The sequence below is a fragment of the Serinus canaria genome, chromosome 3 (assembly GCF_022539315.1).
Source record: "Serinus canaria isolate serCan28SL12 chromosome 3, serCan2020, whole genome shotgun sequence".
NCBI classification, from domain to species: Eukaryota; Metazoa; Chordata; class Aves; order Passeriformes; family Fringillidae; genus Serinus; species Serinus canaria.
The window spans coordinates 23,159,965-23,280,257 of record NC_066316.1 but is presented as its reverse complement, the minus strand read 5'-3'; the positions used below and the strand labels follow the sequence as shown (position 1 = coordinate 23,280,257).

General features: G+C 37.5%; 1 protein-coding gene across 5 annotated transcripts; it reads left to right on the top strand.

The window, feature by feature from the left end:
• The first annotated feature begins 32,608 nt into the window (after positions 1-32,608).
• SYT14 (synaptotagmin 14) lies at positions 32,609-119,730 on the top strand. 5 transcript variants are annotated; one of them, XM_050972543.1, is made up of 8 exons: positions 32,609-32,700; positions 44,606-44,653; positions 58,636-58,800; positions 65,223-65,441; positions 90,649-90,917; positions 92,770-93,219; positions 106,857-107,046; positions 111,321-119,730. In XM_050972543.1, exons 1-8 carry the CDS (start codon positions 32,688-32,690, stop codon positions 111,632-111,634), a joined length of 1,668 nt encoding a protein of 555 aa, XP_050828500.1. In that variant the 5' UTR covers positions 32,609-32,687; the 3' UTR covers positions 111,635-119,730. The 5 variants fall into 5 exon arrangements, with proteins under 5 accessions (XP_050828500.1, XP_050828501.1, XP_018776850.3 ...); XM_050972544.1 differs by lacking the exon at positions 65,223-65,441; XM_018921305.3 differs by lacking the exons at positions 32,609-32,700; positions 44,606-44,653 and adding an exon at positions 59,685-60,959 and having other exon boundaries at positions 58,653-58,800.
• Positions 119,731-120,293: the final 563 nt, after the last annotated feature.

Genomic DNA, 120,293 nt, shown 5'->3' with positions numbered 1-120,293 from the left:
TGCAGGAAGATTGTTCTCCAGAGGGGCAGGTGAGCCCTGCATCAGCCCCAATGCAAGAAGGAAACATCCTGTAATAAGCTTTGTGGGAGTTCTTGCCTAGGAGGCTTAAGTAAATACACCAAAGTGAAATATACTCCCTGAGTAAACGAGGCACATGCTTTCTGCCAATTTTTGTCATATTCCTGATTCCTGTATTCCTGAAAAGCTGAGCTCCAGTAGTTATCATTCAGTAGACATAAAAATCCATGCAGTTTCTTGCTTTTAAGTAATGTCTGTTAATTTTACATACCCTTGCTGTAGCACACAAGAATTAAGAGCCAGCTCCAGCAAACTTCTCCTGGTGGACATCCACAGCACTGAGCAGTAGTGGCAGTCAAGGATTTTTATTTTATGGCCCAGGCTGGATGTGGGAGAATTATGGCTGTGCATATGAAAACAAGCACGCAAAATACGATTAAGGAATTTCCTTTCTACACTGGATGTACTTAGCAGAGATAATAGCTGACCTCTGAGGAAGCTAAAGTGGGATAGCTGCTTAGGGAGATAACATGATGCAGTGCAGCTCCTGTTTAAAGAAGCAGCCAAGAGTTTTGTGCCAGAGCCTTAACTCTGCAAGTATTTTTCTTCCTACACTGAAATTGAAAGCGAAGTGCCTTGAAGGGAGTAAAGCCAGACTGTAGACTGAGGCCCTCATGATTTTTTTATCAGCTACCTGGGTTTGTTCCTAAGACAAGCATACTTGGAAATTTGAAATGTATATACCAGTGTCACATTTCTGATGTTGATTACTAATTATAACTCACTGATTGCCAAAGCAGTGTGTAAATGCCTCTTCACTGCCTTCAATAGGTGCTTGGAGCTGCCAGCACAGAGCCTTGGAGAGCTCATGCACGAGGGTTTTGTGCCCTGACAAATTCTTACTTACCTTCGTAGGGAGCCTCATCAGCCAGCACTGATCCTAGGCTGGAATTCTCCAGAGCAGCCTGTGGTAGTGGGCAAACAGGTTTGCTGATATGGGGAGCTCTTCTCTGTGCTGGTGTGAAGGTCCCTTTTTATCATCTTAAATAATTCTCTGGGGGCAGGGGTTTGTCCAAGACTGGTTCCAGAGATAGTTACTGGGAGATGATGAGCACCAAGGTCAGAGTTGGGCCCATCCTGGATGTGTGTTCGTGGATACAAGTGCTTTGCTTGCTGGGACAGCTGCTGGCTCCAAATGAGTTTAGAGCCCATCCTCCTGGTGGTAATGTGGCTTTCGGAAGGGTGGCTGAACCTAATGCATTTGTGTGGGGACAATAAGTTTTAGAAATGGAATTTAAAAGGTTGGGTTTTTTAAACTGTTCAACCCTTGTTCAAATTCTGACACAAATGGAATAAGAAAGATGTTAGTAAGTATTGTATTTTACCTGTTTTTACTTGATAGCATGCAGTCTGCAGCATGAGTATTTTGCCATTTTTTCACAAGAATGCACCAAGGATGAGTAATTACTCATCTTGACTAAACAAATGTAAAACAATTTCCTCTTCATTTTGACCTCAGTACCATACCTTTGTGAGGGTGATGGTATTCTTAAGAACCCATCTTTTGGTCCTTGTTTTAGGAGGATCTCAGGGTACTGACAACTAAGCCTGTATTCTTTGGGAAGTGTGCTGTACCATAGTGTGAGAGTCGACTCCCTGTTCCAGGCCCTGGCTGCTATCACAGTTGTGCCAAAGCATTAGCACCTAGCTTTGGGAAGTTCAAACCCAAGGGTAAAAATAACTGGTGTTAAGATGTTAGACAAGAATTTCTCCTTAGTATCTCCTGCCTCAGGAAATTTCTAAGGAAATCCTCCTAATGGATGACCAAGAGAAAGATACACCTGTCTCTGTAGGAAAATTATTCTTGCAGCTAAAGAGTTCCTGTTCTAATGGATCATTTTTTCACTAACAAAACAATCAGGATAAGAGGTCTATTACATTTTGTTGCTCCTTTCAAAGATTAAAAAAAGGCTTTTTTTTCCCTCTGAAAATGTGTTTGCAGGATAGGAGCCAGCCTTCTGCTGCTGCCTGTATTAATGTGGAGGAGGGAGGGAAAGGTGACTTCAGGACAGTCTGTTTCCACGCTGGAGAGCTGCCTCCTGTGAAGAGGCAGGTTGTTGGTTTTGCAGCAGTTATTGGGAAACATGGGACGAATCACATGAGAGAGAAATTGGAGCATTCCTGTTAACAACAGCAGAATTAACAATTACTTTACAGCTGTGCTGTCACAGGCTGCCAGGGTTTCTCAGCTCTGCATTAGTCATGCTCCATGGCCTCAGCCCCAGGAGTTCCTCTCCAGGGTTTGGGGATTTTTTGGGCTTGGTAACCAAGCGTGTCTGATGAAGCAGTTTGTGGAGGGGACAGTTGAGAAACCATCGTGGGGGGATGTGGCAGCAGCCTGTGCAGAGGGAGAGGGGTGTGAGCAAGGACAGGATGCAGTCAGCCCCTGCTCTCCCCCAGCTGCCTGGGCTGGAGACAGCAGAGAGGGCTCCTTCCTTCCCCACAGGGGCTTGGCCAGAGAGCTCCCAAAGCTCTGCCCTGGGAAAAGAGCAGTGCCCTGGGGGAGGTTACTGGGCTGAGCCTTCTTCTTCCCCTCTGCAGATGCTGAATGAGCCTTAATCCTGCAGGGAATGTGGAGGTGCTGCTGGCTGAGCTGGGCCAGGCTGCAGCCCAGGAGAGAGCCACAAAGCCAGAAACCTGACTGGAAAACACCACACAGGATTTAAAATACACGTGTATTGCTGGAGCCAGAGCTCCTCCTGGCCAGCAGGGTGCTTTTGCCCACACTAAATCCAAGACATAGTTTCAGTCCCTGTGGTTTAAAATCTCATCTGTGCTGAGCTTGACAGTAAAGGGTAATTAAATAGCCCAGGGCTGGTTGTATTTTAATTAGCCATTAGCTTCAGTGGTGCTTGAGGGTTGCTTGCTTTATCAGGTGGACTGGGAGGTGGGCTGAGGCCACCAGCTCTGGGATGGATAAACAGCTCACAGGTGAGAGCTGGTAATGGGAATTGGTTACCTGAATGGAGGTGAGGGAGTGGCCATAACATTGAGTGGTACTTAAGGAATAAATATTTGATTATGTGAGAGAGGAGCAGGAATTTCAGTAAAAGACATGAGAGAGATGAAGGTGAGGTACAGAAAAACAACACACAGGACAAAACCAGGATTGTAAATATGGAGCAGTTGACAAAATAATTATGTGGTCACAACTAAAACCAGGAGTTTGGCCTTGTTCTTTCAGACAAAACAGGAAAATCACACAGAAGTCCTACATGCTCTACATGACGTGACATTTCCAGGGTCAAACCCTTACCACTGACAGTGGCATAAATCTAAAGAGATGTTGCCAGAATTGCTAAAACAGAGGTTTATCAGCATGCTGTAAGGTCAATTATTGTCCCCTCCTTTATGCTCTTACAAAAGGGGCACTTGGTAGCTGGGACCTTAACTAAAAACTCATTACTAGCACCTTGTTATTACTCATAAAGAAGCAGAAATTTCCATTTTATTTACTTGCCCTGGGTGCCATGTGTCAAAAGCCCTCACTGACATTTAATTAATATGTTAGTAAACAATATTTAGTTTTAAAAATGTATATATTTAAAATAAAATTAAGAAAAGCAGAATAAGTTATGTATGAAGTCATGAGCCTAGATATGACATGGATAAATGGGAACCAGTTAATATAATTTATTTGTACTTTTACAAGGTTTTTGAGAAGTTCCTTGGTAAGGGGGCTTCTAAATTATTTGGCGAGGCTGAGGAAGGATTGCAGCAGCTCATTGCAACAAAATATCTCAAAGTTACTCCGTGCCATGTTCTCTGTTGACTATCTCTGTGGCATGAATGGTCACATTTCCCTCTCTAACATTATTCTGTGAGTTGGACTGGCCCCACTCATTAGTTAATCAGTATTAATGCTCCTTTAGCCTGGGGAAGAATTTGAAAGGAGAGGAGCATATCTGGCCTTGCAGCTGTTTGGAGCTGGGCTCAGCAGGGAAGATCTGTCCAGAAAAGCCCATTGGAGCATCGAGAAATGGATGATCAGTCAGGAGGTGTCTTTGTGAAAAGAAGCCTTGTGGGTTCCTCTGGTGCAGCCAGGGCTGAGTAACTGGAGAATAAGCCAGGTTTTCTGACAGCTCATGTTTCTTAGACATCACTGAACACAGCTCTGTGACAAATATTGAAATTTACTGCCCCTAAGCATGGTCTCACCCTTTCCCTGTTAAATTAAAGGACATGTTTAAATTAACAAATGAAATTACATCTGAGCTTCCAGGTGTGAAACCTGGCTTGCTTCTGCTCTGCTGCCCTCTCCCAGAGCAGGGGAAGAGCCAGTGGTAATTTGGATCACCTCTTCTGCCATTCCAGATCCTTCAGGCTGCTTTGTGCTTCATTTCTCCCTGCCATTCTCCCACATGGGTATTGTCAGTGGAGTTGGGTGGAATGCAGATAAATGCTGGTAAAATGCAGCTAACCCAGGAAAAGAGCCCCTAAGGAATAAATTAGTGTCTGAATTAATTCCTGCTACAAGCTGGAAGTTCTCCAGTAACTTCAGAAGCTGCTTGCTCGAGTCCAAAGGAAGGAGAGATCATTCAGAGACAGAGGTGCAGAAGCTCTTGAAGTGCTTACAAGCTTTGTGAAACCACTCACCTGAACTGGAGGTATGGGAATGTTTGGTGGAATTAGAAAGAATTGTCTCCACCACCTTCACCTTGTCAGGGATGAGGAGAACTGAAGCAGAAATCAGAATCTCACTAAGGTCCTGTTTCCAAAGAAGGAAGACCAAATGCTAGTGCTCCAAACATGAGCACCTAAATGTGCCACATGAAGTGCTTCTGGCAGGGAAAAGAGCAGGGCAAGTCTCTGTTCCTGGGAGGAGTCACAGCGTGGGGAGGCCCCAGGGCAAGCACAAGGGTCAGGATGTTGCTGGCAGTGCACAAGGAGCTGTCAGCACCACCAAGACAGCGTGACTGAAGCAGCCAGGTACAGAGCATCAACTGCAAAGCTTCCTCCTGGGAGAGGACTGGGCTCCAGGAATTCTGCTGCACTTCTTTTAGAGGTACAGAACAGAGTGTGAAAGAAACTCAGATCCAGGGGCTTTTCCCCCCCAAAGCTTTCCAAGAGGGAAGGAAATGGTACAAAGTGCATCAGTTTTTTTTCCATCAGTCACATGTAATTAGGTATCCTTTTCCTTCTAATTAAGGGAGGAAAAACAGTGAAGAGTCTCTCTCCTGTAGAAACCTGTGAGGTCTGAGGCCAGCACAGGAGGAGCAGTGAAGGAAGATGCAGAGTCTCCACTAAGCAGGAGAGGTAGAGCAGGAGTCGCCCTTCAGGTGTCACCCATTTACAATGAACAGATCTGCTGCCAATTTAGGGAGGGTTACACCACAACAGGTCACTGTAGGTCTGGGTTTGCACATGTGTTGCTTTTTATTTTTAATTTCCCCCCCTCTTTTCATGGTTTTCTTTCCTTGGAGGAGGGGCTCAAGCAGAATTTAGCAATGCACATAGATGCACAGATGTTTTGCCTGTGGTGGTGAAATGGCAGTTTTGCCCTTCTAAAGCAAAGAAAAGGAAAGAGCAGCAGGATTTTTTGTATGGGTGTTTTGTAGCAGGAACCTCAATGGCCTCTTGGAGAGTAAGGTTAGTCTTTTCCTTGTATTGTATTTTACTGAAGTTGTGGAAATAAAGAAAATATATTCAGTGGGCAACTGAGAAGCATCAGTGATCATTTTCTGGGAGCCTGTATCCTTAAACTTCTGGTCTCATGTAGCAATTTTTCAATGTTTTTCCCTTGGTCAACAAAAAAGTGCCTTCAGCAGCTAAAATGCTAACACACTTCACTTGCAAGTGGTGAGCAAGGGGCCAGGGCTTTTCAGCAGGTTATAGAGCATCTAATAAATCATTTATTGGCAAGGTTAAGAGCAATCAAACTAAAGGAGAGCTTTTTAGTTTGACTCACCTTCAATATGAACTTTTCAGGTGCTTGTGCACATGTGTAGTAGTAAAATAAACAGATACAAGGCTCCCAGCTTATAGAAACAAGCAAATATCTATTTCTTGGATGCAGGAGCCCTTCTCGTATTTAGAAATGACACTTCAGCAAGTGGCACTGTGCTGAGGAACTCATTCCAAAGCCACATCAAAGGCTTTGTCAGCCTTTGGGCATCTTCTGTTACCTGCAGAGTAACTCAGGCATTTTCTTGTGCTGTGCTCCCTCTATTCCCACCTTTCCCAGTGTGCAGATAAGTTCCTGGCTGACCTGTCCAGTGGGAATGGTGCTGAGCAGTTCCAGTCATTCACAGCGAGGAGATGGGAGCACTTCCATTCCCTGCTCGTACTGTGAGGCAATTAATGCAATTTGTGCAGTTTGGCTGAATGAACAGTTTGAAATGAACCATTGAGCCATCTGTTCCTGCAGCTGACATCAGGCGTGGCAGGAGTAGCAGTCAGCTTTTGCTGGGAGAGAAACATCTCACTGTCATTAAGGAAAGTTCAAGAAAGGGGGGGTGTGGGTTTGCTTTTTTCTTCTCTTTGTACTATCTTTAAAATACTTTCTTTCACATTTTCTTGCAGCTGAGACTACGTACCTCAGAGAATTTTCTGATCTCTGGTCTTTGTCTTGGCAGCAGGGGAATGGCTACACTGAGCACCTTCTTTTCTGGCTTCTGGCATGCATTTGATGAGAGGGAGGTGCTCAGCAGCATCTGAGTTTTGCAGGTTTATTTTGCTCTTCCCTTGTTCTGCCCATCTCCATTTGCTGCTTTCGTGAGCTGAGGTGTTCTAGAAAGAGCATCCCTTGAAACCAGAGCTCATGAAGGTTTTCAAAAGGTCTTCTGGAGGTCCTATTTCATCCCCTGAAATTATTAAAGGCTACCTGATACAAGAAAAAATCATTATGCCATTAGTTGTAGGAAGCCCAGGAAAAATTGGACCTGTTCCTCATGGAAAAGAAGTGCTATGTACAGATGACCCTCAGGAATTGGGTGTTTGATGCTTGTTCTGTGCCCATGCTCACTGAAAGAGAGCCACAGGGAACAGATGCTTATGGAGTTAATGCTGGTGGCAAAGGGATAAGATGAGCTTAGGGCAGGAAAATTGTGAGCAGAGACTTAAACAGAATATTTTAAGATTAAGTAGGCCTGGTGGACTGCATGTCTGCATAATACACAGAGAAGTGATGCAGGATTTCTTTTAACAGTTGTGGACAGGCAAGATGCCAGCAGACTGAGAAAAGGCCAGGACAGTGCCTGTTTTTAAGTAGAGCATCTGTGGGGAGTAGAGCAAAGTTAGGGAATTTTAAAGCCTTTGCACCAGCTCAAAACTTTTAGGATGAATTCCCAAAACAGCCTGGAAGCACTTACCAGAGAACTCACTGATCTAAAAATAACAACAAAGAAAAAAAAGAAAGAAAGAAAGAAAGAAATGACATCACACCAAGCTCGTTTTGTTCTAGAAAAGAGTGGACAGAGAAGAAATCATAGGTGTGCTTTATCTTGATTTTCAAGGCTCTGGCAGTGTGGTACAACATTCTGGTTGAGAAAGTTAGGAAAACACTGAAAAGCTTGAGCTGATGCCCAGCTGAGTGAGAAGCATCTCTGGAAGGCAGCAGTGGCAGCAGACATTACATCACAAGCTTTCCATCATTGTCTGCTCTGGAGCAGGTTTTTTAATGGGTTTGTTAATAGCCACTGCTGGGCAAAGGCCTGTGCTTATTACATCTGCAAATGATAAGAAGATTCAGGACCTGTAAAGTGGCAGGTTTGAATGCCAGATGTTATCAACAAATAGGAAAAAATGGTCTGGGAAAGAAAAGAAAAAAAAAAGAAATTCAACGAGGACAAGATCAAGATCATGGTCTTGGGCTGAAATAAACAAACGCACAACACAGGGTAATAAAATATAGTGCTTAACAAAAAAATCTGCAAAAGCACAAGGTGGTATTGTCAGGTGCTAAACAGGAATCTGCACTATAAGGATACTGATAAAAAAATATTTTTAAGTCCTTTAACTTTATAGGAGTATATTCAAAACCATTTATTCACAAACACCTGCTATTGGAGTATCCATCAAATCTGGGACACTGCGCTCAGAGCAGGTATGGGCCAATTAGTCCAGGGAAGACTGAAAAACAAAAGAAGAGACTGAGAGGTGAAACACTTTGGTCCTCAAATGCACAAAAGCTTGCCACAAAAGCTTGTTATGAGAGCAGGAACATCTGCTCTTTGTGGTGAATAGGGCAAAACCCAGGGAAATTAAGGTTCAAAATTAGGAGAAACATTTTAATGGAGGTGGTACAAAGGCACAGGAACTCATTGCTCAAGAATGGTGTGACCTTTGCTGCCTTCTTGGCATAAATAGAAGCAAAAGTGCTGCTGCCATTGCTGCAGGAAGAAAAACTGCACATCAGTGCCAGGGAGTGGGACAGATAGCACGGGGGGGTGGTGGGCAGGGAGGGGTTGTGTCTTGAAAGGGGAGTGTGGTCAGGGCCCTGGGGGCCCAGCAGCCTCTGCCTCCTTGCCCCAGCCCAGCTCCCCATCCTGCTGCTTTCCCCCACGGCGAGGGAGGGACCCTGCTGCAGCAGAGCCTGGCAGAGCTGGGTGTGCTCTGGTTAGGGGGCACCTGCAAGGCTTGGGCTCTGGATTCAGGCAGGCACGGGAAGTCCCAGGGAAGGCTGTGCTTTAAGGTAACCCTGCCACAATTCCCTCAGCTCTGCTTTCCCACCGGATGCCATCTCATGTTGCTGGACTTCTCTGTGTCTAGGAAAGGAAAGACATTTTTAGCACAACAGTGTTTTCTTGGGAAAATGAAGCAGGATTCTTCCTTTACTGCAGAAACTGTTTGTGCTAAATGGACAATAGTTTTGCCAATTTTATGGTCCATTATCCCTTATAGCAGAAGACAGCAAAGAACTATCTTAAGCAAATAGATAACAAAATAATTTATTTTTTAATGCAGACTGAATGTTTACCAAGCCCTGTGCAGTCATTTTTTTTTCATAGAGCAGGAATTGCAGCCAAACCAAGTTATGTGGCTCATCTCTGTTTTGTGATCATTTCATTTGTACATAATTAATGTCCTACATCCTGCAAAGCCAAGCAATAGCATCTGAGAGCTTCTTTTCTCTCTCAGTAGTCAGTAAACAGGCATCTGGCTGAGACATGCTTGGCATTGTTTAACCAATAGACAGTTGTGTTTTATGGGAGTGTGGCACACTGGGCCAAATTCCAGTCCCACTGGAAATCCTTGGGCCTGCTCCAAGGAATTCAGAGTAAGGACAACAGAGATGTCGGGGCCCTTTTTTTTTTTTATCCTGTTGCCCATTTTTTTGTATTTTGGTAGGTGGATCCATCCATGCTTTATCAGTAGCTCTTCACTGGTGTAGGGAACATTGCTCTAAAGCTGTCAGCTGCCCTGGCAGGTGGGGTGTGGACTTAGGTGCTCCATGCCAGACTGTGAGACAGAAGGGTGTGAGGGGGTGACTCAACATCAGCTTGCTAAGTCATCTATTACCTAAAGATGGTGGGACTGTTTCCAAAAACTGCATCTAAACAGCACCCAAAGACATTTTGGCTGCCTGTGTGCTTGGTATTTGTCATAGCACATGAAATCCTTGTACCTATTTGGGATTCCTTAATAGGCAGCACTTGATTAGAAAAGAATGAAGAGTCCAACTGTGCTGCACTTCCAACTGGAACAATTTAGGATAAAATGTCACAATTGTATATCTATTTTTAGTGGTTAAAAATTAAAATGTAAGTGATACTATCCTCCTTTGGCATAGATTTTGTGTTATTCAATGCTCTTTGCAATGTTTCATGCTTAATTTTATCTGTTCAAGGTAAACATCCTCTTAGAATCCACACTTACTAAACAACCTTTCCAAAGTCCTTTCCCTGTAGTACTTTACCTGGCTGTCATGGACAAAGTCCATTGTCTCCCTGTTTGAGACAGAAATTATCTCTTTACCTTATAAAATGCCTGATAGGATTTGCTGTCCAGTAAAGGGTGAGAACTAATAAAGTGAGAAAGTCCTTTTCCCAGAGTTAAGAAGCCGGTCCCCAAAGGGTTCCTGACAGGGTTTGGAGAGGAGAGCACTGGGTTCCAGCCTGAGTCCATCCAGGGCCAGCCTGGTGACCAGGCAGGAGACCCCAGAGGGAAACACTGCTGGAGCAGAGAGGATGAGAGGAGCCAGAGCTGCCTCCCCTCCTCCTCTTTCCCTCTCCTTTCTGTTGCTTCCCACGCTTCTCCAAGTGAAAGAAATTTTTCATTAAAAGGAATGCTGGATTCCAACGTTTGGCTTCCTATCCCTTAATGAATCTGTTTTATTATTTGAAATTCAAATGGAAATCATACATTTCTCCAGAAGAAGGCTAAGAGAGAGCAGGAGATTTTTTGAATACCCGAGGTTCCTCAAGCTTTCTCAGGTTCAAGACTTTCTAGTGTGAACATGGTGATAGTTTCTTGCCAGCTAAATATTCTTTATGTTGCAGGAACATTTTTTCTGTGAGGGCAGATGGTGTTCGATTGGTAGTCAGAATAATACATGAACAGCAGAGAAGATGTGGGTTGATTAAATAATTAGCATACTGTGACATTCTATTGCTTCACTGTAACTTAAAGCTAGGTCAAAATGTTGGTCTATATTGCACCTCCCTCCCTCCTTTCTTTCTTCTGGTTGTTTTTATTCTTACTCCACGGCAAATTTTAACAGGAATCAAATCGTTTCCTGGTAGCAGAGTGTTTGAATTTGTTACTCAGCCCTGTATGTTACAAAGTAATATAAAGGAAATTAAATTTTGCTAAATGAATTCCAGTTGCCCAGCAACGTATCATACTCAGTGTGGGATCCAGTCAGGCATCATTGTGGCTCAATAGGAAGCACAGATCAGTGTCCAGGCCAACACGTGAGGTCTTGGAAGCCAGGACTAGTGGAAGGGCTGAAGCCTGATTTTCAGCCACCATGTCTGCCTGAACAGCTCTTTGCCTTCAGAGTTTGTTTGCATGTCCACTAGAAGTCTAATTAGTTAATCTTATCAACTCTGCTGCTTCCTGTCCCCCTGCTCTCCAATGGCACAACAACAATAATTGCAGGCAGTTTGCCATCAGATGAGGAACAAACATAGGAAACATGCTTCTCTAAGCAAGGATATTATTATTCACTTACTAAACACAACCCACTGAATTACTCATCCTCCTCTCTAAGTCCTGCTATCTATTCTGGGGTTTGGAGACTTTCTGTGAATAAAATGCTAGAAGTTGTCGCGCTAAGAAATCACTGTTCTCTGAAATGTTAGTGCTGACTAAAAAGAGCTTTGGCCCTCTTTGTATATCTTTGGCTGCTGTGTAACCACTAGCCAGGGTGTAGGGGAGAAGTTGCTGTAGTACTTCAGAGGTTTGGGGGTCTGAGGCTTTGGATGGTGGGGTACCTTCACTAGGAATAACAAGACAAGAAGTGAAAGAAGTTATCTGCTACCTTCTAGGTGTTCTTGCTGTCCCTAGAGTAGTCTTCTGGGTGTCCCTAGTGCTGCAGGCTCTAGTGTCTTAAAATATCCAGGAAGAATCCCACAAAATGGGTACAACTCCTTTTCTTGTTTAGCCATGAAATCAATTAGGTAAGGATTCAAATTTCATGTTTGAGAACCATCATGGTAAAACTGACCAGTTCATAACTTCTGCTTGGGTGGGCTGAGACAGAAAGAAGAAAGAACAGTAGTGCTTCTGGAAAGAGGGTGCTCCAGCTGGAGCATCCAGCTGGAGAGGATGTACAATCTCACTCCATCTGAAGAAAAGAGTTTAATATTCTGTGTCAAAGTGCTGCAAACCCAAACTATAAAAGAATTGCTAATGTCAATAGGTCCCCTCAGAGATTACACTTGGAAATCAAATTTCTTGATGTTCTTTTGCTTCTTTAGAGAACAAATGTTCAAAAGTGATAGTAAAACTATCCAGTCTATTTATACTAAGTTCTCTGGAAGGCATTTTAATACAAATGCTACAGTTACCTGCTGTTATTTCAAAACACAAAATATTTATATTGTGAGGAAGTAGAATGTCAACCAAAATTTAAAAAAAAGAGAATTCATGTGCTTACAAATATGCACTGGGAAGGAGGAAACCTCTGCCCTTATTGCAGAGGGATTGATGGCACCTTCTACTCTGCAACTCTTGAGCTTGATGCTCATTTGCCTCCTCCTAAAATCTGTAGAACCATTTGTTGCTCAGGACCATGGTGTAAAGACTGGATGTTTTTCCTGAAGACACCTTCTGCCTCCCAGATTTCTGGCTGAACATTTATTTGAAAATTGTATTCTATGATTCCCGTCCTAAGTGACCAAATTCCACTGCTGCAAGAAATTAATCCAGTACACTTCTGTTTATCTTTTAAAATACTACATAGCTTAATAAATGTATGATTTTAGGGTTTTTTAATAATTAATGCTATTATTATTTTTAAAGTAGCTTTTTAATACAACCAGGCCAGGAGGTTGGAATCACTGATAATTTATGCCCTCCTTGTGCTTGAACTTGAAGGAATGATATGATGAAGACATTGCCTTACTCAAATATTGAGTAAGAGACCCACAGCTACATTTCAAGATGCAAGATAAATTGATTTTAATCACATACCTCACATTCATTTACTTTTTTAATTTATAAAATGCACCTTGAAAAACATATTTGCATTATGTAGAAGCTCGAAGTCAAATAAAGAAGTCAGGACTGGACAAGAACAAACATTTCAAAGCTGGCATCCCTTTAGCTCAGTCACAAGCAGCAAACTCACAGTGTTCCTAAGTTCTTATTCCCCAGATGAATTATGGGGTTAATTTTCTCCCTAGCCTAATGGAAGGGAGAAATCCAATTACATTCTGAACCCTCAACAAGAACAGGTATAACTCTTCACCTAGTTATTAATATTTACAGCCATCATCAGAGGGGTTGTTTAGAAACACAGCAAATTCTCTTTCCTTCTTGACCTCTAGAAGGTTTGAAACTTTGCTGTCCATAAAATATGAAAATAAATGGTTAGGTTTAGACCAGGGTGCTTAGATGCAGACAATGAAAAGGAGAGGCTGTGAGTATGAAGCAGATGATTTTTGAGTAAGAATACTTTTAGAAAAATATGTTTATGGTGTCAAAGCTGCGATTCTGAAGGTCTGGGAGGGCAGTGGATATGCAAATCTAGTTGAAAGTCAGAGGGAGTGGTGGCAGGATTAACACACAAAGTTGGCTGGTGATGCTCACCTCAATTTTGTAACAAAACCCCAATCAAACAGAATTACACAGCAAAACATTCTTATCAAGCTCTAGGTGTAAATATCTCTGTGCTCTCTTAATTTTGCTCTGTCTATTAACCATGCTGTTATAATAAGAGAAAGGGATCATCAAACTAGTGGGATGTGAGGGTGCTTTAGGACTGAATGCCATCACTTGCTTTGGAGGGTCCCAAAGACAAGGAACAACTGTCATTAAACATTATTGGGATGTGTGGATCATAGTCCAAACAGGTAAAATGGCATCAGCAGGCCTAAAACCCATAAAAATTTGCTATTTGAGTGTACAGAAGTAAAGAAGCATGATAATGCACCATATGACATTTAGCAAGCTGTGTCAGTTATGCTCCCTTAATCTGAAGAATTTATCTAAAGAAAAGTTCAAAGGATGAGGTCGATAAAAAAAGCTCACAAAGACACCAGCTACTGTGTACACTCATAATGATCCCTGGCTGTTTTCCTTTAGCTAAGTAAATCTGTTTTATTGGAAGCTTGATGCTGAGATTATTTCTCAGTGGCAAAAATCCCCAACCAAACAAAAAAATCTACCCAACCCCACCCATTTTCCTTAAAACAAGGACATAATTTTGAGGTTCTTGTGAGATTGGGACCCATGTGATGCTTTTATATCTCTCCCATACTTCTTCAAATTATATTGAAAAGGAGTCTTTCTTATTTCCAGTTGCTTGTTTGTCTGAATTATAAGGGAGAAGTTGCCATCTGCCATTACAAAATATGCTCAGCCATCAATATCGATAAAACCTGCTAAAAAAACAGGGGAATTTTTAAGGCTGCTTTGTGGATTTTAGCATCCATCTTCTGATTTACTGAGAAGGTAAATGATGTGCATGAAGCATATGGATGATGTACTGTTCTGAAAGATGCTGTGACTAGAAGTGCTGAAACACGAGATGCTGACTCAAAGGTGAATTTATATATACCATTATATTTCTTTGGGTTTGTTCCAAATAACATTGGAATGGATTTTAAAAGCTGCTCTTCCTATCTGGAGGAAAAGAACAAAAACATTCAAAACCATCTTCAACTTGTTGCCTTTCTTTGGCATTGGCAAGTACTACTTTTTTTAACACTTAGAAATATAAATCTTCATTGTAGTTTAGTTTCTGCTATACACAACTAGTTTTGAAACTATCTCTGGGCAGGAAAGAAGCATCCAGCTTCCTCTCTGAATTTGTCCAGGAATTGTGCAAGAAGAGAAGCAGGTCCTGGTGATCCAGACAACCCACTGGAGAGCTATGGAAACCCTCCAAAGGAAAACTTAATGCTCCCTAGTTGTTTGTCAGCAGCATGAAGGCCTAGTCTCCCTGAATAATTTAGAGATGTTTTAAGTTACTCTCATTACAAATGGCCTTGAAAAGGAAAACAAGTAGTGATCTGGTGGAGCCCAAAAATATCCTGCCCTTGTCCTTTACAGGTGTCCATTCATTCCCTCTCTACTAGCAGGGTAACAGAAGGCTCCCTTTGCATATTCATGCTCAACTTGTGTTCAGTAGCAAGCAGAGGTCTATTTTAGGACATCAGAGTGGACACAGTGCTGTCCAGACCCTTTTGAGGCCATGCTACATTCATTGCATGAGCCCTGTTTCCTTCTGGAAAACTTGTTTGACGAAAGGTGGTAGGTCAGGTCCCATATCATAGTTGTGCTTTGTGTTTGTTTTGCTCAGTACTGCCTTTAGACTCCCCATTTTCTGTTGTTTTAATTATTCTTGTGGTCCTCATCCTTTTTTGGAAATTATTTGTTGAATCAAAATAAATAAAGATTAGATGTTAAGGTTTTTTGTGGCTGTGGGAAATGAAGTGAGGAGTGTTTCATAATGATAAATAATACCAAAGTTGATAATATATAGTTACTTTTCCAAGATGTAATCATGAGTTTATTGTGAATATCTTCAGTGCAGCCTCAATCAATTGTATAAGTTGTACCACAAACATAAAACCATTTTCTTATGTGAATTCAGAGGATTTTTTTAGATCTGTGTATGAGACCTGATAAAAATGCTGTGCCAGTGCCAAATGGATGGTTGAATGTGTAGAGTGTGATTGAAGGAGACAGGCTGAGGTTTTGGGGATTGGCACTATCTAAAATGAAATTTTAATTCAGTCATACATAGTACTTATAACATTTCATGTCAGTAGCTTCAAAATTAAACATATAACAATAAAAGCTTTCCATTAATAAAACTCCATCAATCAAAAAAGGTGGTTTTGCTGTATTTCTCATCACCATAATCAGTTTTAAAAATTATTAAAGATGTAACCTGCTGATTCTTAAAAAGCCACCAGGATAGCAAATGTAATTATTGTGTGAGGGAATTGCCTGCAGCTTTTTGTGTTCTGCATGTTTGAAACAAATCAAGGCAGACTTTCTGTGTCAGGGTAAATTGATTTCCAGAGCATGTATTTCAGCCATTAGTACCTAAAGATGACTGAAACATACTCCATGTATGTAGTGATTAATGCAATACAAGTCTTCAGAAAATGGTATCTTTTGCAGGGCAAATTGGGATATTAAAAGCTAATACAGATTTTTAAGGCATCCTCCAAAATCCATACTAGAATATTATTTTATAACTTGTTTATTTCCTTCTCTCTGTAAAGCATTTACTATAGATCTGATAAGCCTGGGACAGTTCTATCATTAATATTACCATCCATGACATGCTGTCACAATGTACTGATGGCAGCAGAGCAAAAGACAAAACAGCAAAGAGCCCATGGCCTATGCTGGAAAGCAGCCATCCATTAATGAATACACACACAATTGTACATTTACATGTGTGTGCATATATTCAATAACACTGGGAGAAGCAGCTGTGATGGGAGCTCAGGCACAAATGCACATGTAAAGAAATAGGAAGCTAAAAATCTCCCACAGAAATTCTTTCATTGGGTAATCCATCAGTTTTCTGGAGCCAGCATCTTTGTAGGATCTCACCTCCTGATTCTTTAGTAGATTCATTGTTCCTGTGGTTTTAGCACACTATTTGGATTAGAAAATATAGGATAATATCAAAAGGGAAAAAGTTGCAAGGAAAGAGAGTAACTCACCTGAAAATCTTTTCTCTTGTGCATAAATTGTATGATGCAGCTCTGGAAGAACACATTCTCAATTTTTCTGGTTTGTGTTTTAGACTTCATGAACTGTATTATGCTTGTAAGCAATGCATAATGGATAGGGTATAATACTGACCTGATAAATTCCTGGCACTGTTTGTATACAGTTGGTGAGATAAATTGTTTAACCAAGAGCTGGGAGGTGACAAAAGAATTGGTGCCTGTCCCAGTCACCCTGAGTCCCACAAATGCAAGGAATTATATTTCCAAGTATTATTTCTGCATGTATAGAAATGATTCAATGGCTCACTCTGGCCAGCACTCTAATGTAAGAGGTTTCTAAGAGACCTGTACATGAATACATAAAACAATACTATCAGGTCAAGTGGAAGATCGATTTCTAATTCAATACAAAGCTTTTATCTTAAATAAATACTTTAATTGTAACTGTTAGGTGGCCTGTGGGGATCACATTGACAAATATGTTCCCTGTGTTACAAAGTGGCTTAAATCTGGGACAGTGCTTGCAACAAGTTATGTATGTACAAGAAAGCTTTTTGCAATAAAGGAAATAAAAGGAGGGTCAGATTGAGTTATGAATTATTATTAAGTTATGAATTACATGATACCAGGGGAACTGAAATGATTCTTTTTGGTTACTTGTTGTCCCTTATCTACAAGAAAGACTATGGACACTGTAATTGTAATGCAAATCCTTTACAAGAGATTTCAGCTTAAGTTAGGAGGGCTATATGTCTCCTGGGGGACAGAAGATAATACTGTTTCCCCAGATATTGCAAGAACAGTTGCCTTGTAATTTGGTGGTGGCATTCTTTCCCACCCAAGCTGCATCTCTTGCCTGTGTTTTCCAGGGTTCAGGAACTCCTTTCTGAGTTATGAAAATGCTATGCATAAAAATGTTACAGAAAATGTGAAGAGTGGAAAACAGAGAAATTAGCAGGAGCAGGGCTGGAAGTGGATACCCAGGGGTTATAAGCAGAAAAAAGATTGCACATGAAGGACAAGAAGTTAAAGAAAGTATTTTTCTCCTGTGCCCAAAACAGTTTTCTGTGGCCATAGGGATAAGGATGGCACCATTCTGTCTGGGAGCTAGAGAAAGAGATTATTGAAAATTATTTCTGCTTTATCTGGTGAACTGAATCTTAAAAGCATCAATTTAAGTGTTGCATAGCTTACTCATGATGTATGGGTATGTTTCTAACATCATATTACAAACACTATTACCTTGTGCAGCAGAGTTAGCAATCAGAATCTCATTATGGATGGCATTTTACAAATGCTTCATGTTTCTTGGGCTTGTAGTCTTTGAGCACATTAGTGTTTTACTGGAAGTTTTCCATTAGGAAAATATTTACCCTCCTAATTCTAATATAATTAAGTGTTTTGCTTGGGAATTTTCATGGTCACTAATTAGGTTAATACTGATCATTATAACAAAAACATAATTCATTTCCCATAGTAGTAAAATTAATTACACATTTAAAGCTAAATTCAATCAGTCAACAGTGAGAATGAACAATGGCTTTGCTTCTGATTTCAGTGTCTCGAGGTTCCTGAAATAAAACCTTTGCTCAAGTAATAGAGATAGGCCATGTGTGTGCTTCCATAGCCATCCAATGGCAATAAACTAATTAGAGGGTAAAGAAGAACAAGGGCTGACATTCCACAAAAAGGTGAGGGAATCAATCTTTTGGGGGGATGAAAGGAGAATTTGGGGTTACTCATATGCTTTTTTGTTTCTTCTCTGCTGAACAAAAATAATCAAGGGAGTCTGAAGAGAAAATTTCCCTGACCTACACTGGGTTTGTTGGTTTCCTCATGCCAATTAGGAGATAATGTTCCTTCAGGTGTCTTCTGCACATGTGGATGTGGTGTTGCCCTCCACTTTTTTCTAGAAAAAAGAGATAGTGGTGTATGACCTCTCCTGCAGCCTTGCTAATTGCCTGCATCCAGTTTCTATGGCAGAGTTTGGCCCATGGGTTGTTTTTATCAGATGTGTCAGGTGGATACATCCAGTGCTTCAGGACAGCTCCTATCCTGATGCTTTCTGATTCTTCAGCTTTCTTTCTTTCAAGGGAAATAGGCAAGAACTGAAGAGCCAGAGCTTCCTCCCCCAGGTCCTCCCCATCAGGAACTGGTGTGAGAAAACTTGAGAGATCCTTCTTTGCATGTAAGCCTCACCATGTAGTTCTTTCCACTGGAGGTGGGGAAATCACTGCCTGGATTTAATAGGAAATGTAATTAGGGTTAACCTTAATTTAAATAATTGTTAAGCTATTAAAATAGCTATTAGCATGCCCTATTATTTGCTATCAGAGAAATGCAAATATGTGTCACCACATCAATTCACGAGAACGCAGATTGGAAGCTGATAATTGTTATTGTAGTTCCCATCCCAGAGATCCAGGAGGTTTTTGTTATTACATGACAAACCTTAGCATTTGCAATAGCCTCTCTATCAGCAGCAGTAAGCTGAGGTGGGTGTAGGCAGAAATATAAAGGCATTTTCATCCTCCTGCATTTGCAAAACAGATTTACCTTCAGTGATGCAAAATGGAATAGGTCCAGAATCAAACCTCTGTACATTTTGACATTGTTTTATAGCGATGATCCCATCCTGTTTCTATTAGAGATTCAACATTTTAATGAGCAATGGATGAACAAGATCTTTTGGCCTGGGCCCTAGAAGTGCACTACAGTCTATAAAATATGTGTTGTTAAGAGCCACTGCAGTCAAACGAAGCATTACGTAATTCTTTGGCAAATGGGCTCTCTGTGAAAGGACTTGGAAGTTATAACTTTGTTAACTTTGTCTTCCCAAGCTGCAAAAGGGTCCCATAATAGCAATTTCTCTTGGCTTGCCAGGCACAGAAATTAACTCTAGAAAACTATGTAACAGAAGATTAAAAAGAAAGCAGTATCTAAAGATGCGTTGTCCTGTTCTGTGCATTATTTACCTCCAAAAGAACTGAGTATCAGGTAAATAAAAACCAGATTTTTTTTCCCTTTTTACATGAAAATAATGTAAGTTGTTGTAGTAGTTCTAAAGAATATTGATCTTAAGATAAAATTCAGGAGGTAGGTAGGTCTAGTCTATTACTATTTCTATATGAAGCAATCCTTGGTTTTGAGAACACTGTCACCATGTATTGAGAACATGGTTTGATCTGTCTTTTTAAAAATCATTTCTTTGAATGCAGATTAAATTTCTTTTCCTGGCATTTATTCTTGTGCTACCAGTGAGAAAATAGAAATGGCAAGCATTGTGATAAAAGAAAAATTATTTCATTTCCCTGCAGCTTCTGTAATTGCCTTTGTGTCCTTTTTTGAACTGCTGTTCTGCAACTCCTCAGTCCCTTCCTTGAGCAGCAGCTCATTGTTCAGAACTTCTGTGCCTACTATGGCAACAGGACCTTAAAACACAGTGGAAAAACTCAGATATCTCCAAATCATGTGGTAGAAAAGAAACTGATTATTTCCCCACTCATATTAATAGATTCAGTTCTCAGAGCTTAATTCTGATCACTGCCCTGAGCACAAATGAGAGTGTTCAGCAGAGTTCTTCTGTGCCAATGATGAAGCCACCCCCGATCTTTTCCCAGGTTGGGCCAAATTAGCATAAGTACTCCATGCACACAGCTGCAGCCTCCAGCATGCAGGAGCTTCTGCAACAGCTTCCCTTCCCCAGGAGGGGATTTTGCCAATGGAATGGCACTGGCATGGATTCACAAACCATACGCCTCCTCTTGCTTCCCACGCACTCTTTTGTACTGTCACCATGGATCAGTGTAGAAGCACAGCTTCACAGGTCACAGCCTGGTTAGACTCTGCTGAACATGCTTCCTGAGTGCTGCTCTCTCCCTGTCCCCAGAGAGCAGAATCTCTTTCTCTGGGCAAAATGTGAGCCAGATGGGATAATGCATCTGAAAGCCTGAAAGTCAGATCCTTTGAATTATTTTGCTTTATGATCTTAATTTATGCACATATGAAAGTGAAGTGTGGCTTTTTCTCTATCTCTCCTTGTCTCTTTAGTACCCAAAACATTAAAAAAAAATCTTTTCCAATAACATTTAAAAAATTGGTTTTAGAATCGAGAAAATTTGGAAAGATAACTCATGAAAAACTCTTCCAGCCAACAACTGTAAAATGAACCATGATCTTTGTTTTTAATTTTCCCTTATCAGCTGCATAAGGAGCACCTAAAAAAAAGTGTTTTGCTGTGACTTCCAGGGGACCACAAAAGTGGGTTGAATTTAGACTTTGACTTGTTACAAATCCCAGTACCGACTCAAGGAAGTAATACAGCAAATAAACATCAGAAATGTCAGCATTAATAAATAAACTTAATTGAAATTATCTTTTACCCTAAGCACGCTCTCACAAACAACAAAAGTTTTGTCTAAACTGTTCAAGCTAAGGCTAAAACCAGAAAATGTTGGGCAAATGTTTTAAATTTGACAACTGTATAGTCAATTGAAAACTAGATGATAAAATGTAGCAACTGAAATAATGCCATGCTGAAAGGCTTACCCTGTTAGGGTTGTTAGTAAAATGGCTGCACAGTCATACACAGGCAGCAATGGCAAATGTTTATTTCCTTTCCAGAAGCACAGCGTTTTAGAGGGTTAGCAGTTAGCTTTGATGTTGCAGCTCAGTGTATTTTTTAAAACAAAGAGGCATTTATCACTGGAGTCACTCAGGACTATTCTCTGCCTCCTGAACATCAGCCCATAATTGCATACTCTCTGTTCAGCAATCACATATTGCTGCTCATTTGGGACACAGAGCAGTATATTATCTTTAAATATAAATGTCTAATCATTAACTTGGAAGATAAATTATATCCATTTTTCTGATCTGGCTCGTCTGATACGAGCTTTAATATGCTGGCTTGGAACAAATGCAGAATTTTAGAAGACCAGTATTGTTTGCAGGAAAGACTGTGAGTGGGACATGTACATCATGGATCTTATTCTGAATAAAGCTGTTTTATCTCTACTCCTGTCACCTCAATCATATCATGTGGGCATATATAATTCTGCTGAAATTCCCCAGTATAAATACCTGCAGACAGGGTATAATGCAGTAAAAGACTTTAAGCTGTTGAATGTGGAAACCTATCCTCAAAGTTCTGGACCTTTTTTCTTTCTAAACATGATGTTTTATTTTTGATCATTATTGAATTCTTGATCTCTAAGGTGTGCCCGTAAATAGCTAATTACCAGCTCAAAGAAACTGAGATGGAGACATCCAATATCTTGCTCATGGTCAGACAGCAGATTAGTGGCAGCAGTGGGAACACCAAGTCTTATGACTCCAGCCTTGTGCTCAGTGCACTAGATCACAGCTGTCTTGTTTTTATCACCATATTTTCTGAAAGGTTGTTTTTTAGCGGTTTGTTTTTCTTTTTCTTCTAATCAGATGCTTGTAAATTAAGTTGCTGACTGTAATCAGAAATGTATTTATCACTGACACTGGCTCACAACCAAGTACACTGTTATTTTTGAAACAGGACAGCATGTGCCTCTCATTTCCAAGGAAAAGTTAATTATGAGTTGCAGGAGGCTATGTCGTGATTTTGTTGTGGCCGTTTGTCCTCTGTTGTGTCACTATTGCAGAAGACAATTAGTTTCTTAATTGTCATTTGGTGCAACAGCATTGCCTCCAGTGAGCTGAAGTTTTAGTATGCTGACAAAATGAAGCAGGGTAAGTTTATAAAGCTGGTGACAATGGGAGGAAATAATCCTAAAGGGCATGTTTTATAAGTGAGGGAGGATGAGAAGACAAAAATCTCTCACTGCTTTTATAGTTCAATAATCATCAGAGACCCTAGCTATTATCCTCTACTATTCTTTTCATCAATCAAGACTATTTTGTATTTTGTAGCTAACCATGTTGTCAGAATGTAAACTCCAAACTCTGTTGGCTGTGCTGTCATGGCAGCAAAAATATTCCACATGAATGCTGGCTGTCTAGCCATGAGCATGTTTGCCTCACCTGAGAGAACCGTGCTCTGTGCCAAGGAAAAGGTCCAGTAGGAGCAGCCATTTGGATGGATTAAATGATGGCACTGATCTGCTAGATGAAATATGCTGGATTTCTGTTTGTCAGTGCCTGATAGCAGTGTTAAGTTAGAGTTTAGTAGCACAGTGTTTCCAGACAGCGTCATGCCCCATATGCCATCACCTCTTACAGTCTGCACAGTACTTCATTGAATGTAAGACTATGAATTTGTGTAAGTTCATTAATTCAGTTTGTTTATTAATTCTCAGTTCATGAATTGGGAATCTTATCAACTTTTACAGCTAAATGAGTAAGTACTTGCTTCAAACCATACTTTAGGCTAGAGACATGTAACAGAAATACCAGTGCACTTTTTGAAAAAGAAAAAAACTAACCCTAGGGAACTCAGCCACCAGAAAAAACATTGCTGAATGTGACGTCTTTGAAAATAAATTCCCTAATGGCTTATGGAAGCAACTTTTCCACAAAGAGAATGAACAAAGGCAAATTGTTTCACAATGGTGCCATCTTCCACATTCTGAACTGCCTGATATCAGTATCACTGTGTTAGCTATACCCTGAAATACAGCTTCTAATGTGTAACTTTACATCATTTAGTTAGTAAAAGAAAAATCTACTCCATTGGATATTCATGTCTGGGCAAATTGACCATAGTACACCTAGCCCACCCAACAAGCACAGGGCCCTGCTTGAGGGAATACTCATCCTTAGTCTCATAAAATGCCTGTAAGACATTCGTTACACCAAAATTGCCACCAGGTGGTACAGAAAAACCTGTATCATATCTCTGTAACCTGCAGAGTTCTTCAAGGCATTCCCAGCAGACTTGTCACCCTTAACTACCTCTTGTACCATCATAACCTGCCCAACAGCATGCAACATCTACCCATACATCAAGAAATTCCATGAATACACACTCTGGTGGACTGCATGTAGCTCTTACATTATTTGAGATCTGAGTAGGAAAAAAAAATCATGGATACGGGGATGATGTCATAGGACCACAGAAGCAGTTCATGAGACAATAAAAAGAACCCAGGACCATGCACAGTGTGGAGATATCCAGGCTGTGTCAGCTGACCCCAGAGGCATGGGATGGTCTCTGGTCCTGTTTAATTGAGCAATGTGGTTACAGCTTCTGTACCATTGTTATTTATCTTTAAAATATGGGAAACTTTGTTTCCTTACCTTGCAATAGTATTGTGTAGATTGATACAATGAAGATGTAACCAAAGGAAATTGTCTTCTCTTTGACTAAATTGTTCTATTATGCAATGAGTGACTAGTCTCATTAAATAACTACAAGGAGGGCCACATCCTGTCCTAAGGTATAGTGATATAATTCCAGTGGAGTACTTTTCTCTTTTGGAGAGTCACATAGTCTGCAGTTGAAAGAATATTGGGAGCAGGTTCAAATAAACACAGAGCCAAGGAATGACCTACAAAGGGTAAAAATGCAAGCAGAGGAGAGGGAAAGGAGCACACAGACGATAGCCAGCAACAAGGACCAATGACTTTGGGAGAACTGGCAAAGAAAATGGTGGTAGAGAATACAGCTTTCACTTGGACTGAAAACATTTTTGGGAGCCAACAAGAACTGCCAAGGCAAAGTAATTGTGTAGATTGGGATCAGCACGGGAGGGGTTCCAGACACGGGTAACATGTAGCTGGAAATAATGAAAAATAAGTTTAATATTGGAAAGGGATGAAGAAGGCAGAAAGTTAGAAAGCACCATTCTGGACAGCTGTTGCCTCACAGTTTTAAAAATATTATAATGATAAATCCAGCTCAGTAACTTGGGATTTAGGCTAAATATCTTTGAAGTTTCATGGTGGGTTTGTGAATATTTTTCACATATCCTTTGAATTTTCCATTACATTTTTTTCTCAAAGGTACTAGCGTATCTATGTCTCTTAGAAAAGACGTGAATGTTAGATGGTCATTTAACACATCTGAAATGAAACACTTTTATTTTAATAGATCTGTTTTTTGAAAAGCAGAAAAATTAAGATACATCTTTTTGGGAAAAACATTTAGGTAGCTGAATTAAGTTTATGACTAATTCAACCTCACACCAAACAGAAATAGAGGTTTTAAAGCCATATGACTAATACCTTACTGCCCCTTCATACAGTTCCCTACTCTACAAACACAACTCATCCTTCCTCTACCAAACCAATACTGCTCTAGTGCCTTCATGCTCTGGAGGAATCATGTTTACTTATCTACTCTTCTAGGATAGAAGATATTTCTCCATGGACATCTCCTCATTTAAATGTAAGTTTTCAGTTTTCAAATCCTGTATTACCATGGGGTATCAGTAAGATAATTAAGAGAATTAAGGAGGTCAGACTGGAATATGTATCACTTTATTTCTTCTAATGGAATAAGCTGGGTCTTAGAGAAGGAGAAAGCAGGTTGATCACCTTTAAAACAGTTTGTTTTACATATTTGAGTGCCAAACTAACTTCAGTTTAGTTTGTTACCAAGTTCTCTTCTTTTCTCTTAAATAATTTCTGCCTCTGTGAAGTTCCCCATTTGTAAGTATTTCTATTTCAGAAATCTTTGTGAAAGTTTCTGCTAAATTACAGCTAAATTCCAGACTGGAAGTTGGGCAATTTTTGAAAGCACATGCCTAAACTAGCAAATATAAAATAGTTTTAATGAACTAATTCAGTAGCTTTTTATTAATTACCTTAAAAATGTAGATTAAGCCTGAGTACTTCATATACATAATACTTTATGATTCTACAGTTCTTCTGCAGAATTCTTAATCTTGATGTAGTTGTATAAAAGAGCAACCTTTAAAAGAACCAGCATTATACTTACAGTTTACATATAATTTGATTTTTTCATAGAAGGAAGCCTTTTAATAGGGCAATAGAAATGTAAATTAAAAATGCATAAAAATAGATTCCTGCATTTAACAGTGACTTTAACAATTCTGCTGGTCTCATGCACTTCAAATAAAAATTTTTCTTTTGATTCAAAAATGTCATTAATGCATCAATAGAATATTTGTGGTGCCATCAGAATGAATGACATATTCTGGTAGTTATTTTAAATGTAAGAACAGAATGTATGTTCAGAAACAGCATTAAGAACAGCTCTGCTAAGTCCAAAAATCAGAGTAGATCATATGTTGCTGTATGACTTGGAAATATTTTAAATAATAAAAAGGCAGACTAAAGCTTTTATCAGTAAAAAGAAACATGAAATGAGATGGATGCAGCCTCTTGAACCCTTATTTCTTTTAAAAATATTTTTGCAATACTGCTCCTGGGGACTAAGTTCAGTGGGAAAGGATGTGACGAGTACTCCACAGGGTTGAGCTCTCAGCTGTGAGGGAACATGTACAAAACAAGTTGCTGCAGTTAGAGGGAAATGAAATGCAGATTATATACTTAGCACAAGCCTCCCAGCAGGAATGGTTAAGGGTACCATTTGTTCCAGAGAGACCCTGAGAGGTCTGGCTGCAGCTACAGCCTTAACGTTGCTAAGGGGACAGTGTTTGTCAAGCACTTTCTTTTGTTGCTAGACATTGTCTCCCTCCTCTACAGAGATCAGTTTCGCCTCCTTTACATGCAGAGCAGCTACACAAAAGTACTCAGTGCAATCCAGGGGTGGTGGCTTGAGCGAACCAGGTTACAGGTGGGAGGGCAGAGAAGCACTAAAAGCACTCTTTAGAGGGAGATGAAGAATGAGAGCGAAGGAAGCTGTCTCATGGCAACAGGAGTGACTTTGTCAAGGTTAGCCAAGAACAGCAACTGTGGGTAGGTTTGGCCAGGGCTAGTCAATAAACCAGGACTGGCATACATGCTGTGGGTAACTAATGCTGTAAACTACCTTGTGAATCTCTTATCACTCCCCCTGCCTTGGGAGCATGATTAACTCCCTGTGCTGACACCACCACCTATGCATGCACCACTTTTGCAAGCTGCCTGGGCCACAGGGAAGAGAATCTCTCCCACTCTTGGATTCACAGTGCCAGTTGGTGAGCAACCAGCTTTAAGAACACTCTGACAGGAAAACTCCCGTACCGTTCAAGCAATCTGAGATTTAAATGTTTTAATAACCAACACTGTGACAGCTTTAACTCTGCCTCTATGTATGCTGTGGTTTTACAGCTTGTGGCAGCTCAGTCTCTGTTCACACCATTTGCAGTCTCTCCTCTCTATCAGATGAGGTTGTGACAGCAAGGTCATTTATTTTATGCTGGCATGAACCAGGCCAATAGGCTGTTAGCATCCAGGACCTTGTTCTTTCTAAAAATAGCCCTTCAGGAGAACTGGATCATATCTTTCAATTCCCTTTTAATATTTTAAGTATGAATAACGGAGATTGAATTTGATTGTGTTCCACAGTATTACCTTTGATGGCTTTTTGATGAAGATGATTTTTTCCATCAAAAAATTAGGCATGGCTTTCAGAATGGCCGGCTGTTCATACTGTGTATGTGCCTGTTTTCGTATCACTATGTTAGACTACGGCTTGTCTAATTAGGTGTTCACATAGCTCTTCTGTAAGAAAGCACAGTAATCCCCATCCACTTGTGTGTTGGGATATTCGTATGCTATTCCTGTCATTGCAGGAACACAGGGGGTTTTTGTTAGGAATTTGCATTAAAATGTATGCTTTATTTTTTAAGTGTAGCTGAATGGTTCATTTTTAATATTTTGCTGGAGTTGTGAAGGCTATTTGCTGGGCTTTGAGATTCCTAATATTATTTCCCAAGAAGATTAGGTTTATGATGTGAACATGTTCTCTTTCTCAAATGCTTTTACCTAGGAAAGCTGAGGGAAGCCTCAGCTTAGGAACAGTTGGTCAAGTTTATCAAGATCCCAGAAATATTTCTGTTCCTTCCAGTTTCAGGGAAACTAACTTCTGTGTAGAGGAAAGAGAATGAAACTAGTACCCTCATTGAAGAAAAGGTGAGGAGAATTGAGCAATTATGACAATTCATCATTTGTACCTTTCATTTGACAGCTCCTCAACCTTTCAAACAGCTTGTGCAAAGCTCTGGAATAATTGCAACATATCCTGTTAAAACTGGGAATGTAGCAGAGGATAATATGGGGATAACCTGGAGATTTCCCACTGGGGAGGGTTGGAGATAAGTGGTAGAGAGCTACATCTGCAGGACACCCGCTTCATTAGTTCAGCTTCTCATGGAAAACCTGGCATGTCTGAATGGATTGTGCATGAATTTGGCATATGAAATTTTTTTGCACACTTTTGGTTTACCATTACTGTAGTTTGTATGAGCACATGTGCTCAATGATTGGCACATTTCTTTGGAATTGCATTTAATTGTCCTAGCTGTATCTTCAGAAGGTTTTTGTTTTGGGGCAGTGCAAGGTGACACAGTGGAATAATATTAACTTTGGTTGCTTGAGCCAGTTAAGATTTTTACGAGTGCACCAGTAAGAGTCATAATTTTATTCATCCAGCTCTAAAATTTACATGTGACTTATGGCTAACTGAACATCCACTAGAATGAGCAGGCACCAAAAGTCACATTTTTGTTTATGCTTTCAATTTTTATTTCTGTAGCAGATTCATTACCCATGGATTAAGAATGTGAATCTGAACAAAAATCTTTCCATTTTGGTTTAACTCATAGGACCTTTTCCAGCTGTACCCCAGATGGAAATCCTACCTTGTGGAGTCCCAAATTTGGCAGAATGAAGGTGCTGCTGGAAACACTGTTTTCCAGTTTCTCAGTCACTTATTCTTGGATATGAAGTTACACATTGAGTATCATTTGGCCAAATCATTTGCTTCAAGAGTCACGTTTGTGTTTCTTTTCCAAGGAGTGGAGACTTGACTGTATCTGGTCTATCATTCTTACCACATGTAGGTCTGCAATTCCAGAGGGCAGAGGGCTCAGGTTGTCTTTCATAGCTTTCAAAAATTATGAGAAGCTAAATAAGAGTCACAGGTTATTTACTTAGTGCCAAAAAACTTGATAATGCCAACCGTAATATTGAAAGGTCAGGTATTTAATATCCTAATAAAGAACACTGTGCATGCAAAACTAATCTGATTGCAAATCTGATTGGCAGTGCTCACAAAATTGCTGCCAAAAATCCTTACGAGAAGTTGTAAACTGATATTCCAAATCAATTAGGACACAGCACTGTATTATAATTCTTAGCCATCTTTTCATCTGCTGGAGTAATAATATCTTTGGAGACCTTTCTTGAAGATGTTTCAGAGGTTGTGTTTTCATTTCAACATTATAGATTAGAGATTTTGTCTATTTGTCTCTTCACTTCAACATTGCTGCACCAGGTTTTTTGCATTCCTATAAATAATCTGCAAGGAGAGAACACCCTGGAGCTGCATATCGTTGTGCTTCTTGCTGGGACTTTTTTAAGGCTCCTGGTCAAAAAAACAGAATTTCAGTTTTGTGGGAGTTTTGATCCCTTCTTTAAAAATCTGTTTTCTTTTCAGATTGAAATACAACCAGAGAGAAATACACAGGGAGGTGTAGTAGTATGCACACAGTTTTGGAAAGCCCCATTAAGTTTAATTTCAACAACAGACTGAGTTTTCTAATGGAAAGATTTTATATAGATAAGATCAAGATGCTTCATTTTAATGTCATTATTATGTTAAAATATAATATGAAGGAAAAAGCCTTGAGATTAAAAGTTTTTGTCTGAAAAGCAAGACCTCGGATATTTTACCCCCTTCCCCAATGGCATTTCAGTGAAATCACTGTGTTACTGCAGAGTACCTACAGCTGAATGATATGGCAACATTCCACTGAAAAATTTACATGGAAATTTTCTTCCACTGTTTGTTCAATTGTGAGCTCACTTTGTTCATATGACAATTATAGATACTTTATCTGTCTGGCATCTTAATAAGCAGATTACTAATATAGGGCTTTGGCCTTTCTGGTTACTGATAGCCTGTGTTTTCTAACACTTCAGTTAGTATTTTCATTCACACATGCCATGGTTGACATTGTAAGTTTTCATGAAGCACAGACTCTTAAATTATATCTCATTTAATACTAAGATTATTAAGGCTAAGATAGAAGAGAAAATCCAAAAGGTCTGGCAAGGATCAGGCCTTAAATGGTTCTTTAATGTATTTCTCCTCCTAGGGCACTCATGCCAAATTTTCCAGCAGCTTTGGTTTTAATTGCCAAAGTGGCTTCACATCAGCGCAGTGGGAGAAGTTTCTCCTGTGTAGATAGTTTGTTAAAAAATTTAGGGCTTATGGGATTAAAGTTATCCTGTATCTGCCAGATAGCTGCATTGCATTGTTGTCAGCAAAATTTCTTGTCACAATAGGTTCTTCCATTTGATAGGGATCTTTTGATAACCTGTAAATTGTTTGTACAGTAAAGATTTATCAACTTGAGGTCTGGAGTTGAGCTGTAGTCATGTTTGTGTGCAGCTGTGCTATTTGTGCAAAGGGCATACTTGTGGGATCACATGTAAATGCTTCTAGCAGAATGAATTGCCACTGGATTCAGCAGACAATTTCTGACATGTCCAGATTGACCAGCTGTGCTCCTTTTATGCAGGGAATGGATGAAGCTACAGCTTACACAGTCTCAATTACACCATAGGAACAAAACTAAAATAGTTGAATTTTGGAAGTTTGTTCAAGATTTATCCCTCCTGGTAACGTTAAAAAAAATGAGACTGCTATGGTGGTGGGCAGGAGTATCTGCTGTTTCAATAAAGCAAGAAATTTTAAACATGTACTTGTGAAACTTAAGCACAAATAGAACAGATTTGATTCAGCATAGCTCTGAAAAGTCGTGTTTTGGTTCCTTACACATACATTTCCCACCAGCTCTTTGTTGATGTGGAATCATGTTTATCCTGAAACTTTTTTTTCCAAAATGAGCTTTCATTACTTTGGGGAATGTGTTTCTTTTATGTTTGGAAAACCAAACCCCTGGACCAAGAGTTACAATCATAGAGTCCCTAATTCACAAGCATAGGTTCATATCTTGCCCCCCAAAAGAGTCTATCCAATGACATGAACTTCTGCATCCCATTATGATAATTGCATTCATGAATCATGGAATCGTCATGACATGTGGGGCTCTCCAAAAATTTTGGATGACTTTTTAAACATCTCAAAAATTCTATGCTGGATTCGGTATGAGTGGATGTCTGTGCCCTGGAAAGATTTGATGATATCTGACTGGTAGTTCCTTCATACTGGGGATGCTGCCAAAAGCAGGGGGAGAAGTAAAAAACAGAGCAGAAAAGAATAACAACTCTATGTACTTGATCCCACAGGAATCTTCATCCCTGTTCTCAATATAGTAATATGATCAGAAAGATGGCCATCTACACAAACTGTAAGGAAAGCTTTGGGGCTGGAACACTTTCTAGGAGCAGGAGAGCTGAGTAAAAGGCATGGAATGAAGAGGAAGAACAGCAAATCATTAGGGTTTTGAAGTAAATGTCAGTGCTGGTACAGAAAAATATATTTGCCATTAAGCTCTGCTGACATTTTCTCTTTGAAGATCTTTTTTACAGTTGGCTCTGGTCTGGACATATGTCTGTCATTTGGGACTTGTGTTTTTTTCAAGACAGCCATTTTGCTCAGGGTGACTGTGCTTTTAAATGCCTCACTTTAAAGTTTGGGTTTTTTCTCCTGAGGTGAAGAACAAATTTGAGAAAACACATTGATTTTTCTATTTGACAAAAGATTTCTGAAGGCTGTGAGTCTGAAGGGGATTAATGCTTCCAGCATTTGAACGGTGACTAACCATTCGGCAGAAAGATGATAGTGGTACAAAAGGCATTCCTTCTTTCCATCTTGTGAAAATTTTCCTGTTTGGCCAGTCTACCTATGTATGAAAAACCTGTTTGCATGTAGCAATGTGTTTCTTTATAGCTCCAAATGCTACCAGGACTTTCTGTCACAATAACAGAATTTTACGTACATCCTACATCCTGTACAAGATTACAATATAAAATCCATAATACAAGCTATCTGCTTGGCTGTTTTCTCTCTTAGTTGCAGGAGCCATGCATGGTTTGCCCCAGATGTCCTTCTGGATCCTTGTGGTAAACTCTGCAGGGCCTTGCAAAACCCTGTCCCTTTGCTCACTGTGATGATCCTTTTGCCACTTCTGGGAGGTAAGGAAGGGAGTGTAGAAGAATTCCCTGGCTGGGACAACAACTACAGAACTCCAGGGAAAGAGGAAGAACCTGTGGCGGGTGGGACAGGAAGGAGTAGCAACAGAGGCTCGAACATCTCTTGACCTGCTCCAGCAGATCCACAGCCTTATACTGGTAGCCCCAGAGCTGGGTATGGTATTCTAGGTGTGTTCTCATGAGAGTGGAATAGAGGGGGAGAATCCACTCCCTTTAAACTTACCTCCAAAAGACAGTTTCAGCACAGTATTTTAAAAGAAAGGGGAAAGAATCCTGGAAAAGACAATCTGTAGAGGCAGTACTAGAGCTGCCTCAAGCAGTTTTGTGCACTTATGGATGTGATTAGTTAATGTAATGAAGCAAGCTGGTTTTATCATAAAATGTGAGTTAGAAATGGCTGAGGTGCCTTGATCTGTTCAGCCTGGAGGAGACTGAGGGGAGATCTCACTGCAGTTACAACTTCTTGTGAGGGGAAGAGGAGGGGCAGGCACTGGTCTGTGCTCAGTGGTGCCCAGTGACAGGACGTGAGGGAATGACCTGAAGCTGTGTCAGGGGAGGTTTAGGTGGGATATCAGGACAAGGATGGTTGGACACTGGCTCAGGTTCCCCAGGTCAGCGATCACAGCACCAAGCCTGGCAGAGCTCAGAAAGCTTTTGGACAATGCTCTCAGCACTCTTGGTGTGTCTTGTGCAGGCCCACGACTTGGACTCGATGACCCTTTTGGGTCGCTTTCAGCTCAGGGTATCCCGTGATTCTGTGAAGCAGAAGCGTGAAGCACGGCTTTGCTGACACTCAGTGCCCTCAGAGCTTTGGGTTTTATTTCAGCCACTCGCTTTGAGAAGGAGACCCAGGGAACGGCACCATGGAAAGCGGCGGAGCTCCCCTTGGCGGGCCGTCCTTGCCCCGGGGCCCGTGAGGGGCTGAGGGCTGAGGGTTGAGGGCTGGCGGCGGCGGGCGGGGCCGGGCGGGGCCGGGCGGCGGCGGGCGGAGTGACGCGCCCCGGCCCCGCCCCGCTCACCTCCGCCCCGCCCCTCCCGCCGCTCCCGCCTGGCAGCCGCGGCGCCCGGCAGCGCCTCTCCTGCGTGCGCTCCCTCCGCTTGGTACGGCCCACCCCGCCGGGGATCATGGCGATTGATGGTAAGTAGGCCAATAACGGGCTCCTCTCTCTCGCCCCGAACCGCTCCCCTCCCCCAGCCCCCTCCTCTCCCTCTCCTCCCCCGGGCACGGGGAGAGGGGCGGCTCCGGGGGGGAGGAAGGGCTCCCACCGCGGCGGGAGGTGGGGGCGCACCGAAGCCGAGCGGGACCCCAGCCGAGGAGGGCGGTGGGGGGGCGCCTCCTCTGCTCCCCGTCCCCCTCGGCCCGGCTGCGGGGGCTACGGGTCAAGGGCTCTTTGATGATGGGGGAGAGGTGAGTGTGGTGCTCCCTCCTCCCGTCTCCGTGCCCGGGAGCCGGGCGGGGTAAATAAATCCCTGGCACGGTGGCCGGCATCCTCCTTTCTCCTTCTCCTCCTTCTCCGCCGCCGCCTGCTCTGGGGATGCCGGGCGTGCGCCCGTGGGCGTCGCGGAGGGGACCCGAGGAGGACGGAGCCGTCCACCCCCCGTGCCGTGAGCCGCCCTTGCTCCGGCGGGGAGGCGGGGGCGGGCGGCGCAGCCCCCGGGCCAGGCTCTGCCGTCCCTGCCCGCCGCCGGGTCCCGGACTGCCCGGGCCCCCGCACCCCAGCCGGGAAGGTCGGCGCCGGAGGTGCGCAGCCCCGTCCGCCCTCCCCGCAGGGACTTTGCCAACTGCTCTAAAACTCGTTGTCACTCTCCGGGCCCCGGAGTCTCGGAAAACTGAGTCCCCAGGCGAGGGATGCTCCTTGCTCTCCGCCGGTTGCTGGGCGCTAACAGGCTGCACAGGAGCTGCTGTCCGCAGATCTTTCTAGTCATCACTTAGAAACAACAACAAAGCGGCGAAATGTACTAGACACTTGTTGGGTTTGTTTGGAGATGCTCATCTTCAAAGGCAGGGCTTCTGAGCTTTGCTTTGAAACCTCTCAACTCTGAGAGTAATTTTACACATCGTTAAAAATCCTTAAAAAAACCCCAAAAAACAAGCAGAACTTTATTTCTAGCCAGACAAGGACCTAAAGTATACAGCTTCCTCGGCCGAGGTGTTTCTTTCTGAAAGCATCTGTTGTTATAGCTTAAAGGATTTAGGAAAACAGTGGGTATGTGGGGGAAACAAACTGTTCTGGTTTGTTTCGCATGTGGGATGCTTCTCTGCTGTCAGTTTCCCTGGATTCAGGCCTCTGTAAGGAGAAGTTGCACTGATCAAGCAAAGCTGCGTGTTCACCCTGTCTTGGAAGCTGTGCACACCAGGAGTCTGAGCTGGCCAGCTTTGTGTTGGCTGGGTTCTTTTCTGCTGAAAAGTCCTCTTAATATTATCAAGAAGATAGCAAAAAAATTCTGCTGGGTCTGGACGTTTTACATAACTTGAGCTCAAAAAAAAAAAAAATTATCCTTCAAAATCTGTCTCTCTTTTCATTTTAGGCAGCATTATCCCAGAAATCTGTGAGGATCTGTTAGATCTGAAAATATTCACAATATGTGAAATTCATGTGTAATATCTTCAGAGGATTTAGGGTATTATTTCTTTAAAGTTAATGCAAATAGCCATGGATGAATGAAGCAATCTAGCCTTTGAAAAAAATGCAACACTTCTTATTATGGCCAGACTTCAGAAATAGCTCAACTGTCCTGTAGATGCTTATTTGAAATATCCAAAATGGGACTTAAGCTCTTGAGAAAATTGGGTGCATAGTTTACATTTAAATGTGAGGTGGGATTAAAAACCATCCCAGTCATGAAAGTGGTCTGCAAGGTTTTGATTTAGGACTCCAGTTCCCGAAGACAGAAAATACAATGTATTTTTCTGTTGTAGCCTGTAGCAGGCATGCCTCCTCTTTGTTTTCAGCTGACTAGCTGATTGCTGTAGGGCTGTTGGTAGGTGTTACAATTTTTATTCCTTACCTTGATGATCTCTCCCTCCTGTAGTGCAACTGTACCTTGCCTTGACTGTAATTTTTAGCAGTACTGTGTTCTGGCCAGCAGTTAAAAAATATGAGTTTGGGTTGAATATTAGCTCTTGAAGGCAGAATCAAACCATGGGATTTCTAGTCTAAACTGTCAAAATACAGAATTTGCATTCTGTCAAAGTAAATTTGTAAATGTATTTACGTAAAAAGAGAAAATACCTTGCTCAGTTTTAAGGACACTGCATTTGGCCAGATTTTTAATTTTTTTTCTTTGTTTTTGGTAGAGGGAAAGAAAATTATCAAGACTGAAAACTTCCCTTTGAAGAATAAATATAAAGCAGTTCAAAACTCCTTCAAAGCAGGACACAGATGTGAAGAGTGCACAAAATAAAAGAGCTCAAATTAATATAGAATTTGTTGGCTGCTTTTGCCTGTTCTTAAAAAATCTTTTAAAGTACCGTTTCCAGAGTCACTTTTTCACATACCAGCTTCCAGTGGTTCTAACACTAAACCCCAAAGTTTTTGTAAAAGTGAGGCATTTTGTGTGAAGTGTTACAGAGAAGCAGGGTGCCGTGGCCAGGGACCCTTTTGGTCAATGTCAGTGGTTTGTTACGCTCAATGACAGACGTTTAAAACACAAGTATCTTCATGTGAGCAAGTTCACAGCCCTGATCTAGTGATTGCAGGAACTGTGACATCTTTTTCTTTAGAAAGTTCATGTCATGTTAAAACATGTTCCATTTGTATATCTTTATAAAGACATCCAGTTAGAGTTTGCCTAGGTCTGGTAATCTCAGATTTTTGAGGAAACAACAGACAGCAGCTCTATTGGAAAAATTCTGGCTCAAATGAGTTTAAAGAATTATATTTGCAGTTCTTAGTTTCTCTATAGTTATCCTCCAAACACAATTAGTATTTACTAGAAGCTCTGTTTTTTGATGCAAGGGTATTTATTGCTTAATATTTCCACTTTTTATCGGGCAGGATTAAGATGAAGAGTATCAGATGGGGAGCAGTTAAGTGCGGTAGGGAGTAAGGCCAAACTGAAAGCAGTAGTAAAGCCAGACTGGTGGGCAGTCTGAGATTAAAATCTTCCCATCTACTGCTGCCCAAGCCTAGGGTCTTGTGGCAGTTGGCTTGGAGCAGGAAAGAAAGTTGAGGAGTGACTTCTGAGAATCCTTCAGCACCACTGTGGTAATGTTCCTCATGGCAACATAACTTGATTGCTCTATGCTGCTCCTCTTTTGAGCAATAGCAAAGCTTTGGTGCCTTCCTTAAGAGAAGTCTTTTGAACTGAGGTCTGGGTGAGGAACCAGCAATGGAAACCACGTTTCCATGTGTTGCACAGAGTGGGGCAGGCAAAGAAATGTTAGAGGTCACAGGTAGAATGTTTTATAACCTAAGGTAGAGTTGTGTGTCTTGTATATCCTTATGAATCTACTTTTACCAGATTTTTGGGCCGCACTTGAACATGCTGTAATCTAGTGCAGGCTATATAAGTTTATGTTTCTCAAGGAGGGGAAAATATCTGGAGATGAACCTTCTCAGACCGAGCTAAATCTTTTCAATTTTAAACTCTTTCGTATGGTTTCCATTGTGAGAAGTTTAGTGCTAACAAATGAGAAGTAGCATTAAAGACAATAATGAGCTGTACAGATAAAAGGAATCTAGCAGAGGAGAAAGAATTACAGTGTGCTGTTAGTGTAGTCATCTAGTAGATTACTGAGAGAGTAATGAGACTAATGAGCATGGCTTCCTCTATTTTCCCCCTGTGCTTCTATCAGTTTAACACTTCTCCTTCCTGATGTAGAGGTCAAGGTCTTTACCAAGTATGTACCTTTTTGATAATTTTGTTCGTGAGTGTCTGTGAAGTGCCCTGGTCTCTCTGAGGTTTCTGAGAAGATTGTGTCCTTCTTTTTCCCAACCTTCCAGCAGCTTGGTTTGCACTTGTTTGTGCTGTGCAGGGGTTTATTAGCTGGTAGGCTGTCCTTGTGTTCAGTGGGACTTGTGTTTCTGTTGTATTTGACTGCTGATTTTTATGAAATATTACGTTAGTTTCTTAAAACTTTCTGACTATTTTGTCTTAAATGAGCAAGAGAATTTGTAAACAATACAAGGATGAGGCAGGAAGTGAACTGTTTAATTATATAGCCCTCATTTCCTTGGGAAACAAAGAAATTATGGAATGAACCTACTTTTTGTTTATGATTACAAAAAGAGAGTATTTAGAACACTGCTTCATATAGGTCACATGAAAACTATGCCTAGCTGCAAATTTCCAGAATCTAGAAAAGGAAACAACAGAGCAATGAGCTGCTTACAGAGCTTAAGTAGGAGTATCATGTGTGGCTTGTAGGTTGAATCTGGCCTGGGGAACAGTTTTATCTTGACTTCCTGCTTACCTGGGCTGTGCAGGTGTCACTGCAGGGTGCACTAGAAGGGTGTAAGGTGACATGGAGATCCTCAAGTTAGTGCTGACCTGAAATGACAGTAGTGCTTCTGAATCCAAGCTGGTGTGGCCAGGGCAGGGGTTGAGCAGCATCATCAGTATTTAATGAAGCATAAATATAAGAAGACATATTTTATACTTAGGCCCACTTTTAAACACATTTGTCAACTGTGTGGTGGATCACATGTCAAGGTATCATATTGGATCAGCCACACAGAATTGGTTTAATGCTGCCTTATGCTTATCCAGTGACTGTGGTGGAAACTATTCAGTGAGTGTTGCCTGGTATTGTCATTGTAAGGATGATTGCCTGCATTATTTGCTGATGACAGTGAAACCTTGTGCCACAGGCAAAATCACCAGTTTCCTGGTTGGATTGTCTTACACCATCATCGCTGCAGTATTGAATCTATTGAAATAAAGAAAGCTGGCAGGTCTCTTATCTTTAGATAACAAAGGGGGCAACCTTTTTTAAAAACCCCACCTAATCTCTAATGTTTTACAGACTTCTTTTTGACAAGTTCCCCGTGGGCTGAGATGAAGCTATCATACTTAATATAAGAACAGTTGATGTGTTCAGAGTGAAATTTTTCTTGAATTCTCTTAATTTTTAATGCCTAGCACTTCTGCAGGTTGGAGTTCTTGGCTTTCAAGATAGACATGCAGGAAAGTAAACATGGAGTCACTACCTGATTAAAAATGTTTGCCTGTGTTGCCATCCAAATACAGGGAAACTCTTAGAAAGGAAAGAGTTTTGCTCTCTTCCAGAGAACTTTCAACTCCTTTAACCATTTGGTCTTGTTTTCTCTTCAGCCTAATTCAGTTATACCTCTTCCAGGTTTTGTAGTGACTGATGCAAGGGATTCACAGCTGATACTCTCCAACTTTTTCCTGAATATTGTTAAGTTCTGAACTGCATAAGGCCAAAGGTCCATGTTGCATGTAAAAGTTGGAGTGGATTTCAAGTCAGCAATTAATCACTGAACCTCCTAATTTTTGTGTGTTTCACTCTTGGAGATGGGAGATGTTTCCTGATTTCTGTGTGAATCTGTTTGTAGAATAAGAAGAGGAAATTTTGGGAAGATTTGGAAAGTTAATTCAGAGGCAGCAAGTGAGTGTTGAGTTTGTGAACTAATTGGTCCCATTCTGCAGAGGAGAATAATCTTTGATGTGAAAAGGGGACACATCTTATGGGTACTTTTGTTCTGTAGGCTAAAATAATCAGTTTTCCTACCAAGTGGAATCTTTTGCAATACAGATTCTTCTTAGTAATTTTCTTTTGTATCGCAAATTTACTGCATTATCTGAAATATTTTGAAACTATTTCTATGAGTATATTTTTCTCCATAGATCATAGTGTAATTTTAAAAGAAGAAATGTTTCTCAGTTTACTTTCTCCTGTGAAACTTAGCTCTAGAGTAGTGATTAGTGTTGTTAATTAAAAACAGTAGGAATTTGCTAAAAGTCATACTAACTTTTCATCTTTTTTTTTCCCAGCTTTTGTTGCTGACATCCTCTTTTTTATTTCCTGAACATTTGATAGCATTGTACATTGCTTGTCAATGTATGTTTAATCTTTTTGTCATTTTTAGTGAAGTTGTTTTCGGGTTCTCTTTCTATTTTTAGTAAAAAGAAAATTATAGGTTTTAGGTCAAATTTGAGCCATTTTTACTGGATGTTTCTATTGCTGGTTTTATTTACTGTATTTCTTAATTTTCACCAGTAAGACTTACCTGAAGAAGTACTTGACTGAGAACAAAGTGAAATAAAGAACTTACTAATATTATTTTATTGCTAATTATATTTCAGTTGTCAGAAGAGTAGGAAAAGAGAAGTTTGTGGTCATTTTGGATAGAAAGGAAGCAGAGATAATACTATTTTCATGATGAGAGGAGAAGGTCCCAAACAACCTCTCTGCTTTATGACTTAGCTTAGAAAATCTGACTCTTTTTAGCTGCTTCCGTATAGGAGCTTCCATGTATTTTAGTGTGGGTAGGTTTGAATGCAAAATTTGTTTGAGAAACAGAAATGGCTACACTGTTCTTGATCAGTTGTCACTGATTGCTAATTCATTGGTCAGTGTCATTGGTTCTGTTGATTACAAATATAATTTAAAAATTTCATTTTTTCCCATGGAAAAAATGTTTTGATGTTTGCCATTACTTTTATAGTTGGATAACAAAACCCAAAATATTCTTGGGACAGGTAGATAACCTATCCTTAGGCTAAGAAATTATTAGATAGGGATCTTTTTAAATTGGGCAAGCAAAGAAGAATATTCTTTACAGGAAGAGTTCGAATCATAAAATCAGAACATAGATTTCTGAGTTTTACTCTTCTGGTCTTGAACATGTCTACTGCTAATTTAGTCTGATAGTTATTTCTCTTATTAGTGGGTTAGACAGTGAGTAATTGTTCTGTATTCACCTGTTTAAATCCACCATCTGTTGTGGGTTTTTTCAGGTCCAAGAGTCTTAGTCTATTAAGTCACTCCTCATATTGAAACCATTTGTTTTTTAACTATTTTTATTGACTTTTTTGGGGGTCTTTCTCTGTGTCTTCTGTGGTTCTATTTTATTCTTTGAGGTTGTGGGACCAAGAGGAGACCAAAACTGCACAAAACGTAAAAGATGTTTACATATAAATAACTATATATAATAGTAATTTTTTTCTTACCTTGCTGTCTCTCTTCTTTTAATTGAGATGTTGTTTGCTTTTTAGTTTGCTTTTTGACTAGTTCTCAGCATTCAACTTTAACCATTTCTATTTTGATGTATGCAGTATTATTTGTAGACTAAACTTGTGGAAAAGGATGCTAAAGGAATGCAGAGGTGATTTTACACCATGAGTGGGGGTGGGCTAATGATTGTATGTAACCTTTTTAGGAAAAACACTGATGGCAGCTCTCAGTAGGGTTGCTGTTGTGCAAAAGTCTTCAGCTTTCTTTATTTTCCATTACAGTTGGCTGTCTGTTCATCCAAGCCCAGAATTCAGTTCATGGCATGAGGCAGTTTTTCAAGTAGATTTGTTGGTATATGCAATCCAGAACTCTCTCATTATAGTTGTCTTTTTAAATAAATTTGTAGCATGTTGTATGAAACCCTTAACATAAGAATGGTTTTCCTGGGTCTCTTGCATTCCTAGCAGAAGGATTAGTGTTTCCACATGCTTAGACACAGTAACATTAACATTGTGTTGGACTTTTTCACGTGTATCCTGTTTTATGTTTCTATACTGTAGCACCCTGTTCCTGCTACTCAACCTGCTCAGTGGTGTTGTTCCATGCTGGAATGTCGTGGGTTTGCCAAGGGAAAAAATAGTTGTCTATTGTTGAATAAAATGTTAAGTAAACGTTTGTTGAATGTGATCCAAACTTATGAAAATGCTAATTAAAAAACAATTCTCAGCAGGAAAGTAATTTATCATGTAAAAAGTGCATCTGAAAAAATTACACCTGCTGACAAAAGGCTTTTGTGATACAGTGTAATGTTCTGCTGCAGCTACCAACGTGGATTTTTTTCTGAAGAATAATGAACTTTACATGCAGCAGCCTAAGTTGCATCACAGTTTTGCTGCTGGAACTGGGACTGTGCACCATGTTTATTGGTGGGATGGAATGTACCCTGGCTGAGTTTATGGATGACACCATGGAAGGAGTAGTTAATAAGCTGGAGGGCAGTGCTGGCAAGGGTTCAGCAAGTTCAGAGTGGGCTGAAGAATCCTCAGAAGCTTCCACAAGGACAGGTGAAGTCCAAACCCTGCACTACCAGCTGGAGACAGGCTGGCTGGGAGCACCTCTGAGCAAAGAGACCCTGAGGATCCCGGTGAGCAGTGAGCTGAACATGGACCAGCCACGTGTCTGTGGTCTGTATCCAGCTGTTTTAATCCAGCATGAGAGGCTGACAAACTGGAGACCTCAGCAGAGTGCCACTAAGCTGAGAGGGAACTTAGAGTACCTGGCACATGAGGAGAGGCTTAGAAATACATCTGTGTAGCCTGGGGAGATCTGACAGGTACTCTTGCAGCCTTTCATTGTGCAGGGGGGTCTGAGAGATGGACATGGGTTCTTAAGCTGCCCAGTGAAAGCATGTGGGCAGTGGTTGTGAGCTACATCAAGGAGAGTCCTGGCTGGCTGTAAGGGGGAAGTGCTCCCAGTGACAGGGGTGACACCTTCCCCCTGAGAAGGTACCCCAGAGGTCCTGGAATTGTGGTCCATTGCAGAACATGGCTGGTTGAGGCTCAGAGGAACTTTCTCTAACGCTGGTCCTTCAGACCTGGACCAGCGTTAGAGAAAGTGCTGTAGATGTCATTCATTCCCAACCTACAGCACTCTATGGGAATGCCTGTGCTAGATTTTCTTGACCACTATTATCAGCATCTAGTGAAGTTCCAGCTAAACTCTGAGCACAGTAGACCTTTCAATCTTGAATTGTGCTAGTTTAGAAAGACATAAAATTTTGAGGTAATACAAAATTCAGTATTCATCTTTGATGTACCTCTTTTCGTCTTGTTGCTGCCATTGTCATTTTAGCAAATAGAGACAAAACCTTTGTCTTTAATTGAGAAAATTAAACTTCATCAGCTGCCTCTGGAAAACATCTGGCCATTCTTTTTGTGTTAACTGTTTGAATGATTTAGATTTTTAGGACCACTAGGTGGTTCTTCTTGCTCAAGAAAATGAAAATGTTTTGTTGAATGTGCAGTTCTAAAAGTATTTGATCTTTCATTATTTTTCATTTTACTTCCATTGTCTGACATTATGAAAAGCTCTCTGTACCCAGGTGGGTTTGTTTCTCTTCTCAAGTTACATTTTGGACAGAGTATTATGTAGTTTTATATGTAAACTCACTCAAAACCTTAAAATCTTAAATAGATTATGTTCCTAGTCAAGATGGAATTGAACTAACAATAATTTGTGTCTAAATCAAGCGTAAATTTTAATTAACTATAGCATTGTGGTGAACTAATACTATACTATGATAAATTATCTAAAAATAATATTTAAATAATAAAATTTAAGTGTGTCATGCCGCTGAACCTTTGGGATTTGTGGGCTAACCAACACAAACCCACTATTTTCAGACTGAAATGCTAAATTAAAGGTTGGCATCTTGCTGTCATGGAAAATGTTTCCATATTTTCAGTTTGGTTTCTTTCAGTAGCTAGTTTATTGAGAGCTGAGAAAATTCTTGGGATTTGTAAAGATGGAAAAACTTGGGTTTATTTGTTAGTCCATGAATAAAAGCAAAGTGTAAATTATGTATTAGTTCCACGGTTCTGAGGATCACAGAGGAAAAGAAGAATCAGTCCAAGTCAATTGAGGATAAAATGTCACGTCTTTACTACGTTAATTTAAAATATAAAAGATACTTTCTTTAACTTTTATATAATTTGATGTGTTTTTATTTAATGGTTGACTTCCATCCAAAATCAGCTTGAAAAAGAAGTAATAAATGAATCACCTATTAAAAAAAGAAATAACATTCCAGCATTTTCTAGGAAAATGAAAAGGAATAAAATCCTGACTGGATGCCTGTTAAATGGTATGAATTTATTTCGTAACCTTTTGGTCAATAAAAAGCAACATGGTGATTGATGTAAAGGCTTTATTTGGTGGAACACTATCTTACCTTAGAAGTTGAATGTCTGAGTAAAGATCTCTTGCTTTATAAAACGATAGGTAGCAATGCAGAATCCGAATCCAGAATTTGTATTTTGTGATACAATTTCAAACTGGTTGATTTCACTGAGAGTAGTGAATATAAATAAAATCTATTGCTGCTCTCTTATCTCTGTGAGTTTTAGGTGAATCCTTATTTTTAACTGTCTGACATCTGTGTAATGAAAAATTATTTTATTTTTTGCCATAATTTTAATTTTTTTCTTCACTACCGAATTTAAAACTAACAGGGCAAAAACTCTAGGGAGAAGACTTTCAGTCACTCTTCTGCTTTATCTTTTGTCCCCTAAAGATGATTGCAATGACTTTAAAGAAGATTGTAATCTCCTCCTTCTGTCTGGTTTTAGGTTTCGTTTGCATGTTTTTTAATGCCTTGTTATTATAAAAGGGGATTATATTTTAAATTTAGTTTTTCTTATGTTTTCCTGTCAAAATCCTTTCTGAATGAAAATGATGTTGCCTAGCACTGAAAGAGGGAATTATATTGCTATCACAACAGGATTTTGTAAGGGTGATGATTCTACAAAACTCCTGGGATCCTCAGACTCACTGGTACTTAATTTTGCATTCAAGAGTATATTTGAAGCTTGTATTTCATATTTCTGAGTATGTTGACATAAAATGAGGATTCTTTTTACTTTCACAGAAATTAATTTTATTTTAGAAGAGTTACATTTTAATTTCATTTATTTGATCCCTTTTATCCTTTCTCACTCCAATAGCTGGATTTCCTACAGTTATTTCTTTAAAGTGTAAATTTAAGTAGAAATATGGGTAGTATCTTAAAGTTTTACTATACCATCTTGCTGTCTGTTACCAGTTAAGAATTTAAAGTGTTGGTTGATATCATTACATGCTGTATTGTATGTCATAATTAATTTATTATGGAATGGAGGAGAGTAATAAGTGCTGTGTAATGTGTTTCCATGTTTTTGAGAAGGGGAGAATTTTATTACCTAAAGCTTGTTTTAGTGCATTTTGAAGTGTCTGGAGCCAAGGAGTGATTATTGGATATGAAATAGATGTTTTGTGAGGTTTTGAAACTTTGTTTTGTATTTTCATGAGATTGCAGAGAACTGGGTATGAAATCCCTGGCAGTTCCCCTCAGTTCTGTATTTGTATCCATGCACTCTTGCTGTCAGTGGAAAAAGGCTGAGTGGGTTAGGGTGTACTTAAGAGAAGCCATAACTTGATGTAGTTTGGAATTTTAAGGTTTGATCATGGGGCATATCACTCCAAAATATTTTTAGTTTAGATATTTTGTGTTGGTGTTTTGTTTACAAGCTGTAATTCCAATTAAAATAGTCTTTATTAAAATGTGAAAAAAAGCGTAGTATCTCTAACAATGATTTTAGTATTCTTGAATAAATATCTCAAGGTCTATACAGCTGGTTTTTTAATTTAAAAATTATCTAAAGGAGAAATTCTGGGCAATCCAAGTGTTTGTAAATAGGGTTGGGTTTTGGGGATTTTTTTGTTTGTTTTTTAATTACTGTGGAAGGTAATCATAATGTTATCTTGGCATTCTATTATATTGGTAATTTTTTTGTTATTTTCACAGTTCTTCTGTAGGTAGTTTTCTCCAAAAAGGAAATTATGTCTGTGCCTGGGAGATATTAGTGTGGCTTCAGTTAAGGTGCTTGCTTTTATAATTTTATCTGTATAAATTCAGTGTAAAGCTCTTCGGACTGTACCACCATTAGCAATATTGAGCCAAATATACATTTATTGGTTTTTCCAAAGGATTTAATGTATAATTTGAAACTTTGTTAAGGCAATCTTCTGCATTTTTATGGATTGACAGAATTTTGGAACTTTCTTTTTCACTGTTTATAAGCCTTATAAAGAAATGAAATACATTTTAATTGTTACTGTTTTCTAATGGTGTATTTCCACCCAGGTGGAGAACGAACTTGTGGTGTACATGAACTGATCTGCATCAGAAAAGGTAAGAAATAATTTGTGAAAGTGAACTCCTAAGCTTGTGAATAGTCCTGGTGAGAAATCTGCTGCCAAGTGTTATGCTCTGACTTTTTGTGGATCTTAGTACTGCATCTTTGTGTTGCAGAATCTTTTGATGCTGACAATGTCAATAGGAAAAAATAGTGAAATTATAAAATAAAATTTGATTTTTCACAAGAGGGAAAAATGTGCTCTTCCAAAATTCACTGAGTTACATGGAATTTGTTAATGTTGTTAAGCTGTGATGCGTAACCATGAAAACTTTGATCTTTGCTTTATATTTGTATGATTATATGAATTTCATCATTAATAGAAAGTGTGAGGCTGTTTTAAAAAACTGATGTAATGACCTGGCAATCTCTGCCTCTGATTTCAGGTGAGATCCTAATGACTCAAACTTCTTTGCTAACAGCTGCAGCAATAGTGAGACCAGCAACTGACAGAGCACAGAGCAGAGCTGTGCTCCAGGGAAGGCTGGTTACAGCTTAAAGCTGAGCTGCAGTGGCTGAAGTTGGAGCTCAGCAGAACAGCTCAGCTGATGTAAAAGCCTGATACAGTTCTCTTTTCTGTCCCTTCTGGCAGCCCTGTGCTCCTTCCTGCAGCGTTGCTGTTGAATTTCTGTCTTCTCATCTGAAAGCTAATCCAAAAAAAAAAAAAGTTTGTTCAAGGATTAGTTCCTTGAATTGAGTCTGGGTTAGGTCAGAAGAGTCTCAGTGCTTTCAAAAGGAAGGAGTTAGAAAACGTGGTGGGAGAGGAGTGAAACTGCAAGACTCTTTTGACAACAACTTAGTGTTTGACTGCCTCTATAGTATTGTCAAACCACAGAGTATGCTGTGTGGGAAGAAATTTAGTTTGTCCTTTTCATTTCCATTGCATTCACTGAGACATTTTGGTAAAATTGTTTGGGTTTATTGAAACATTTATTTAACAGCGCCTAACCTCAGGATTAAGTCTACCAGTTAAGGTCAGAATAGCTGTGTGGTCACAAGTGAACTTTCCCAAATATCTGTTACAAAAATTTTTGAGTGTGTATGTGCTACAGTACTGTAATTAAGAACATTTCTCTGCTTCTCTAAACTGTGAATCATTTAGATCTTGCTTTTATAAAATTCTTTCTCCTTTTGGAGGGCAGGTGATTTTTTTCTTTTTATTGCTGTCTCTCTTTTTCCATTGACAGATAAGGTGGTACACACAGTGCACTGTATTCCTTCTGTAATAGCTGCTGTTTATCTTTCTGAATTGGGAAACTCATTGGAATTTCAGAAAGCCTTCTGATGAACTTTCAAGAGCTGTTAATCTTGCTAATCCTTATTTATTTTAGGATGCTGTACTGATTTTAAGAAAAACAAATTTACTGTGTTCTTGGAGACAGTGTTGTATGGTTTTAATGTTAATTGCTGGGAAGTTAAATTGAAAAGATGTGTTGTTTGTTTCTTTAAGATTCTGTGTTATATTTCAGCATTGAATTCTAAGCTCTGTTAGCCATTGATACAATAAATTAAATAAAAATAGCACAGAACTTGTGTTTTAGCATTGGTGGTTATAAATTAGCCTGGGGTAAGTGTGATTAAAAGAGAAATATCCTTTTAGTGACATTTATACTTGCATTATGTTGGGTTCCTTTTTAGTTCATATGAGTTTCCATGTACATTCTAACCTTGTATGTCCCTATGTTACTGACAAATTTCTCCTTGTGGTGCATGGATTTGGTGCATTCCTGTCTGTCTTCACTCCATACTTGAAGTGTACCTTTAAAGCAGGAGGTGGTTGCCATTGTACTGCAAATCTTCCAGTGGGCTTTTGGTTACTTTGTCTAAGACTTTACATCTTCTGATGCTCATTCAAGATGCTTTTATTGTCTGATCAAGACTCCTAAGGATTACTTTATTCTCCAGTTGTCCAGCCCTGCTTGCTTGCCAGGATGAGATTGCAGACTCAAGATCTCTATTGACATCCTCAGTATAGGAAGGCATTTCCAAGCTGAGAGTTCCTGGCTGCCAGCAGTCTCGAGCTGGTCAAATCAGACCTTCCAGCTTTGTCCTTAATGTCACTGAGCGCTCATGTCAAGCTTATACAGGATGGAATTTCCCATCTCATGGCTGTGCCCTGAAAGCTAAGCTGTTTTTTGGTCTGTGAGCTCACAGTAGAAGTTGAATGGACAGATTAAGTGTTCACACTGACACATGGGTAATTCCCTGCAGTCTGGTCTGGTGCTGAGCAAGGTTGCAGTGTGCCCTTCTCCTTTTCCTCTGGTGTCTGTGTGACTGTGGCACAAGGAGAGTACATTCCAGCACTCCTGGCATTTATCCACTCCCTCATTTTCATCGACTACTGTCCGTGAAGCTTTGAGAGCTGGTGGTGTTTGACAAAATGGTTCTCCATTTGCTATTTGCCTGAAAGCCTCTCATGTTTTCTGCCAGGGGATGGTGGGTAACTGTGACTGCTCTTTGACTGGAGTTGGAATGCCTGTGTGGAACCTCTGAAAGAAACATTAGTAGTAAATAGCCTGCATTAAGGAACTGGAGTTTTGCAGTGTACATTTGTGCTTTGCTTGTCTGCCCATCTTTCTTACAGTGCTTCCAAGTACACAGCTGTTGAGAAGCAGCTAATAGGATAAACAGTGATGTTCCATCTTTTTTTTTTTTTTGCCCTGAATAGGGAAAAGGGGAAAGTAAGCATGCAAGCAAGTATGTGTCTTCTATGAATAATACATGGGAAAACTTTCCGGTTTCAAGTGATGGAATGTAATTACAATTTATATGGGGATTATATGACTTGAAGAACACCTCTTGCTGGTGGTTAATTTTTCTTTCTAGTCAGTGAAGTAATGCATTCCTAAATTGTATTTTTCTTACCTGCCCTTTTATTTTTTGCTTGGAAAATAGAAACCTTCTAGTGTTAGATGATGAAATGTGGAAAGGGACCAGAAAGGTCTTCAAAGCTGTGACTACACCATTTAGCTCAAATAACATAATGAAAACTTCTTAGCTTCAACAACTTCGTAGTTGAAGGCATAGCTTGAAAGCAAAATGTAAGCCTTAAAAAGGAAATGTCTGCTCTAAGATTATTCAGCTGTAAAAATGTAATATCTTGAAACCTCAATTTTCCTGTTTTTTAGGTTTTGTATTTCTCAGATGATATCAGTTTAAATGATAGACTCAGAGGTATGCAAGTACCAGGGATGATGTTCATGGAATATCTGAGATTATGTCAGTTCTAGTGTAAATATGATCCCAGTAAGGTATCGATACAGGACTCAGGTTTGCTACCCAAAGATGTAGCAATTGTCTGGCACAGGCCTCCTCCTGTGTCACATTAATGTTGCTATAGTGTTGTAGTTGCCCAAGAGAGACTGTGGTGTGTCCCCCTCTAGGCTGCACAAGAAGGATTGCAGTACTTTTGCAGGGTTTTTTTACTTGGTTTCCTTTTAGCAGATTCATACATTTTTGAGAAGAATCTGCAAAGAGCTGATCAGGAGTAAGGAAACTAATAGGCTTTTCTGGAAAGCCTTAAAAACTAATTCTTATGTATTTTTAAAGAGGCTTCCTCTAAATGCATAAATATAGGGAGTGTGTGTCCTGAAAATGGGAGTATTTTGTGGCTGTTATATAACAACTAATAGCTAGAAAATACTGAACAAGTCACTTCCCAGCTTGTAAAAAGAACTTAAAAGATGGTCAGCTATTAAGGAATCACTGCAATATGTGTCTCCTCTGTTTAATATAGTCAAGTAGTTGAAGTGTTTGTGTGGTTTTATATTTACACATTATTGAAATCTGGAAATTGGAAAAAAGGAAAAAAGAAATTCTTGCTTTTATTATAAATTAGCATTTTGTTTACTTCTATTATTTAATGCAAGTTTGTGTTCACATATTTTTTTAGTGTCTGACAATAGAAATTGAAGACTTGGCTGTGGAAAGAGGAGTCCTGCTTAGTTTTTGACAGTGGAAGGTGACAGAGTTTCTCTGAAATGACTCAGTTAACAGTTTGTCTTTTTGCTGGATATCTTCCTAGTATCCAGCTGGTTTTGAGAGAGTCAGGATATTTGTGTAAGTTGTTCCTTTGGTTATTTGCTATGGAAGTAAAAGAATTCAAAGAACTTGAGATTAGACTTGAGAACAATATATCTTTTTTAGCAGTATAGTGCAGCTGCAAGTCTAACTTGGAATTAGCTGTTAGATTTAGTAATGTTTTAATTAAGGCTGTTTAAGGTTCTCTTTGTACAAGTAAGACAGATTTGTGATGAGTGTTTACAATATTGAGCTATAACTAAAGAAACTCCTCTTTAATATATTCTGCTATGTATTCATTGTGTGACATGGAAGTGACATTAAAGGGGAAAATATATATGGCCAAATTATTTTTTGGTTTCTTCTCCCAACATTTTTCACTTGTTTATTTTTGAAGTAGTGCAAAGTGATATTTCTAACTCAGCAGTGTGTTTTGTATTTAATTCATGGAAATGTAGATGGAGTGTCCAAGTAAGGGCTGAGTTGAACAGAAGTTTAAAAATTATTTTTAAGCCCTTTTTTTTCTTTTGCAAGATGTTCTTTCCTTTCTATTGTTGTGGCAATCTTGCAAACAAAAGAAATTATTCAGCAAACTGACTTTGTGACTAAGAATGGAACAGAAGTGCTCTCTTTAATATGCAAAAGAGAAGTTGCAAAAAGACAATGTCTTCGTCTGACAATGAAAAATGTCACTTGGAATAATAATTTTGAAAAGATAAGAAGGTGTGAATTTTTGCTTTGTCAGAAGTATGTTTTAAGTAGAACTATTCCTTTTTAATGTTCTGGTCAACTATCCTCACCATTTGCATGTGTCTGAATGTTAAGCTGCCAATTGCACTTATTCCAAATGGCAAAAAGTAACATTTATTCATTAGTTTCATTTTACAGTAGAAACATTATTAAGTTGAAAGTCAACTGCATCTGATACTCAAGTTATCTTACACTATTTGTGATAGTCTACACTAAGTAACTGCCTCAGAAAAAGAAATAAAATGATTTTCCCTTTTCTTGCTGCAGTCATCCAGTTGGTAGAAATATTTGTTCTTCATCAGGAGAAAGGTCATGTCACAGATGGGAGCAAATTTCTTTATATTAGATATCCTCATATTAATGTAAAATGCAAATATTGTTGTTTCTGTACTCACTTGGAGGTTCAGATTTGGACAGTACAAAATAAAGTGCACTTTTTCTTTTTACAAAGAGAAATAAAAAAACTCTTCATTTAGAAACTATAAAAATTGAAGCCACTTTTATAATATCTGAAGAAAATAGTAATTAATACTTTTTTTTCAAGGCTTGAAAAAAATTTTCATCCCATGGATACTAAACCTCATACACTTGGGAGATATTTAGATATATTGCTACCTGTTAAAAAAAAAAAAAAGAAATAATGTTAAAATTAACACCACCAGAATATATATTCTGAATTTGCACTCTGTTGGAAAAGTAATCTGTATGTACATGTTTTGGATTAGAGAAAATTCAATACAGAGTAAATACTTTTCTTTGAGCTTACTGATGCCCATACAGGAAGCAGAATAATATTTTGTGTGTTCTCCTGTGTTTGGAGTCTTCTGGAATGCAGCAGCTACTGGGGTCACTTAATTCCAGCTATGGCTGTATCTTTCCTTCTATGGCAAGTTTGGTGTGTATGAAGTTTGCTATATACAAATCCTGGCATTTCTTCACTCAAGTTCTCATGTTCATATAATCATTTTTACCATGCAGTACTTTGCTGTATATCCTGGTTAATTACTGTTGGATTACATGGATTGTCTCATGCTTTATTGTTAATTGTAGTGTCTGATAGAGAAAAATGAGGTTTTAAAGTATTTTTATTACATAGATTATTTTTCTCTCCCCACAGTAGAGAGCTACTTTGTGATGGGTATGAACTTTTAAACTGGAAGTCTCTAGACCCCTGTGGGTCTTTAATATTTTTGCTTTGGGAGGATTATTTGAGAATACCATTAAAAATTATAATCACTGCTGTTCTCTTACCCACTGTGTGGATAATAGTCATGTAATATGCTATGTAATTGCAACAGATTATTGGGATTTGGAGGTAATCAAGATGATTCCATGATCAGTGTCTATTTCAAGTGGAAAATGAGATGCTTCCTTTGCTGTTTCTTTTCAGAGATTTCTGTTGTGAGATACTATTTAATCAGAGATGAATTCCATGTAAGAGAGAAAAGGCATTGAGGGACTGGTAAATCAGCAGGGATGGCAGGCTGACAACTTTTTCAGCATATAAGGATTTAGGAATTAAAAGATTTCTGTCAAAAGTTTAAATCTCCATCTCAGAGTAGGGCGTCAATTTTTCCTAAATTCTTTCTTAGATCAGTGGTATTTTGGAGCCAAGGGTCCTCTTTTTCCTGTAATTAAATTTATCAGCAAAAGACAGTTTCAGCACAGTATTTAAAAGAAAGGGGAAAGAATCCTGGAAAAGACAATCTGTAGAGGCAGTACTAGAACTGCCACAAGCAGTTTTTTGCACTTATGGATGTGATTAGTTAATGTAATGAAGCAAGCTGGTTTTATCATAAAATGTGAGTTAGAAATGGCTGAGGTGCCTTGATCTGTTCAGCCTGGAGGAGACTGAGGGGAGATCTCACTGCAGTTACAACTTCTTGTGAGGGGAAGAGGAGGGGCAGGCACTGGTCTGTGCTCAGTGGTGCCCAGTGACAGGACGTGAGGGAATGGCCTGAAGCTGTGTCAGGGGAGGTTTAGGTGGGATATCAGGACAAGGTTCTTCCCCCAGAGGATGGCTGGACACTGGCTCAGGTTCCCCAGGTCAGTGGTCACAGCACCGAGCCTGGCAGAGCTCAAGGAGCATTTGGACAATGCTCTTCTTTGGGATGGTGTGTGCAGGGATAAGAATTGGACTTTGATCCTTGTGGGTTCCTTCCAACTCAAGGTTTTCTATGGTTCTAGAACAGTATTTTATGAAGTAAATGAATTCCATTTGATATAATTATTTAGTCAAGTAATTTAATTGATCGTAATAAAATCAAATGAACTGAATTTGTTAATTAAAATACGTTCTGGAATTTCTTCCTGTGTATAAGAATTCCTGGAATCTAGATGTAAAAATATGTTTTTCATGTTAGTCCTTGTAATTAGATATTAAGGAAACAAAGGGAAAAAGAAGTTCTGCTTTGTTTCTGTAGCAATGCATAATATCCCACAGCCAGGATGAAGTGACAAAAATGGAATTTTAAATACATTGTTATTATTTCTGATAAATTTCCACTGGAATCGGAGTGGCAGTGGAGTTAGACCAGTGTTGCTTTCATGATACACTAATTCCAGTAGACTTTTTGTGTGAACAAGCACATTTATTTTTTGCTTAATGTGACATCTTTTTGAAATTAACCCAAAAGTGACATCATGTATCACTTCAGAAAATATAAATTTTGTGTCTTCCACAGTATTTCTGTGAAAGGTCCATTTAAAGGGCATTGTTATTCCAAATAGAACCACTTTCATCCTCGTCTCATTCTGTCAGTCTTAAAAAACTTCTGAGAGGTTCACGTTGCTAGAATTGTTTATAATTTTCTTATTTAGGAAATGCAGAGCTCTTTTCAGTTTTGCCTTGAAATTGAATTGAGTTGTCATTTCAAGTTTGTGCTCCTTTGAAATTGCTGTTGCTCAGGGTTTTGTCCTGGATGTTGATATAGAATTGTTGAAATACAGGTAGCTCATGTTGCAGGGGCTTGTAATTTGTACTGGAGAGCGTGTAAACTTGCTGTCCAAAAAAGTGCGAGACGCAGGAGCAGCAAACCTGGAGGAAGGAGCATCAGAAAACTGGCAGAATAAAATGTATTTAGCAGAGCAGGCTGAGAGATGCAGCCATCAGTAGTGGGCCAAGATAAGAAGTCTGTGCTGCACCAGGAAAGGCAATTCAGTTTGGAATTGGAGGGGGCAGCATCTTTATATAGAAAAGCTTTCGTTTTAATGTTACCTAAACGTAACCAAAAAATTAAAAGCATTGATATATGAGATGTAATTGTGTGGTTTAAGTTGAGTTAAAAGGCCCCCTGATATTTGTTTTGGCAAAACAAAAAAGAAATAGGTAAATTTTTAGAAGGGAATTGCATAATCCATGTTTTATATAGGAGATAGAAGAAAGAATAGAACAGGAATCATAGGATATATGTTTGGAATTTTGTCTTTTGACTTGTTCAATAAAATGTTTAGTGTTCATTGTCTGTCACTGCTTTTTAGCAGCAACCTCAGCTAGTCAGTTTTTGTGGTACAGTTGCTTTTGTTTTTTATATGGGAAAGTATTTTAATAGTGAATGCTGCCAAATATAGTTCATGTTTTTGAAACAGTGAAGGTAGTCAAGAATTTAGGGTTTTTAGTCAGAATTCTAATGCAACAGTGGATAAAGCCCTGTAGGTGTAGCATTTTGTTTAAAAGGTTCTATTCACTTGTTGCTTCTTCAATTACTCCAGCAAACAAAAAGATGGTAATTATGTACGAATTCACAAATTGCTGTGAAACGCTGTGTATTGAGTTTCCATTGTTAAAGAAAAGCTGTTTAGAAAGACCATGAAATCTTAGTTAGCAGTCAAGTTCAGTTACTGGCTTTTAAAGAAGAGACAACCCTATGTAATTAGTAAAAGAAATTTGCATGTAAATTGACACGTATGAAAATACAGTCCCTACTCCTGTTGAGTAATCAGACCAAAGTATTTCACTTGTGAGCAGACTCAGGTGTAGAGGGATTTGTGTGGTTTTTTTTCTGTTATGACATGTCTGTGAGAAATAAATACATCCTGTTTGGAGATAAATAATTCAAGCATGGAGAAAAGGCAATCAAGGCACAAATCTTGTTGTTTTGTTCAGTAACCTGCTCAGCTTTCTAAAAATATGTTAATTTCTTGTGCTAGTGGCAAAGTTGGAAAGAAGTGACAAGCAGCAGTGAATGGCATTTGGATGAAAATATTTTGAGCTGGACAGCACAGATTATTTTCATGGATTGTCAAGATGTAATGGTGTAAAAAATGAACAACAGTGAATAATTCTTTTTCAGGACTAAATACAAAACAACGGTCCTGTACATTTAAAAGAATTTAAAGGGCTAAAGTATCTTAGATCAAGTTGTAAAAAAAAAAAAAACCAAAACCCAAGTTATAAAAAAAACCAAGCTTACATATTAGATTTCAAATGTTTTTTGTGCTAGGATCCTAAAGGTAATTGGCGTTTTTCAGTTCATACCCCCTCATTACTTTATTTGTGTACAGAAGAGATAGTATTGCATTTGTAAATGAATAATTGAAACATCACTAAGATAACTGTGTGGCTTTGTACATTACTAGCTAAGTGAGTGGTATGATGTAGAGTGTGAAAGATCCAAAAATAGTTGACTTCAAATTAAAGAAAGCTTGCGGCTAGATACATAATAAAATATGAAATTATTTTAAATTTCATATAAAAATATTTCATCTTTTTAAAATATCTGAGGAATTTTGTTGTTTTGGTAGTGTATATTTGAAGATGTCATTTTCTGAAGAGTTTGAAACAACTTTTTGAAATGAAACATTATGTCATAACAAAGAAGTTATTATTTGAGAAAGAGGTGCTAATTTGATATTTAAGATGAAGAAATGGTAAGTTTCTGTGTTCTAATACTTCTTATTATAGTGATGATAACAACAAAATGGACTTAAAGTGATGTTAGGGTAATACTTCTGTAATGATTATGATTTTTTTTTTGCCAGCAATTCAGTTAGTCTTGGTAACTTTCTACAAAGACTTTTTTTCTTTTAGTATTTCTAAAACTGCCCTATATTATAATGAGTTTCAAACATAAATTCAGAATTTCATTGGTGTTTTTCTTAAGAGCCAAAAATAATGATGAAGTTTATAGAAGTAGGACCTTTGAATTTAAAGGATGACTTTGATAAAATATTGCTTTCCTACTGATGTCTGATAGTAGAAGAAACCACTGGGAATCTCTGAGAGTTTTAAAAATGCTTTTCATGGTACAATTAATTCTGAGACAGCTCAGGATTTATTAGAATATGTTTTGAATCAAAATAATTTGGTTGGTGAATGTGGCATAGATGTAGTTTTTATGTAAAAACTTTTAAATTTTTCATGTCTACAAAGTATACCTGCTTGATACTTAAGCTGTGAGAAACTAACTGAAGGATTAATGTGATGTATAAAACCTGAATTCATGGATGGGAATCTGTGCACATTTCATGTGGAAAATTGAAGTGCATTTTTTTTTCCCCCTGGCTTTATAATGTAAATACTTTACAGGATTTCAGCTTGATAATTTAACTAATCTGTGAACAAGTATTCTAAGACTCTTTACATGAGTGCAAATTGATACAGAAATATAATTTTCAAGTCCTATGTTCACACTGAATTACATAAATAATTAATTAGTTTTGCTGCAGCTAAAGTTTCATTCTTTTTGTAAGGTATCAGCCAATGTTTCTTTTTTCATCCAGAAAAATGTCATCAGATACTGTGTTTCCATAGAGAACTATAAGGCTTTCAGACAGTGCCTTTTTTAACTACTTAGTATCCAGCAAGTACTGGAGAAAAAAAACCCAAAGTATTCAACTTTCAGCTCCTTTTAGGTTGTGCTTAACTTCCTTAAACACGTATTTTCATGGAGCAAGGCAGGTGATTGCTGAACAACATAAGCATAAGTAAAAATTTTAAAAATGCAATTTAAACCTACAGCTTGAAAAGATCAGATGTGACCTATGTGAGAGTGTTTTTCCCTGAAGATGCTGTACAGTTAATATATCCTATTTAAAGGAGACTGTCACTGCTCTTTGTTGAGAATCATTCCATGACTGGAATTCAGTTAAATCTCCTGCACACTGAATTCAGGTGAAGTTGCTTAGGACAGCCTGCTCCAATAATAAAGCAATCATTCTCACAGTTCATTCAAAGGTCCCATGATCTTTGTCTGCCTTCTGATCTGTCTTCTTTTTTGCCTTCTCTTTGCTTTCTGACTTTTTCCCTGTACCTTAAGCTGGCATCTCACCTTCTTCATAGCTCACACGGATTTCCTCCCTGAACATCATTAACCTGTGCCACCTACTACTGCTCTTTCACTTCTGCTAGTCCCTGTGTTCTGGTGAATTGCAGTCCCCTCTTGCTGCCTTTTCAGCTACTGCCTCTGTGTTTGATAGATGTTGTAGCTGGAACTTACTGAAAATGAAGGTTTTCTGTTCTGGGCCCAGTCCCTCGTTTCATTTGGGTCAGGATCAATAATTCAGAGAAAACTGGCTGTTGTTTTGATTGCCTCAGATATTCTCAGTTATCCATATGCAGTCTTGGAAGGGGTGGGAGCATGCCTGCTGCCAGCAGAACTTGGGGAGATTTAATCTGTTAAGCTTTGAGGTAAAAAATTAATATATATGAATTGAGGCTTTTGTCAAAACTCAGAGTATTCCCGTGTGTGGAAAGATTCCATGAAAAATGATAAATAGACACTTGACAAACAGTAAATGAATGCCTGACACATGCCAAAGTTAATGATAATTAAAATATTAATTAAAAAAAAAATCTGACTTTCCCCTCTGTTCCAGGATAGAAATCCACTTTTCTCACCTTGTTACCCCTCTTGATGCAGCAGGATGTCTCATTTGAAGTTGTTGGCAAGTTCCTTTTCATGGGAAAATTTTCAGGGGTGGTTTAGGCAAAATGTTACATGATCTCTTCTGGTCAGAGGTAAGAAGTGGAGCAAAAATAATGGCCAGTTTTAAATAGGTCTGGATGTCCAGCTCAAAACAGAAGTGCAAATCTGTCCAATTTGTTTTTCATGGTGGAAGGCACATTTCTTTGGATCTTTCTTTCTTTGTCGGGTTTAAAAGACACCTGTATAATAACTGAAGAACAGCACCACAGACACAAATGTTCCCTGTCATCCTGCAAAATGAACTGAGGAGGTTGTGGAACTGCATGTGTTTCTCAGTCAGTACTTTTACATAGATGCATGAGCCCAGATTTACAAAGGGCATATGTCAAATCAGAGAATGATTTCATTTGGAAGGCTCCTGGGGAAGCAATTTACAGTTCAGTCCCCTGCTCAAAGCAGGAATAACATTGAAGTTGGATTCTATAACTGATCTAGGCAATCTGTTCTAGTGATAAACTTCTCTCATTCTGTATTTTTCCCGCCTCATCTCCAATTGGAACTCTTCTTGCAGTTATTTCGGACTCCTGCGTCTTGTCCTTTTGTATTGCATTGCTGAATGCTGAGTCTGTTGCCAACTGTTCTTTAATTCCACTCCTTTTTCAATAATGAAAGATGTTACCATGCAGCATTATAGTCCTAAAGTGAAGTGCCAAGACCTTGGCATATAGAATTTGTAAATCTGATAAAGCTTCATAAATCTTTATTAAATAGAAAAAAAAAAAATCAACCCCCAAGAACGGGAATTTTAAAGTTGAATCTAGTCTTGCAAAGTCAGGAGGAAGAAAAGTGATATGTGAAATCCCAGTTTTCTTCCAGATTAATGCAGCTATGTTCAGCTCTGGTGTTACTCTTAGGTGTTACTATTCCTGTTTAGAATGCAGGTTTGAGACATAATGTTTCTTAATTGTCAGTACACTAGTAATAAACCAGTTAACAGATTAATTAATCTGTTACATATCACTAGAAATCACAGTTCTGTAATGCTTTACGTGGTTGTTAATTGCATGTAGTTACTGGGTTCTATTACGTTTTTGCCTGTAAATTGCATCCAAATACTATTGAGTTCCAGTTTTATAACCTTTCACTTTAACCTCCCGCCCTACTTCATAATAAATTTGCAATTCTGTCACTATTTTAGCTTCTTGCTTCAAGTTTTTTGAATATAGAGCTTGTGAAGAGTCCGCTGGGTTTCCTAAGGGCCTTCCCTGTGAGATCCTGGCAGCCTTTATTAATGAAGCAGCTCAGCTTCATTATAGTCTGTGGGCATCTGCACTCCTTTCAAAAGATCTGCCCTCTCTTGGTCTTGAACTGCATTTATAAGTTGTTACTTATTTCTCACATTTCTAGATTCTTGGTTTTGGTGCTCTTCTATATCCCTTTCCCTGCCCACTCTCCTTTCAAATAAACAAATTGCCATTTAAATACTCTTCCCATTGCTTCAATTTGCCACATCCATTTGCAGATTTCATATTTCTAAAACCTGCTCCTTGACAATCTTAGTCTTAAATGGTGTAATCGATGTTGTTAGGTACTGGTGGATGTCAAAGATTCTACACCTTTCAAAGATCCCCAATACTGCCTTGCAGACATCTGCTTAATAGCAATTACATATTCTTTATTTTATGTATTCTCTAAGGCATGTCAGTCTGCTTTGGCCTCTTTTTCCCCACCTGGTTTTTGGTGTGCTTTATCTCTATTTCACTTTCTATTAGCTCTTTCTTCGTTCATATGCAAATGTCCATACATGGTTTTTCTCACTCTGTTTTTTGCTCATTAAGTATCCTGCTTGCCAGAGGGCTGGGTGGGCCAGCTGGTCCCTGAGGGAAGAGGAGCCAGGTGCTGAGCATGACAAGGTGAACAGGGCAAAGGCTCAGTCCCTCCTCAACAGCATTGTCTCAAAGCTGTCCTAGAGCAGAGGCAGCCAAACCTCCAGGAGATGGGGAGCTCTTAGCTCCTTTCCAGTGCTGTCTCAGGTGTTCCCTTAGAAATCATTGGTTTTGGTAGCTTCTGTTAATCTCCCTGTTCTTCTGCAGAGACTCTCCAGACCTCCATCTGAACCTCTTGCTCACAGCATCAGTCCCTCTCAGATTAGGACCACGTGCTTTCTGTTCTTTGAAAAAATGATTAAGCATTAACTCAGATTTAAATGATGGTGTTTTAATTATATCTGGCATATATATTTGCATCTTTTGAGGTATTTATTAATGATAAATTCTGGTAATATGAAACTTTGCAAACCTTTACAAAGTTTTTAAAAATGTATTTCTTTCTGTTTCTTTTAGTATCTCCAGAAGCAATTGGATTCCTGTCTGCAGTCGGGGTGTTCATTATTCTCATGCTGCTACTTTTCCTATACATTAATAAGAAGATGTGTATTGAAAATGTTAGTGGTTTCCCAGATCTCGATTCAGGATACACTACAAGAAAGAATTCACAAGATAAACTTTGTAAGTATCTGACATGCAGTGTACTAAACTTAATTATAAGAGTGCACGTTTTTACAAGGATGTAGCAACACAACAACGTTGGCTTTTCCTATGACTGCAGTACTTAAAAGGAACAAACCTTTGTATCCACAAGCCCCAGAAATTCAACAGCTATATAACCAAAGAGTTTGCATTTACTTATGGGGAGATACTTCTCTTGCATTCCAAGAATACTCTTAAACTTATTTTAAACATTCCATAATTTTGTATAATTAAATCTTTTCAGGTAAATTTTTGAATGGGATTATTGGATTTTCACTCAGCCTCTTAAAATCCTTCGCCATACTTTTGGAGAAGGTCTTGCTTTTATTCACCCAGAAAATAATTTTAAAGAATAATTTTAGTGATATCTTATATCTGACTAACGCATTATTGAATATTTTCTACTACAACAAGGTTTTTAAGGATCATGTGTAATGAAAGAAATTAGACCTTAAAAAAGATACTGAGGGTTGGTAAAACAACCCTCTTTCTACTTTTGTACTGTGAAAATTGAACAGGCTTTGTTAGTTGACTAGAGAGAAAGAGCCAGGCACCAGACAACAGAATGTGAAATCGAAGAGGCCTTCTTCCCCTCTACCTCTCTAAAAGACGGAGCTAAATTTTTATTTTCAATTTTCCAGGAAGCAAAAAAAAAATGTTCTCCCCAGAAATTGTCTGCCATATTAACTTTCTTTTTTGCTACAAAACAAGTCTTGATATTCCAAAGTATCTTACCTTATGTAAAAAAACAATAGATATTTTGGGGTGAAGAAGTCTCTATGATGTGTGTTGTGTTGTGTTAAAAGCCTGTCTTAGTGTGACACTGCTGAAAATTTAAATGTCTCACAACTTCTTCTTCACAGGTTAGAATAAAAAAAAAATCCACCTCACACAGTTGTCATGTTTTTGAAAATAATGAATTTTATTATGGCTAGTTGATGCTGCAGTTGATGAAAGACTATGGTTTTGCTGGTTGATTGTGGCTTCAAGATATTTATTTAGCTGTTTTCTTATTATTTGCAATGATTATTGAATGAAAAGAGAAAAGCTGACACTTCTCCTGGTAAATATATTGATTTTTGAAATAGAAAAGGCAAATAGCAATGAAATTGAAGAAACAGCGGTGATCAGTTTGTGAAACAGAGGACCTGTCAATATTAAGGGCTGTTGCTGAATAGCTGGACAAATGGCGTTTTTTAGAAACCTTCAGCAAAATCTGAGCCTTCCCTCGGTGTCTTCCCTGGTGGACACACTCAGCAGTGCTGTGGATGACCTGGCCAGTGTTGTTGGTGAGGTTGGCTACTCTGTAGCTGACTCGGTGACAGAGCAAGTAACCAGCATGATCAGTGGCCTGCGGGCAGAAGATGAGAGCTCCAGAACGCAGAGTGAGAAACCCGTGGAAAGCAGAGAGGAACAGACACCCTCATTAGCTCATTCTCAGGGAATTAATATGAAAACAAAGAGAGGTGCTGCAGAACATAAAGAGATGCATAATTCTAATTCGTCAGATTTTGTAAAGAAAGGTACAAGTCAAGTTGGAATATCTGACCATGTCTTGAACAAAAACCAGTGCCAGTTAAGAGGCACGGGTCATAGTAATCCTCTCAGTGATACAGAAGAACCTCAGGATTTGAAGACTGTAGGAGGACCTTTTAAAAGGGAAGTAGTAGAGGGAAATGAGTGTTTTGTAAATGATACTACCTTGAAGGATAGTAACCTGAAAAGTAAAAAACTTACAGTGGAGCAATCTATTGAGGAGCAAGATAATTGTTTATATGCAGTATCAGATAATTCTAAGAATCGTGGGCATAAAAAAATCAAATCACAGTCACCTGGAGCTGTTTTTAAAGATTCTGATAAAATGCACAGTATGAATGTTCCCCAAGATTCAGAAACAAAGCTTGTTGAAGTACAGAAGGAGATATTATCAGATTCCAGCTTGAAGAAGATGCACAATGACCATCCCAGTTACCTTAATGAAATCAAAGAAAAGAAATCTGAAGCCTTCTTTGACAGAAAAAGAAAACCTATCTCAAAGGATGAAGGCAATGGGTCAACTACAATTGCAAATGAGGGCAAAAGGAAAAACTCAAAGAAATTAGAAAGAGAGTTATGTAATAAGAAGACAGCAGGAAAAGGTGAGGAGTCTGTCAGCAAACTGCATTCTTCATCCTTTCCTGAAACTTATTATATTTCCTGCTTTTTTCACCTAATTTACACATTTAATAATAGTGTTTCCTGTCCGTGAAAGGGCCAGGTTTGTTTCAGTGCTTCATTTTCTAATTATTTTGATATTTCTTGAAAGTTAGCTACTTTCCACAGTATTACTTAAAGGAACTGATTAATAAATGCCTTTTCTATGTTATAACTTTACTCTTTCTTTATACAGTTTTTCTTGCCTTCTCTGCCTTGTGTGGTTTCTGCTGAAAACCATGAATTAATTAATACTGGAAGTTAATACTGTTTTGTGAAAGTTATTTTTATTTTGTTTCTTTCAAAAGCATTGCATTAAATGTGCTATGACAGTAAAAGGAATAACTTCTTTTGCATTTACATTACAGTAGATCTTCAGAATATTTCTGGGATACGTGAGATAATGATTTCAAGACACAATGAGAAATGAGAAACTCAATAAGAAATGGCAATTAAATAATATGAAATATAGAAAGAAGTGAATGATGCTTGTCTTAAAGTTGTAGTCTTAAAAGAAAACCTGTGTGTTGTTGTTATGGATACTTTTTGTGCCGTCTTCAACATCCAATCTTAGTGTGATCAGGGAATTGCAATAGCAGTTTGTAAGGAAGAAGTAAAAACTTGCCATTATACATACTTTTGCAGTCTGCATAGTAAAATTTTAGAAAGCAACATACCCTTTTCCAGAGGTGCTGATTCTGTAAAGAAATGAATGATTTCCTAATAGAAACCCATTTTTTTCCTTCAGTTGTGTGTGTTTTCCTTATCAGAAAATTTCAGTTATCTGCTTTGTTGAGTTTTGGTTTGGTTTTGTTTGTTTGTTTGTTTTTTTAGTTTGAATTAGGAGTGTTTTCCATGTTTGTACGATAAACTGTGATCTTATCTATTTCTTTACATATTAATAAATTATTAAAATATATTCTCTCAAAAATGGCATTTAGGGTCCATAATAAGCAAATTAATAGCTTTCAATAGGTTAATAATTGCTCATGACCTGTGTCAGCCAAATAAAGGAAAGGTTTTGCTAAGAACATAAATTCTCTTAGCCAAGTTTCCAAATAAGATATAAAACTCAAATGAGAAGTGGCAAGCAAAGGCATTAAACAGTGAGATTCTTTTTTTCTTGATGTACAGGAAGGTACTTTTTTCCCAAGAAACTGAAACTGATCTGCTTTGTAATTAAAAAAAAAAAAAAAGGATTTGCATGGATAGCTTATGTTTAAATTTGGAGGAGGTTTTTAAGTCCTCTGAAGAGTTCTTGCTTCATGACTTCTAATACTGGTATACATTCTTATTCTTTTATGATAGGACCTGGAAATAAAATAAAAACCTGCTATCACTGAGAACTTCTGGATGCTTACAAAAATCAGTGTATTGTTAGAGACATAACTTTCAACTCTTCTTTCAAACATGTTGTGGCATGTTTTATACTATTCCATTCTTTATGCAGGCTGATTAATGAACCTGATTTCCTATTTGTGAATACATTTCTTGTAATGTTAAAGGAGGCACCTAATACTGATGTCTGGCACTGTATTTTAGGCATGGTATGCTCTGCTTTAATGATAGTTGTGGGAATCTGTAGAAGTTTCAATGTGGCAGGTTTCAACCCCTGAAGTGCTATAGGAAATACAAAATTTTACTTTGTGTTACAGCAAAACACTTTGAGATTCCTTTTTCTGGGCAGCCTCTTGCAGTGAACATGTTAGCCAGAATATATCCTGCTTGGTGTGATATTTTCAGTAAATGAAATTGAACTTGCTTTATAGCCATCCATAAATGGGAAGAACCATATCTGCTAGACTTGAATTAATAGTCTAGAGTTGAAAGATCTAGTTTCTCCTTAGAAGTCTTTTAAGGCACCATTTTTCCTATATTTAGTAAAATGAGTTGTTGTACACATTGTGTGTAGAGCTGGTAGCCCCACATCCAGATAAGGCTTTCTAACAATTTCTATTGCAAGATCTTTTTATGAATTTCCTAAATTATGTGCCAAATTTGAAAGAATTTTGAGGAAATTAGGCATTCTTTCTGTCTGAGTTCCTAATATTTCTGGTTTTTCCCAAGTTATAGTTTAAAGTCTTTAATTATTTCCAAAAAATAGGTCATGGGAAAAAAACATGCTGGGTATTTGTGCAAAAAAAAAAAAAAGAGTAGATTTCACCTCAGGTTTACAAAGATGCTGTGGCACCTTTGTGTACTGGAATATGTGCTTGAGATGTGGGAGAGCACTTCTCCCATGTCAGAGATGCCCATGTTCTTCTATGAAAAAACACCTGAGTTTGACAAAGCTGTAAATTTTTGGAAAGTTTGCTTTTTGAAAAGACATGGTAAACACTTCTTATACTTTGCTTGTTAAATTCACTGACCATCCCATTTGCACTCATATGCTTCACTGTAGGGACTGAAGAGCGGAGCAGGTCTTACCCTGCCTTTGATGCTTATGGTTACTGATGGGCTCTGGGAGTTTGAACAGAAGAATTGAGAATAAACATATTTGATGTGAGGACAGAAACTTCCTGAACAAATAGGAGCTGATGCACATGGTAGATTGGGATTTAAACTAGGAAGGGTGACAGCTATGGAGAGAACTGATAACTTCATGTGAAGGTGGAGAGACTAAAGGTGAAAGACCAAGGTTACATGAGTAGTTGGTTAGATGCAAGTAAAGACATTGGGATTGAACAGCCAAAGAGAATAGAGGAAATCACCATAAGAAACCAAATGTGGGTGCTTGGAGCAAGAACTTGGAGTGTGGGGCTGGGAGACAGGAACTTGGCATAGGATTCTACTTGTATAAATGTAGCTTTCTAAAAGATTTCTTACCTAAACTTGCAGCAGAGGTTTTTCTGTATGAGTACCAAGGAGAAAAAGACCTCTCTGGGAAATGATTCCTAAAAGTAGGGAGGACGGACCTCTATAGTACTAAGAGGCAAACGCTTGACAGTAAAAGAGATCTAGGTGGCTGACATGCATTGAGTTAACTTAATTTTTACTGGCTGACTTTTGAATAAGCTGAATCTCTCTTTTAGCAGGAACACTCAGCCAGAGGAGTGAGACTGACTGGGCATGAAGACAGACACTAGTGGGAGTGGAAACACAGATCTGGAGATGAGGACATAAAAGCAGGGAGGGGAGAAGCAGTTGAATGTGGCTGGATAGCATGTTAGACAACATTCCCTCAGATTCAGGAGCTGAGAAATAGCATTATGGGCACCTCAAAGCTCTGCTGATAATAGAAATGCACTGGCAAATCATACACCATAGGTTTGCTCTCAGAGTGGAGGTAATGCTGACTTCTGAGCTTACAGGAACTCTTAATGCCTGTTAGAGTCTGAGATCTATAGAACTCTGCAAGGCATGTTTAATGTGGGTAGAATCCAATTGAACTTTGGAAGAAGGGAGGAGGAAATCTTCCCTTTACAGAAATAAAAATAAAGCTAATCTTTGATTTGTGGGAGGAAGTCATGCTTGAGATGGAGTTGGAAAACGTTGGCCACAGGAGTAGGCACTGCAGAACTGCTATAAAAGAATTAACTAGATAGATTTTTTCCCATGTAATTTTTGCTGTTGCCAGATGTCTGCAGTAAAAATCTGCATTAATTTCAGTTATTGAACAAGGAGCTGTTTATTGTAAGTTAAATAAAATTGTGCATGCAAACATCTTTCACTAGCATTTTCCCATTTGTTATTGTGAGTTTTAAGCACTACTGGCATAACTATCCTAAAGATGATTTTGTTGTAGGCTTCTTTTTTGTAAATAAGTTTCATTTCTATGCTACGCTACATGCTCACAGCAAAAATCAGCGGGGAATGTAGGATCAGGAGCTGCTTGCTTTATACATAAGGTATCCAAATGTAATATTGCAGCAGTGTTGGATTTCCTTGACATAAATTATTTTAAGCATTTTCCTACTTAATGAAGGGTTTCAAGAATGTCTATGTGCCGCCTTACATGAATGGATCTGTTTTCTGTTGAATAAGTATTAGTGTGTTTTTTGGGGCCTAATGATCTTTCAGGTCTTCTAGAAAATGTGAACAGCTCTCAGCAATTACAAAATCACAATGCTTGTAATTACAAGGTATTTTTAAAATATTACAAAATTTTAATTGAAATGGCTTAAATAACTTCAATGATAACCTCTTATGGTTATTTTCTTGTATTCTATTTTGAGCTGTAGTCGATTTGCTTTATTTTATTCAAACAGACAATTCTTATATGAGTAAAGACCAGCATGGTTCATCATCTGAGAGTGAAGATGAAGCACTGGGTAAATATCATGAGGCCTTGTCTAGAACCCAGAGTTCCAGGCTGCCAGTGGTGGATGGCAGACAGCAAAAAAACTATATATGGGAAACCAGACAAAAATATAGTCCCCTGTCTGCAGAATATGATGGATACAGTAGTGAAGCCTCAATAGATGAAGGTAAGAGCTATTTAAAAGCCTTCCTTTTATTCCAAATTTCAGAATTGTGTTCTGGATAAGTAAGTCCAAGATGAGAGCAGCTTGGCTAGCAAATAGTCAACGTCTGCAAGAAATATCCAGACACCTCTTCTATTAGTGCATGCTCAAAAAAATTAGCAAAGCACACACTTGTATACATTCTGCCAGAAATACTACAAATGATACAATATCTTGTTATATTAAGTTTCATTTAATTTTATCATTATTCATTTCATTTTTTGGGGGCAATTTAAGCTGTTTTGATTTAGGAAGGAAACCTGGCAATTTTTGTTGAATTTGTGGTTTCTACAAGGACTATTCTGTATGATAAGCTGTTCTAACAGCAAAGTAAGTGGAATTAGTCATTGGTTACAGTGCATATGGTCATTGCAGTGTGCATTGCTGGAATGTTCTGTATATTTTCTTCTCTTGAAATGATACAAAGAAATTACCAGAAAGATTAGATTAATGTATTTTTCCATAAAGGTAAAAGTTGGATTTAAACAGTGGATGTTTTCTTACATGCTATATATTTCTTGATTTTAAGTTGGATTGACAGCTTGGTGTAGAGTCTGAGAATTCCGCTGTCAATATTCTGTCAATATGCTTTTTGTATTTGAAAATGGTTGTGTGAGAACTGTGTCCATAGCCCATTTCAAGCATGAAAAGTGAACTTTTCTGGGAGTTAGGTAAAAGTCACTATTTGATACAGGAACTATATTATAGTAAGGTATTTTTGGTCTTCCCTTAGTATATTAAAATGCAAAAGTTTTTTGGTGTTTGATGTTTTCTAATAAAAAGTGGATATATATAATTACAAGATATTTCACCTTAAATGTTCTATACAGTCCAGAAGGGCTTGAAAAATTTACAATTTCTACAATTTGATAAAATTAAATTATATAAAAGTCTGTTTGCTGTCGAAATTTGGTCATTCCTGATTCCAAGCTAAGACTTGAAGGACATAAAAGCCATATTTCAAGTAAGTTGCAGAGTAAAAAGATTCTCTTTTGATCATCAGAAAATTCATTTATTTTCTTTAAATTGTAGGAAGCTGTTAAATTGTAGAAAGGCAGGTAGTCTGAGTTCCAGCAAATAGTGAAGAAGATGCAGAGGTGAGGTCAGGTGGTAAAAACTGATCCTTGAACACTGTGATGGAGAAAGAATAGGGATAGTAAAAGTATGTTTGGTTTTGATATCTACTGAGATCTCTCAACAGTGTTGGTGGTGGGAAGATGAAAGGCTTTTTTATGGCTTCTGTCACTGTTTTGGAAAGAATGATGATGTATATTAACAGAAGATGGAAAAATGATTAGCCAATAATACCAGATATGAATTATAAAAGAATTACACAGGAAGACTCCTTTCAGATATCTAGAATAAGGTATTTCTCTCTCTGCAGACTACTGAGGCTAGTTTTCTGAAATAGCCATAGTTATACAACATTCCTCTTTTTGTTTTGTAATTGCTCTGATTTTTTCATCCAGTCTAGTTCATCTTTTCAGTGAAAAGTCCTGAGTTCATCTGAGTTTTTACTTTGGCCCTATAGGATTTAAGCTTCAAAGGCATTGTGCTAACCTGTATCAAATTTTTTTTTTTTTTAATGATAGTGTTCCTTATCATCCTTTTAAGTCATCAGAATTTATATTTACTGATTTTTATCCTGGGGAGTGATAATTTCCAGTCTGGAAATCTGTATCAGGATTACAATCTAAGACAAAAGAACCTTTTTGGCAAGTCCAAATATTGCATCCAGAAAGTTACAGTTGTTACCTCCTCCTCATTTTTTGTTATTCTTCTATTGCTAAATATATCTGTCACCAGGTGCTATTCCTTTTCAATGTCCTCTCCATTCTGGAAGCAGGCTGGATATAAATGCTATTTTAAAATTTATTGTAATGAAAGAACATTCAGGGTTTGGAAGCAAAAAACTAAAACAAAAGCTATCAAAGCAGTCTAACTTAAAAACTTAAATTTTTTTAATCACATACTTCTACTTGCACAAAAACTTTATTAATGTCAGTATTTTGCTTTTGCTGCTACTTATGAGAGCATTCTCTTCCCACATTTTACAAGGAATGGAGAATAAACTGTTATTTTTTTGACAGCCTGCAATCATTCTACACCGTATGTTCGGCAAAATGCTTACAAATTAGAGTGAGGAGTTTGTCTCATTTTATTAATCCATTATTCTCAACAAAATTATGTTCAATACTATTAAAAAAAAGTTTTGGACATGGTAGCAGATTAACAACCTAATATTTTTCACTTCACAGTGACCTGAAGGTGGCATGCGGGAATAATTAGTGTTAGTACTTTTTATGTTCTTCCTAAATTACTTCAAAGAATCTTTGCACAATGATAGAAATGTTTTGGAATAGAGGGAGGGACAGTGTATGCATTATGTGATGATCATTACAAAGGGAAAGCTGCCCAACATAGAACTTTGATGAAAAGAGGTTAAAACTTAATGAAGGCCTGCAATCAGAAATAAAGGAGAGATTATTACTACCAAGCTGTTCATTTGTGTTCAGAGAAGCAGTTCACTTAACGGAAAACATTAAAAATCTGATTCCAAGGGGGGAAGCATCAGCATTCCAGATGTTCCAGTGTGATTTTTAAAAATGCAAAACTTTACTGTTCCTTAAACTTGGAAAAAAAAAATCTGTAGAAGTCTTGATGCCATAGGAATGCTGATTTTTTAGTTTTTTGTTAAATACTTGGCTTTTATGGGTATTGAATTACTTTTATAAGAAGTGTAAAGACAGGTAATTGAACCATTTCTTGACTCTTTAGTGTAACAAGCACTGTGCTCCTGCGTACTTTGTTTAAAATGAGAAAAAATTGTCAGTGCATTTGATTTTATGTGCTTCTTTTTTCTCATATGTGCTTTATCATTTCTACTTCTAAGTCTTTAACATTTTGGCTGTGCTTCCATTGTAAGGCACTGATCAGTCCATATGTTGAGCAAATAACACTTGATAGTGTTAGAGTGAAGTGATGAGAGGACAGAATTAATTTTTGTCTCACCTCTGTTTTCCTCCTGCTTGTTGCCAGTAAAGCAGCCCCTGATCATTAAGAATAAGGACAAGGGGGAGTGGTTTTAAGGAGATCTGCAAGATCTACTGAAAGAGATTTAGGTTAGATATTAGGAAAAAATTCTCTTCTGTGAGGGTAGCAAGGCGCTGGAACAGATTGCCCAGAGAAGCTGTGGATGCTGCACATCTAGCAGTGTGCAGCTAAGTTGGATGGATTTCTGAGCAGCTTGGTCTAGTGGAAGGTGTCCCTGTCCAGGGCAGAGAGGTTGGAATGAGGTAGTCTGTAAGGCCTCTTCCAACACAAACCATTCCATGACTCTATGAATTCCATCAAAGTAATGAAAATGATACTTAGTTTTGAGAAAATTTGGGATTTTTCTGCTGAATTTTCTCTTCAGCAGCTAATCTCTCTCACATGTTCTATTTCATAGTAGTGAGCTGTGTGTTTTTAAAGGAGTCAATAAACAGTTTTACTGATAACTGTTTACTCTGAACTTCTGCCTTTTTAAATTCATTTGTTTAGATGTGTGTGTACTTAACTCTGCATACACAAAATTTAACAAAGAGCCAAGAACATAGTCTTGTTTTTATTAATACACCCTGTATGTTTTGCTTGTCTTGCTAAAAACTTGTTTAATATTAATATGTTTGCATCATTTAGACCACCAAAATGCCTGACTGTATTGTTTTAAGGCTTGCTTGTTATCATTTCTGTAATTAGTTTATTACATCCTTTTTCTAGCTGCATGCCTCTAAAAGCATCATATTCTGAAGGCAGAAAAATTGTGTTGTATGTTTTCACAGCATTCTTTTCTCCTCTAGATGGCCATATTAATCTTTCTTTTCAGCATATTTGTATCGAACTCACATGGCATTTTGTATAATGTTTTTAACACTGAAATGAAGAAAGCTATGTCTTCTGCAGGCTTTGTTGGTGTATTTTCATGATGGAATGTTCTAGTAGCACTTTTGGTAATTCTCTGCAATTCAGGGGTTAAAATTGTCATTCACAAATACCTGCTTCTGGCCAGTGTCTGACCTAATTGATAGATTTGTATTGCACATTTGATACTTTTAGATTTTTATATGTTTTACATATAGATACACAAAATGAAAAATAAATTACTACTGTGCTTGGATGCAATTGTTTCTACAGACTGTAGGCCATTGTAAATATAAAACTTTTTCAGGGAACTCCTCATGGACAGGCTTAATTCCAGAGTATCACTAAAGGAAAACCTAATTCAATAGAAAAATCAAGTTGATGACAAATGTCAACATTAAAAGCAAAATGGTACAGAGGTTTATACCTGAAATTTTCAACTCTTCCACAGAAGACCAAAAGTTTTTAATCTAAGAAAAGAAAAACCTGTGTAAGTACAGGATGTGTGGCTCAATCTCTGTGCTTAGGCCCAAAATTCCAGGGTCAACTTGAAATTTGAAATCTCAATTTTGCCAATAATGTTATTTTTGTATTTTCAAATATTATCCACTAAAGTATGGATACTTGCCGAAGTGACCTCTTTTCCTGTTTTCCTGACAAAACTTCCTTTTAGGTTTTTATAATGTGTATCCTACTTCTTATATTGTTTCCTACCATTTCAGTGTTGCATATGTAGTATTGTCTTTATGTGCTCCAACTATTTGTAATATTTGGAAGAGGGGAATAATATAGACTGTAATATTTACAAATTTATTTCAGAAAATAAAGCATAAAAAATAAGGTGGGGGGAAAGCAAGGAAAAACAGCACGATAAGATATTTCTCTCACAAAGAGTTTATGAATTGAAATAGGAATCTAAGGGATAAGGAAGTGTAAAAATTTTATATTTAAAATTGGCATTAAAATCTGCGATCTTTGTATTTCGTTATAGAAATATTTTTTTAGTGTCTATATTGGGATCTTAAATGGATCATACCTTCTTAATAATTTGAATTTCAAAAATGCATCCAGTATTATATTGAATTGGCCTCTTTGTCTCCAGTAGTGGCTGCTTCCTCAACTTTGAAATGTCAGGCATTATACTGCCAAGTTGTTGTGGTTTTAGTGACTCCAGAAGCTTCATAGGCAATGTATTTTGTCTAAGGAAAGTGTTGCCTAAATTCCTCAAAACTGAAGTTTTGAAGCTTTGAAATGTTAGGATATATTGAAATTACATTTCAATATATCCTATTGATTATATTTTGAAATATGTTGAAATCACAATTTTGCAGGCAGATGTCAAAAACTATAGATGGTTCTTTGTTTCTGAAATCAAGATTCTCTGAATCCCCTGAGATGAGAAAGGTAGAAGAGGAGAAGAAAACAGTTATGGTTTTTTCATAGTTAATTTGTGATGTGCTTAAGCATTACCTCTTTTACAGCTGTACAAAATTCCTGATTAGGAGCTAGCAAGGAGAATTGATCCCATTTTGAGGCAAAACAAGTCACATTGTGAAGAAAAAAGGAGTAAGCTCACTTGCTTATTTAGCATACTTAGATATACTTTATTTAGCTATAGTTTACCAGTTCAGTACAACCACAGGTTCCATCTCCAGCCTGTTTTAAAATCTTTTTCTAACTTCTCAATTGGTAAAGCCCTCTGGCTGAAGACATGTTATTTCTGAGATTGGCCCAAGTGCCTTACACTTCACAAGGTTTTTTTGAAACATATGGAAGCACTAAAAGACGGCAGCGAGAAAACATAAGTTCTCTTAAATGAGAATCTGCTGCTCTAGCAGGCATATGCTACTGGATTTTATCCATCTTTTCCATATTGTGAAGGTAGAATATGGTTATTTTTGTAGTTTATCTTCTCCCCTTCTATTCTTCTCTAGGCTTTTGGCACTTTATGTTGATGTGTCTGTGGACATATGTTTGCCTTGTTCCTCAGTGTCAATCTTTGCACGTGAAGGCGACTGTTCTTCTGGAATCTCTTGGATCTAATTCTTTATGCGCCTTTTTGCCTTTTTTTTCCTCTCTTGTTAGTTTTCATGTCTCAGGAAAAGTCTCCTCACTGAATTACCTAAAGTATATATAGAGATTTCCTTGTACTATCTTTCCAATGTAAACACTAAAAGCTCTTTCACAAGCGTCTCAGAAGCGGTATGGAGGTGTATCTCCCCAGTCTGTTTAAGCAACCTGGTGAGTTTTCATTAATAAATACATTCTGTGAAGCAGGATCCTTCTTCCTCAGACTTACCAAGATGAGGTGAAAGTCTCTGGACAGGCTGAGAGAGGGATAATGGATCACTCATTGAATTCCATGATAACTGTATGTTTTGCAGTTTAGTTTCTATCATTATTTCTTGCATGTAAGTAGATCTTTTTTAAAGCCAAGTGTGAATGAAAACTGGCTGTTTTGAAATTATAGAGTGAGGGCCTCTGTATGGCTGTATTGTGTTCAGCAAAATGAGGCCACAAAGTTCTCTCAAAATTGGTCTCTCTGTAAACTTCAGATACTAAGAATTACAGGCAAAAAATATGTCTGCCATGGAAAAGAATTGTGTACTGGTATTCACGCTGGAGAACTGAAAGCTCAGTTGAATACTCAATCATAAATAGTTATTTCTCTTCTTTTTCCTCTAATGGGCCTTAAAGAAATACATTAATTCAGTGGTCACCCACTTTTTTCTTAGGTGTCTTTCTCAGCTTACCTGTGAGATTTCTCTGGTGTAACACCTATTGGAAGTAAATACTCTTTTTGTCCTGCAACTTTGGATAGGCTTAGGGCTTCAAATACTACATTCAAGGTACTTTGAAAGGGTCTTTATTGAAGAGATTTAAGACAAGTCTTAAGACACCTTCTTAAGACACCTTCAGAGCAGTATTTCTAAATGCTTCAGAGTGTATTTTGAAGGCTTAGTCATGTTGCAACTGTGAATACTCCTGATATTCATACTCATTTATCTTATCTGATAGTACATCAATTCATGTTATTGATATACTTTTTGGAGATTTTGGGGGATTTTTTAGTTACAGTATTTCTTTGATTGGTTCAGCTTCCTTATTCTTGTTTTTCTATTATATGAGCATCTACCCCTGACATTTTTTATTGTAGGAGTAATTAAAAATCTTCCGGCACTGTACAGGAGAGTGCAGTGATGCAAATGAGACAAAGTTCGTAATCCTGATCATGTGTGTCTGCCTCCTCTGGTTAATTGAAACAAATTTTCATTGGCTCCCAGCCCTTAAAAATTGGATAATGACAGTATCTTGTGATTTTGAAGCTTCTGGGGAGTGTGGCTGTTGAATCCATTGCTATATCAAGGGAATATTTAAGGATAGTTTTGTAAAAAAGATACTTTTGTAATTCAAGGACATGCAGAATAGTGTCTAACCTGATTTGCAGTGCTTTCTACTTAGTGCCTGTAAACTGTGGGTTTGGGTTTTCTTGTGTTTTTTTCTTTAGCCAGGTTTTTGCTTGGGGTTTAGTGGGATTTTTCTGAGTTCCCAAGTAGCTTCCTAGTGCATTATGACAGACCTCTATTGTTCTTCTGTAATAGTGGAAGACAGTTCTCTTAAGTGCTTGAAATTACAATGCGTGTTTCCACAAAATATACTCAACTGCACATTGCAGAGACTAAGGTGATTTAAAGATTAACTCTTGCTCTGTCTTTTATTCAGTGTTACAGAATTCATATATTTTTTTTCCTTCCCAAGAAAATATAACCCCTTGTCTTGTGAGAAGTTCCTGATAGAAAGGAACTATTCTTGTAAGCAATTGGGCTATGATCATGTTGAGGTTAGCTTCTTTACGTGTGTGAATAGCAGACATGCATAATGCTTACAAATTCTTGAGTCCTGGAATAGGCTGAATTCACAGATGGGGGTAGAAAGTACATGTGCAATTTAGTATTACTCATGGAATTTTCTTGAGGAATCTTATGGAGGAGGCAAGACATAAACAAGGATTGAAATGCAAAGGAGATCCATGTCTGAGTTGAAACACAGTTTGGAAGAGAATGGATTTACATAGAGGACTTGTGAGTTTAAAATCCAGATAGGTAGTATCAAAGTGGTGCACAGTCTTTTCAACCAAAAGGAAGCACATGAAAATGCTTGATAACATGAATTTGGGTAATTCTGAAATCATGTGTTTACCCTGTGATGAGCTGCAGAGATGCTGGGGAGAAAAAGATGCTGTTTAAGTATGCATATCATCTACTGCTGAGAGAAGAAACCCTAGTAACAAAACTCAGAGTTAGGGATGATGACAAGATTTTCCACAGAAAATATTCCTTTTCCAGCTAGACCAGCTCCAAAGAGGAAGAAAAACTGTCTTCCAATGGGAAAGGGCTTTTTCCTCATGATGTGTACAAGTGAGCAAAGTAATCTCTCAGATTAGGTTCGTCCTGCCAGCGTCTTGAATTCTTTGAAAAAATACCCTTGCATTGATGTGAAGGCTTTGAGGAAAGTCACCCTTAGCAATGTGATATCTCTGAAGAGATGTAAATCATACATTAATGATAACAGGAGAGTTTCCATTTTATTGTAAACTTACTCTTTTAATACCTCTCTTACCTATTTGAATCTGGAATTTATAAGATCATTAACTTGGAAAAGTTCACAGGCTGAAATAGTGACTGAAATAGTTTGTGTTGAAAATAGGTGCTCTACATTCATAAAATGTAGAACTGTTTTGTGATATAAACACAGCAGATAGTACTATATCAGCTGTAAAGATAATTTCCTTGATGAACCAAGTGCTTTTGCTGATTCTGAGGGTTCATGGCTCTCATGGAAGGAGTGACTAAGAAACAAGATTGAACAGTAGACTGAAAATCTCTGTGTAAACATTGTTAGGTATCTTGGGAAAAGAAATTTTACCCAGTACTCTACTTACCTCCTGAGAACAGTCATGCTGCTTGATTTTGATCAGCACAATGGAGCAGTTTAGGCAAATATGAGAACTAAAAACTAGGACAGCTTTCACAAAATGGAATAATATAATGGTTTGGGTTGGACGGGGCCTTAAAGATCATCTAGTTCCAAACCCCTGCCATGGGCAGGGATTCCACCCACTAGATCAGGTTGTCCTGATCCAGGCCCCATCCAGCCTGATCTTGAACTTTACATAAGAATATTACAAAAGAATGGCTTACCAGTTCTTCCTCCATAGCAGCTGTGGATAAATGGAGCATTTTTCTCAACTTTAAAGGTTAAAACCACAGGACTTTAAACCCTAGTCTGAAACTAAAGTTTGCCTCCCAGTTGTGCATTTTCCCTGTAGGTTAAGGACAGGTTACCATTAGGACTATTTGTTTATATTCTGAGCACATTACATTTTAACCTTCTCTTTTGTAAAAATACATTAGGGGTTTTTTTTAAACTGAACTCTTTTTCTGTTTGGTTACCTAATGTAGATTATTTTCCTTATGCATATGTATAAGTTTCATAGACATGCTATAACTATCTTATAAGTATTCTCTTGGAATGGTTTAATGAATATTTTGCCCTTACACAAGTTGAACAGTGTTAGAATTTTAATCTGATAACATGTATTTTATGGTTAGGATAACTATTTTCATAGCTACTTTGAGTATATTATTGGAGACTATATTGTATCTGAGTAAACAATATAAAATTGTGTCTGCAGCTTCTGTGGAGGCAAAGATCTGTAATTTGTTTTCTTGCAAAATGAGCTCTTATTTGCTATTTGGAACACTTGTCTTATGAAGTTATCCTAAATTTTAGGATTTGTTAGAATATTTTCCTTGGGGAAAGGGTAAGCATGATATGTTATACAATTTGACATAATTTTTTGGTTTCTGTCCTTTTAGTTTGTGGTGAGCTTTTGGGTTTTTTGGGGGTGGGATTGTTTTTTTTGCAATTACCTTTCCTCCTCTGTATTTACAAGCTGGAAATGGATCCTTAGCTAATGTCATTGCCATGCTTCTGGTCATTTTGGTGCAGCTGAAGATTATCTGCATGGTCTCACAGAAGCACACAGGAAAACCTAAAGGGAAAATTATTTTATTATGGAAAATCTTATTCTGGTCCTTTGAGAGAAGCTAGCAGACATGGTTAACTGGGTAGAAGATTTTCTGTGTGGTCACCTGTGCCCAATTCAATTAAATCTTGGTCTGTAAATTTGTAAGTAGAAAATCTTGCTGCATTCACCTTCTCACCACTTTGTAGTTCAGCAGCTTGTGTTTTTGTGTATATATTTGTACAATTTGCTTGAAAAAAAATACTAATGACCCAGCTTTCCATTTTGACCTTTGGTTTCAGTCTTGTTGAACCATTCTTAATTTTGTCCTTCGAAGTATTTTGTAAAAGATTTTCAGTTATCATGATTTCCTAATTGGTTTAATTTTTAAAGAAGTTTTATCACATTCCTTTGCAAATATATCAATTTGTCAGTTAAAGGTTAAAAATTAGATACATTTTATTCATGTTAAAGTCACACCCAGCTTATTTAAAGGCAGCTTTGACTTAGAGTTGCAAGCCTGAGGATATTGATTTGAATTATGCATGACTGTCTGGTATGCAGTTCCATTAGCCTGCTGGATGGATAATGTAAACATGTTCAGAATTTTAAGTATCCTATATGAGCAGCAGGTTAAAAATAGAGCTGATAAGAGCATGTGTATCTGAAAAATCCAAATCTTGGAGAATGAAACTACAAAGGGATCATGTCTTCAAGAGGCTGACTTCAGGTGTGAATTTCTTTCCTTTGAAACTGCTCAGCCTGAGCAAGTACAGCTGATGTGTGATTTGAACAGGTGACATGATTGCTGTTGGCTACTGCACACCATTGATATCTCTACCAGAAAACACACTCACAACCAAAAGGCCAGACCAACCCTGTGGCTTTTGGCCAAAAAGGAGGGGTTATGTCTGTTCTGGTTTAAATTGGTCAGGATTTACCCTAGTGATCAGGCTAATTTCTTCACATCTTCTAGGAAGATATGATTTGTAATGGTGTTTGATTTTGCTCAAACTTTCTGTGGCTTTCTCTTCATGGTTAATCTAATAAATTGTTTGGTTATCCTTGTGTTCTGCTCAGTCAGTAGTTTGGTAGCAGAAATAATGACTTCTGAACTTTGCTTTTAAATCTTCAGCACTGTGCTAGTAAGATTTATAAATAGTACCTTTTTAGAATTTTGCCCAAGTTCTTCCTGTGAATTTTAATAGAAAAACCCCACTACTCTGGAGTGAAAAGTACGATGTCATCTGTAAAGATTTGTTGTATTTCCAAGTGCTTCTGTTGCATCTGTAGCATTTGTGGCAATTTGATGAGTTAAATGAAAATTTTAAAAAAATTATTACTGCCCTTATTTTCAACATCTGATCAATACAAACCAGAAAACTGATCTAATTTTGCAATAATTTTTACCTACCTTCTCAAAACTATTTTTCTTGGAATCCTTTGTATTTGGCTTTGTTAAATACTGTACATAATGCCAGAACTGAACTATTTTTAGATTGTAAGAATGAGAGAGAATAATGATGTCTTTTCCTTGGACTTTACAGTTTTCATTTACTTACATCTTAATATAGCAATAATCCCATGAAAATTTGCAAGTATATGTATGACTTAAAACTGTTCTTGATGATGTTGATAATACTGCTCTGATAAATTTTTTTCTTTTCTTCTCAACTCTTGGTTCATGAATTGTATATCCACACAAAAATGTGGCCAGCAGATAATTCTTGGGTAGCACTGGTAAAATTTGAAAAGGTGCTTTGTGCTGATGTCATTTTCCCTCTTAACTGGGGAATAGTTAATCTGTTAAGAGATGGACATCTAATGCTCTCCTTCGGGAGAAACTCATCATCCTGCTTTTGATACTATCTGCTCTCTTGACTGTTTTCAGAGTGAAATTCCTTTCACTGGCAAGAAGCACTAAGAAGAAGCACTGCTCCCAATCATCTGCTTGTCCTGGTGCCTTTTCTTTCCTGTTAAGAGAAGGCACTTTGGAAGAAAACAAGTCTTTTGAAATAGCAGCAGTAGTTGTCATAAGTGTTAAAGGCAAACAGTTGGACACAGAAGTTTAGGGAACTACTGTGGCAATTTCCAGAGAACTTCAACATTTTGAAAAGGAAGAGCTTTAGAGGGATAGTAACAATAGTAGTTATTGATCAAAAAAAGACTATTTTGCACTTTAACTCTTCTCAGAGAGGACTGGGGGGAATCTCTTGTGTGTTTTTGTGCCCAGTGAAGATAATCCAGGAGAATATTATACAGAGGAGAAATAATAGCATGTGTAACAGTGAATGTAATAGCCTGAGTACTGAGCCATTCTGTAAATATCTCCACTGTTCAGATACTTTTTTTTTTTTTTGTAAGTGGTACTGACATAAAACTGCAAAACTGTAATATCTTGGTAGCACAGACAATTTAGCATAAATGCCGCAATGTAGCAGTCAATTTTGAGATCCTTTTCTCTAGCTTTTCTAGCTTTTTTCTTTTAAAAGAATTTTTCAGGGGACAAAAAAACAAGTGAGATTTAGTTATAGTTGAAAGTTCACCGTAAAAACGTTATGTGGATTTTTTTGTCCCCAAAAGGAAGTTTGAGACAGTTAGAAGTTAAATTTAAAGGTTAAAAGAAATGCAGGGAAATATAAGTCTAGCCTACATTGACACTGTTAGAAAAATAAAAATATTTAATGTTTCTTTGATTCATAAAGAATTTTATGGAAAACTTGTGGGAAAATTTCAGAATGATACAGTTAATTAATAATACTAGCAAGGAGTAAGAGTCTGGGTTTATGCATCAGTGTCTCAGATATTATACTTCAAATTCTCTGTATTTTAAAGCAGCATTGAGCCTGTGGATGTGAAGAAGCCAAGTATGTTTTTTTTTGTTTTGTTTTAATACTTGGAGAAGTTTGAATAACTGTGGAAAAGAGGCACTCAATCTTCACTGTCTTTCTTGCCCTTAGTTGCCACCATGACACTCATTTATGCAGTTGATGTCTTTCCAATAATTTAATGCATTGAAAGTTGGGAGACAGTTCTGAGTCTCAGTCAAGTTTGTATTACAATAATTTGTTTTTCCTTCTAGTTGTTCCCCTTTTCACACATAAATTCAGATTATGCTATCAGCACTTGATTTTTGAATACTGTGTAAATTTTGCTGTCTCAGTGAGAGTCTTTTGTTTTAAGAAGAGGTCAGAATACAAAAACCATAATGGGAAAAATCTGTTTAACTGCCCTCTTCTCCACTGAATAAGTACAAATTATTCCCAGCTTGTTGGAAAGCAATCTGCATTTGAAAATGTCCATAAGAAATTGGTATAAAGAGGGAGTTTAGGGGAGTTCTATTTACTCTAGTTTATGAGTAATCTCAGAGTGGCATGCAGTGTTTCTGCAACTCCTTTCAGAAATGCTCATCGAGATTTGCTGTGTTTTACATCTTCTATGGATATATTGATGTAGAAACACTTAAACTCTGTCAACTCAAAATAAGCAGCAAACTCAGAATGATTCCCATTTTCATTTCAACACTGTTTCAGTGTTGGTCAGCTTAAAGTAATTTATGTCTGTACCTTTTTTTTTTCTTTTGTTTTCATTGAGCAAAAGTCCTGGATTTCAGACAGAAAAAAAACCTGCTTGTTTATTTCATTACAAATGGTACTATGTGGCATATTTGGGTGGTTTTTTTTGGGGGGGAGGGGGGAGTGGGAAGAGGAAGACAAACACTTGGAGGGGTTAGATATTACTGTATAGATGGCTTAGATTCCTACTGTGCCAGTTTTCTGGTGTTCGATAAGGCACACAAAGCAGTTGTGGGAGAAAGCATATCACTTGTATCCATGGTAACTCGAAAGATACTTTGGAACTCAAAAGGATGGAATAAGCCAGAGTAATAGGTCTCATTATAAGGGCAAAATACATAAAAGGTTCAGCATATGCTTTTAATTAGTTGCCAAAAATAGCTGGAATCGGGGATGATGCAATGAAACAATAATTCTTGGTGTTAGAAGTGAGCAACACTTGAAATCTAAAAGATTTGCTCAGATGAAAGGCTTTATCTTACCATCTTATGGGTATTCAGTCCATGAATACTAATAGGTTTGCAATGGTTTCTTAATCATGCTTAGGACATGAGAGTGCACACTGATAAAAGCTCCTGCAAGTCTCACATGACTGTAAGTTTCTGAAGTTCCATAGTGATGTTAATTCTCATGGCTGTGATGCATCTTCTTATGAATAGTATGTGCAAAGCATTCTCTGCTGTCTCACAAGGGCTCTGCTGGAAAAATTAATGTAATGTGTGCTTCTATATAGGGATAACAAACAAACCATTGAAAATGAAGATTAATTTGAGGTTAAAGATCCAGTATTTTTCAGAATAAGGTGCTTTAATTAATTTTAAAATAGGAAGGTAAACATTGGGAAAAAGTGTGGAAACTTGAAGGCATAGACTAGAATGGAATACCAGAGAACAAAAATAGTGCAATATATGAAGTACAAGATATAAGATATTTGAAAAACCATTTTAATAAAAATATTTTAACACAGTGAATAATTTTGAAGTTTTCTATTTGAATCTCAGTGTTTGTAAGGAATCCATCTTGTATTGCAGTGCAATTCTCCACATTATTTCCTCTGTTGCTATAGAAACTAATTCTAGTGCAGCTGTGATCGCTTATCAAAATTCTAATGTTTCAATAACCATTTCTTATTTTGAGTTATTTAAATAGCCTTGTCTTACTTTGAATCAAACTGCACATTTCATCACTGCTGAATTGTTGACTGGTCAAAATGTTAATGCAAAGTGATGGCAAATGCTGTGGGGTTGTGGTTTGGGTTTTTTTTCTTTTTGCTATCTAAGCTATTATACTTATTGTTAAAGTTGGAATAACAAGCAAATTAAGGCTCTTTTTACTTGTTAAATTTCAAAGGTCAATATTTGCTGTCTAACATCTGCATTTTGTAATGCACATTACTTCCCCACTGTAATCTCAATTATATTTAATATTAAATGGTTATGGTACATGGCCATGGGGGGTGTGTGTGTGTGTGTGTGTGTATGTATGTATATATATGTTTACATATACATGTATGTGTAAACTATTTTTAAGATGCTTTTAACCTAAAAGTATATGTCTTGATGTTTTCATTTTGCTGAAGTAAAATTTTCAATGATACTATATATAGTAGAATGCCACCAGTTAGCAAAGTATTCTGGATCTCTTTTGCTCCTTGTATTATTTGTTTCTTTGGAATTGGGTTTGGGTTTTTTTTTTTTAGTGCTGGTAGTGGTGGGTTTTGGTGGTTTTTTGTGGTTTTTTTTGGTTGGTTGGTGGTTTTGTTTGTCTGCTTGTTTCTAACAATGGAAGTGCTACACTGGTAGGTAATGTGTATTTAATGCAGGATGCAGCAACGTTCTGATTGTGAACCATGTTAAACATCATTCTGCTGAATATGTTTTCAACTGTAAGGCACCAAATTATGAGGAAGGGTGTGATGGTAATTGGCCTGGAGTCATGTGTTGTCTTTTTCTGCTGCTCTGACACAGCTACCAAAATGTTCCTGCAGTACTTTTCAGGATAATCACTGACTTTCTAATGAGCGTACACTAATTTCATGTAGAGTGAAATAAATAATTTTCAATTTTGAAATTATCATACAAACATTTTGCAGCTGTAGCTGTCAGACTTTGATTACTAATTAACTGCTCTGCACCACCTTTAAGTCTCTTATTCAGCAAGCAGCATCAAACAGTAATTTCAAATTAGATATATAAATTTTTTCTAGTGTAAGAAAGATCTATGAGAAAAAAAATTTGGTGTATAAGCATATTTTCACTCTGTGCCAATGGCGAGTAGGTTTATTATTGTGAGTATAAGGCCATGACAACTCCATTTTCCAGATAGTGTTTTGGGAAGTTCAGAGTGTTGAGAATGACTGTTCCTCGATTGTTCAGTGCTGTTTGTTTGGGTGGTTGACATGGAAGAGCAGTTCCTCTCCTGCTGTTTGCTGTGGGCTGGAGCATCGTGCTCTAGCTCTTAGGAGCCCTTATGCAGCTTGGCCGCTGTTTTCTCAGCCTCATAAGCTCTTGCTTAGCTCTTATGGCTGGTGCTGTGGCTTAATGAAAATATCTTTACCTGCCAGACTCATGTTCATTTAGTCTTGTCAAAATGCTGAAAGTTACCTGTTTTGTGAACTGTATGACAACTATGGAAACATAGCAACACCTACATCATACATTGCATGTAAGCCTAGTAAAGGAGCTCGTCTGTGACAGTAGGAGGTATCAGAAGCGCCGCAAAGAAGTGCAAGAAAGCAAGAAATTTAGTTTTGAATAATTGTGTTTCTTTATGCCTGGAGAAACTTGTTGAGGCCTTGCTGGAGTGAGCAGAACAGACTGACATGCTCCCTGCTGGTTAATCTGTGCCTTTTCTGTGAATTCTTAGCCCTCTTACTGGATGTGTGCAGGAAAGATATGTTGGTTTCGAAGCATATCCATTTCCTGTGATTTCACAGTGTCTATTTTGCCTTTCTTTTTCTGCAGACTTGGCTCTGTAAATGATACCAGAACCATTCCTAAGCGGACTTTCTACAGATGCTTATATCTGAAAGGTTTTAGAGGAGTTCTTGACCCTACACAGACAATTTTCTTCTGTTGTTGACCTGTTGGGTGCTCCTGCCAACTGAGATCATAGTAGATTATTTTTCTAGGTTCTAGCTGCTTTTTTATTTGGTAAGGTTAGGAGAGCTGTTTCAAAACAAAACAAAACAAATCTGATTTTTCTAGAATGCTTTTACCAGAAATACTTTAATATACTGCAGAGAAGACAGTCCATTTTACTAGAGCAAGTCACTGAGCCAGTGTGTCAAGGAGAGGAGATAAAGTGCCTGAATAGATGAGAGAAATCAAGGTCCTTTGCAATTCTAGGATCTGAATAAATAATTACCATTGTCTTCCCACCTAAAGGAAAAATAACAATAAATATAAAATATAAATGCAAAAATAAATGTTAATTGTGGAAAGTGTCTTGCCTACCCTGGAATGTAACTAGCTGTGTTCTCTAGGTTGTGCAGATTTTCACCTACAAATATGGGTATTTCCACCCATCAGACATCACTGTTTTCTCTTTTATCTCTTTGCTCTGTTGACATTGCTTTTTTCTCAGATCTGAACTACTTTTTTGCGTGTCATATGTTGTTTTATTTTCTTATTCCTCTACCTTTCTTCCTCTGTCATTTTTGCTTTGTTATTTTACCGGTTTGTAATTTTTCATTCCTGCTTGCATCTTGTCTGTTCTTTATTTCTCTCTTTGCACATTCTCATTTTCTGTGCAGATCTACTAAACTTTTCTCTCCTTATTTCTTTTTTTTGTTTATTTGACAACAAACCACTTTTTTGTTCCTGTATCATTGCACTACTTTCTCCTTTTGCCTTTTTTTTTCCTTATTCCCTGTACCTTTTTTCCCACTCGCATGATTTATTTTTTATTTTCTGTTCCTTCTCTTCCACTGCAAAGCTGATGAAAATTCTTTGGGGGTATATATATATGGGAGGATTTCATGTTGATGATGTTGTATTTATGGGAATTTTTCATTTTGGTGGCAGTATTCAAGTGAATTTTAGATTAATAATAATTTTAAAGCCTGAAGTATAAAAAATAAAAATTAAAAAAACAAGCAAACAAAACCAAACCCTCAAAAAGCAACAGAAGAAGTGGCTAGAGTAAAATACTAGTTGTAAAATACTTGGTTTCTGTTTTTCTGTTCCACAGTCCTCTGAAAGCTTTCTGTGATGAGGGGCACTTCTGAGCTAGATTCACAGCAATCTTTAGTATCTTGTTTTCACCCTTCAGTTCTCCATCCATAAAATGCCAAACCTGTTAACTTCTACTATTATAACACTACCACAACCCATCATAATATATATATTTCACTGATATCTGTGTTAGCAGCTATGAGATAGCCAAATTGTGATCATATAGCTAGCTGAAGTAGATGGGCAGAAAATTTAAATCCTACTGAAATGGTTTATGCATAATCCTTGTAGTGCTGCTTTGTTAGTAACTCACTCCAACAGAGAATCCTTTGCAGTCAAAAATGTTGTGAAAACAAGGCAGAGGAATCAAGCTTTGTGTTCCTATTCTGTAAGGAATTCTTGATGCAAAGTATCTTTTATAGTTCATTTTCACCTGTTTCTATTTATTAGTAAAAAACAGAAAGCTTAAATGGTAGGGAATTTTACACCTTTTTTTTTTTTTTTTTAATTGCAAAATGCAGCTACCAGGGTAGAGGTATTTTTAAGAAACCATGAAGTTACTGCATTTTAAGTTGCAGAAGGAGTTCTCAATAAAAGAGTAGTTTTATTTTACTTAAAATAAAAGTATGGAAAAAAGAATGATGGAATTCTGATAGTTAAGTACTGTAAGTATTGTATATACTGCTGAACACATCTTGTGTATATTAGTAAATGAATTAATATCTTAAAAGAGGAGTTTTTTGTCACTTTAAAAACTTTGTATTTTTTTATTTTTTTCAAATATAAAACCAAATGTGCCTGAAAGTAGATGCAAAAACATTAAAATGCTGGAGAAAATTATCCACGCAACACATTAATCTTGCTTTCCAATCATGCTTTGTTTCCTCATTTGAGACTGAACAGAGTGAGAGCAGGAACATTACAGGAATATTAGCTGTGTGTTACAATACTTCACTGGGAATTGATTTTAGACCTCTGTGGGATCTTTTTCACCTTTTCAGCACTTCATTGTTGCTCAACTCCTGTGCTTAATACCCCAGCTGTAGTAGAATTAAGCTGGACTGGAATTTGAGCCTTAATTTAAGGTGATAACTGTATCAAAAGAAGTATAGCAATGACAGGAAAATATTTCTTAAGCCCATATCCTGCTGCTACTGTTTGGAGGGATGAGGGTGGTGCTGCTGTGCACACACACTGGTGAGAAATTGGGTTTCTCAGGGGCCTGGGATGCTTTATAGTGGAGGGAGTTTGCAAAGCTTTTAGCTGTTAAACTCTGAATTTCCCTAAAGCATCCATAAATGCTGGTGAGAGAGCTGAATTTGGGAGAATTTTCACAGAGATGATAAAAGGCATTTCCCTGTCACCAAGATGCTCCTAAGATTTCAAAGCTGGTTGTCAATCACCCTCAGTAAGCAGGACTTCTAGCATATTTTAAAAGAGGGAAGAATAAATAAAAGGAAGGTTGTATGAATTCATTTAACTTATTACCTTTTTGGAAGTGATATTTTTCTAACAATTTTGATAACTTGGGAAAAACAGAGTGCATAGGAATACCTGTTCATTTATTAAGTTAGCCAACATAGTGATCTGAAAAGAAGTGTAAAGGGAATTTGGCTGCTTATAAAATAGTAAAAGTGTAACCAGCATCTGAATGGAACAGAAAATACATTTTTCTACCTGAATATGCTTTTTCTACCTGAATATGCTTTTTCTAAGGAAATATATGGAAGGGAAAGCAAACATTTTAACTTCTTCAAGATCACAGCTTTCAAAAAGCTTTAGAGCTGAATGGGGTCTCAGAAAACAAGAATTTTTAAAGTTAAAAAAAAGTGTTCTGGAGCTTGATATATTGATATTCACATCAATAAAATATTAAATATATTGAACCATTAGATTTAAGTATTATTTAGATGTATTCTGGACAACTGAAAAGTAGAAATACAGAACCAGGTAGCAGAACTCCTCCCTATTCTAATTAATATCAATGCTCTATAAGGAACTAGAGAATGATACTTAAATTGAAAACAAATTCATTCAATAGATGGCAACGTATAATTTTCATTGAAAGACGACCAAAATATTTGGGAAGGAAACAAAAGAATGTCTTTGACAGCTAGTTCATGATAATGCTTTTAATAATGTATTTGTACTTAAAATGTTATCAATGGCACTAATTTTGGAAAGAGATTTTTTTTCACTAGTGCTGGGCTTTTCTGTATTGTTCTGTAAAACAGACCATAAATTCTTACAAATAAGAAGTGCTTTAGTAATTACAGAGAGCAAACAGTAAATTTGTTTTTTAGGGAAACAAAATGCAGCTGTAATTCTTCAGGCTCAAGATGTAAACAGACACAGTAAAAAAAAATATACTATGTGTTTCAGTTAGTCTTAGACCTTTCCTGTGGAAGAAAATTGAAGTTATAAGGACTGGACATAAAAATAATTCTATCATTTTGAATTTCTTTATTTAAAAAGCAAAAGAGAACCTTTTTACTACATGAATGACCAGTAGCATTAGCTTGAGAGAGTTAGGGAAATGCAGTGCTAAAACTTCAGGTGACATCAGGTGTAAATGACAGCAATGCTGTTTTGATTTCCATCGGTCTGGGAGTAAGCTCATAGTGTATGGAATTTTTTAAATATTAGGAAACAGAATTATCTATTATTGGGAAAAAAACCCAGTCAAACAGATATGATGTTTTTTCTTGTTTATGGTGAACTGTCTAATGTGAAAGATAGTTCAGCTGTGAATAGAAGTCTAAAATGTGGCAAATGCAAGAGGAAAGCAAATGCAAAAACAAAGAATTTTTTTTCTGTTGTCCACAATGACCACATACCACTCCTATATTTCTCTTTTTTCATTAAGCATTACTCATGCTATAACTCTTTTGGAAAAGAAATAGAATAATGCCAAGGTAATTTGTTGTTCTGTGATATAATTTGGGTTTTGTCCTCACAAAAATGCATGTAAGCTTTTAATTTTAAAGGAAGGAGAGGCCTGAGGTTTCATTCAATATTTAATATTTATATTTATACTCCCTGTAATGTGGGGTAATTCAGTCAACATAATATTTTTGGATGGTAGAAAAGTTCAAACATGAAAATTCCATTTGGACTGTCTGTGCTGCCTATCAGAAATCTCTAAGGGTATTTAATAATTCAGAATAAGAAAGGTTTCTTTAATTTTTAAACATGTATTTCATTTTATGTTTTTTTTAAATTGTCTTAACATTTACATAGAACCCCTTGAAGGCTTGAAAACTTGAAATTTACGTTTGATTTAAAAAAATAAATAATTATGTAGCAGAGTAATAGCAGAGATATGTTAGAGAAAGGAAAGTTGCTATTTGAGTATGAAGATATTCTGACAATTACAAAATATGACTTGCAAAAATTACTGATTTATGAAGTGATTATTTATTTTAAAGGAACTGGAAGCCAGATTCCAATAGGGGTGTTGTGATACTGTTGCCTCCCACAACAATGTGAATTTTCAAAGAAGGACTGTACATGAGAAACTCAAAGCTGCAGAAGTATAGTTAATGATGGCTTATGGGAGAGGGGAATCAAAGGCACAAGGGTTGTTTCTTTTTCCATGTTAAGAGATGGGTGTTCTTGGAATTACTCAGGAAATATGGGCTAAGGGATACTGGGTTGGTGCTGCTGCTGTGAACCTTTGGGAAAAATAATTACAATAGGAAAGTATAGATGCTGTAAACATGGGAAAAGGACATCACCAGCTGCATGGTGAGATGTGCAGCCTGGCATGGTCCATGAAGAGACCAGAACAGAGAGGAGAAATGAACAGCTTTGGAAGAAGCAATTTCAAGTAGTAACTGAAAACCAAAAGCATTTCTTATGATAAACTTCCGCATCTTTAAACTTTGACTCCCTCCCAGCAAAATGACTGAAAATTTTCTGGATTTTCTCATATTTACCAATTGTATGTTTCAGGAATGCTCAGTTTGGCCTAGGTTGCTGTGTCAGATTTAACTTGGGAGTCTCTTGAGGTTGTTGGCAAGGTGTGTATCATCCCCCTTTGACTTGCAACCTGTCCTACAGGGGCTTAGGAAAACAGATGAACCTTCACTGCTCAACAAACAATACTAAAAAGAAAATATTTATTTACTTCTGACTTAAATATGCTGATGACAGTTTGCATGCTGGAATCTCTGAGTCTACCAGCAAAATGCTAATTTCTCAGGTTTGTCAGGTATTTCATTTATGGTTCTGGTTTCTTCAGCTATTAAGCAAGGTCCTTACTATCACCATTTAGTGACTGTTTTCCCAGCTGACTGAGGGAGGATGAAAACTTTTATTTATGCAGTTACCCCTTTAAAAAGTGTTTATTCAAATATTCCTACTGACACCAATACACTGTACTCTCAATTTAGAGTTTACCAAATACTAAACTCTAAACAAAATTAGCTTTGCTCATATAATGAGAATGCCTAGTATTTTGACATACTTTGGGTGGAGAACTGAATGTATGGTTCTTTCTATTCTTCTTTCTTTCTATTTGTCTTTTCTCTGTTATGCCATTTTCTGGCTGGTAGGAGTCTCAGACTAAACCTGATTTGATTTCTCCGTGATTGTATCTTACTTCCACTTTTGGGACATATGCTGGCTTGTTTTTTGCCCTATCTAGTCCAAGGTGATGTGGTTATTTAATATGATTAATTTAATTTACAAATGAATTTACAAAAAGTACTTTCTATGTGATTTGAAAATTGCATAGAAGCAATGCAATGATTAATTTCAGATTTTCAGTGTACCCATTTCCTTGTTACTCTTTAGCAGATGCTACTAGCCACATTCAGTGGTCTTTGGGAGGTATTCTTTGGCTTTGTCACAGTACTGAAGTATACATAGCTGTGTTTGAAACTTACACCTTAAATAAAAGGTACAAGGTATGTAACACACAGGGGTTAATGTCTAAATATGCACCCATTTCAGATCATCTTGCCTTTCAGCTCCAAATGTTCTTCTCCAATACAATTAGTGATAAGCCAGCAAGCACTAGCAGTGATTTTTTTCTTTAAACTTTGATACATATGCAAAGTTTTTTTAGACAGGTTGTCACTACTCCTAAGTAATTTTTAAGGAAAATACCCAGTATTTAGTATTGCTGTATTCACTACTGTCTGTGATATCATTTGGCTTTGATATCATCAGTCATTAGAATGTCTCGATGGAATTCAAATCTTCATGGTTTTCAAAGAACTGTAACAAAAAATTTCATTTTATTGCATCATTTACTGCAGGGAGGGGGAAGTGAAAATGAGACAGTTTCACCTTGAGAACTAATTTGAAAACTTTTTTTTTTTTTTTTTTTTTTTTTGTAGAGAAAGCTGTTGTTCAAAACCGGTTTATAACTCTCTAGACAGAGGTGTCTCTAGATTTTTAATCCCAGATACTTGGATGCTTGGAATTCCTAAATTTTAAGAATTTACATGTTATTTAAGCTTGTTAAACTGAAATTTGAAAAATATCTAGTTAAAACCTGCCCCAGTGTTTTAGCTTTTTCTGAGTTTTTTGACTCATAGCTGGTTAGTAAGAATTTTGTCTTCACTTCTTCCATGCCTACATTAAAAGCACCTTTTCTGTCACACAGCCTGTACAGCTTTCCCATAGGGACATATAATGGAGTTCATCAAAGTGAAAAAAGTGAGTCACACAGTCATTTATTTACTCATGTAAGACAATAATGGTGTTGAAAACTACCTGGACACACTTTCATTTCATTAGACTATAGAAAAGCTGGGTGTTAAAAATTCTTATCAGACTTGATGACAAGTGAACAAAAAGAAACTCAGGGCTGCCAGGTGGTTACCATCTCATTTAATGCTGTTTGTTGCCTTTTGGCAACCATGAGAAGAAATACTATTCTTCTGAATTTTCTAAAATATTTAATGATATAGATTATGACAAGGAAGTCCAGTTTTCATGGTATAGGCAGTCAAAAGATACACATCTTTATTTTATTTTGATTAAAATATCAGTTTAGATTCTATGTCTATCTAATTTCATGGGCATGAGTTCTCTAATATTCAGGTGAGGTTCCATGTTTATCTGCTAGACAGATGACTACAATTCAAGTATAGAATTCCCTTCGTCTGTTTTGTTTTCCAGCCCTGGGGGAACTGGAATTTCAAGAGTTAGTAGCACTGGCTCACTAACAGCAGAAAACCTTTTGCAGGAGTGCTGGAACAGTATTTTGGAATCACTCTGAATGACAGGCTGGCTCTGATGGGTTTATCAGAGATAAGAGGGTTCCTGACGGTGGTTTCATCTTGTCTGAGTGTTTTAATTACTTTTTTGCCATGGTTCTTTTAGGAGCTGTTGAAATAGAGAAGAGCCCTGCATTCCCCAGTTAATACTTTCTAAACTTGCTTGTTTGGTAGGTTTTTCTGTGAGTGAAATGGTATGTTTGGCACCAGAAAACATTTTTGCTTTGAAAATTTTATGTATAAGGTAATTCTTTATGTCAGGGGCATTGAAATCTTCATTGAAACCTCTACAGAAAATGTAAACGAAATCTGAGACAGTTCTTTACCTGTCCTTGACATTCCTTTCATTTCAGCTGCTGCACACCTTGCTCTCTTTTCCCAATTCTATTCAACTGTGTAATGCTGCATAGTAAAGTATGAGATAAAAAATTGAAATGTAATTATTTTGAATTAACTTTCTGTGTCTGTAGCCATGCATCAGGTTTAATTTCTGAGATGTATAACCACATTTGTGTCTATCTATCTGTCTATCTAGTGTGAAAAGCAAAGATGGGCAGCATCAAGTATTCATCCCAAGCACAAGATTGCTCATGATCCTTTTTCCACTGTCTTTAGTGACTAGAGGTAGTGTGTTACTTCCAGACACTGGATATGTTCCCTTTAGTTGTCCTTAACAAGTAATAAGGAATATGAGACACTGCTTCACTTTTTAAATTCACTGGTGAGCAGAGTTCATTTGTGTGAAAGGTTGTCTTTTTTAGTACCTTACTTGTCTTCAGAGTTTAATTTAGTATCTCCCTGGTGGGCAACTGCATAGGAGGTAATCAGCTTGATATCATGGCTTTAGGGGAGTGCATTTTGTTTCCATAATTGGCCTACATTCCATCTGCACAGAATCTGAATTAAAATATCCAAAGGTTTTTGCAAGGTAAGCATCCCTGAAATTCAAGCCTTGAATTTTCGTCATGTCATATCCGTGCTATATTTATTTACGTGTGGTTTGCACTATCTATTCTGACTATACACTTAAAACTTTGCTTTAATCTAAATTTCTTTCATCTGAGAGATCATTCATTTCCGTTTTGAACAAATTTTTTTTTCAGTGTTATTTTTCATCTGATTTGAAATGTAAAGTTTAAAAAAAAGGACATACATAGATTTTTAAATTCTCTGTCCAGGCATTTAGATTTACATTTTCCACAGAACTGTTTGAACAGTGAACAATCAGAAAGTAAGCAAAGCATTTTCCCTTATTCTCAGCGAACTGCATTCAGAGGATGAGAAGAACACCTCCGCTGGATGAGCTGCAGCCGCCTCCCTACCAGGATGACAGTGGCTCCCCTCATCTTTCCTGTACACCTTCCGAAGTTGGAGACAGCAAATGTGAATATTCCCAGTGCAGCAACAGCCCAAGATGTTCATATAAGTGCCCGAGTGAGGGAAGCACGGGACACGAAATAGAAAGCTTTCATAACAAAGGCTATGAAGAGGATGTTCCCAGTGACAGCACAGCGGTTCTTAGTCCAGAGGTAAATGAAAATAGTTGGGTGTAGTTGATCTTTAATCTAAAGATCAATGCACAGTTATACAGGCACTAATACTCCTGCCCATTTAATTTTAAATAAAAATTAGTTTTTCAGAAAATAGGACACTAGGATTTCAGATTGTTCAGATTGCTGTAGTTACCTTTGTGGCACATTAGCTTTCAAACCAGCTCCCAGTAAGAGTGAATTATTTTTTAAACCATTTTAAACCAGTCAGAAAATTTCATCACACTGTAAGGACTGTAGTCAAAATTCTTCCACGTGATTTTTCAGACAACCCAAATAAAAGTTCTGGGGCTGCTTTTTCAAACTGAACACCCCATAATGTAAAATAAGATTTATGGGAAAAAAAAATTACAAAGAGTTTTTTTTTCAGTTGTTGATGCTGTATCGTGATTTGGCCCACTTAATGTTCCTATTTTTGTGCTATAGATTGTAATAATCGATATGTACTTTTTTCTATGAAGAAACCAACTTTTTAAACATGTATTTCATTGAAATGCCTTTAACAACCAGTTACTGCACTGACATCTATGGGTGAAGTCTAATTAGTGATGCCATGTGCAGAAGAAGCTCTTTTGCTACAAATTTGTCTTTTGTTGCTACCAGAAGTTTTGAAGTGCTTGTTAGAGCTCAGCCCTGATGTTTCTGTCTAAGCAGCCCTGTTGGTAGTTGATGTTGTGTACCTGGGGTGTTGGTGCAAGGTCTGGAAGGCCCAGCTGCCAGGCCTTCCCATTTTCTGTCACTCCAGTCGTTAATGTAAGCATATTCAGTAAGAATTGTGAATGCTGCCAATGCTTCTTTATAGCCACTCAGAGCTTCAGGAGTGAAGCCTTTAGAGGAATGCGTTCCCACAGCTCTCTGGCAGCCAGGTTAAAATAAGAACATTTCTTAGCCCTGAAGGTTTTGTCTTGGCATCTATTTGTTCGTGTAAACAAGCTTGATCTTTGATAATGTAAAGACACACTTGAAATACCTTTGTTTTACATACTTCAAATAATTTACTGTATGAGCAGTGGGCTGACCTGTACTTGTAAATATTTTCTCTTTCAATATTCCTATCAAACTGACTGTTGTAGCTTATCACTATTTTATTCAAAATTTGAAGTGACAATAAATTGTCTGAATTTTAAGTTTAAAATACAATTTTAGGACTGAATATTGTTTACAGAGAGCTCAGAAGACAAGTTCAAAACAGATACATCTTCTACAGTTCCAGTAAAATTACATGAATAAAGCCACGAGAGTTAAATCCTTGGCCGTAGCAGAGGGGTTGAAACTGAAAGATCTTTAAGGTCCCTTCCAACCCAAAATTTTCTGTGATTTTATCTTTCTATGATAATTTTTGGCATATTCATATAACTTTTGCGGACTGCAACAGGAGCTGTGTGTGTAAGGTTTGTAATTCCTGTGTTCTTTGCTGGCATCTCACTGTGCTCTCAATCCTTAGCTGTCTCTTCAAGCAGTGTAATAGGTGAACTTTAAAATGCATGTGTAAAATACATGAAATAAGGTGGTTTTATCTTGTAATAGATGTATATACTTTTTAACATGTGAGGCACAGAAGAAGAGATTATTACAGTTAAATTCAGTCTTAGTTCAGACTGATTGGCTCCTGGCTTTTGGTGGTATTGGCCAGGTAAAATCTTGAATTCATCTTAACTGCCAGCCAGGCGTCTCCTTGGGCTTTCAGTGCTTAATAACCTTGTTTAGGAAATGAACAAAAAGATCATAGTGCCTTCCTTTTGTCTAGAGTAAACCATAATTTCCATGCCAGATTTAATAATAGAATACAATAAATAAATAAATAATTGGGGTTTTTTCTCTTCTTCTTCAGGATATGTCAGCTCGAGGATCATCTTCACAGCTTCCTAAACCTTTTGATCCTGAGCCAGTAGCTAAATATGGCACACTGGATGTGACTTTTGACTATGACTCACAGGAACAGAAGCTTTTGGTGACAGTGACAGCTGTCACAGACATTCCAACATACAGCAGGACAGGTGGAAGCTCGTGGCAAGTACACCTAGTTCTTCTCCCTATAAAGAAGCAGAGAGCAAAAACCAGCATCCAGCGGGGACCGTGCCCTGTGTTCACAGAGACATTCAAATTTAATCACGTCGAGTCTGAGATGATTGGGAATTATGCGGTTCGCTTTCGACTGTACAGCGTACGGCGCATGAAAAAGGAGAGGATTGTGGGAGAAAAGATTTTTTACTTGACAAAATTGAATCTTCAAGGGAAGATGTCAGTGCCAGTGATACTGGAGCCTTCTTACAGTCTGCCTGTAAGTATTAAATGAGGCAGAATAAGAATGCAGTGAGATACAGTGTCCTGAATTCTGAATAAGAATAGTGCGTGTATTTATAGAGTCATCACATCCACTCAGCTTTTTGAACAATCACAGCACTGCATTAGCACAATGAAAATTTCCTTAGAGCTTCTGTAAGTACATTCACTTTCCACCTGCAAAAGCTGGGCCTATTTTTTCTTTAAATTACTTAGAAATTTCCAGTCCATAAATAATGATATAGTGGTGAATGTATGTTTCCTTGCATATAGATATGTATATGTATGTAATAGTATTATCTTTACCACCTGCAACACTTCAATTTAAAAAGAAAAACACACCAGAGTGGAAAAAAAAGAAGCTATACTAGCAAATGTCCTCCATCTGTTACTATTAAGTCTTGGTTGAAAATAGGTATTTTACTTGAAAGAAAGAAAGATAGAAAAGAAGAATTTTGAGAGTATAAGGCAATTTTTAATAACCTCACATTAGAACCTTGGAGATAATTGATTTCTGGTTCAGTCTGAAGTGAAAAGTAGTTGAAATTGAAAATAGTTTTTTTTCTGAAAAAAACAACAAACCTGCCTATCTGATGAACAAAATTATTTGTCCCCCAATAATATTTCTAATAAAGCAAAGCAACAATAATTAAGGATTAACATAGGTATCATTATCAATGAACACAGAGGATCACTGAAGTGGCAGTGGTCACTATCTTCTTTTTTGTTGTTGTAAGAATTTAAGTATGCTTTTGTCCAGGAAGAGAATGTTTGTCATGTTGTGGTCTGTGCATCCTGAATTAGGAATGCTTGAGTGTTCCTTGCTTAAGAGTTGCATGTGTGCTATATTACAGGTATATTTTGGGGAGAAAAAAATGATGATTATCAAGGACATCCATATTTGGTTCTTGTATGTATTTTGTGGTTTGTTTGTTTTTTAAACAATCAATAAAACAAAAAGGGGGAGAAGGGAAAGAAAGGAAAATATTTTTTTAGGTGAAGCAAAGCAATTAATTTGTTCTGCATTTTGAAAAAATGTTTGGATCGATCAAAACGGCATTTCTGGTGAACATGAGTATTGCCAACGACTCAAAATAAAAGGCTGTTGTATTTAATGACTGAAAATATTCTTATTAATAAAAGCTGAGGTTAAATCATGGGTCTGGTGGAGGATCAGCTGACAGCAGAGCAGATTCCTTATGGTTCTTTAAGAAGTGCAAATCAGTCTAATCAAAGGATGAAATGGTTCACCTCTCTAGAGCAAACTTTCTTAGTGAAAATTTTGCTGGCTTCACAGCTTGGAAAAAAGCACCCCATGACCCAAAACATTGAATATTCTAAAGGTACTTGCTTGACTTATGTGTTTTCCATAGGTTTGTGTATAAAATTTACTAAAATCAGTGGAAAAGGGCAGTGAATGGGCCATGTATGTGATTGATTGGCATATCCCACATGCACACTGGTTATTCTTCAGTGTTATTTTCTTGAGTTTTTCTGATAGGCAGAATCAAAACAAGTTCCATGAGGCACAAAAGATGATAAGGTTATTCCTTAATTTCTATTATGGTATGGCATGGTGTGTCAGCATTTTTTGCCCCTCAGTGTTTGGGCAAAAACAAACACTGAGGGGCAAAAAATAGAAAGTGATTGGTAGAAAGTGAAGATCCCTTCACTTTCTTCCAATCTCCCTTCTTCTTGGAACAAGAATAAGGGAGATTGGTAGAAAGTGAAGGGATCTTTCAGAGTTTGTTGTTGTAACAGGATTTAAGCAGCTCTACCTGTTGCTGGAAAGGATCCTTCAGAGTCATGATAGCTTGAATGAGGAGCCATAGTCTTCTGGAACTATGCAAATCAGGTTTTAAACCTTTGGGAATTGAATAACTTCTGAATTTATAGGTATTTTTATCTTACCATTTATAACAAATATAATATTTTTCCATAAGCAGATTTATTGCAGGATTTAATATCTATTTGTTTTGCAAGAGTGTTAAAATTCATTGTGTTTTTAGGATGTATGACTGGAAGTGAGGGGCATCCTTGGGCTCTTGAGCTCAAGCCCTGGTTACTCAAAACAGCCAGGTCATCTTGATCATAAAATGGTGAATTTTCATCTGAAAACATCAGGTTGTTTTGTTTGCAACCTGAATTTCTTCATGGCCAAGTTATTACCATTTGTTCTTCTGCCAGCATTGGCCTTGAGCTTAATTAGTTCCTACCCTTCTCAGGTGTTTGCCTCTGGGTATATTTATACACGTTGATTGTATTCCTTTTTAACTGTCCTTTTGCTAGAATAAACCAACAGCCTTTATGTGCAGTTAATCATAAATGTCAGGAAGGAGTTATTTAACACAAAAAGGTAAGTGCTGTTTGAATTTGGAGGTATCCAGTTGCTCAAGGATATTAGTAATTATAAGATCCATGCTGAGGCACATTCTATATTCAGAATTAAATTTGCCTTGTTCAGTTGCAGAGGGTTTTATTGCTGAGAAGTGTTTATATGTGACAGCCTTTTTATGATATTTCTTGGACACATGACAGGTGTCCTATTTTTTCAACTACTTCTCATTATATGGATTTTATATATTAAATATACCTTCTGTCACTGAAACTTCCTAATCCATTGAAATATCTATGCTAATCTCTTCTGCAGAAATGTATTTTATTTCCTTCTGTCTGTGCCTGATATTATATTAATGTATTTTATTAGCTAATCATATGCCTTCTGATTGTATAAGAGCAGTTTGTATCCTGTAAAGTTCAGTATTTTTTCAGTGATACCTTAAAGCTGTAGACAAGGGAATCTGGCTAAAAGTAGACCAGCAAGTCCAGTGCCTTTCAAAGATAGTGACAGTTTGATGTGAGTGGGGCCTGCAAGTCTCTGGTTATTGTTAAAATGTCTGGAAATGAATGTCATGGTGAAGGCATGATACTAGTGTGTTCCTTAAATAGGTTTCAAAGCTGCACATGGCTTCAAATTTACAAATATATTCACAAAATATCATTTTCATCCTAGATTTCACCCTGTTTCTCTCCTTCCCACATTTTGTATAATGTCTTGCATTAGCAGCTATTATCCCCAGTCCTGTTGCCCTGTCTTTAACAGCCTTGTGCTGCTGCAGTTCTCCCACGTAACAGGGAATTCCTCCTCAGCCCCCTTATTTATCACACATTTTCTCCCAAGTTCAGGGAGAATGAGGAGGAAGCAGTGAAACCAATATGAGTTGGGCAGAATGCAGTTGTCGCTGTTATCTGAGACTGTGTCCCTTTCAGATTTAACAGAAATTGTCCATTGCACCAAACGTTTAATAGCAGGGGTGTACATTGTGGTTTTGTCAGAGTATAGTTTGTGTAGGAAGATATTTGTCAATGCTTTCAAAAAAATTTTCCCTTTAGTACAGCAGAAGACAAATTTTTCTTCACCCATCTTGGAGTTTAGCAAAGCTGTTTATTCCTCTTCAGGAAATCCCTGTGGACCTGTTTTTAGTTACTCTTCGTTCTCACCCAGAGAAATTTTCCTGACAGTGAAAAACAGCCTCTAGTATGATGCGATTATAAAAACATATAAGCAGTTTATTGAGTGAAATCTGTTTGGAAAAGATCAAAGAAACATGGGTAATCCACTTCACCCTTTCATAGGTTGCTTTTTGGTGTAGAATAACAACAATCAATCATGGTTTTTATTTTGTGATTGATTTGGGAAGTACTGTTTGGGCGACTGAAACATGCCTCTTGCTGCTAAGAAAATCTAGTAATCATTCATTATGCATCATCAAATTACAAGGTGTTTACTAGGAAGAATTCAATTTATTTTTCTTTCTTTCTATGGCATTCTCCATTTCTAACATCTTGAACTCCCAGTGTGATCCCTATAACAAAGAACCAACAGTGTAGGCAGTCATAGGTGTTTAAAAGATTATTTTGTACATCTTTACTATAAAGATCCAGAGTGGCTGGATAATTATTTTAATTGGTTTTTTTGAGTGATGGCAATTATGTACGCAGTGTATAAAAATGCTCATTCTTGCACATGCACACACATGCACTCTCCACTATGAGGAGAGTGGTTAATTATTTAGTGTGCACTGGTTTATGCACTGTGCTTAAGCCCTTTATTTCACGTTGGCCTTTATGTGTGGCATGTCTTGAGTGTTCCTTGCAATGTTTATCAGCTCATAAACTTTGCAGGAATAAAAGCTTTCAGAGTGGCGTTTATTTTTTGGGCATTCCTGTCCATTATAGAGTCAAGCTGTCAGGTTTTGTGCAAACAAAGTAGAAGGAGTCACTACTAGTGACCTTACTACTGTGTTCTTATGGCATGATCTATCCAGGATTGTATTTGGAAGGCTAAATGCTAAAATTCATATGTATAAACAGAGCTTTATTAGATACCAGTATGATACTTCAGGCTGCTAATAAGAAAAATGACTAAGACTTGTCCAGGGAAGAAACAAAAAGACAAAATATTTTGTTCTTAGTATTTTAACTGGAATTCTACCTAAAATGAAGACTTCCTATGTGATAATATATAAATGCTCTTGGTTAGCTTGTATAAATTATGTCCATCAAAGTGAGGGACAATTATATTTAAACCCTGAGCACATTTTGTCTCAGGAATAACTTACTCAATTCATCTGAGTTAGTGGTAGTAATACACAGAAAATCAGAATTGATCCTTTGATACAATAAGAAAGATGACTCTTGCTGTAAGTTTGAATAAAATTATTAGGTGATTGGAATATGGTGAAAATGTTAGTGAGGCTGCAGGAGAACTTGGCAGTACAAACAAAGCATTCTCCCTGTGTTTGGCTGCTCGTGTAACATTGCATGGCAGTACCAGCAAGCAGCAGTCATTGTCTTCTTGGTGTTGTGGCTGGGGGTAAAAAACACTGACTTTCAACTCCCTTGCTGATACAGATGGGAAGCAAGTTCTTTCATGGGTAGCCAGATCTATTACCATAACCCTGAATTGCAGGATACTGAGAGAATTTTTGGAAGTCAGCAATGTAAAGAATTTCATCTAGTCGTCTAAATCAACACTTGGTCACACAGAGTGAAATAACAATTTAAAAACAGGCCTACTTTGCCTTCAATTAATGAGTTGCTACAAATAAGTTAGTTACTCAATTTGGTTCCTACAGTCTTTGATATTAGCAAATTATGGAAGCTATGTTTCAGGTGTGTTATTACTGCTTTGAATGTACGATCATGCTTTTCAGCCTCTAAAATGCCTCCAGTCAAATGACAGGCTGTGAATGACTGTTCTAGATTAAGAGTATTGCTCAAGAGGATTATTGTGAGTTAGTCAGAAAAGCCCGTCCATCAGTGGCAAATATATTGTCTAGGATTCTATGTCTCATTTTGATCATCTTTAAAGAAATAAAATAGAGAAACCTTATCAACACATAAAGCTAAAAGCGTGAGGTAGCTGTGAGATTATATCATTCTCTGTTGTAAAAATGTGGTGTCCCAACCTAGATTATGATTCCTAAGAGCAATAAGGAAAATAATCATACTGTACATTTCCCAGAAGTGAAAGTTTAGAACGTAAAAGTAAAGATTGCCAGGGTTGTCCCTTGGATAACATTTCCACTTTTGAAGAACATGAGCTGCTGCTTAAACCTTTCTCCAGCAACTCTTTCAGTTGAAGTTGATTTTTTTAACTTATCAACCCAAGTGAAATTTCTGGTTCCCCTTAGAGATGCTGAATTTCCCAAATATTTTGTTTTCTTATAATTTTGACTCTTCTTGTTTGCATATATATGTACACACAAATATCTTCTCACAGAAGCACAGAATTGGTTCTGTTGGCCATTTTGAGCACCCTTCAGAAATGCATGGGCACCATTTTCCTTCTATTTCTTTCCATTGAGGGAAGTCCTAATCAGAGATTTTGCAAGAAAAGATGAAGTCACCTAGTCTGCAAATTCATAATGCGTGTGGTTGTGGAACTTTTGAATTAGTTTTTGATTTATTTGCTGAATGATTCTTCATATTACTCTGGTGGGCTTTACAGTATAACATAAATCTTCTTCATTATCATTATTCATTTCAGACTTGAGGATTTTCAGGTAATCACTTCTTTTGTATATTCAAGCAGCTTGTATTTGGTATTAGATAAGCATTTCTGTTCACAGGGTGCCCTTAGCAAGGGATCTTTTTAGTTTTAGTGTTTCAGCCTCTTGTCAGGTTTGCCCTTTATATCATTTGACCTTGAGCTGAGTCTTTCACAGCTCCTGTCTTTCTGTTGGGCTTAATCAGCTGTCAGCTGGCCCCAGGAGAATCCAGTTTATCTTTTCCCTTTCTTTTTTTTGTGTAGGTAGCTCTTAGAACTGAAGCAGATCCCTTCTGACTGGAAACACCTGGTGGTCCTCTGATCATGAGATTAAACGTGACCTCAGCAAATCAAAAGGGCACCACTAGCAATTGTTAATCACAAAGAGTTTACCTGAAAAATGCATTCTAAATGTACAGTTAGTGATATGGTTTTGTTCATTGTGAAAAATTATTGCATGTATGTTTATGCAATCAAATACTAATCCATAGATGGACTACTCATAAATTGTGCTTACTGTTTGATTACTGAATCGTTCTCTTTTCCCAGACTGAAAGGGTGCAATCAAGAGAAAAATGAAATTATTTGCCATTGATCTCCCCAATGAGCATAGACTCAATCCAGCTGGACAAAGCATTGTCATTTAAAGAAGTCTGTGGTGTTGGAAGCTGTCCTACAGTAACATCTCCATGCTCTTACATATTTTACTGGGAATAAAGAGAGGGGGGTTGTGTGAATGGATCTGGGTGGGAGCTGTTAGTGTAGCTTCATCAGGAATGCAGGTAAAATGTCTGCATTTTGTGTCAGATGTTCTTACCTAAATTGCTAACACAAATATCTAACAGCTTTTAGTGCTTGAAGGTTTCTTTATGTACCTGTCTTATCACAGAAAACAGAATTCAGTAATAAAAGGCCTCTTGCCTCTTTTCCTCCCCTGGCCCATGGCTGCATAAAAAGCTGCTTAATTTCTGCAGTGTAAAAACAGTACTTTTGCAAATGCTCTAAATTCCATTGTAGGTTCATTTCCAATAGCCTCCTCCAACTGCTGCTTGGGTTTGCTCTGCAAATTTCAAGCCCATTATGTCTTCTGTGGAACAACCAGGTGACCTTTTGTCATCTGCCAGGAGTGTTATTTCAGTATAGACTAATAAAAGTTACAGAAAACTTAAAATGTTTCCCTTTCAGTAGAAAATTAATGTTTTGTTCTGCAGAGCTGCTAAGTTAAAAAAATTTCAGGCACAAAGTACTAACAGCAAATTCTCATGAGAGAGGAAAAACAACACAGAAATCTCTCAAACTTGTTCAAAATCTTTCAGGAAAGTTGAGTGTTGATTTGTCATTTTTAAGAATATGTATATTTATTTTTGTTATTTGAATATTACTGTTAAATTGTAGTCTCTTAAATTTGAAACCATGCCTTTCTTTATCAATATAGTATTATCACTAGAAATCCTACAAAGATTTTTTTTTTAATAAATTATTTTAAATTATTTTGAAATGAAAATTTCTGTATTATCATATTGTATCTTAGGAAATTTGTTGTTGTGTCTATGGTAAATAAAAGCTGTGCATAGAATTTTTAAGGTTTTAGTCCTTTGAATGTAGTGAATCAAAGAATTTTGATTTGATCTCAGTTTTTCAGTGTTCCATCTGTGTGAAAATGGTGTGGTTTTTAGAATTCTGCATCTAGAAGTTTTTCTCTCTTGAGAGTAAAAAATGGGATAGAGCAGAAGCTTTTGATGAGAAATGGGAATATTATCATTTCAGATAATGATTTTCAACTACATTAATAGTATTTAATAATCAAAACAATCCATATTTGATGTGAATACCATTGCTGTTGAGTGAATTTATTTGCTAAAATTGGAATTTTTGATGAGGAAGTCCTGGTAATATTTAAAGCACGCCATTTTACCCAAAATAAATGGTTTTTTTTCCCTAGGATCAAGTTGCATAATGGAAAGATTATTAGACTATTTAGTTTCATGTTTGTGATTTAAGTTGACTTAGTAATGCTGTAAAGTGTTAAGTACATGAATAAAAATGCACATTATACTTAATTGGAACATGCTTCAAGGAAGCTATTAAGCAAAAACCCAAATAATTACCTGTCATAGATAATGATACTTTCCTAAACTTGAATCTTTGTGAGATGCTTAAAACTATATGTTTCAATGCTTGCAAGTTCAGGTTATAAATTTAAAGCAAAATACTGATACTTGTGTGTTCTCCTAATTTTACAGTACAGGACAACTGGCTTTAACCTTTGAGATTCCTAATTATTTTTCATCCCTTCATTTTCAGGGCTGAGTTCATCAGGTGGTTTAAGTTCTCTTTCCCAGGAATGATCTTGAAATTTTTTCAACTGCATTTTAGCTTTGGAACGTGATAAGTATGTGGTGCTGAAGCCACTAATGAAGGATGTGGAGCCCCTAGGTTTGGTTTTCTCCTCTTGAGAGCTGGTCTGGAGCCCCTGTGGGGCTTGGGTGCTCTCCTCACCTCAGAAAGCTCAGAAGGGAATGGGAGATTCAGAGTTCAACCCTAGGGTGGTGATTGGGAGATGAATGCTTTCATCTAAAAACTGTTGGATTGAGGGCCCCCCTTGCCTGCTAGGATTCACATTTTCTTCCCTAACCTCTCAGCTGTATTGATCTAGAAGTAGAAAAAGTAATGTGCAAAAAAGTTCTTTAAGAGATTAGTGGTATAACATTAACATTTAAAATTGGAGAGAGACATTTTGACAAGTAACATGCTGTGAATCAGATTTTTGTTGCTGAAGGATTGTCAGCAAGGTTTCATCTCTTCTGTGTGTATTTTGAAAAGCCAAAAGAGTCAGATGCTCTTGTTTCATAAGCCTACAGAGACATGATTGTAACCTGTGCATTGAGGAAAATGAACTTTTAACTGCCTTGAGAGCATGGCCACATTATTCCCTGTCATTAACTCCAGTTGGCTTAAGAGCAGAATTTATAAGCAGAACTTCAGAGTATAGAAAAATAACAGTAGGAAATGAATATGTAAGTAACAAATACTGTGTTTCCATGGAATTGTGGGGAAGGAAGACAAATAAATATGTTTTACATATATTACCATGGATGCAAATAGATGATTCTCTGTGTTGTAAGAGGGGAGAGAAAAACACTATTGAAAATGCTTCTCAGGGTCTGAAGTCTGACATCATGCATTCTATGTGTTCATGTCCCCTCATGTGGTATGAGGGGTAAAAAAGAGTGTTCTTTTTTTAAATGCCAACTTTTGTACAGTGTGAACGTAGGAAATACAAAGCCTGCTTAATGGGAATGTTTTTTATTATATATTTATTAAGAAGTAATGTCTCTTCCCTAGATAATATATGCAAAGAAGTCATCAAGGACAATAGTTTGGAGAATTAGTAATTAAGTTTTTGTAGAATATGACACATACTACTTTTACAATCTAGTGGAAAGCAGCGACTCTTGTAAGTGTTGATCAAATAAAATCAGACTAACTTTATTACAAAGTACTATCCTGTGGTGTATATGGGAAAGGTTAAGGTCCTTTCACACAGCTTTGTGTTAGACAATTCAAAAGCTGAACATTTTTTATATACTGTAGTAAGACAAATATATGAACCAAATATTTGGACTAGACTTCACCATTTTTCTTCTTGCAGTGCTTACTGTTAATAATGTATTTATGGCTAAATTGACAAAAAAGGGTCAGGATTTAGTATTAATATCCTGGAGACAACCTCAAGAGACAGTTGCTTGCACTGTGGGCAGACCAGTAACACTTTGACTGTTCATCTAAGTTCTTAAAAATCCACATAGAAGGTTTTGTGACACTTCTCACTAAGCTCTTCTGGTGCTTCACTGACCTTGAAAAGCCTTTGCTCTAAGTCCTTCTTTTCCTTGCTTGTTAAATTACACACAGTGTTTATAGAGGTTGAGAGGGAAGCTTTATGAAAATAAACTTACAAAGACATTATTTCAAACAAATAGTAACTTTTGGTCTGAATCTTAAGTTTCCCTCAGGAAGCAGCAGTAGCAAAGTGGGCTATGGATAGCTTTACAGACAGATTGAATGCAGACCTGCATGGAGGTGAAAAGCATCTGGCTGCACTGTAATGTTGTCATTGGAGCTCCATCTATATTCATGTTTTACCAATGAGCAATTTCAGTGGTAATATTTTACAATTTGGCACTTGATTTTGAAGGTTATATTTTGAGCAAGTAAAAGCAGGTAACTTCTTGTCTGGCTCTTTTCTTGATGAGTTTGTCAGTGCTTTTCTAGAATTCTGACTTGTGTAAACAGAAAAACTCCTCTAAACAGAAACTTTAATAAAGCTGTTCTTCCCAGTTCTAGTGCAGCATATGACTTAGCACAAAGTCAAGTTACTTACCCACAGATGTCTTTATCATGGAATATCTTCCTAAAACCATGACTGGATTTTCACAATGTGAACAGTAAACTCTGTGCTGGAGAAAATACTTGTGAGAAGCCTAATAGTACTTGGTATCTCTGCTTGTAACTTTGCCCTGCAGTGGAAAGTCTTTCTCTAGTTGTTGATCTAAGCCCAATTGATCTCAATTGTCTTGCAATTCCTGATTCTGGTTTCTTCTTTTCCTCATAAAATTTTTGTTTTCTTTTAAAAGAAAACTGACCAAATGCAATCTTGCTCTCCCCTTTTCCACAGGGCTTTTACATATTTGTCCCTAAATCCTCTGTTTTCTTCCTTGTTATAGCCACAGAAAGTACGCTTTGGTTAATGTTGTTTAATTTTTTTTTTTACCCAGTAACATCACTCTGTCTTCTAATCTGCTTTGTTTTCCTTCTTAACGTTTCACTTTCTCTTCTATTAGATTTTCCAGTTTATAACTAAAAAGCAGAGTATTTTTTTAATCTATGTGGGTCAGCATGAAAGAAAATTAATTGAAGTTATTTTAGAGTGAAAGGGAAAACAAAGTGCTGTTTAGATTTTTCCTTTAGTGAATTTCATTTTAATGTCTTGTCTGTGTCCCCACAGTTTTGTAGGAAGGAGATCCATAAGTTTATTATAAAATAAGGATTAAGCAACATTCATTTTTTTTCCCTCAAACCTGCAAAAATATTTTGGTTTAGAAAATATTGTAGCAGAATATTTAAGTTAGATGCTGTCCAGATTTTCATCTAGCTTACATCTACCAGTTCTTTCTGTGCAACATTTCTAAGGTACATTCATTTAGTTGCATTTCTGTCCATTTAGAGTTCTGAAGCATCACCTTGGTCTTCTCACCCCACCATTCAGCTGGTGAGATCCTTTTGCTTGGCCTTAAAAAAGGCAGTCTTGTCCTTCTCCTATCTACTCAGGGTTCTGCTTTAAAGGAATGGTATTTCTAGCCCATGCTTGTGTAGCTTTGGAACACCACACATTCAAGTTTTCAGTTCTTTTCTTCCTTCTCTGTTATACCACACAGAAGCTTCTTGTCTTCTCTTTCCTGATACTGCAGGACTCATTTCCACTCAGTAGTCACTCATTTAGTTTTCACTGTTTCTAACAAACTAAACCTTACTCTGATACCCATTGTAGTGAGTTTGACTCTGTCATAAACTGCTTTCTAAGTCCTTCTTAGGACATCAGTAAACTGTACAAATAAATCCCAGTTAGGAAAAGGCACTATCATCACCTTCTCTCAGCATTTGGGGGACAATGTTACCCAGCTGCCTTCTTTGTGTTACATCTTTTTTTTTTTTTTTTTTTTTTTTTTTTTTTTTTGTGGGCTTACAGCATGAACTCAATCAAATTTGAAACCTAAGCTTTGAGCAGTGTCAGGTGGACTATGCTAAAATTCCTGGCTCAAAAAATAATAAGGTGAATAAGCACCATGGAGATAGTGTCTTAGAATTTTAAAAGACCAGAAAGCTTAAGTAATAGCTGCAGTTGTGACAGGCTGAGGCTTTCAAGTGTGCAGTGTATACTGTGACTGCTGAATCAAGTCATCTTTTTTTTAAACTTTCCATTTTGTTCCTTCTCTTGAAGTTAGGAATCAAAAGTTTCCTGTCCTATGAATGACAAGAATCAGAGAATGAATGTATACTTGTAATTAATTTTCAGCAATTAACAATTTGCAAGCAGTTTGAGATTTATTCTTGCCACTGACTAAAGAGCTTTTGGAGAAATAACCAAAGACTTCAAATTCTGAATTTGCAGCTTGGGAGAGGGAAGTCAGAGAAATTTGTTGAGGTTCTTCTTCAGTAGTAAGAATACATTTGCTAACAACAGTTAATGTTTATTAATGAGGAACTGGATTGCTGCTTGAAACTTCTGCTAGACTTTTGGGAAATGTTTTGTTGAAAAGAACTAGTTAAAATGTCAATAAAAGGGATATTATTGTAGGTATCATGTCTTCTATAATTTGAGATTCTATAATGCATGTGGGCTTTATAGGTCAGCTGAAGTTGCTTCTAAAGGAACTTATAAAGTTAACATTTATCTTGATGAGGATTTGTGCTATTTAGGTTTTCGGTCTGATTTTATGCCCATGTCAGCTGTTGTTGGAAATGATAGAGACATTTGGAATCTGGAAGAATTAGCTTCACAATATCATCATGACTCCTTGGAAGAGTGATACCAGGTTCCCAAATGAGTCAGGGCATATTTGAACAATCTGTGGACCCAATTTACACTTCTTGTGAGAGAATCATAAAGGGATGTGCTGATAATTCAAAAGTCTCTCCTCAGTTACCAAGTTACATTGTCATTCTATTGGCTACCTGCCATCCAGTTTTTTGTTTTCTGTGGTATCACTCTTACGTGCTAGGGCAAATGAGAATAGGAACAACTGTGGTGTGATTAGTATGGCAGCATAAAAAAAAGTGGATTTTTTCCGTTTTTAATGCCAATAATGAGGAATTAAAGTGATAAAAATTAGTCATAGAAACTCCCGATAAAGAGGTGATGTATTGAGAATGCATGAAAGATCTAAATTTTTTGGAAGCTTTCAGGGTGGAAATTAAATCATTGCTTCCTGAGCTTTGGATGGCATTCTTCCTTTCCCACCCAAGACAATGGGATTATTGCAGTTCTGTGTCCCTGGATCAAGTTAAATTCCTTGTCAGCTAATTTATGCTAGACAGAGTGCATTTTTCTAATTCCATGTGTTCTGTAATTTTGCTACTCATAAATTCTCAGGCTAGAGAATAACCTGTACAAAGAATGAATAAGACTTTTATTATCTTCAAGGTTCCACTGGTGTTCTCCATTTTTTGGAAAGTAAAAGATCCAAGGTTTAATGTTTTCCAGGATGCTGACCAATTATGTTACAGGTCTTACCTTGGAAATTGAAGTAAATAGGGATCATAAAGGCTGTTCTTCATCTTCTGCTGTTATTTCTCCTTAATCATGAAGCACCTGGTAATGGCTTTAATTTCAGACCATTTGATTGTTACTTCTAACATGTGCAAATTAAGCCTATATTAAGGATGTACATTTCATATTGGGTGATTGAATGGAACTTGTTATTGTGACTAAGTTGCTTTCAGAATTTTCTATGCATTATTCTAAAAATTGACTTCTCATGAACATCGTTCCATAAGACACACAGAACTTTTAATCTCCTTTATAGGGTTGTGACTCTCAAATGAGCATGTCAGAAGTGTCCTGCAGTGAAAGTACCTCCTCTTGTCAGTCTCTGGTACATGGCTCAGCTCCAGAAATCCTCGTTGGCCTCCTCTATAATGCTACAACTGGAAGATTATCAGCAGAAGTGATAAAAGGCAGCCACTTCAAAAACTTGGCAGCGAACAGACCACCCAGTGAGTGAAAATCTTTTTTCATCCTAATGCTTCTTTACTGGTGGGGCTCTCAGTAGCAAGGACTTCAATCTTATCACTTAGTCTTACCCAATCAAAATGAAATAGAGCAATCATCAACTAATCTGTTTCATGTTTTATATTTCTAGTCAGTTGGGAAATAGCAAAAATCTAAAATTCAAAATATTAATTGTAAGTTGACAAGCCTGTTTTAATTTTTCATGATGACTGACTAATAAATTACCTTTATCATAATGATTAATTGCTAAATTACTAATGCCTCACATCACAGGCCAAGAATAAAAAAGCCAGTGTTTAAAGAGAAAGTACATGCCAGTTAATATTAATATAAACATTCTGAACAGTTATTGCTGTTCCTGGAGGGGTTGATGCTGCAGTCTTTAATTGCCTATGTGCCTGTATATATGTGGTAACATATGTAATTTGGGAATGTCAGTAAAGACAAGGAGCAATCACTTGAGGCCTTTGGCATATTTACTGTACAGGAGGAATGTTCACCATAAGAAAGGACTTGAATTGTGTCTTCAAGCATTTGTACAAAAATACATGTCTGAAATATCTGTGAACTTTATATACTTCTTAAGTGGAGCCAGATGGATTGTCACAGGGAGAGAATGTTATTACTGTCTCTAGCTCTTTGATATAGCTTGAGAAAGTTCAATAACAAACTTCTTTTCTTTTTTCCTTTTATTTTTTTCCAAGGATTTTTATTGTTTTTAGTATGGTGTGTCTGATTTATGTAAATGTTAATAAGAAATACCTACCTGTTCCTTTTGATTTTGTCAGGATGCTCAGGGTTTAGCTACTCTTTCTGGTTTTAAGCCTCAGATTAGTATGGCACTAGCAGATTATCTGCTACTGGATTGTGTGTTAGGCTGCCAACATTTTGTAAGTGGTTTGCACATCTCACTTTGTCTTCAGAGTTTAGGAAGTAAGCCAGAGTTGATACTGATGCTCTCTCCTCTTTCTCATTTTCTTGACCCATGTTTGTTCTATTCATAGTTGGCTCACCTTACTCTGCTGTGCTTTCTCTATACTTTTCACACTGATGGAGCCAAACTTTGCTAACATGGCCAGAGAAGGAAGGCAATAGATGAATCTCTAATACTTTTATATAATTGGGCAGCTGCCCCAGAGTCACCTGTTTGGGGATGAAGTGTAGAAACAGATGGAGGAAGCCAAAGAGGTCCAAAGACACTGGAGTGTGGGAAGAAATTAAAGGGAGAGAAGAGATCAACTGTTCCCTTAAAGCAAAACCAGATGCTTGTCTTTCTGGAATCTCAGAGATGGCCAGTTTTTATTCCATATTTAGAGTATGCAGGGCAGGAGGGGTTTAGTACTTGTTTTGAAAACAGAAATGCTCATTCCCCAGTATGTTAATTCCAAAAATGTGCTCAGTGGGCCCATGCTGTGTAGCTAACAGTTGTAAGTGTCACTGGGGTCAAATCTGTTTCAGATTGCAAGAAAGGAGCATAGAGCATGGCACGTAGCCCTGTAAAACCATGTTCTGTCTAACCTTGTTGGAGGGAAGAGCTTCCATGCTACCTTTTGTCCCTGTGAAGGATAGGGGGAAGATTTGATATTCATAATAACAACAGTCCAGTTCTGTTAGGGCAAATGTGGGTTCAGAGTTCTGTTGTTTCTAGAAAGCTGGAAACTAATGAACTTTCTAGGTCTGGTAAAACCATGCACAGAATATTGTGGAATCTAGATTTCCCCTTTGGGCTGTTTCATGCCATCCCCCTCCCCTGCCCCCAGTGGCACCTTTTAAACTGCTGGACATGGGTCTGTGCCACTGCCATATCCTAACTCCCTGTTGCATACATCATGGACATCTGCCAGCCTCAATCTGTGCCATCATTTCTACAAAATGAAAACTAAGGCCCATAGGGATGATGATGATGAAGTGTAATGTCCTGTTCACATTTGTTGTTTGGACTATCGGTGGTCCAGAATCCTGAGAAGTGCTGCAAAGTATATGAAGAGTTCAGTTTTCATTCATGTATCAAGGAACTGTGACAGAAATGGAAGCAATTACTCTTTCCCACATTTCTGTAGTCTAGGGCTTGGGAATTTAGGAATTTTTGTGAAGTGCTTCTGTAGCAAATATGAACTGAATACGAAATTTCTACTTCTCTACTAGTGCATGCTCCTCTACTGCATATTTATATTACATAGTAACTCATTTAGCAATTGAGTACAGGCAAATGGGCCAAATCCTGCAGGCAGTAACAGTGGATGTGTCATCTTTGTTTCTCTGTGTGACAGTTAATATTTTGCCTGAGAAAAAGATGCTTCTCAGCTTTCCTTGAGGTTTAGTTGAAACAGGGTATGAGCTTTTGCATATTAAATGCATGTGTGTACATGCATGCACACACACATTTAATCCATAAATATGTGGATTTTAATAAGCAAGGTCTTTACATCCTTAGTAGAGACCCATTGCTGAATTTTAGATATAAGTGTTCCTCAGCTCTTTTTAGAGATTACATCAGAGTCATTCTTATGCCCCAGTTCATCACTACTCAAGAACTGAAGTATTACAATCAAATATCTGTAACTAGAAAAGCTAAGGGCAAAACCAGCTTGGTTTTCAGTTCAATTATTTTTCATTTTATTGCTTTTAATATATGAAGTTTAATTACTTTAATGTGCAGTTTTTCTAAATATGCTGGAGTTTGCATGAAAAAGCATAAGGTTTGATAAGGATGTAGTGATTTTTACCCAATCTGCTATAACTTAATCATTTGCAGGATTCTTGCTATGGTAAGTGTGGCTTAGAATCCAGTGTCTATTAGTCCTAAGATAACCCATTAAGTAAGCAATATATTTTTTGTTAAAGATAACACAAAAACTGCACAAAATTTCCATTTCATCAAATTTTTGCCTAACAATCCTTTTGTTCAGTCCTTTTTCTGATCTATGCTACTAAGTTTTCATGTTCTTCCACTCCAGTGAGTAGTTTTTCCTCTTAAACTTTAACCTTTGATCCTCTCTCACCCAACTATTGACATCTGGTCATTATTTCTTTTACTGCTTTCCACCCCCTGTTGTCAGACGGACTGTTCTGTTGTCTAAAACACTTGATAGGTGGACAGGTTTATATAATCCGAGGTGAGTTCCTGTGGAAACTAATTGGGTGTTGTCTTTTTCATGCAAAAGAATCCTGCCAGCAGTAAAATATCCACAGCTGCCTACCATGCCAGTTTATAAAAGTATATGTTTATTTTTTGTGGCACTCTTGAATGCAAAAGTTGCATTTATCTCTGATTATGGATGTTGGGGTTTCAGTGTACCTGCAAAGTGAAAATACTCAATGTGCTTTTTTTAACATAAACTCCAACCTTTAATGGATCCATTAATTATCCATATTATCCATTAATATGAAAAGATAGGAATAAAAATTAAATATGAGATTGTTTTTACAATTTCATATTTCCTATCATTAGTAACTGCATGAAATGTGCATCCTTCTGCAGGAGCACGGTTTGGTGCTTTTAGTCCAATGAAAATAGATATTTAAAAATAAGGTTTTATACCCAAATGCTAACACATAATGTGCACTTGCTACATTACTTGCATCAGCTTCTTAAATGTATTCTTAAAAGCACCATTCAAGCTACTTTTTGAACAATCACCTTGAATTATGCAAAAAACTTGCTTTTCTTAAAACATGCAGTAAATGTATTCCTTCATGAATCTAGGAAATAATAGGGTTTTTTTTTATTCTGTAAACTGCCATCTTTGAATGCACTTTGCTACATTTTGGTTTTCAAGATAAATAAAACTGAAAAGCCCAAAACGAGAACCACATCCATGCAGAGATTATTCTTAAGCATTTTATCCTGGCTGTTTTGATATCATCGCTGCATTTTGACATCATTTTTTTCCCCTCTTCATTAATTGCCTTTATTGCACCTTGTTTATCCATACTCTTTGAAATTTCAGTGGTATGCTTACAGTGTTGTGGCTAGTTGGAGCTTGCTAAGTGTTAATGCAATTTAAGTTTTTTTTAGACTAAACAAGGGGGGGTGAATGGGAAGAGGATTATGAGGTATACCTTTAACTTAACCCATGTACATAGTGCTGGAGCTAGTTCATTTGTTGGTGTGTTGGTAATATTTTGTTTCCTCGTCATCTCTCCATGTGTGCAGCCATCCTGGTATACACCATATCCTTGTTCTCTGTAAATGCCTCATTCTCCACATCTTTGGCTCCAAGCTCTCTGACGTTCCACCATGTGACTTCTTTTGTAGATACATATGTTAAGTTAACGCTGCTGAACTCGATGGGGCAGGAGATGTCCAAGTGCAAAACTTCCATCCGCCGAGGGCAGCCCAACCCGGTGTACAAGGAGACGTTCGTTTTCCAGGTGGCACTGTTCCAGCTCTCGGACGTGACGCTCATCCTCTCCGTGTACAATAAGCGCAGCATGAAGCGGAAAGAGATGATAGGCTGGATTTCCTTAGGTCTCAACAGCTCAGGAGAAGATGAACTCAACCACTGGACTGAAATGAAGGAATCTAAAGGACAGCAAGTCTGTAGATGGCATACTCTGCTGGAATCCTAATGGATGGTAGAAAGCGCAGCCGTGGTTCTGAGGGAGCTTGTTCTCCTGGGAAGACGATCATCTCTGGTCGCAATCAGCAGATTCGTTGTGGCAGTAAAAAGGGGAAATTGCAGTCAACATTCCATTGGAAAGGATGCACAACCTGCAAAATGGTGGGATTTAATACAGAGTCTTCACTTGGTGTCATGAACTTCCTTGTGTCAGAGGATCCTTGCTGTACACAGATACGATAGCGGTCCCTTCCCCGTCCACCTGATGCTGTATTTGTTTGGGTTTGTTTTGTGGTTTTCAATTCAGAAACATTTTGTGCGAGGTTCTCCAAATTAATGTAAGCTCCTCCTTGTGTACCTTTTGTATTGCTTTAATACTGTAGCTTTTGACCAGCCTGCATTCAGATTAAAGGTCAATAGTTGGCACTTTCAGAAAAAGTTAATGGTCTGTAAAGCAAAAGCAAAAAAAAGAAAAACCACTGGTGAAAGAACACTTAATAATACAGCAAATAGAAATATACTGTTGTTTTGCACTGAGTTTCTTTCCAGGAGCTTGGTAAAGTAAGTTTTCATTTTTTGATATGCAATCAGTTTGAAAAATACTGGCATTTGGGCATCAGGTGAATTTTGTGACATCAAACTAATGTTTCTTCAGTCTGTGACAGGAACAAGCTCTATATATGGCAAAAATTGGGGTTTTCCCTCTTGCCTGTACTTCTGCCTAATCCAAAGAGACCAGACCATTCGTTTGGTCCCTTCCAAAACTCCTTAGACAGGTTGTACTGTAAGACTATGTAACTTTCTGTTGAAAGCACTTCCTCTACTCGTGTATTCCAATGTAGGAAGCTCATAGAGCACGACTTTACTAAAATATATTTTCATTAAGCAAATTGATAGAGGTTTCTTTAAAATGTCAGCAGTTGGAAGTTAGGTTGAAGGACTGTGAAGGAAGTAGCAGCAGTTGAACTACTCTGGCTGAATGCAAAATACTGTGGCTTTGCTTGAGACAGGTATCTTGTGAGCTGTGTTAGGCATTACCATATGCTGTTTGTTGGAAGTAGAGAGCAGACCAGGGGCTTTTACCTTTCTTCTTGAAGAAGAGAACATCAGTAAGTTATTTTTCTAGTGATTTGCCAGCAATTGAACAAATGTTCACACACAAAATAGAAGTTTGCTTTGCTTATGTTCAGGTTGGGAAACACAGCTTATTAATGATGCAGTTGAGAAGCTGCAGTATCACCAGATAAACACTCCTTGCATCCACCAAAATTGAGGAAAAATCAGTGCTTCTGAGGTTCCTATTTGTCCCAAAGCCTTCAGCTGGACTCACACTAATTTATTGACTGCTGAATCCAATTCATGTTACTAAAATTATAAATTACTGAGTAAATGTATTTTTAAAAAGCCTCCCAATTTAAATATTCTTTTTGCTTGTAATTACAAGTTTTGTTTAATTTTAATTGTTCCTGTAAAGAAAACAAGTAATTTCTTTTTTCTTATAAATGGTGGCAATGTCTTACTAATATGAGACCTCACTGACTGTTGTAGCCCTTGGTGGGTAGAAGAGTAAAGTGTTGGATTTTGTTGAGACAATTAGTGTTAGTCTCAAGTGTTCTCATTAGGACAGATGTGTTCCTCTTGAATTCCTTTATAATACCTTTGAACAATCCTGACTTTGGGGCATACAGACAGTCAAGTACAATGAGACTGGGGATGGTGCATGTGCTGTAATAAAGATATTTCACATGGTTCTCAAATTATCACCCTATTTAACAATTTCATTAAGTCCTTTTTAAAGGATTTTGTAATTCCATGTCCTGTTTTTTTTGGTGTAGTTAGAGTGATTTATTTGCAGAGCCAGGCTTTCAGTTTTTGTTGATTTAAAGACTTAAACATTATTACAGACCTTTGGTTTTTGGGTTTTTTCCCTCCTGATATTGCACTGCTGCTTCATTTACAGAAGCTTTATTTACTAAATACAAATAATGCAAAAACTTTCTTTAAACAGGAATGGTCTTGCAGTTATACAATACAAGTTGTCTCTCTCAGTCATTTTTGTTAGTCGAGTTTGAGAAATGTAATGTTGAGTGTAGAATTTAATGCAAAATCAGCATTAATTTAATATGCATAAGGAAAAAGCTCAGATTTTCACAATCTTTTCAGCTTTCCATATAACAGAAGCAATGACATAGAAGCTGTTGTGAAGCAGTTCTTCATTGGATGTGGAGGTAGTTTTATCTATTCTGTTTGTGGATATTTAAGATGCTCTTTCCTAAAACTGAAAATTGTCTCTTGATGGTTGTCTCTTTGTACAGGTTTTGTTATTTAAAATAATGTACAATTTTGAACAGCAAGAACTGGGTCAGGTAATTCCAGTGGAGAACATACTTAACATCATCACTGAACAAATGAAGAAGTCAGTTTGGAAGGTGCAGCAAATAACCTCTTACAGAACCAAACTAAACAAAACTGTGTCATGATGTGGGTTTCTGTTTGTAGGTTACATTGCTTCAGCTTTGCATTTCACCACTTAGATTTCCAAGGCACTGAAATCTTAATTTAGACACAACAGAGATTTATGATACTCTGTGTTGGGCTCATTTGGGAAGAGGAATCTCTCTCTAGGACTTTTCCTAAAGTATTCAGGACCAGTTTGTGCTTCAGAGAAGTAGGAGTGGTTTACTTGGATTTATACTGTACAGAGGGTAGAAACTGAATGTTCAAAGAATGGAAATGAATGTTTAATTTTGACACAGTAGAGCATGGATTTGCTGTGCAAAACCAGTCACACCAATAATTGGATTCACCTTGGGATTTTTGTGAGTTAATTGTAGTACCAATAGCTGTCATGTTGGTTTTTTCTTCCTAGAACCTATTCTTATGATTTGATTTGTTTGTAATTTTGTTTTTCATTGCTTATGCAAACCTACACCTTTGTATTTGATATCTGCCTTCGTCTATCGTGGGTTTCTTAAACCCTACATAAGGGCTTGCACACACAGTGTGGTTTTGTGCATTCAGTTAGGTCTTAAGCATGGAAGAGAATTGCTGAAGAACAAAGTATCAGTAACAAATTAGAGGCACTTATATTTTCCCCAGAGTTAGCTGTGTTTTTTTGATAGCTTTTTGTTGTTTGCCTTTGTTCAAAAGTACAGTAAGTACTTGAAAAAAATGTATCAAATTAGTTACTTTTCTGTGTGCCAGCAAACCGTGTAGAAATTGCAGATCTTGAATTGAATCTGTTTCCTGTCAGTGTAGCCTTAAATAATTGTAGAACAGTGACGTTCGTGCAGATTCTCTTCTTGGAAGTATTGCATCCTTTCTGTATAATCTGTTTGGTTTAGTGCTTAGAACATTTTACATAGGTTGTCCTAAAGTATTAGAAATGTGAAAAAGTTGGTCATTTCCTTTCTGCTAAGGGCAGGGCTGTGAAGGGCAGGACAGGCAAGCGTGGAATCGGTGCACCCAAGGAGGAGAGGTTGTGCAGCACCTGCAGGACATCACTGTCTCCCATGCTGTGGAGCAGGAAGGCAGCAGAGCTGCTCCTGCTCAGCCAGGGGGCACAGGACACCAGGGCAGCACTGGGAAGATGCAAAGCTTGGTCCTTGTGCTGCTGTCTCATGCTCAGGATGTGAGATGTCCACACTGTAGCTGCATGGTGAGCTCTGACTGCACAGGCAGAAGCAAGGCAAGGTGTAAGCTCTGCTATGGCAGAAATTTGACAATTTCTAAATGAAATGGAAGGAACTAAACTCATTAATAATTAGATTTGGAAATTTGGGGAGCCCTTGGAATGAACATTTGTTCTTTTGTGGGAGCTATACATTGTTATCAATTTAGAAAATACTTGAGCTGAAAACAAGATTTTATGTCATTCACCACTGGAAATTCTTTTACCTGTAAATTTTTCAAAGACTTTTGATGGCAGGTGCAGTGTCAGTATCAGTACCTTCCCATTTTCACACCTTTGGAGCAATTCTTTTGTTGTCTAAAATTTGTGTTTGCAGTGTTCTTGATGTAGTCTCTTTTCTCCCCAGTGGCTCACTGCTGCAAACTCCCCATGCCCTGAAAAGCTGCCTGTGGCAGTCACTGGACCTTAGAGGTAAGGGATGCTGTACTTTAGGTACTGGTGCAAAATTTGTGTCACCTCTCCAACTCCCAAAGATTTCTGAAATGCAAACCATCAGCTTTAATATAGCAAACCAGAAGAAGAGAACTTCTTTGAGGGAGACATTTTCATGTAGGAATTGGGTACAGATCACAATTGAGTACAGATCTCTTACACATCCCAATTCTAACAAAAAGTCTGGGGTAAGATCAGGGAATGAGGTTTGAGGGCAGGCCTTCTGGCCTGAGCTGTTCCAGCTTGAAACTAACAACAGAATGCCCTTTCACTGAACTCAGAATTGTACTGAGCCCTCTATTTATGACACTTTTCTGGAGGAAAAAAACTGTCCTGTTTATAGTAGTCTTTAAAATTCTGGCTTGTCACTTGGTTGTAAGGCAGACTGACTTCCTTCTGACGCTGAATTCTCAGTAACAGGTAAACATCCTTTTAATTTTCCCACTGATGTGCATGCCTGCCTGCCATTAATGTCAGTGAGAGGAGCCCACGGGCTTCAAAAGGAGAGCAGACCTCACCCTGAAGGTGTGAAGAGCAATAGGATTGGTGGGTTAGAGGGGTGGTACAGCCTGGCACCTGCAACACAGTGAAATATGATTTCAATTATGAATGGAGGCAAAAAACCAAACTTCCAGATACTGTCACAAACTTGTTATTTAATCATTATCTCTTGATTTTGTTTCTTCTTTTCCTCAGCTTTTGAAATATTGTTTTAAAACTTGTTATTAAAAATGTTAAAGCAGTCCCTAAATATCTTGATCATTTTAACTGGAATAAGCAATGTTTATTGTTAGAAGGAGCCATCAGGAATGTTCTGGTTTTTTGGTCTCTAACTCAACTGCTAGATTTTGTAGTACATCACAGCTGGATTTCAGACTGCTTTGTTCTGATGGTGAGGGAAGAGTCACAGGAGCATTTCCTTGTCAGTGAATCACCAACACACATCGAAGAGATGTCATCTGAGAGCAAGAGCATTAAAATAAGAGATGGCTCCTTACAGTAGCAGCAACAGTGACTCATATTCCTCTCTTGGAGCCCTGTGGCCCTTGGAGGGCCCTGCTCTGACAAACTGTGACATGTGAGTTGTGGAGTTCACACATTCAGGGCAGTGCTGGTCTCTGTGGACATTGTGTGGCTTCTAAACCAGTGTATTTTACAGAGGGTAGATGGGTTTTTATTTGCCTTGGGTGAGTAGGGCAAGTGCCAACTGTCCTACAGTGACACGGATTAGTTTAGCCTTAAGAACTTATCACTGCCCCTCCTTAAATCCAAGCAGGGTTTCTTCCTTTCTGCAGACTATGCAGAAATCTTATGCATGAGTATCTGCTTATATTATGTCTACCTGAATATGGCACAATTATTAGTGCTGGCAAGCTTAGTTCCTGTGTGGTGTGACTGAAGTAATGGATGGGCCTGGTACATGCTCAGTCAGGTTTTGCTGGATCAAATTTTGCTGTTCAAGCTTATGCTGGATGGATATAGATACATGGTCCTTATGCTGAGGAATGGGCCAGGATCAGGAAAGTGGCTGGTACTGCTCCTGTAGGAATGAAGGTCAGGAGACAGCTCTGCCCAGACAAAGGGCAAAGCTGTCTTATAGCAAGAAGGATTAATTCATTTCCTTGGAAGCATCTACTGGTTGAGCTGGCATAAAGGCCCTACTCAGGAGAGCAGAAGCAGTAATACCATACCACTGAAGGAATACCTCATGGACATTCAGGGATGTAATTATTGTCATCATTTTCTCTCTTGTATCTGGGAACAAGAGTCTTGCCCATTGTATCCACATAATATTTTTCTGTGTTTTGCAAACCCCGTGGACACTGACTGCATGCTGAGGGTCTAAAGTGGATTGCTTTTTAACTTTTGGTTCATTTCCAGAGCATGAATTTGAATGATTTTACAGAATTAACTAGGAGCATTATCATAGCTTTGAGATGTAATCTCTAGGCCACAGGACAAGCAAGGAGCAGGGCTTTGAGCCGGTTTTGATTGTCGATTTTGCAAATGGCTTATTATGACATTTAAAGAAAATTTCTAAGCAGTTGAATGTATTAGGGAATATTTACAAAAAAGGACACAGAGCAATGATCTTTTTTTACTATACAGCTAGTTTGCTGTCCTTTCCAGTAAACCACAAGGTTCATTAGTGCTCGGTACTGTTTCGTTTACGATAAATGTTTTTAATGTGATTTTCATGACAAAGTGTAATTAGTGAAACCTTTTATTCAATTTTTCCCTTTATTTGCTTTTTCTAAGGAGAGATTTCTCCTTATATAGTATATATACTTTCTTACAGAGCTTTCTTACCTATTTTTATATAAGATGATTTAACAATGTAAAATAAATGCTCTATGAGCAAACTATATCACTGTTAACGCAATCAAAAGTGCTAATATAATGACTAAGGGCCTGAACCTTCTGCCTTTTACTCAGGTCCTGGTTTAACCAGATGTCTTTCATGCTGTGTAGGACCTTTCCCTGTAAGCACTTCCATCTAATCCTGGGGATGTCTCAGAGAAAGGCGCTATTAACATGAATAACAGTGGTAAAACTGAGCCTCCTCTCCATTCTTAGTGGAACATCTGTCATGAGTAAAGGCTGCTGGCTCTGTCCCAAAATAAAGTTTTAGATTATAGTTCCCTTGATCTTCAGTGATTTTGAACTTGTTTTTCTGGTGGCTATAAGCTAATAACTGATCTTAGTGAATACAAATACTGAATTGTGCTGTTACCAGCAAGATTATTAAAATGTGTTCCACATTTTAATTCATTCTTTCATTGGGATATAAGGAGTTGGATTTGGGAAGCATTATATTGCATAGAGATAGCACACATTCACCACATTTCTAAAAGGTATGAAATATACAGTATGTAGCATTTTCTTGCATACTTTTATACTGCCTGTACGTCACCGATGCACTCGGTGCCTTCTTTCTTTTGTATGAAACTTAATCTGTAGAGAAACTGAAGTTTTGGTGTGTAAGCAATGTCACTGCAACCCAAGAGATGTCTTAAACTGATTATTCCTAGGCCAGGAGGTTTCAAAAGGCAGTTCAATTTAACACAATGCATTTCTTTGAATTTGAAATTTTCCCCTTTCCTTCCTCTCCCCCCACCCCCTGTCCAAAAACTTCCTCCTATGGCTGTTTATTCTTAATTGATTCCTGTGTCTGATGTAAGTCACATGGTGTTAACCAAAGAACCAAGCCTGTTTCTAATTATTTGGACAAATAATGTTTGGACTTGCAATTACTTAAACACAAAAATGATATGATGGATCTCTGTTAACAAATATAACATAGGCTTCTGTAAATGTGACTCCCAGCTGAGAATTCCAAATACCTCTTTTCTGACTGGATGTGCATTGTTGTATCAGTAGCAAAGTGTTTGGGTTGTGTTTCTTGGTGCATTTTAGTCAAAATTGTATCACAAACAAAAGTATCAGTCAGTGAGTGCTGTCGGATTAGCTTGGTTTACCATGTTCTACCTATATTTGAAGTGTGCTGCTTTAAGAACAGATTTGGCTTTCCTGTGTCTGAAGTCCTGATGTTGTACAATAATTACCTGGTGTATGCTGGTCTCACAGGAACAGACTGATGCTGCATCATATGTACCTTTCCTACCAGTGCCCCTTCATTGTACAACTTCTGTAATATAACACAGTTTTCAACTACTGTTTCAATCTGAAATTCCTTAAATTTTAATGCATGTATAGCCTTAAACATCTAAGACACCAAGCACAGTTTTAACGGGAATAAGTTATATTTGCAGGTCCTGTTTGTCTCAGAAGTCATAGAATTATTTTTATATATCAAAGATTGTAGAAAATGGGTACATTGCAGTTGTGTTATCAACCATGCTCCTAATTATATGCACACACAAAAAAAGGCATTTTTGCTAAATGTTTTAGAGGTGAAGTATCAGTGCTTTTTTCCTTTCTTGAATTTGTATTTGTGTTCATACTTTTGTTTCTGTACAGAACCTTGGTGCCCTTAACTAATACCTGTGACTAAATTCACACAGATTTTCAGTATTCCTTGAGCTGCTTTTCTTTTTTTGTTCCTTTTTTTAAACTGAATAAGCAGTAATTAAAATTCCCCTAAAAAATTCCCTTTATATATATTTTTTTTTACATTTTGACAGTAACATAATTAGAGCAAATGACTGTTTGCAGCTGTTTATGCAGCTTAATAAAGCCTGAGAACTTTGTTTGAAACTGTCATTATAATCCAGATGAAGACATAAGTTTCATTGCATTTCAGTCCACATCAGGTGAGAGCAGGAGCTCTGGCGATGAGTGTGCAGATCTGCACATGGTGTGTCAGACTCTGAGTCCCCAGAGGGATTTATAATTAAGTGTCACATTGTATCTACAGTATCTCCAGTTGAGTGTTGTCAGATACTTGTTGTTTTGGTTTCTTTCTTATTACCTAGAAAAAAGCTACTTTTATCATTTTTGTGCTGCTGTATATTAATCTTGAGTGTTTCCAGTGTGCGAAATCAGTTTAATGTTGTCAGTTCTCTTTCTGTAAAAAAACCCTGGA

Coding starts and splice junctions, on each gene's coding strand:
- SYT14 (XM_018921305.3), top strand. CDS start 60,008: ATGGCGTTTTTTAGAAACCTTCAGCAAAATCTGAGCCTTCCCTCGGTG. Junction 90,918..92,769: donor CAGCGGTTCTTAGTCCAGAG/GTAAATGAAAAT, acceptor CTTCTTCTTCAG/GATATGTCAGCTCGAGGATC. Junction 107,047..111,320: donor GGCAGCGAACAGACCACCCA/GTGAGTGAAAAT, acceptor CTTCTTTTGTAG/ATACATATGTTAAGTTAACG.